The sequence below is a fragment of the Caenorhabditis remanei genome, chromosome III, assembly GCF_010183535.1.
Source record: "Caenorhabditis remanei strain PX506 chromosome III, whole genome shotgun sequence".
NCBI classification, from domain to species: domain Eukaryota; kingdom Metazoa; phylum Nematoda; class Chromadorea; order Rhabditida; family Rhabditidae; genus Caenorhabditis; species Caenorhabditis remanei.
In genome coordinates this window covers 7,882,738-8,004,931 of record NC_071330.1, presented here as the reverse complement: position 1 = coordinate 8,004,931, position 122,194 = coordinate 7,882,738, and the positions used below count along the sequence as shown (strand labels likewise).

The following is a 122,194-nucleotide window of genomic DNA, read 5'->3' as shown; positions in this document are numbered from 1 at the left end:
GGCCACGCCCCCTCTTCTGAGCTCATGAACTGAGACTATCACGTGGTTAGACCGGAAATGACGAATCAGAATAAAAAAGGAAACAGTCAAAACAAGGAGATTTTCGGATGGTAGATGACACTGTGTCAAATAGATCTATAATATTTCGAGAGGCAGTTAGAGAATGAAACGTATGCGCCTTCTCCTAAAAGAGATTACATCGAAAAAGTTGGTCGACCGACTGGATGGTGTCGCGTATTACCAAATTCCGAATAGCTTGAAATATTATTGAATGAGTGGAAACGCAGACTCGAGACCGTTTATATCTACTACCACGTATCTCGTTGGCTGTCCGCTTTATATAGATGACAATACCCGGGGGCTTTCATAAATACATATTGAAATGAAAACTTTTCGTCTTTTATGAAAAAGGGACGATTTCCTTTGCAGATTGAAATCCTTTCCAATCTTTTGATAGATGCTTTTTTGGAAGAAAGTCTATTCCAGGAGTTATACCTTGAACTGTACTGATAGTTTACTTTCTTTCAAGACGAGAACAAAAATATCCGGTTTCTTATCACAGAATTTTGTTGTTTTTACGAAAAGAAAACACAAATTAAAAGTAATTTTGCAGTGGAAACCAGGAAGGTAAACACTACAAACTACACATGTTTTGCTTAAGGATTCTCAAGATTCTCGGGAACAAACAGCGAATTTCGATGTACGTGATTATCAAAACTCTCTGAAATCAACTGTGCATTACATCTCGATTGGAGAATAAAAAGACTCCACGAATCCTAATATTTGAGAAATGTTAATGCAGTCTCATTTGCTCAGATTGAGATCGAAAGTTTCAAAAATCGTGATAAATGGTTTTTGTTTTAACATTACAGTCTTTGAGGAACAAGTATAGTCTCAAATGTCAGTTCGAAAGATCGACACGTTGTTGAATTATCTGTCCCAAACATCGAAAAGGGGAGAGAACGTGAAAAATGAATCTGAGATATGGTTGCTAAGAAACCGCGGTCCAGTATCATATTTAACCCGTGAGCAATGTGTTCATCAGTTCATTTATCTCACAATCAGAACACCTATCTCCCAGACGGATACAATTAGGATTTCAAAAAGTAATATTGTTTTACGAGGTTACGGTAGTTTTCGATCCAAAATACATTATAGAAAATCAAAAAACAAATTCCCAACTTTTGTAGATAAATCAAAGAAACTCACCACACCACCTCGAACCTTGATCCGAAGAACGGATATTTCTTTCGGACTGAATGGACAATCGGCATTTGCACAGAATTCTGGTGGAATTACACTCAACGGTTTCTCGACTGACACCTCAGGCATTTTTAGAGAAGAAATGAAAGATTCGACGAGTGAAGAACAAAACCACGAATAGTTTTCGAGAAAGCACAAAAAGCTCTAACTTCTTTTTTCGTTCCTTTTTTCTTTCATTTCATTTCTTACCAACCAGTTATCGGTATTTCCGGTAAGAGAGTGTTGTTAATGAGGAGAGTTTAGACAACAAGACTTGTCAAACTTTTAGTTATTTTCGAGGTTAAAACAAACAAAACTACCATGAGGGAGGCGCTTTGCGCAATAAGAGAGCACACAGTTTGACAATATCAAATATGTGTACGATAGGTAATTTTAAGAAGAAGTAGTAGTTAATATGGTTTGTTGTAGAAACTACATTACTAGGAAATTCAACTACAAAACAAGTTTTTCTACAAAAATAGCACTCCAACGAGTTTACCTTTCTTGGTTGATATGAACTGTATTCTTCATGTCTCTTTGGTGTTTCTACAGTAGTCTCAGATGATGCTCGATCTCCAAACTTTTCCTTTCTCTTCTTTCTCCAAGTGTCTAAATTTGCTTGCCATGGCTCACTGTCGTCGTCGAATTTTTGCTGCAACCAATACAAAATATACGAGTAAACCATTCTTTCATTACAAACCATTTGTCTCTGTCCTTGTAACATCTTCTCTCTTTGAACTTTTTGTTGTTGTGCCATTTGGAGGGTACTTTTCGCAGATTCAGCCATTTCGTCGCCGCCTTTTGTGACGGCGACAAACTGGAACGGATCCGAGGATTTTTGTCCCGGTCCTCGCAGCATTTTAGCTCCGGGTCTGTAACAATAATTTTCAGATTAATAAACTTCAAAATTTTCGCTCCCGGGTGGGCTCGAACCACCAACCTTTCGGTTAACAGCCGAACGCGCTGCCTATTGCGCCACGGAAGCACGGTTTCAGCACTTTTACAAAAGTTTACATGAATTCAATGACATAGGCTAGACAATGGGAGAGAGTGAGACAGATAACGAGGAAAGGGTAGAGCGGAAAATAGGAAAAGATGATTTTGTTAATTAAATACTTCAATATTCATTAATTTTGGAGACATCTGAAAGAAAAAAGAAAGGGGATTCGCCTCTGTAGGGACGTCTTCTGATGTGACGACGTCGGAAGTCAAAAACAGGAAAAAGGGAAAAACAAGCGTTTCTCTTCTGGTAATTGATGTTTCTTTCCAGCTTTCGCCTCTTCATTGTCTCTTACCAATAGCTATTTTCAGAGACCAGAAATCCTTTGAAAAAGTGGGTATTTGAATGAAAAAAGAGTGGGAAGCCAGGGACAGCTTGAGTTTTTTTCGATGAGAAAATTGAAATAACTATCGTATTTGAGAAAACTGTAGTCACACTGAGCACTCCTAATTTTCAAAAACTGTTATTTTATTTCTAGAGTTCTTCAGTTTAAAAAGGAAAGAATCTACATGTGCTTCCGAGTTTCGGCTGAAAGTAAGATTACGTAGATCAATTAATAGCTGGAAGAGCGACCAGGAAAATGAAGAAACTGAACGAATCATTTTTTCGTGAAAAAATTTTAAAAATCGAGGAAAGTTACTTACAAGGGAACCTTTTAAGTGGTCCTTAATGCCAGCAAAAACGACCTATACAGGTCGAAAGAGGATGTTTCAAAACCTATAAATCAACTTTCAAAAGTTGCTTCCGTGACCTGTAAGTGTCTGAAATTGCCATCTGAAAATTGACCATTTTTACCATTGATTTGCTGCATTTCGCCCTCTCGCCTCCTCCAAATCCTATCACGTTTGTAATAAACTGCGGCGACACTTTAATAACGTGTTCGGATGGCCACAGGTAGTTGGCCAGCGACGAAATACGGACCATATACGCGTCCGCGCCGGACTCAAAAAGAAGTAGCTAAGGACGATATGTGTGCGTCATATACGGTCCGTTTCGAGTCCGCGCGCCGAAAAAGTTGCTCCTCTTCCTCCCACCGCCAGCCCCTTCCCTACTTTTGTTTCCCGGTTGAGATCGTCATTTAACAAAGAAGATTAGTGATAAAATTACTATTTTATTTAAAGAAAGATAAAAAGGAACATTGAAAATAATGAAAATAAGAAGAAAGCATAGCAAATTATAAACAGAAATCACAAGTTTATCGGGCAGTCGTGTCCTTGAAATCCAACGAAATCCAATTCGCGTAGAAGCCATTTTCAGTCGTTGATTTCCGTTTTTCCCTTTGTATTTCTGAAAAAAAAATCAATTAATTGCGGAATAAAAAATATTTATTCAGTTAACTTACTTTCGAAAAAGGGTTCCTCCTCCGGACAAATACAGATGTCGTGCTTGAGAAGGAGTTCCGGCCAATTTTAACCAAGTTTCTCACTGAAAAATTTATTTTGAATAGAGAATGTTGAATACTATCACAAACCATTGAGGAAATCGAAGGATTGGTTCCATTTCAGCTATCGCCGCTGTTTCTCTTTTTGGGATCATCGGACTGTCTGAAAACACAATAATTCTTCGATCATTCACAGTTACATGCGAAAATTTTTCACGAAAAAAATTAATTAAAAGAAATTTCAATTTAAAAAACATAAAGAAAGGCGAAACTTTCGAAAAATAGGGAAAGAAACGTAAAATCTCCGTAAATGATTAAAAAATAATCATTATCCGAGAGGAGTCCGAGAGCTTCGGAAGAGCTGCTGCAAGCGGCCGCCGCGGCCAGTCCATACGGACTATTTCGCCAATCCATATACGGTCCGCGCTGAGTCCGCGCGCGGACGCCTGCCGCCCACTTCCTCCTCTTTTCCCGAAGTCCACACTGCGTCCATCTACAGTCCGTAGCGGGCCATAATTTTGCCGCGGACTCTATACGGTCGGAAAATAGGACTGAATCCGCATGCGGTCCGCACGCCAACTACCTGTGGCGCAGGTGGTAATCGTCTAGGTGGAGGAAAATTTTGGGCAGGTTCGACCCCTTTGCCATTTTTTTTCTTTTTTTTTGTTTGATATCTTTTTTTCCAGTTTTTTTCAATGTTTTTTTTGGAAGCTATCATAAAAGTCTTTTTTGTACCACCATCAACGTGATTCCCTCCTGAATCCATTTCAATTGATGATTATAAGAGTAATCTGCCGGTTGACAGATGGAGGTGCCGCCAAACTTTTATGATAGCTTCCAGAAAAACATTGAAAAAAACTGGAAAAAAAGATATCAAACAAAAAAAAAGAAAAAAAATGGGAAAGGGGTCGAACCTGCCCAAAATTTTCCTCCACCTAGACGATTACCACCTGCGCCATCCGAACACGTTATTAAAGTGTCGCCGCAGTTTATTACAAACGTGATAGGATTTGGAGGAGGCGAGAGGGCGAAATGCAGCAAATCAATGGTAAAAATGGTCAATTTTCAGATGGCAATTTCAGACACTTACAGGTCACGGAAGCAACTTTTGAAAGTTGATTTATAGGTTTTGAAACATCCTCTTTCGATCTGTATAGGTCGTTTTTGCTGGCATTAAGGACCACTTAAAAGGTTCCCTTGTTAGAAAAACGGGAAGATTGTATATACATGCTACAGTAAAAACGAGTAAAAAGAAGAAGAAAGGTACCGTAAATACTGTATTATAACGGCACCTGTAATAGAAGGGCACCTGTATTATAACGGCACCCCATCTCTACTCAGAATCCATAAAAGAGTTTATCAAGGGGTTTTTTCTCGGTTCTGATTAGAAGCAGCGTGCTTGGTCACTTCTAGATCAGCAAATAGTACGTCCAAAAAAGTTTTTTCGTTCAATTGTAATGAGTTTCTGAAAACACAAAATTTCTCTCGGAGGCAGTTGAAAAATATAACGGCATGCCGTTATAATACAGTATTTACGGTATATTTGATAGTAGGAATCCTAGATATTCGATGGCTCATATTGTATCAACGAATAAAAAAGTCAGATCAGATGAAAACCGTAAAAAACAGTGGGAATCGGGAGGGCGCAAATCCTCTCACACTTTCTTCTATATATCCGGTCATTCATTGGCGGCTCACCAATCTTTTTCCATGCTCTCATTCATTTGTTTATCTTCTCTCCCACCTCCTTCTATCCTTTTTTCTCATCGAAACGAGACACTAAGGAGACATGGTCAATGGTATTAGTGAAGAGAGACTCAGATGATATGCTACAATAAGTGTGCGTAATCTCCACTTTTTCGCGCTTGTTTGAGACTTTGAGTGCCTTTTTTTGCCTCATTCCGTGGCTTTTTTCTGCGTAGAAACGTTCACTTTTCACGTTGCGGCGAATGGACAAAGACAATTGGATGTGCAACTCAAAACTAGGATTGAGATAGGAGGAATTAGTTTAATGGATTCGATTGATAAAATCAGAAACTAAACTACAAAAATTATAACTCTAATAAGAGAAAAGTTGTAGATTGTATATTAGTTGATATACACTCATTGGTTTAATTTTCTCCCACTTGTCACTTAATTCACTGTTACAGTCATTCTTCAGTTTTTTCATTGACATTGACAGTTCATTCACAACTTAATTTGCCTAATTTGTTCTCCGCGCTTCAATATCAGATCTATGATCATTTTCATTAATTTCCACATTAATATTGACATACCCAAATTCGTCTTCTGGATAATCGGCACCAAGATTCGGTGGGTATTTTGCCACCTGAAAAACGATTTGAATTCAAAGAAGTTGGGATGAATACGATACAGAACATATAGTAAGTAAGAACGACAAAGTTAGAATGAGTAAACATATATTTTCGAGAAAATGATACATACACGTACAGTACCGCCCAAAAGGTTATCAACTTTGGATGTTTTCAGTTGAAAATGGCCAACTTTGAGAGTGTGTCATGATAATACAGATTCTCCCACAAAGAAAATTTTGTATAAACCATACAGAACAAAAATAGATCTTCATTTTTGTAGTTGACAACTTTTTTGTACGAGCACTCTCCGGCAAGTTACGTATCAACAAAGTAATTTCTCCCTCAAATCGACAAATTTCAGTGCAGAATGGTGCGATTTTTGAGCTGTCGTCTTAAAATGATCATAACTCTCTAGGGAGTGCTCGTACAAAAAAGTTGTCGACTACAAAAATGAAGATCTACCTTTGTTCAGTATGGTTTATACAAAATTTTCTTTGTGGGAGAATCAGTATTATCATGACACTCAAAGTAGGCCATTTTCAACTAAAAACAGCCAATGTTGATAACCTTTTGGGCGGTACTGTATGTTTCTGTCCTTAATCAGTGTGGGTTTATAACTCCTGTCCTAATTCAAGTTTCACCTGGTTTTTGAAAGCCAACTCATTTTCCTCGCCTCAATGAGGGTTCTGAATAGGGAAAATATAGAGGGTTTTAATTCAGGACGGTTAAGATTCGGTACAGTTCTGCCTTGGAAAAGTTTTGAAAAAACGGAAGAAGTTGAAAAGTATGAAAGAAGAAAACGTAATTGATGTGAACACTCAAATCAAAAGAGTCCGCCGTGAAATAGTTCTCAAAGATTATTTTGTTGGCTGTGAGTGTTCCAGAAAGAGAGGACAATGTCAAAAGTTATGTTATCTCTTGAAAAAGATGACAACTCAAATGAAATTTCAATTCAAAATGAAACATGATAACCCTCAGTTTTTCGAATGACTCACTCCGAAAAAGGAACACTTTTACATTTCATTTTATCATAAAAATCGATTAAAATGCCAATCAAACACACCAAATGTTCTGTTATCAGTTAGTTTTTTCCAACGTTAGAGGGTTAGTATGTGAGTCCTTGAAATGTAAATACAGACAAAATGTGGCACATTTTTGGCATTTTTTGGTGTGTTTTATGGATCGAGAAAACACGGAAACAAGGAAAAAGACAAAGTATATTATCAGTGGTAAAGAACAATATCAGTTTAAATTGCAGTGATTGAAATTCGTAATAATTAGAATACAAGATAAATACCTTTACCGCATAATCATTTTCAATCATTGCCAATTTTTGATTCTGAAATGGACAGCGATTGGAGAAAAGAAAGGACAAAAAAAGAAAATTGAAGTTTGATTGTCTGAAAAAAACGAATTGTAGAAAATTCAATCAATTGTATCAAGAGTAGATGAGCTGAAATTCAAATAGAACACAGCCAACAAAAATAGAAAAAAAATAAGAAAGAAGAGACCGTGAGTAAATAAAAGAACATAGTTTAACTCGTGGGAGATTTGATGACTTTGAATTCGGACAAGGAAAATATTTAACAAAAAAGCGAGTTTAGTTTTTTGAGAAATATAAGAGAGTACTTCATATGAAATTTTAGTACGAAATAAATGGAAAAACGAGTGATAAAAGACAGAAAATGGATATAAAATTTTATGAAATTCTTATTTAGAAATTCGGAAGAAACCAAACCAGAATTGAATTCAAAATGAATGACACGATAATTTGATAATCAGAGAACGAGAGTGAATATGGGAGAAAGTGGTCAGATCTCTCTCCGATCCGATTGAATATTCAAATTTCTTCTTTTCTTTTTGTCTCTGTGTCTCAAAATGAAGTCGTAAAATTTGCATCTGTGTCTCTTCGTCTCACACACTCTCCTCATTCACGGATTTTTGGATCAGTAATATTGAAAGAGAAGAAAAAGAATGTCGGTCAAAGGATATATTATGGATCAGTTTATCAGTTGGTGTTGATTTGGAGATTGGCGAAAAACGGGAAGAAATAGAGAAATATTCGAAATTGAAGTTTTGGGAGAAGGGAGAAAAGAACAAATACATTTAAGCTAATATGAAACAAAATTAGTTTTATGAACATAATTTCTAGCTCCTGGCCATGAAAATCAGTTTTTTCTGTTATGCTTATCTGCTAATCTAATGAGACAACTTTGACTGCAGTTGTTGAAACGATTGACTCATAGTCCGATTGATTAAATTTCATTAGAAAATGCAGAAAAAACCGAAAATATCATATTAAAATGAAACAGTTTTCTGTACGAATCCACTCTATTGAGATGTAGCTGAGCTGAGAAAATATTTCGGCTTCAAGATTTTTTCCTTACAAGAAAAAAATGAAGAGAAAGATACACTCATCGAAACTGAGCCAAAATGACAATTTTTGAAATCGTGAATCTACATCTCGATGTTTGCCGTTTTTTTCTGAAATCAGAAAAATACAACATTTCTGGCTTGTTTTTCTTATTTTCAAATTGATATTCGTATTCTAGATTTTTACTTTCTGACATGAGATTACGGGGAAGACCAATTAATAATGAACATGGAGTAGGAATCACTCAGGTAAAAGAAATGAAAAATGAAGAATAATCTAACAGAACGGAACAAGAAACATGTTAAAAATGTAGTAATATTACACGGGGATCAAAAAGAAACAAGGTGGTGGAACGGTGTCGTCTAATCCTTCTTCTTCTTTTTCAACTGCGGTTTCTTCAGAAATGACATGCATATGTCTTCGTTCCGACAACTAGGTATCCTTCTTACTCTTTTCTTTCTTATTCTCTTCAAGAAAACACATTATGCAAATGGCGACCAGGTCGGTGTTGATTGCCCGAAACAGGTGTCCTGCTGTGTCCTGGGAGGAAAAAGAAGAAGACTGCCGCAAATCCATACAGTCATTTGGCTGAATTACGATCCGCCAATTATTACCGCGCCAAGGAAGTCGCCATTACCCATTCAGGGAGCGAAGACAGGGTCAAATGTTGAAGAACAGCTGTTTCGGATTTATCCTAGATTTTTATTTATGTGGTCTTCCATTCCACACTGACAAGGTTTGGGGAACGTTCAGATGGAGCATCGAGTTTTGACAGAGAAAATTAAATGGAATAATGAATTAGTTCTCACTATCAGACATCGGCAATTATGCAACCTAGTTTGCTACAGTATCAGAAATACACGTTTCTAGTATATTATCGAAAAAATAATCAAGTGTGAGCCATAGTGGTGCTGAAGAGCTACAGTTTTTGTACTAAATGTGAACGAGCTTACATCATTCAGATTCTCGTTCATATTTCAGTAACTAGGCAAATTTACCCTATTAAAATGAAAAGTTTGAAACTTAAATTCAGAAACTGAGAGCAGTTAGTATTAGTACAGAAAATTTAGTAATCTCGAAATTTAGATAGTGTAATATTACACAATACTTATCGTATTGTATATGAAGGTTCATCTTGTTAGGAATTATGGAAACCCTTCTGGATAGCTCAGTATTGCAAGTTTTTCAAATAATCAAGTAGTAAAGCACCTGAAAATCTGGAATTAGTTATTTTTTGCTCAATCCTATGTAAAATGATAAATATGTTCTTCATAAAATAAAATTCATTTGTCTGAATAAAAACAACAAACAAATGAAAAGGAGTCACTGAGATAATTGAATTGTTTTTTCACCGGGAAACATCAGAATTATCAGTTGAATTGTTATATAAAAAAGGGGAGATCTGGAAATGGGGGATTCGAAATAAAAGTAATGATAATGGATGCCTAAAAAGAAACAAATTGAGTTGGTAAACAGTCAGTAAGAAATGGTATCATAGACGAGAGGAGCTGAGTGAACGAGATGCTTGAATTCAGTGACGTCGACGTTAGCCAAGTCTTCCGGTACCTTCTCCTGCAAGAAAAAGGTTGTTATATAAGTTCACTTTCTGTTCCATTTCATTTTGAGAAAACTAATCATTCTGTCAGAACAGAACGGATCGAGAATCACATACTTTCGTCCTATCTTTAGGTCACATGGTCATTTTTTCTGATTAATATCTTAAGTGTTCTTAGGTACAGCTTCACAATCTTCGATCATTTTTGTTCGATTCCAAAAACAGAAAACCTACAAGGTCAGTCGTCTTCTCTTTGACCAGTGCTATCCAACAACAACATAATGATTGATGTGTTTGAATGGGGTACCAGCTGGTACAAGTAAATAAAAATTCTATTATACTTACATGATGCCATTTGGTTGAAGAATAAGTAGGTGGTGGAGTTGATTGACACATTTTCAGTTTTTCAGCCGTTTGTTCCAATTCAGCAAGTTGACGTTCGAGCTCAATGATATGGGAGAGACTGTCCAGGAGAATCTGAGAAAAAAAGATAAATTATTTAAAAAATAAGTTTAGATTGATCGTGTCTGCTATAATTATGACGTAAGAACATTGTTGAGGTGTACAGAGAACCCTGTTTTCAGTCCAAAGTGTTACATGTTCTACAGATACAGTAGTCAATATCTTATCTAAAGGATTCAGAGTTATCCAACTACGAGGGAGGTCCTCGGTTACGTAACTTGAAAGTTCGTAGCTGTGTAATTTGTACACAAATATGTTGTCTTTCCCTTCTCTCAATTGACCTTTTTTAAATGTGTTCACCCTTAGGAAAAAAAGAAAAAAAAGAGAGAAAGTACACGAGAAAAGACAGAGACACATGGAGAAACACACGAAAAACTTGTTTTCGTCGATTCTTGCAAAAACGAAACGATGTGAGAAAATTGCCCTTTTCGATTATAAATGAGAGAAATGTTCGTAACTTACTTGACATACAACTGGATCTTTTGGAACTTCACTGATATATTCTTTGAGACGATCATAGACATTATTGAAGGTTTGAGGTGGTGGAGATGATGTCCTGAAATAAAATAGATATGATTTATGAGAGTAAGAGCAAAAATATTGAAAATATTACATTGTTGAACTTGAAGGACTTGCGGAGACACTTGAACAATCGGAATAAGTCGAAGTGGTAGAGTTTTTTCGTTGACGATATGGATGGTAGATGTAGGAATCCTAAAATCAGAATGAGGATACGGTAGGAAAAATATGGGGGGTATACTGCAGACAATTTATTATTTAAATAGTTTTGAAATCGAGAAGCATACAACTAATTCAGACTACAACTATAACTCAGAGCCTACTCAACTCAAAGTTTATAAAATAAAATTACAGTAGCCAAAGGAATACAACTGCATTGATAATCATATCATACCTAAGTATATCGTGTACAAAAAAAGCTATCAATAACTCACCGAAATCTGAGTTTGACTCATTCTTCTCATCGCTTCACAAGTGTATTTCATTCTTATTTGCAAACAAAAATCCGAAATTTAGGTAAGTGAACCAAATCAGTCAGCTGTGTTGGGAGTCTTCATAAGATTTCGAACAATTTCCGTCTTGACTCCGCCCAATTTGGCGTCGTGCCTTCCGTGCCAGGAACCGATTCTCTCGTCTCTCTTTCCGCCAAATACTATCTGATTTTCGTGGCGACGCCACCGACGGGTACGAAGACGAGAATGCAAAAAATGAGAAGACGTAGAATGGAAAAGACGTTTTGAAAAAGAGAAAAAAGGGCCTAGGGGAGGAAGAACAACTTATCATACATCTGCCACCCTGAATGAGGAGAGAAATGGTATATAGCAAAAGGTGTTTGATTTGAAATTTTTGGCGCGCGCGCGAGAGTTTATGTCACTAAATATTTGGGAGAAAGAGAAGAGAGATAGTTGAAGAACGTTTGAGAAATGATGATGGTAAATAATTGATATGTCAGTGAGTAGGTGTACTGTAGATGTAATCCATTTCTTTCGGGTCAAAATTGAAATATATATTATAGCTTGTTGTGAAGTTATCTAGACGCTTACCTACAAGGTACAATCAGTCTTTGAAAACTAAAATAATCCTGAATGTTTATTTTTCAACAAGTTATTCCTGGACCATCTAAGGTTGATTTTCATTGTTATTATTGTTCTTTTAGGCAAATGATTTTGAAATATTACAATTTATTTATACAGTCTACTCCCCAAAAACTACAATTAAAGTTGTAAACAATAAATTTTCAATGAAAAGATTTAAAACCGACAGAATAGTTACAAGTAAATACAAGAAAAGCTCAAAGACAACAAAAACTAAACGTTGCTAGAACAGAATGAATGAATCGATTCCTATCAAGGTAAATTTTTGAAAATTGTGATTGTTTTCAGTAGTTTTCGTTTTGGTTTCGGCTCAGATGTATCTAAAAACTCTTTCAATGCTTCGAAATACTTTCTTTTTGCTCTTTGCTCTTCTTCTGCCGCAACTTTTCTAGAAGTGACAACTGCTTCCAACCATTCTGTTTTTCTATTCCATTCTTCTTGAGAGATTTGATTCAATTGGCGTAAGGCATCGTTCAAAACTTTCGACATCATAGCTGCTGCTTTTCTTTCTTTTTCCTTCTTCCGAGCTTCTTTTATCGTACGGTATGGGAAACGGTTCCGCCAAACAATGAAATAAAGTTTCTTTCCGTAGAATAAAATTGTTGCGAGACGTCCATCATCTCGTTGAATATCTTTCGAGTACTTGCAATCGAGGAAGCTACTTGGATCTCGAATAGTAGTTCTGGCCAGATAGGAACTGAAAAGATATGAACAATTAGGTTCTTAATCAGATAAAGTCCAATGTTGGTAACTAAGTCACAAAAATTCCAGAAGTTTTACTCACCTGGCGTCAAAGTATTCTCCTTCTCTCACTTTTGGATTCCAATCACGTAAAATGAGTCCATTTGTGATACTTCTCTTGTTTTGAAAAGCTTGTGGACTCAATGTAATTTCCAATCGTTCAACTCTTATTTGATCACTGTCGAGGAACATCCATTGCATCAGAAAAGCATTTAGATCATCAGCTGTTAAATTGTTGTGTCCGATATCTATCGACACATTGTTGAGAGATAACAATTCTTCACGGGTTATCCATTCCGGGTTATCAAGTACGACATTGTATGAATTGATTAACTGGAATAGATTGAAATATACACTCTTTTTCACAAGAAAATGCTTATTCAGTTAAAAAACTTACTTCATCTTGCATACAAGCAGGGCCAACTTGATGAGAAACCCGAACCGTTCCATTGACATTTGCTGCACGGAACACTTTTCTGACTCTATCCGTTTTTGGTGGTCTCGTTCCAATCAATCGGAAGCAATGAATTTGTCTCGGAAGGGGTGTGGAACAGAATGCTTCACAAGATTTTCGATCATTCACATTCACTCCAACATAGATATATGCATTTTGTGAAGGGAACATTGAACATAATTCGTTGAATGTTTCCATCATTCCACTGATACAATCGATTGGAAATAATGTTGGTTGGAGAGATTTCACTTCTTTTGGGTGATTACTGCAATTATTGAATTATGATATTTGTCTGAATAAACAACTTACATCTTGCAAAACAAATAATTTTGAAACTTGTGAGCCTTCAGATAATACGAATTGTTCCAGGTTTTTCGCACCCCATCTCCTTTTCTCCATGAATAAAATACGCAAGCAGTGTACTTGAATTTGTCAAAATATGCTCCAACACACGATTTCTCATTGTCAAATCGTAAATAGATGGTATTAATTGAAAGATTTTTGTGTTTTTTCACTTGGTGTTCCAATGGTTTTGAACATTTTGCAATATTATAACTGAAATAAACTATTATAATTGAAAAGAGAGCTAGAAAACGAACCAATCCACCGGATTTAGATATTCATAGAGTTTCTTCAATGATTTCTTCGGAAGTTTCAACAGATTGAGAAAAGTTTCTGAAGAACTAGAAGTTTCTGGTTGAACTTCTAAAGGTTGCATTTCTGAAATAGAATTGAATTTTAGTATATCGAAACTATTGGTTCAAAATGACGAGGAAAGTACGAAACACGTGAAAATAAAGAAGAAAAAAGAGAAGAAATGTTCAGTATTGGGAAAAAGAAAGAGTAGAGAACGGAGAAAGACGCAGAGAGATGGAGGGAGACATCAACACATACTGCCACTCTCATTCGGAGAGACTCCATTGATTTTTTGCCGTATGAGACGGAATGAGTCAACTGACTAATTATGGAATTCGGGGTATTCTGCGTATGAGATATCATGTGGTTCGGAGTTATGGAAGGTTTCGAAATAGGAAAAAACGCTGAGAGATTTATTAATCTCTATGGATGGCATACATCGAAACGAACTGAACGAGAAGGTTTTGAGACCTCTAAAGAAACAACAAAAAAGAAGGAAACAATAAAAACTCAACTAATTCATACAGGAACTGCTCCCATCTGCAGTTCATATTTTGCTCCTGGGCGCAATTGCGTGCTAGATCTGATAATAGATTATTCAGAAGTTTTTTAATTCTTCTATTTCTATTGAATGGCTCATATTTTCTTTAAAACAATGCTTTAATTTTTAAATTTTTTATTTGGACCACTTCACCGCAATAGTAAACATTTAAAGAGAAAAAAAATGAAAATTCTAAAGGCACATTAAGAAAAGCAATTTTAAAAGGAAAAGCCTAATTGGCAGTTAACAAAATTGGTGTTAAGAGAAGTTTTGAAAGAAGAATGGTGGAAAGTAACAGAGTGATAATTAAGTATATGAAGAGCTATATATAAATAGAATCGTACCATTCACCGAGATATATAATTTATGTTTCATGGGAGATTTTCTGTATTTAAATTGATTTGTTGGGAAGGGGGTTGTGAGAGTTTTTGAGAAATTAGAATAGCCATTTGAAGGCACGTCGAACGACTTCTGGAACATGAGACCATTCGAATGTGATGGTCTTGTCGTCGGCTGATTTGATCGTTGCTTTGTAGTTAACACGTTCTCCTGACTTCACGGATGTAACTTCTGATTCAGCATTCTTTGTGTTCGCTTCGAGATAGTTGGCAAGGAGTGCCGCGATTTTATCAAATCTGAAAATCATTCAACATTGTCAGAACTATTTCACGAAATCTTACGAGTTAGCAGTGTTGACACAGTTGAATGGATCTAAAGGATCACGCATCATTCCATGTGGACAAGCACAGTAATAAGATCCAGGAGTGTTGACACATCCCTCGGTACACTGTCCGTTGTTGGTGGCACATTCATCAATATCTGTAAATATTTAGATGATGGAATTTTCAGTATCAGATTAGTTACCATAACACTGTCCGTCCTTTGCAATGTAACCCTTTGGACAACGTCCTCCGTGAGCCTTCACTTTGCATGGGCATTCATCCACAGTAGCTGGTGGGAGGGTGGCAATCGGGCGGTTAGTGTCAATAACCATTTCACATGTTGCACGAAGAATAGCTTTTCCTTCGGAGCATTGACAGTTGCAACTTGTTGGTGATGGTTTCACGTAGTTTTCAGGAGCAGTGGTATCTGGAAGTCAGATAATAATGAAATGGAAAGATGAATGAACACTTACTAAGATCAATATGAAGACTGTCGCAGTTCTTATCAATACTTAAAGCAGTTGAGTTTTCAACTCTTTCGGTTGTCATCACACAGATTGTATAAGTATGATCAGATGGAAGATTGTCAAGATGTGTTCCAAAACTGTCACGGCAAGTTGCTTCCTTTCGAAGCCATTTCTCCTTTGGAATAGAAGTGTCATGAGTGTAGAGAATTGTGTAGTTCTGAAATGAATTGAGGTTACAGGTGTACATGAAAAACTGAAACATACCGATTTGTTGTTAGTGCAACATGTCCAAGACACTGAGATGGATGATGGGGACAAAGGGATCAATTCGATGTTTGTAGCATCCTCTTTGGATGCATCACGTCCATATGGAAGGAGAGTTGTCATTTTTGGAGTTGTTGATTTACGAGTGGTACTAGCAGTGGCATAATCACAAGTGATATATGCAATCCAACTGTCGAACAACTCATTTGGTGCTGACCATTGGTCGAGATGGACGACTCTGAAGAATAGAAAATTTACTTGAAACTTCAACTGAGGATTGATACCTTGTTGGAAGTCCGGTGACCTTGGAAAGAAGATCAGTGGCTGGTTTTCTGACGGAAATAGCAATAATGTTGTGTTGGAAGTCTCCATTTGCGTATTCTGAAGCTGGAAGAGCATCGTCACTCGACGTTCCATCTGAGCTGACAATAATCATCAATTTCACTGCTCCGTTGATATAGTTCTCTTTCGAGAGCTCAACAAGAGCATCAATTCCAGCACCTAGTTTTGGAGAAACGCTATCGTCCCTGAAAAAATAAAATTGTTTAAAACATGTTAGAGCGTTTCTGACATACAATTGTTGAGTGATTCCATTGAGCTCATCAGCGAGCTGATCCACGCGTAAGTTATTGATAACCTTCTGTACTTTCTCGCTGTTTACGGTGATGATGTTGATTCTGAAAATATAAATTAGTTCTTAAATTATTTAAAATTTTTAAACATACGTAATCATGTGTTGTTCATCTCTCAAACGATCATTGAAAAAGTTAACAAGATGATTGAGAACACGACCAAATTCATCCGTAGAAGCTCTTGATGTGATGTCAACCAAAATGTTAATATGATAAGGTCTTCTGATTCCATCGTTACAAAGACCTCCAGAGACTGCACGAGTCGTTCGAAGCATTGGAGCCGTTGTATACTTTTGAGATTGAACATCTCTCTTTGTTGTCAAATGAGATGGCATTTCAGAGTTCTTCTGAGCTGTGTTTCCACATACAGCCTTCAGAATTCCAACAGCGTTGTCATCAATTTCAGTAGACTGAGCAACTTCAATGACATGATCAGGATTTGAGTTTCCAACAAGTCTCTTGATTGTTGCAAGTTCATCTGGATTAGATCCAACAGCAACTGCGAAGAGTTGAACTCCATACATATCTCTCAGATCTTCCGCAGCAGCTGCAGCGTTTCCTCTGTTCTTTCCGTTTGTAATAAGAATTACAATCTTTGTTGCATTCTCTCGTCCATGAAGTTGGAATTGTTGTCTCGCCGCATTCAAACCATACAATGCAATTGCAACACCGTCATTTATCTTTTCAGCGTCCACAATCTTTTCGATGAGTTCAATTTTATCTTCGTAATGTCCGAGTGCAACTGGAACAGCGACCTTGTCACTATAGATAACGAATCCAATCTTCGAAACATCTGGTGCAAGGTCGAATCCTGTATCAACAATGCTGGCAACAGCGTCTTTCATACTATCGAATTCATCAGGTGTGAAGTTTTCAGAAGAATCCAAAACAATAATGACGTCAGATTCGAAATCAATCGATGAACAACTTCTTCCGGAACCAGCTGGAGTTGTTGCCTTTGTTCTAGGAGTTGGCCAGGTACGAGCACTTTCCACGTTTGGAACAATCTGTAATGAATAGTGTGGATAACTAAAAAATATTAGTGACAATACCTTGCAAATGTAATCTGCAATGGGACCAAGAACTTCTGAATCAGCTCCGCGCCATTGTGGAACTACGATCACCTTATCAGCATCAGTAAGTTCTGTGTTTTGTTTTTGACTTTCTTCATCTCCAGAGTCCACAACGAATACGGTAACATTTCGTTCAGACTTGAGAGATTGAACAGCAGACGGATAGTCATCACTGAAAACAACATTTGAGTTTTGATCAATGGTATTAGAACTTACCTAGCCTTTCCATTCTTGATAACAAGAACAATTTGTGGTACTCCATCAACTCCAGAAATAGAAAGCTCATCAAGAGCCTCACGAAGTCCAGCACCGAGTTGAGCACGTCCTTTAAGTCGACGAGATTCACTGATACGATGTACCAGATCATCTTCATTATCGTAATCACCCAAAGAAATTGGAATTTCAGCTCCATCTCCGTATTTCACGAGTCCAATACGAACTTGATGTTTGCGAAGATTGAAATGCTCAGCGAGGAAATTCTTGATCAACTCTTTCATGACTCTGTAGTCAAGAACTTTGATGTTGTTCGATGAATCAATAACGAGAAGAAGATCAATGTGAGATGTAACATAACAGAATTCAGACGGGCGGCGAGTTGGAACCAAAGTATGCAACTTTCTGGTCGTGTCAGTTGGCAAAACAATACCATATTGATCGATTGGGAGACCTTGATCGTCTGTTGGTACAACTGAACCATCGATATTGACTGATCTGCCAAGTGAATCGGTTGGTAATACATCTCCATATCTTCCAATAACTGTGTATGCAGGTTTTCCATTTGAGTCTGTTGGCAGTGGGGATCCGTCTGGGCCGATTGATGGGTAAATGTAATTTCCAGCGGAGTCAGTTGGCAGAACTTGTCCATCTGGACCCAATGGTTTTCCTTGATCATTTTTGGAAACAACTGTTCCATCATCAGTAACAAATGAACCAGAAGATTCTGTGGAAAGAAGAGATCCATCTGGACGAATAACGGGGAATATAGTGTGTCCGTTTTCATCTGTTGGAAGTAGTTTCGCCCCTCCAACATCACTTCCGGCAGGGTATACGTAGTTTCCATATCCATCGGTTGGAAGAATTTGTCCATCTGGTCCAATTGGTTTTCCTTCGTCATCTTTCTCAATAATATGTCCTTCGTCTGTGATGAAAATACCAGTTGAGTCGGTCGAAAGTAGAGTTCCATCTGGTCTTGTGATTGGATAAATAGTATTGCCAGATTCATCTGTTGGTACAGTCTTAGTAACGGCCCCATCTCCATGAACAAGAATATATCTACCACTGTTATCTGTTGGTAATATAGAACCATCCTTTCCAAGCGGCTTACCGGAAGAGTCAGTTGGAACAAGCTGGCCGTCAGGATCGATAGAAGCTCCAGAAGCGTCTGTTGGTAATTGCGTTCCGTCTGGAGTGTAGACTGGATGGATTAGTTTTCCGGATGCATCAGTTGGAAGTGGTTGTCCATCAGGTCCGATAACTGGATAGATATAGTTTCCAGAATCATCGGTTGGTAGCACTTGATTGTCTGGACCGATAGGTTTTCCACTATCGTCTTTTCCAACAACTTCACCGTCTTCCGTGATAAACGATCCAGTAGAATCAGTACCTAGTGGGGTTCCATCAAGATACACAATTGGATAGATAACATTACCAGAATTGTCAGTTGGCAGAACTTTTCCATCTGGTCCGAGAGCTCGATAGATGTAGTCTCCGGATGAACTTGTTGGAAGAACAAATCCATCAGGTCCAAGTGGTTTTCCTTCATTATCTTTTTCAATTAGTTGTCCATCATCAGTGAGATATGAACCAGTTGAATCAGTTGAAAGAAGTGTTCCATCTGGTCTTGTAATAGGGTAAATAACATTTCCATTTTCATCAGTTGGGTGAGTTTTGGTGACATCATCTGGAGAAGAAACCAAAATATATTGACCTGTAGCATCAGTTGGAAGTGGTGACCCATCCTTGGAAAGCGGAATGCCACTAGATGGTTCTGTTGGGATTGTTTCACCGTCAGGGCCGATTGATAGCCCAGTGGAATCAGTTGGAAGTTGGGATCCGTCTTCATTGAATACTGGATAAATTGGTTTTCCAGAAGCATCTGTTGGCAATATTTGTCCATCTGGTCCAGTGATCGGGTAGATGTAATGTCCGGAAGCATCAGTTGGCAGAACTTGTCCGTCTGGACCAATCGGTTTTCCATCTTCATCTTTTTCGACAACCTTTCCATGATCAGTGATGAAATCTCCTGACGAATCAGTTCCTAACAGAGTTCCGTCAGGCTTTGTAATTGCATAAACGACATTTCCTGATTCGTCAGTTGGGAGAACTTTCGTCGTCGTTTCGTCAGAAGGAACCAGAATGTAATTTCCTTGATTATCAGTTGGGAGTGGGGATCCATCTTGCGCCAATGGTCTTCCACTGGTATCAGTAGGAATTGGCTCTCCGTCTGGTCCGATAACAGCACCAGATGCATCCGTTGGAAGTGGTGTTCCGTCTGGTCCACGTACTGGATATACTGTCTTTCCTTCAGAGTCAGTTGGAATCACTTGTCCATCAGGCCCAACAGCTGGATAAATGTAATGTCCAGAGTCATCCGTTAGAAGAACAGATCCATCAGGTCCAATCGGAATTCCTTCGTCGTTCTTAGCAATAATTTGCCCATCTTGAGTGATGTAAGACCCGGAAGAATCGGTTCCAAGCGGAGTTCCATCTGGATGAGTTATTGGATAGATGTAAATTCCAGAAGAATCAGTGGAGTGAGATTTTGTGACTTCATCATCTGATGGTACAAGAATGTAATTTCCTTGATTATCAGTTGGAAGTGGGGATCCATCTTGCGCCAATGGTCTTCCACTGGCATCAGTAGGAATTGGCTCTCCGTCTGGTCCGATAACAGCACCAGATGCATCCGTTGGAAGTGGTGTTCCGTCTGGTCCACGTACTGGATATACTGTCTTGCTTTCAGAATCTGTTGGTAGTGGTTGTCCATCAGGTCCGATAACTGGATAGATATAGTTTCCAGCATCATCAGTGGGAAGAACAGATCCATCAGGTCCAATAGGTTTTCCTTCTTCATCGACTTGAACAATTTGGCCATCTTCTGTGATGAACCTTCCGTTTGAATCGGTTGGAAGTGGAGCTCCATCTGGTCTAGTGATTGGATAAAGAACATTTCCTTCATCATCAGTTGGAAGAGTTTTTGTTGTCTCTTTATCGGTTGGAACAAGAACGTAATTGCCAGAAGCGTCAGTTGTGAGTGGAGATCCATTTTTGGAGAGTGGTTTACCACTGGCATCAGTTGGAATCGGCTCTCCGTCTGGTCCAATGACAGCTCCAGAAGCATCAGTTGGCAGTGGAGTTCCATCTGGTCCACGAACTGGGTACACAGTCTTTCCGGTTGAGTCAGTTCCGAGAACTTGTCCATCAGGTCCAATTACGGGGTAGACGTAGTTTCCAGCATTATCGGTTTGGAGTATCTAAAAATTTCTCACTTCAGTGTCTTTTTAAGGGCTTATCATATGGTATTAGTACAGTCGCATCAAATCCTTCGAAATGAACTCAATGAATTATTGTTTCAAGTATTGCTACTATTACCTACTTGTATTATATTATTATATCGGACTACTACCCATTGGCAAAGAAGTCGGGTGGAAGTTTTTAACGATTATATGATCATTATGAAAATGACAATTTTTTCCTAACCTGTCCATCTGGTCCAATTGGCTTTCCTTCCTCATTTTTCTCAACAATCTTTCCATCTGCAGTAACATAATGTCCAGTTGAATCTGTTGCTAATGGTGTTCCATCTGGTGAAATAACTGGATAGATGAGTTCTCCTTCGCTATCAGTAGGAAGGATACTACCATCAGATGCTGTCTCTGGATAGATATAGTTTCCTGAATCGTCTGTTGGAAGTACTTGACCATCTGGTCCAAGTGGTCTTCCTTCATTATCACGTTCAATTACTTGACCGTCTTCCGTAAGATAAGAACCAGTAGAATCAGTTGAAAGAAGAGTTCCATCTGGTCTCATTATTGGATGAATAATGTTACCAGCATCGTCAGTCGGAAGAGATTTGGTAGTATCTTCTCCAGCCGCGATGATGATGTAGTTTCCTTGATTGTCAGTAGGGAGTGGTGATCCGTCTTGTGCCAATGGTTTTCCATTTGAATCAGTTGGGATTGGCTCTCCGTCTGGTCCAATAACTGCTCCAGAAGCATCAGTTGGAAGTGGAGTTCCATCTGGTCCACGAACTGGGTACACAGTCTTTCCGGTTGAGTCAGTTACAAGAACTTGGCCATCAGGTGCAATAACTGGGTAGATATAGTTTCCAGCGTCATCAGTAGGCAGTACCTGAAATAATTCAATTATTAGAGTAGGAAGGATTTTGTAATAAATCGACTGTGATTCTATTTTGATCAAAACTAGATTAATGCGTGATGCTGATCAATTCGGTGCTAAAAATTATCATTTTTGAAACGATTCATACCTGTCCATCTGGTCCAATTGGTTTTCCATCTTCATTCTTCTCAATCAACTGACCATCTTGGGTGACGAATGAACCAGATGCATCAGTACCGAGTGGAGTTCCATCTGGATTAGTAATTGGATAAATAACAGATCCTTCTGAATCAGTTGGAAGCGTTCTTGTTGTATCTTCATCGGATGAAACGAGAACGTAGTTTCCTTGATTGTCAGTTGGGAGTGGAGATCCATCTTTAGAAAGTGGTTTTCCACTGGCATCAGTTGGGATTGGTTCTCCGTCTGGTCCAATGACGGCTCCAGAAACATCCGTTGGAAGCGGAGTTCCATCTGGTCCTTTCACTGGATACACAGTTTTTCCTTCAGAGTCAGTTGGGAGAGGTTGTCCATCAGGTCCGATGACTGGATAGATATAGTTTCCAGCGTCGTCAGTTGGAAGAACAGATCCATCTGGTCCAACTGGTTTTCCTTCGTCGTTCTTCTCAATTAATTGTCCTTCATCAGTGACATAGTTTCCTGTGGAGTCAGTAGAAAGCAGAGTACCGTCAGGTTTCGTGACAGCAGTGATGATTTTATCAAATTCGTCAGATGAGTGAACAGCAGTTGTAGTGTCTTCTGATGAAACAAGAACAAAGTGTCCATTAGAATCTGTTGGAAGTGGTGACCCATCCTTGGAAAGTGGAATGCCACTAGATGGTTCTGTTGGGATTGTTTCACCGTCAGGGCCGATTGATAGCCCAGTGGAATCAGTTGGAAGTTGGGATCCGTCTTCATTGAATACTGGATAAATTGGTTTTCCAGAAGCATCTGTTGGCAATATTTGTCCATCTGGTCCAGTGATCGGGTAGATGTAATGTCCGGAAGCATCAGTTGGCAGAACTTGTCCGTCTGGACCAATCGGTTTTCCATCTTCATTACTACCAATAATTTGACCATCTTCCGACACAAACTTGCCATTTGAATCGGTTCCTAGTGGTGTTCCATCTGGTCTTGTGATAGGATAAATCACATTTCCCTCGGAATCAGTTGGAAGCGTTCTTGTTGTATCTTCATCGGATGGAACAAGAACGTAGTTGCCGGAAGCATCAGTTGGCAATGGAGATCCATCTTTGGAGAGTGGTTTACCACTGGCATCAGTTGGGATCGGTTCTCCGTCTGGTCCAATGACAGCTCCAGAAGCATCAGTTGGTAGTGGAGTTCCATCTGGTCCACGTACTGCGTACACAGTCTTTCCGGTTGAGTCAGTTCCAAGAACTTGGCCATCAGGTCCAATAACTGGGTAGATATAGTTTCCAGCGTCATCAGTAGGCAGTTCCTGAAATAATTAAATTATTAAAGAAGGAAAGATTTTGTAATAAATCGACTGTGATTCTATTTCGATCAAAACTAGATTAATGCGTGATGCTGATCAATTCGGTGCCAAAAAATTATCATTTTTGAAACGATTCATACCTGTCCATCTGGTCCAATTGGTTTTCCATCTTCATTCTTCTCAATCAACTGACCATCTTGGGTGACGAATGAACCAGATGCATCAGTACCGAGTGGAGTTCCATCTGGATTAGTAATTGGATAAATAACAGATCCTTCTGAATCAGTTGGAAGCGTTCTTGTTGCATCTTCATCGGATGAAACGAGAACGTAGTTTCCTTGATTGTCAGTTGGAAGTGGTGATCCATCTTTGGAGAGTGGTTTACCACTGGCATCAGTTGGGATTGGTTCTCCGTCTGGTCCAATGACAACTCCAGAAGCATCAGTTGGCAGTGGAGTTCCATCTGGTCCACGTACTGGATACACAGTTTTTCCAGTTGAGTCAGTTGGTAAAATCTGTTCATCTGGTCCTACTACAGGATAGATAAAGTTTCCAGCGTCATCAGTTGGTAGAACTGCTCCATCTGGTCCAACTGGTTTACCTTCATCATCTTTCTCGATCACTTGACCGTCATCGGTTATGTGTTCTCCAGTTGAGTCCGTTCCAAGAAGAGTTCCATCTGGTCTAGTAATTGGATGAATGACATTTCCAGTATCGTCCGTAGGAAGAACTTTCGTCGTCGCTTCGTCAGAAGGAACCAGAATATAATTTCCTTGATTGTCCGTTGGGAGTGGTGATCCATCTTGTGCCAATGGTCTTCCATTAGAATCCGTTGGAATTGGCTCTCCATCCACACCAATAACAGCACCAGAGGCATCCGTTGGAAGTGGTGTTCCGTCTGGTCCACGAACTGGATATACTGTCTTTCCGGTTGAGTCAGTTGGTAGTGGTTGTCCGTCAGGTCCGATAACTGGATAGATATAGTTTCCAGCATCATCAGTTGGAAGAACAGATCCATCAGGTCCAATTGGTTTTCCTTCTTCATCGACTTGAACAATTTGACCATCTTCAGTGATGAACTTTCCGTTTGAATCGGTTGGAAGTGGAGCTCCATCTGGTTTAGTGATTGGATAAATAACTTTTCCTTCATCATCAGTTGGAAGAGTTTTTGAAGCGTCTTCCTCGGTTGGAACAAGTACATAATTGCCAGAGCTGTCGGTTGGAAGTGGTGATCCATCTTTGGAGACTGGTTTACCACTGGCATCAGTTGGAATTGGTTCTCCATCTGGTCCAATGACAGCTCCAGAAGTATCAGTTGGAAGTGGGGTTCCATCTGGTCCACGAACTGGGTACACAGTCTTTCCGGTTGAGTCAGTTCCAAGAACTTGCCCATCAGGTTCGATTACTGGGTGAACAAAGTTTCCGAACACATCTGTTGGTAGAACATGTCCATCCGGTCCAATGTAGTTACCTTCGCTGTCAGTTGGTAGGATCTGTAAAATCTATTTTAGGAGATTATCAATCGTCCCTTATCTCTTACTTGTCCGTCAGGACCAACAGGTTTAGCTGGTTGCGCAGGTTTTTCAATGACTGTTCCATCTGGCAATGTGATTGGATATATTAAGCTCCCAGTGGCATCCGTTGGTCCTGTTTGCTTGTCTCCAGAAGTTGAATACACATAGTTTCCAGATGCATCGGTTGGAAGAATCTGTAAACTCGTTCAATCAGATAAGAAAAATCAGCTATCTTTATTTATCGCCTTTCCCCCAGATCAATCGAGTCCCCCACATTGAAAGTTACTTTTTTGGGAACAGCACCGCATCCAACACAAAAGAGATGGTGGCTTTTTCCGCACGACGGGGATTATATTTCTATTTCTGTATTGAACAATGAACTCCCTCCTGTACAAAGTGGGAGGACGATTGTTCAAGAACCTGGGATTCATGACAAATCACCTCATCCTCTAGAGCCCTTCTCTAAATGAGTGTGCGTAATTTTCACTGTTTGCAATTAGTTGTAACGGTTTATCAATAGTCACCCACTATGGAACATAGGACCCCCACCCACGGAACATCAGGTCCCCATCATTGAATATCAGTCCCCCGTTAATGACTATAAAACCGTCACTATTTAACAACCAAAACCCCTCATAGAAACACAGACACCCACTGTTGAGCATTCATTGCCCAACCCGCGAATCAAGCAAATAGAACCTCAACTAGGCCAAAATTTAACGGGGTAGGAGGGCTTTCCCCAAGCCCTTTTGGCGGGTTATTCTTTAATATAGAGAAGCGATAAAAATTATTCCGAAGAATCAAAATAAATTAACACAACTTTATGATTTGCCAAATCACAATAAAACTACTTTCAGAACGATGGATAGAAACACTTCGTTGTAAACATAATATTACCTGACCATCCGCATCGATAGGTTTTCCATCCTTATTTTTTTGAATAACTTGGCCATCTTCCAATATGAAGTTACCAGTTGAATCAGTTGCAAGAAGAATTCCATCTGGTGAAACAATTGGATGAATGGCATTTCCTTCGTCATCAGTAGGGAGAATTCTTGTTGTATCTTCGTCGGTTGGAACAAGAACGTAACTGCCAGAAGCGTCAGTTGGAAGTGGTGATCCATCTTTGGAAAGCGGCTTTCCGCTGGAATCAGTTGGAATCGGTTCTCCGTCTGGTCCAATGACAGCTCCAGAAGCATCCGTTGGCAGTGGAGTGCCATCTGGTCCACGAACTGGATACACAGCTTTTCCTTCGGAATCAGTTGTTAGAGGTTGTCCGTCAGGTCCGATAACTGGATAGATATAGTTTCCAGCATCGTCAGTGGGAAGAACAGATCCATCAGGGCCAAGTGGTTTACCCTCGTCATCTTTTTCGACAACTTGTCCATCATCAGTAATAAATGCTCCATCTGAATCTGTTTTCAACGGAGTTCCATCTGGTCTAGTGATTGGATGGACAACGTTACCAGTATCGTCAGTTGCAATAATTTTTGTAACCTCTTCATCGGTTGGAACAAGAACGTAATTGCCAGAAGCGTCAGTTGGAAGTGGTGATCCATCTTTGGAAAGTGGTTTACCACTGGCATCTGTTGGGATTGGCTCTCCGTCTGGTCCAATAACTGCTCCAGAGGCATCAGTTGGTAGTGGAGTTCCATCTGGTCCACGTACTGCGTACACAGTCTTTCCGGTTGAGTCAGTTCCAAGAACTTGGCCATCAGGTCCAATAACTGGGTAGATATAGTTTCCAGCGTCATCAGTAGGCAGTACCTGAAATAATTCAATTATTAGAGTAGGAAGGATTTTGTAATAAATCGACTGTGATTCTATTTTGATCAAAACTAGATTAATGCGTGATGCCGAGCAATTCGGTGCCAAAAAATTATCATTTTTGAAACGATTCATACCTGCCCATCTGGTCCAATTGGTTTTCCATCTTCATTCTTCTCAATCAACTGACCATCTTGGGTGACGAATGAACCAGATGCATCAGTACCGAGTGGAGTTCCATCTGGATTAGTAATTGGATAAATAACAGATCCTTCTGAATCAGTTGGAAGCGTTCTTGTTGCATCTTCATCGGATGAAACGAGAACGTAGTTTCCTTGATTGTCAGTTGGAAGTGGTGATCCATCTTTGGAGAGTGGTTTACCACTGGCATCAGTTGGGATTGGTTCTCCGTCTGGTCCAATGACAACTCCAGAAGCATCAGTTGGCAGTGGAGTTCCATCTGGTCCACGTACTGGATACACAGTTTTTCCAGTTGAGTCAGTTGGTAAAATCTGTTCATCTGGTCCTACTACAGGATAGATAAAGTTTCCAGCGTCATCAGTTGGTAGAACTGCTCCATCTGGTCCAACTGGTTTACCTTCATCATCTTTCTCGATCACTTGACCGTCATCGGTTATGTGTTCTCCAGTTGAGTCCGTTCCAAGAAGAGTTCCATCTGGTCTAGTAATTGGATGAATGACATTTCCAGTATCGTCCGTAGGAAGAACTTTCGTCGTCGCTTCGTCAGAAGGAACCAGAATATAATTTCCTTGATTGTCCGTTGGGAGTGGTGATCCATCTTGTGCCAATGGTCTTCCATTAGAATCCGTCGGAATTGGCTCTCCATCCACACCAATGGCAGCACCAGATGCATCAGTTGGAAGTGGTGTTCCATCAGGTGATACAATCGTTGCTTTCGTAGTTCCGACAGTACTTGGTTTCACAAATTCTCCATCTTCATTTTTCGGAAGTACTTGTCCGTTTTCATCAATTGGTTGTCCATCTGAGTTTGTTTCGATCACATTTCCTTCCTTATCTGTATAAACTCCATCGTTTTCATTGATTGGTTCACCATCAACAATAATGAATGGAATAGCTGGTGTGGCGTCCTCTTGTTCAACTTCTGGAGAAATGACAACACGTCCATCATCATCAAATTTGTATGGTTTTCCTTCTGAATCCAATGGTCTTCCAAGTTCATCTGTATCGATTTCATTTCCAGATAAATCAATCCAGTTTCCATCATCATTCTTTGATAATTGATTTCCTTCAGTATCAACGACAGTAATAACTGGTTTATCATTCTCATCCGTTTCAATTGGTTTTCCTGATTTATCGACCAATGGATAAACCCATTCTCCCTTTTCATTCTTTTCCAATTTATGTTCTTCTGGTCCAGTTGGTTCATCTCCTTCAATCACAATTGGATTTCCATTGTTATCAAGATATTTTCCATTTGAATCAGTTGGAAGCGGTTTTCCACTTTGATCGACAATTATTGGAATGACGGAATCTGTGGGGAGAACTTGCCCATCTGGTCCTGGATATATGTAGTTTCCGTTTGCATCAGTTGTTAGGACTTGGCCATCAGGTCCCAGTGGTACTCCGTCTTCATTTTTCTCAATAACTTCGCCATCATCAGTGACAAAGGCACCAGTTGAGTCAGTAGGAAGAAGAGTTCCATCGGGTTTCACAATTGGATAAATCACGTTTCCAGCATCATCAGTTGGAAGAGTTCTCGATGCGTCTTGATCAGTTGGAACAAGAACGTAGTTGCCAGAAGCGTCAGTTGGAAGTGGAGATCCATCTTTGGAGAGTGGTTTACCACTGGCATCAGTTGGAATCGGCTCTCCGTCTGGTCCAAGGACAGCTCCAGAAGCATCCGTTGGCAGTGGAGTGCCATCTGGTCCACGAACTGGGTATACAGTCTTTCCGGTTGAGTCAGTTCCAAGAACTTGTCCATCAGGTCCAATAACTGGATAGATGTAGTTTCCGGATTCATCAGTTGGAAGTATCTGAAATTACGAAAATACGTCTGGATTAGTCCCTAGTAAGGATGCCTGGAAGGTGGGAACTGAAACTGTACCGTTGCTTTTTTTCTATTTTGATTTGAAGCTTGATTGCTCGAATCTTGTTAATTTTAAGGTATATTTCCACAATCGCCCCCCACTCCGGAAGGATCCCCCACGTTATGGTATCACCCCCCATCCCACAGGTTTGGGGTATGATTCCATAGGGGGGTTATAACAGAGCGGGGGGTGATCATGAACTTTCGACAGTCCATGATCGCCCCCCATGAACGGGATTGGGGAAATGTGGGGGAGTATGGGGAGAAATGTGGAACTTCTAGAGTTCATAATTGACCCCCTACTTCTACGTGGGGGGGGGGGGGTAATTATGGAATCCTTATCGGAGTGGGGGAGGAGTGTGGAAATAGTCCATGTATCCATAATCACCCCCAATAGAGCTCGCACATGCCCCTTACTTACCTCTAATGGCCCCTAATTGCCTCTAGAACCATACAGCAGTCTTCGATATATCGAAATAAATAATAAAAACGAACTGCTGCTACAAACACTTGGGCTACGTGGGGGCATTGAAAGGTCACGAATTTTTAAAATTTAATCGATAATGAAAGGGAAATGGGGGGCCATTCCCTACCGTGCAGGTGGGGGGCAATTGTGATGGAGTTGGGGGGTGAAAGTGAACGTACACCGTAGGTTCGACCTTTAAAAAGACTTCAATTGAAATAAACTTACAGAATTGGCCTACTTTTAGAAAATATCACATCTCAAAATGAAGCAAATTATTATTCACAAGCGTTTGGAAAATTGATTATTGAATAGCATTATTGATGGCTACTTAATCCATATTTAGCAAGTATAGACATAATCGAGTTGCTATTCATAATGCAACTCCCAAATTGCCAGCAAACCAAGCTTTCTTTTGGAAATGTTTACTGTTCACGAGCTGCCGAAAAGTTTTTAGTACGTTTTTACGAAATTTTTGAAAAAGAGTTACAGAATGTAATCACATTTGAAACTATTGGGTAAATTCATACCTGCCCATCCGGTCCTATTGGCTTTCCATCTTCATTCTTCTCAATCAATTGACCATCCTGGGTGACGAATGCTCCAGATGCATCAGTACCGAGTGGAGTTCCATCTGGATTAGTAATTGGATAAATAACAGATCCTTCTGAATCAGTTGGAAGAGTTTTTGTTGCATCTTCATCGGATGGAACAAGAACGTAATTGCCAAAAGCGTCAGTTGGAAGAGGAGATCCATCTTTGGAGAGTGGTTTACCACTGGCATCAGTAGGAATTGGCTCTCCGTCTGGTCCAATGACTGCTCCAGAACCATCAGTCGGAAGTGGGGTTCCGTCTGGTCCACGAACTGGGTATACTGTCTTTCCTTCGGAATCAGTTGGCAGTGGTTGTCCATCAGGTCCGATAACTGGATAGATGTAATTTCCAGCATCGTCAGTTGGAAGAACAGATCCATCAGGCCCAAGTGGTTTACCCTCGTCATCTTTTTCCACAACTTGCCCATCATCAGTAACAAATGCTCCATCTGAATCTGTTTTCAAAGGAGTTCCATCTGGTTTAGTGATTGGATAAATAACATTTCCTTCACCATCAGTTGGAAGAGCTTTCGTAACTTCTTCATCGGTTGGAACAAGAACGTAGTTACCAGAAGCGTCAGTTGAAAGTGGTGATCCATCCTTGGAAAGCGGCTTACCACTGGCATCAGTTGGAATCGGTTCTCCGTCTGGTCCAATGACAGCTCCAGAGGCATCAGTTGGCAGTGGAGTTCCATCTGGTCCACGTACTGGATACACTGCCTTTCCTTCGGAATCAGTTGGTAAAATTTGTCCATCAGGTCCAGTAATTGGGTAAATGTAATTTCCATTTGAGTCGGTTGAGAGGACCTGCAAAGAACATTTGTAGTTAGGTTTTCATTGGTACATAGCTCTTAATGATCTTAACTTACATAACTCTTTATTAACCTATTCACGAACAATAACGTGTTATTTAATACAGTTTTATGGTATTGAAGTGTCATAAAAATGTTTTAGTACCACAAGTTATTGTTCTTGAATAGGCCGATAATATTTTTTTCATTACGCTATAAAAACAGAAACACAAAAATAGCTGTACGATATGTTCAAAAAATAATATCGCGATTTATATTATTCTAAATTTTTTTTCAAATGAGTTTGTGATTGGATCAAGTTTTCACGTTTAAGAATGAGGACAGTTTATAGATGAGGTCGTTCAAATATAGGATCTATAAATTTAAAAACGATTAATACAATAAAAGGAAGCAACATTTTTTTTAAATCCAAGGTACGGCCAAAGTAATAAGATGGGTTGGTACCCTGTGACTATTTTGAAAATATTCGGAAGCTTTATAAAATTTTGGATTTAGATAACTTGTACGCCAGAATAATAATTGCTCTTATTTGATAGTTTTTTGGTTGTCCTTATAATGTCGTTTATTAGTGAAACAAATTTTCGTACCCAGCACATGGGTCATGTTACCCCTGAACTTTCGAGATTTCTAGGTAGTTCGAGTTGATAAAATATTGAAAAAAATGAATATAAAAGAGCAAGAGGTACTTTTTTGGATGTCACAAGTTATTAAGTTAGAAACCTTGTTGTTCGAAAATAAGAATCGATTTCATTAGCACTGCTTCTCAACAAGGCCAATCTACTGATTTCTGGTTTGATGACGATTAGCAAAAATTCAATTTCTGAGAAGCGTCAAATTTTATTTGCCACGCGTCTTACATATTCGCAATCTTTGTAAACATGACTACAATTCTGGTGAGGTTGATATCACCAGCAGGGCTGGGCGAACTGTTAGAATGATTGTTTGAAACATGCAATATTTGAAACATGGCTCAATTATAATTAAGTAATCCAACAGATTTTGAGATAAAATCGTGTATCAGTGTCTTTTTTATCTCAGCTATTTCTTTCTTAATCCAATCATCAGAATTTTGAAACACCCACTCAAACAATTTGCCCAGCCCTGATTCACCAGCTGATATTCTCACATAAATATGACAAAAAGTGTTTAAAAAGGCGCGTTCCAACCCGCGGTTTTATAAATTGTAAGAGTAAATAGTTTGGCTATTGGTGAAGTTTTCTGTTTTTAAGACTATATTTCAATAGTTACATTGACTCAAGCCATATTCTATTACTTTAGTCGGTATACAACACAATCAACAGTGAAACAAATTGACATTGGATAAGGTGAAAATTATAAGATTACTTTTTCCCCAAAAACAATACACCATCAGTAATAAATCAACTTTGATTATATTTTGATGAATACTAGACTAATATGCAATGCTGAACTAATAGGTGCTTATAATGAAATGTTTTCAAAACGATTCATACCTGTCCATCCGGTCCAATTGGCTTTCCATCTTCATTCTTCTCAATCAATTGACCATCTTGAGTGACGAATGAACCAGATGCATCAGTACCGAGTGGAGTTCCATCTGGATTAGTAATTGGATAAATAACAGATCCTTCTGAATCAGTTGGAATCGTTCTTGTTGCATCTTCATCGGTTGGAACAAGAACGTAATTACCAGAAGCGTCAGTTGGGAGTGGTGATCCATCTTTGGAGACTGGTTTTCCACTGGCATCAGTTGGAATTGGTTCTCCGTCTGGTCCAATGACAGCTCCAGAAGCATCAGTTGGAAGTGGAGTTCCATCTGGTCCTTTCACTGGGTACACAGCTTTTCCTTCGGAATCAGTTGATAGAGGTTGTCCGTCAGGTCCGATGACTGGATAGATATAGTTTCCAACGTCATCAGTGGGAAGAACAAATCCATCAGGTCCAAGTGGTTTACCCTTGTCATCTTTATCGACAACTTGTCCATCATCAGTAATAAATGCTCCATCTGAATCTGTTTTCAAAGGAGTTCCATCTGGTCTAGTGATTGGATGGACAACGTTACCAGTATCGTCAGTTGCAATAATTTTTGTAACCTCTTCATCGGTTGGAACAAGAACGTAATTGCCAGAAGCGTCAGTTGGAAGTGGAGATCCATCTTTGGAAAGTGGTTTACCACTGGCATCAGTAGGAATTGGCTCTCCGTCTGGTCCAAGGACAGCTCCAGAAGCATCCGTTGGCAGTGGAGTGCCATCTGGTCCACGAACTGGGTATACAGTCTTTCCGGTTGAGTCAGTTCCAAGAACTTGTCCATTAGGTCCAATAACTGGGTAGATATAGTTTCCAGCGTCATCAGTAGGCAGTACCTGAAATAATTAAATTATTAAAGAAGGAAAGATTTTGTAATAAATCGACTGTGATTCTATTTTGATCAAAACTAGATTAATGCGTGATGCCGAGCAATTCGGTGCCAAAAAATTATCATTTTTGAAACGATTCATACCTGTCCATCTGGTCCAATTGGTTTTCCATCTTCATTCTTCTCAATCAACTGACCATCTTGGGTGACGAATGAACCAGATGCATCAGTACCGAGTGGAGTTCCATCTGGATTAGTAATTGGATAAATAACAGATCCTTCTGAATCAGTTGGAAGCGTTCTTGTTGCATCTTCATCTGATGAAACGAGAACGTAATTGCCAGAAGCGTCAGTTGGAAGTGGTGATCCATCTTTGGAGAGTGGTTTACCACTGGCATCAGTTGGGATTGGTTCTCCGTCTGGTCCAATAACAGCTCCAGAAGCATCAGTTGGCAGTGGAGTTCCATCTGGTCCACGTACTGGATACACAGTTTTTCCAGTTGAGTCAGTTGGCAAAATCTGTCCATCTGGTCCTACTACAGGATAGATAAAGTTTCCAGCGTCATCAGTTGGTAGAACTGCTCCATCTGGTCCAACTGGTTTACCTTCATCATCTTTCTCGATCACTTGACCGTCATCGGTTATGTGTTCTCCAGTTGAGTCCGTTCCAAGAAGAGTTCCATCTGGTCTAGTAATTGGATGAATGACATTTCCAGTATCGTCCGTAGGAAGAACTTTCGTCGTCGCTTCGTCAGAAGGAACCAGAATATAATTTCCTTGATTCTCCGTTGGGAGTGGTGATCCATCTTGTGCCAATGGTCTTCCATTAGAATCCGTCGGAATTGGCTCTCCATCCACACCAATGGCAGCACCAGATGCATCAGTTGGAAGTGGTGTTCCATCAGGTGATACAATCGTTGCTTTCGTAGTTCCGACAGTACTTGGTTTCACAAATTCTCCATCTTCATTTTTCGGAAGTACTTGTCCGTTTTCATCAATTGGTTGTCCATCTGAGTTTGTTTCGATCACATTTCCTTCCTTATCTGTATAAACTCCATCGTTTTCATTGATTGGTTCACCATCAACAATAATGAATGGAATAGCTGGTGTGGCGTCCTCTTGTTCAACTTCTGGAGAAATGACAACACGTCCATCATCATCAAATTTGTATGGTTTTCCTTCTGAATCCAATGGTCTTCCAAGTTCATCTGTATCGATTTCATTTCCAGATAAATCAATCCAGTTTCCATCATCATTCTTTGATAATTGATTTCCTTCAGTATCAACGACAGTAATAACTGGTTTATCATTCTCATCCGTTTCAATTGGTTTTCCTGATTTATCGACCAATGGATAAACCCATTCTCCTTTTTCATTCTTTTCCAATTTATGTTCTTCTGGTCCAGTTGGTTCATCTCCTTCAATCACAATTGGATTTCCATTGTTATCAAGATATTTTCCATTTGAATCAGTTGGAAGCGGTTTTCCACTTTGATCGACAATTATTGGAATGACGGAATCTGTGGGGAGAACTTGCCCATCTGGTCCTGGATATATGTAGTTTCCGTTTGCATCAGTTGTTAGGACTTGGCCATCAGGTCCCAGTGGTACTCCGTCTTCATTTTTCTCAATAACTTCGCCATCATCAGTGACAAAGGCACCAGTAGAGTCAGTAGGAAGAAGAGTTCCATCGGGTTTCACAATTGGATAAATCACGTTTCCAGCATCATCAGTTGGAAGAGTTCTCGATGCGTCTTGATCAGTTGGAACAAGAACGTAGTTGCCAGAAGCGTCAGTTGGAAGTGGAGATCCATCTTTGGAGAGTGGTTTACCACTGGCATCAGTTGGAATCGGCTCTCCGTCTGGTCCAATGACAGCTCCAGAAGCATCCGTTGGCAGTGGAGTGCCATCTGGTCCACGAACTGGGTATACAGTCTTTCCGGTTGAGTCAGTTCCAAGAACTTGTCCATCAGGTCCAATAACTGGATAGATGTAGTTTCCGGATTCATCAGTTGGAAGTATCTGAAATTACGAAAATACGTCTGGATCAGTCCCTAGTAAGTATGCCTGGAAGGTGGGAACTGAAACTGTACCGTTGCTTTTTTTCTATTTTGATTTGAAGCTTGATTGCTCGAATCTTGTTAATTTTAAGACTAGCGATTAATTGATTTCATAAACCATTGAAACTTTATTCACAGTCTTTTTTGATTTCTTAAAAGTAGGTTCGACCTTTAAAAAGACTTCAATTGAAATAAACTTACAGAATTGGCCTACTTTTAGAAAATATCACATCTCAAAATGAAGCAAATTATTATTCACAAGCGTTTGGACAATTGATTATTGAATAGCATAATTGATGGCTACTTAATCCATATTTAGCAAGTATAGACATAATCGAGTTGCTATTCATAATGCAACTCCCAAATTGCCAGCAAACCAAGCTTTCTTTTGGAAATGTTTACTGTTCACGAGCTGCCGAAAAGTTTTTAGTACGTTTTTACGAAATTTTTGAAAAAGAGTTACAGAATGTAATCACATTTGAAACTATTGGGTGAATTCATACCTGTCCATCCGGTCCTATTGGCTTTCCATCTTCATTCTTCTCAATCAATTGACCATCCTGGGTGACGAATGCTCCAGATGCATCAGTACCGAGTGGAGTTCCATCTGGATTAGTAATTGGATAAATAACAGATCCTTCTGAATCAGTTGGAAGAGTTTTTGTTGCATGTTCATTGGATGGAACAAGAACGTAATTGCCAAAAGCGTCAGTTGGAAGAGGAGATCCATCTTTGGAGAGTGGTTTACCACTGGCATCAGTAGGAATTGGCTCTCCGTCTGGTCCAATGACTGCTCCAGAACCATCAGTCGGAAGTGGGGTTCCGTCTGGTCCACGAACTGGGTATACTGTCTTTCCTTCGGAATCAGTTGGCAGTGGTTGTCCATCAGGTCCGATAACTGGATAGATGTAATTTCCAGCATCGTCAGTTGGAAGAACAGATCCATCAGGCCCAAGTGGTTTACCCTCGTCATCTTTTTCCACAACTTGCCCATCATCAGTAACAAATGCTCCATCTGAATCTGTTTTCAAAGGAGTTCCATCTGGTTTAGTGATTGGATAAATAACATTTCCTTCACCATCAGTTGGAAGAGCTTTCGTAACTTCTTCATCGGTTGGAACAAGAACGTAGTTACCAGAAGCGTCAGTTGAAAGTGGTGATCCATCCTTGGAAAGCGGCTTACCACTGGCATCAGTTGGAATCGGTTCTCCGTCTGGTCCAATGACAGCTCCAGAGGCATCAGTTGGCAGTGGAGTTCCATCTGGTCCACGTACTGGATACACTGCCTTTCCTTCGGAATCAGTTGGTAAAATTTGTCCATCAGGTCCGATAACTGGATAGATATAGTTTCCAGCGTCGTCAGTTGGAAGAACAGATCCATCAGGTCCAATTGGTTTTCCTTTTTCATCGACTTGAACAATTTGTCCATCTTCAGTTATGAACTTTCCGTTTGAATCGGTTGGCAATGGAATTCCATCTGGTTTAGTGATTGGATAAATAACATTTCCTTCATTGTCAGTTGGAAGAGTTCTTGATGCGTCTTGATCAGTTGGAACAAGAACGTAGTTGCCAGAAGCGTCAGTTGGAAGTGGAGATCCATCTTTGGAGAGTGGTTTACCACTGGCATCAGTTGGGATTTGTTCTCCGTCTGGTCCAATGACAGCTCCAGAAGCATCAGTTGGAAGTGGAGTTCCATCTGGTCCTTTCACTGGGTACACAGTCTTTCCGGTTGAGTCCGTTCCAAGAACCTGCCCAGCAGGGCCAGTTACTGGATAGATGTAATTTCCTTCGGAATCCGAAGGTAGAATCTGTAAACAAAAATGTGTTCTCCATTGTTTACACCAAGTCACGTTTCATATCTCACAGCATACATTTGTGAGCATTGGTCATTTGTTCAAAACTTTATGTCCTTAAAATTAGTTCTTGTGATATCCTTATGTTTGGCTTTCTGACTATAGTATAGAAACATCAAATAGTTACCAAACGACTACAATGTTAAGAAGTTGGAAAGTTCAAAGTGATTAGTGGAAATTGAAATTTATCAAAAATATAACGTCTTCCCGAGTTAACTCAGAAATTAGGTGAATTCAAAGCGAGAGAGACCGGGATTCATTGTTGAGAAAGGGCGAAAATACCTGTCCATCTGGTCCAATCGGTTTTCCATCTTCATTCTGTTCAATGATTTGTCCGTCGTCAGTAATAAACTTTCCAGTTGAATCAGTTGCCAGAAGAGTTCCATCTGGTTTAGTTATGTGCACAGCATTTCCATCCTCATCGGTTGGGAGTTGTTTTATAGTTTCTTCATCAGATGGTACAAGCACGTAGTTTCCATTATTATCTGTTGGTAGTGCAGATCCGTCTTTGGAAAGTGGTTTTCCATTTGAATCAGTTGGGATTGGTTCTCCGTCTGGTCCAATGACAGCTCCAGAAGCATCCGTTGGCAGTGGAGTGCCATCCGGTCCTTTCACTGGATACACAGTCTTTCCTTCAGAATCAGTTGGTAGTGGTTGCCCGTCAGGTCCGATGACTGGATAGATATAGTTTCCAGCGTCGTCAGTTGGAAGAACCTTAAAAATAGTCTCGTGTCGTTTTATTATAAAAATAATTATGTTTAAAATTTCACGAAGGTTATGTGCTTGCTATTACCCATCCGCTGGTGGCTAAGACCGCTTACTCATAATTCGGCCCGAGGACGCGGAGTGGGTCTCGTTGCGGAATTTCGATTTACGGCGGTTCTTGACCGTACTTTCGCCATGAAAAAGTTTTATACTACGGTAGTCGCGTCGAGACCCACTCCGCGTCCCCGGGCCGAACTTTGAGCGAGTGGTCAGCCACCAGCGGATGGGTAATACTTCACTCCTTTTTATAACAACTACATCCAAATGCAAAACTTGATAATTTTTGATTTGAAGGAGTTGCTGTCTCTGATTCATTCTAAAAAGAAATATAGATTCCTGATAGAAAACTAACGTCATGATTGATACTCAATTCGTATCAAAGTCTAATGCTTACTGGAAACATGAAATGGGCTATTTTCGTATGTTAACAAAATTACACGCTGACAAAAATTATATACATCGTTTAATCGTTCGTCAAATTACAAAAATCTACATGCTCGCTTACCTGTCCGTCTGGTCCGAGTGGCTTTCCTTGATCATCTGCATCCACAATCTTTCCATCTTCAGTAATAAACTTTCCGGATGAATCAGTTCCCAATGGTGTTCCATCTGGTCTAGTGATTGGATAAATTACATTTCCTTCGTCGTCAGTTGGAATAGTTTTTGTGACTACACTATCAGACGGGACAAAAATGTAATTTCCTTGATTGTCAGTTGGGAGTGGTGATCCATCTTGTGCCAATGGTCTTCCACTGGCATCAGTTGGGATTGGTTCTCCGTCTGGTCCAATAACAGCTCCAGAAGCATCAGTTGGAAGTGGGGTTCCATCAGGTCCACGAACTGGATATACTGTATTTCCTTCAGAGGAAGTTGGCAAAATCTGTCCATCTGGTCCAACTGCAGGATAGATAAAGTTTCCAGCACCATCAGTTGGAAGAACAGATCCATCAGGTCCAATTGGTTTCCCTTCATCGTCCTTCTCGATCAGTTGTCCGTCGTCTGTGACGAAGGCACCAGTAGAATCAGTTCCAAGGAGTGTTCCATCTGGTTTCACAACTGGATAGATAACATTTCCAGCATCGTCCGTTGGAAGAGCCTTGGTTGTGTCTTCATCAGATGGTACAAGCACGTAGTTGCCTAGATTATCAGTTGGAAGCGGAGATCCATCCTTGGAAAGTGGTTTTCCACTGGCATCAGTTGGAATAGGCTCTCCGTCTGCGCCAAGTGCAACTCCACTGGCATCAGTTGTAATTGGAGTTCCATCTGGATCAACAATTGGATAAATTGGATTTCCGTTCAAATCAGTTGGAAGAACTTCTCCGTTTGGACCAGTTACAGGATAAATGAAGTTTCCAGATGCATCAGTTGGCAATACTTGTCCATCTGGACCGATGGGTTTACCTTCATCGTCTCTTTCAATAATTTCTCCGGTCTTAGTGATATAGTTTCCTGTAGAATCAGTTGTCAGCAATGTTCCATCTGGATTTACGATAGGATAGATAATGACTCCGGAAGAATCGGTAGGTGGCTGGGCGTCTTCGGAGTCCTTTGCTGCTGGCAGCACAACATAATTTCCTTGATTGTCAGTTGGAAGTGGTGATCCATCTTGTGCCAATGGTCTTCCACTGGCATCAATTGGGATTGATTCTCCGTCTGGTCCAATGGCAGCACCAGATGCATCAGTTGGAAGTGGTGTTCCATCAGGTGATACAATCGTTGCTTTCGTAGTTCCGACAGTACTTGGTTTCACAAATTCTCCATCTTCATTTTTCGGAAGTACTTGTCCGTTTTCATCAATTGGTTGTCCATCTGAGTTTGTTTCGATCACATTTCCTTCCTTATCTGTATAAACTCCATCGTTTTCATTGATTGGTTCACCATCAACAATAATGAATGGAATAGCTGGTGTGGCGTCCTCTTGTTCAACTTCTGGAGAAATGACAACACGTCCATCATCATCAAATTTGTATGGTTTTCCTTCTGAATCCAATGGTCTTCCAAGTTCATCTGTATCGATTTCATTTCCAGATAAATCAATCCAGTTTCCATCATCATTCTTTGATAATTGATTTCCTTCAGTATCAACGACAGTAATAACTGGTTTATCATTCTCATCCGTTTCAATTGGTTTTCCTGATTTATCGACCAATGGATAAACCCATTCTCCTTTTTCATTCTTTTCCAATTTATGTTCTTCTGGTCCAGTTGGTTCATCTCCTTCAATCACAATTGGATTTCCATTGTTATCAAGATATTTTCCATTTGAATCAGTTGGAAGAGGTTTTCCACTTTGATCGACAAGAACAGGTGTGGAAGATGTGGAATGAATTGAATTGTCAATTACTTGTTTTGTTTCATCCAGAATAATATCAACGGCTCCATTATTACAAGCTTCAGTCAGAGTATCAATGATTTCCTTGGCCGTCGTTCCGTACTTGACTGTGACGTAAGTAGCTCCGCCAATTTGTGTCGTTCTAAAAAACACATTTTAAAGAGAAAAAACTGTGCCTAGGAGAAAATGTTAAAAATCAACTCACCTTTCTTCATTGTCGGCAAAAATCACAACCATTTTTGAAATTCCGGTACGTGGGAAACTTGAGAATTGTTGATTTGCAGCCTCGACTGGCGACAAGATTTCGGTTCCAACGATTGGTGGAATTTCGAAAGAGGTCAGTATAGAGCTGAGATGTTCTTTTTCTTGATATCCTCCAAGTGGAAGTGGAACGGCGATTTCACTTCCAACGGATAAAACAGACAGACGAATGACATCTGGAGACATGTCAACCTTCCTCGCAAAACCAACGACAGTTTTCCTGAACTGATCATAGTTTTCAACGCCATCTCCATCATTTACAAGAACGAAGATAATATCAGACAGCGAATGAGCAATGTCGCACTTCTTTGAATCTTTCACTTCATCATCAGTTGTAACTAGAATGTAATTTCCGTTATTGTCAGTTGGAAGTGGTGATCCATCTTTTGCAAGAGGTTTACCATTTGAATCTGTTGGGATCGGCTCTCCGTCTGGTCCAATGACAGCTCCAGAAGCATCAGTTGGAAGTGGGGTTCCATCTGGTCCTTTCACTGGATATACTGTCTTGCCTTCAGAATCAGTTGGTAGTGGTTGTCCGTCAGGTCCGATGACTGAATAGATGTAGTTTCCGGATGCATCTGTTGGGAGAACAGCTCCATCAGGTCCGATTGGTTTTCCTTCTTCATCGACTTCAATAATTTGACCATCTTCAGTGATGAACTTTCCTTCTGAATCGGTTGGAAGTGGAGTTCCATCTGATCTAGTGATTGGATAAATAACATTTCCTTCATTGTCAGTTGGAAGAGTTCTTGATGCGTCTTCATCGGTTGGAACAAGAACGTAATTGCCAGAAGCGTCAGTTGGAAGTGGAGATCCATCTTTGGAAAGTGGTTTTCCATTTGAATCAGTTGGGATCGGCTCTCCGTCTGGTCCAACGACAGCTCCGAAAGCATCAGTTGGAAGTGGGGTTCCATCTGGTCCTTTCACTGGATATACAGTCTTTCCTTCAGAATCAGTTGGTAGTGGTTGTCCATCAGGTCCAGTTACTGGATAGATATAATTTCCGCTGGCATCCGTTGGAAGAACCTGAAATCAGTTTATATAAAATTGAGGGCATGGTTTTTGTATGATTAAAAATAATTACCTGCCCATCTGGTCCAAGTGGTCTTCCGGTATCATCAATTTCAATTATTTCACCATTATCAGTGATATAGTTCCCGGATGAATCAGTGGCAAAACCAGTTCCGTCAGGCTTTGTGATAGAGATTTGATAAGGTTCTGCCGTCGGTTGTTCTTCGGACACGAGAATATAGTTTCCTTGATTATCAGTTGGGAGCGGCAATCCATCCTTTGAGAGTGGTTTCCCACTATCATCAGTTGGGATTGGTTCTCCGTCTGGTCCAATGACAGTTCCAGAAGCATCAGTTGGAAGTGGGGTTCCATCTGGTCCTTTCACTGGATATACTGTCTTGCCTTCAGAATCAGTTGGTAGTGGTTGTCCATCAGGTCCAATTACTGGATAGATATAATTTCCTGCATCGTCAGTTGGAAGAACAGATCCATCAGGTCCAACTGGTTTTCCTTCTTCATCGACTTGAACGATTTGACCATCTTCAGTGATGAACTTTCCTTCTGAATCGGTTGGAAGTGGAGTTCCATCTGGTCTAGTGATTGGATAAATAACATTTCCTTCATTGTCAGTTGGAAGAGTTCTTGATGCGTCTTCATCGACTGGAACCAGAACATAATTGCCAGAAGCGTCAGTTGGCAATGGAGATCCATCTTTGGAAAGTGGTTTTCCATTTGAATCAGTTGGAATTGGTTCTCCGTCTGGTCCAATGACAGCTCCAGAAGCATCCGTTGGGAGTGGTGTTCCATCTGGTCCTTTCACTGGGTACACAGCTTTTCCTTCGGAATCAGTTGATAGAGATTGTCTGTCAGGTCCGATGACTGGATAGATATAGTTTCCGGAAGAATCTGTTGAGAGAATTTCCCCATCAGGACCAAGTGGTTTACCCTCGTCATCTTTTTCGACAACTTGTCCATCATCGGTAACAAACGCTCCATCTGAATTGGTTCCAAGAGGAGTACCATCTGGTTTCACAACTGGATAGACCACATTTCCAGCATCATCAGTTGGAAGAGCTTTCGTGGTATCCTCATCCGATGGGACAAGAATATAGTTACCCTGATTATCAGTTGGAAGTGGTGATCCATCTTTTGCAAGAGGTTTACCACTTGAATCTGTTGGGATCGGCTCTCCGTCTGGTCCAATGGCAGTTCCAGAAGCATCAGTTGGAAGTGGGGTTCCATCTGGTCCTTTCACTGGATATACTGTCTTGCCTTCAGAATCAGTTGGCAGTGGTTGTCCATCAGGTCCGATAACTGGATAGATGTAATTTCCAGCATCGTCAGTTGGAAGAACAGATCCATCAGGCCCAAGTGGTTTACCCTCGTCATCTTTTTCAATAATTTCTCCAGTGGGAGTTACGAAGTTACCAGTTGAATCGGTTCCAAGAGGAGTACCATCTGGTCTCACAACGGGATAGATAACATTTTCAACATCGTTCGTTGGAAGAGCCTTAGTTGAATCCTCATCAGATGGGACTAGCACATAGTTGCCTAGATTATCAGTTGGAAGCGGCGATCCATCCTTGGAAAGTGGTTTACCACTGGCATCAGTTGGAATTGGTTCTCCGTCTGGTCCAATAACAGCTCCAGAAGCATCAGTTGGAAGTGGTGTTCCATCTGGTCCTTGTACTGGATATACTGTCTTGCCTTCAGAATCAGTTGGTAGTGGTTGTCCGTCAGGTCCAATTACTGGATAGATATAATTTCCAGAAGCATCTGTTGGGAGAACAGATCCATCAGGTCCAAGAGGTCTACCTTCGTCATCTTTTTCAATAATTTTTCCTGTGGCTGTTACGAAGTTACCAGTTGAATCTGTTCCGAAAAGTGTTCCATCTGGTTGTATAACTGGATACACTGTATCCGTAGACTCGTCGGTAGGAAGAATCTTGATTGGAGTGTCTCCAGTTGGAACAAGAACATAGTTGCCTTCGCTATCAGTTGGAAGTGGAGATCCATCTTCCGACAATGGAATACCACTGGTTTCATCCGTAGGAATACGCTGTCCATCAAGATCAAGAACATTTCCAGATTCATCAGTTGGTAGAGGCGTTCCATCTGGTCCGTGTACATCATAGTGAGTAAAGACAGTTTCTGTTGGTTGAATTTCTTTGTCTGGCGTAGAGCTTGGATAGATGAATTGTCCATCAGATCCTGTTGGAAGTACTTGTCCGTCAGGGCCGAGTGGTTTTCCTTCGTCATTCTTCTCGACAAGTTGTCCGTCATCGGTGACAAAATCACCACTTGAATCAGTGCCGAGTGGAGTTCCATCTGGTTTTGTGATTGGGAAAATGACTTTTCCTTCATCGTCTGTTGGCAAAACTTTTGTAGTGTCTTTCTCGGTTGGAACAAAAATATAGTTTCCTTCTCCATCTGTTGGTAATGGTGACCCATCTTTAGATAGAGGGATTCCGCTGGCATCAGTAGCAATTGATTCTCCGTCAGGTCCGATGATGACTCCTTCATAATCAGTTGGAAGTGGAGTTCCATCAGGTCCATGAACTGGGTAGAATGATTTTCCAGAGGCATCGGTCGGCTGAGCCTGAAATTCTTTTTTTTTTAATATATTCCTGAAAGATCAACACCAACCTGTCCATCTGGTCCATGCGTCACTTCTTGCGTTTCGGAAGTTGGTTCGGTGACAGCTCCTGGATATACGTAACTTCCATACGAGTTCGTCGGTAAAACTTCTCCATCAGGTCCCAAAGGTTTGCCCTCATCGTTTCTCTCAATCACATCACCATTTTCAGTAAGGAAGTTTCCATTCGAATCTGTTGTCAATGGTGTTCCATCAGCATTAGTGATAGGATAAATAACATTTCCAGTCTCATCTGTCGTGAATTCTTGCGTCACAGACTCTTCAGTTGCAATCAAAACGTAATTTCCTTCATTGTCAACTGGAAGCGGTGAACCATCCTTTGCAAGTGGTTTACCACTGGAATCAGTTGGAATTGGTTCTCCGTCTGGTCCAATGACAGCTCCAGAAGCATCAGTTGGAAGTGGAGTTCCATCTGGTCCACGTACTGGATAGATCGGTTTTCCATTGGAATCTGTCGGAATAATCTGACCGTCCGGTCCAATGATTGGATAGATATAATTTCCAGAAGCATCTGTTGGCAGAACTTGTCCGTCCGGTCCAATCGGTTTCCCATCTTCATCCTTTTCAACTAATTGTCCATCATCTGTTAAATAAGCACCAGTAGAGTCAGTGGCGACAGGTGATCCATCTGGCTTAACAATTGGATAAATTACAAATCCAGCTGAATCAGTTGGTGGTCCATCAGTTTCTGTAGCATATGTTGGAACAATCACCAGATTTCCAGAAGCATCGGTTGGTTGCATCGAAGGGCGAGGAACTGAAAGTGTTTTCTTTGCAATGATTGAATGGTTAATTTCAAAACTTACCATCAATCGGAATACAAAGATAACTTCTTAATACTTCGACAGCATTTGGATCTTGAGCCCACTGTTTTTCATCAAGATGAACTAAACGAGTCTTTGGAATTGCGCGAATCCTATCCATGTAAACTTTACTGCTGGTTCTGAAATTAAGAAGATTATTACCTGAATGCTCGAATCAATGCTACCTCAATGGTGATGCCAACAAGTGAAGAACAAGGACATTTCCTCTGGTTGTCTCTTCCAAAATCATCTTCGCCGTTCTTAGTGCATTTGTTGCATCAGGAATTCCACCGACTTCTCTGATCTCATTTGTTGAATCGAATAACTCTTTGAAACTATCATAAGATCCAATATCAACAGTGATTTCAGTGGTTGCACTATAGATCAATGTTCCGATTTTTGGAAGGAAGTTTTCCGGAGTTGTCAGCAATAAGTTCTTGATAAGATTTTTCAGAGTTTCAATGTATGGAGCACTGTTATGAGAGCTTTCCACAACAAAAAGTAAAGTATCCACACGTCCGTCAACTTGATCACAATTTGGTTCCTCTCTTTCGATTGGAACAATATCAGTTGGAATGAAAACAGCATCTCCCTGTGTTGGTTTCTCGGTGTAAATGTAGTTTCCATTACTATCAGTTGGAAGAACTTGTCCATCAACTCCAATTGGTCTTCCTTCTTCATCATTCTCAATGATATCTCCATTTTCAGTCAAGAAGTGTCCATTAGAATCAGTGCCCCATGGTGTTCCATCTGGCTTAGTAACTGGAGTTTGAGTTGCAACTTGACGCGTTTCTTCTGTTGTTTTATCAGAAGCCAAGTAGATATAATTACCAGAATCATCAGTAGGAAGAATAGATCCATCGGGGCCAATTGGTTTTCCATCATCATTTTTCTCAATTAATTCACCATCATCGGCAACAAAAGATCCCGTAGAATCGGTTCCAAGAGGCGTTCCATCTGGTCTAACAATGGGGTATATAACTTTTCCGTCATTATCTGTAGGTAAGGTTTTAGCCGTATCTTCATCGGATGGGACAAAAACGTAGTTGCCAGAAACGTCAGTGGGAAGTGGAGATCCATCTTTAGAAAGTGGTTTTCCACTGGCATCTGTTGGAATTGGTTCTCCGTCTGGTCCAATGACAGCTCCAGAAGCATCAGTTGGGAGTGGGGTTCCATCTGGCCCACGTACTGGATACACTACCTTGCCTTCAGAGTCAGTTGGAAGTGGTTGTCCATCAGGTCCGATAACTGGATATATATAGTTTCCTGCGTCGTCAGTGGGAAGAACAGATCCATCAGGTCCAATTGGTTTTCCTTCTTCATCGACTTGAACAATTTGACCATCTTCGGTGATGAAATTTCCGTTTGAATCGGTTGGAAGTGGAGTTCCATCTGGTCTAGTGATTGGATAAATGACATTTCCTTCATCATCAGTTGGAAGAGCTTTCGTAACTTCTTCATCGGTTGGAACAAGAACGTAGTTGCCAGAAGCGTCAGTTGGAAGAGGAGATCCATCTTTAGAAAATGGTTTTCCACTGGCATCAGTTGGGATCGGTTCACCGTCTGGCCCAATGACAGCTCCAGAAGCATCAGTCGGAAGTGGAATTCCGTCTGGCCCACGAACTGGGTACACAGTCTTGCCTTCAGAGTCAGTTGGAAGTGGTTGTCCATCAGGTCCGATAACTGGATAGATATAGTTTCCAGCATCGTCAGTCGGAAGAACAGATCCATCAGGTCCAAGAGGCTTGCCTTCGTCATCTTTTTCAACAACCTGGCCATCATCGGTAACGAATGCACCATCTGAATCTGTTTTCAGAGGAGTTCCATCGGGTCTCGTGATCGGATAAACAACGTTACCAGTTTCGTCAGTTGGCAGAGCTTTTGTAACATCATCATCAGACGGAACGAGAACATAGTTTCCGGATGCATCGGTTGGTAGTGGAGAGCCATCCTTCGATAGTGGTCGACCATATGAATCAGTTGGAATCGGTTCTCCGTCTACTCCAATAGTATTTCCATCGTTGTCGGTTGGAAGTGGAGTACCATCTGGTCCGTATACAGGATAAACTGTTTTCTCAGTTTGTTCTGTTGTAATTTCTTCCGGTCCAATAACCGGATAGATGTAATTACCAGCATTGTCAATGGGCAAAATCTGAAAATTGGAAATATTTTGTTCAAATTTAAAATCAGTTGCTTAGTAGTTACTGTACTGTTTTCTAATTACGAACATTGTTCTTCAATATCATGAAAAACGAAAAAGTGTTGTTCGTATCAAGATCACGGGAGGATTTTCCCTTTTTCCTGTTTTCAGAAAAATAATTATTAGCTTACTTGGCCATCGGGTCCAACAGGTTTTCCGTCTTCATTCTTTTCAATAACATCACCATTTTCAGTGACATAATTTCCAGTTGAATCTGTGGCGAGTAGAGTTCCATCTGGTGAAGTAACTGGATAAATGACATTTCCACTTTCATCTGTTGGAGTAGGTTTCACAGCAGTAGTACCAGTTGGAACAAGCACATAATTTCCATCGCGGCCAGTAGGAAGTGGTGATCCATTTCTGTCAAGAGGAATTCCATTATCGTCTCTCGTAATCTCCTCTCCATCTGGTCCAATGACATTTCCATCAGAATCAGTTGGTAATGGAGACCCATCTGGGCCAACAACTGGGTACACAGTCTTTCCTTCCGAGTCTGTTGGAAGTGGTTGCCCATCAGATCCAACAGCAGGATAGATGTAGTTTCCGTTTGCATCAGTAGGCAGTACCTATAAAAAAATTGAAAAATCATAATGGATGAATGAAGGATTGGACGTGAAAGGCCTTTCTAGTTGATTGTACTAAACAAAGAAATCGAAACTAACTTTTCCATCTGGTCCAATTGGTTTTCCTTCATCATCCTTCTCAATAATCTGTCCATCGTCAGATACATATTCTCCAGTAGAATCAGTTCCAAGATATGTTCCATCTGGTTTGACAATTGGGTAGACAACATTTCCAGCATCATCAGTTGGAAGAGTCTTTGTGGTATCCTCATCCGATGGGACAAGAATATAGTTACCTTGATTGTCAGTTGGAAGTGGTGATCCATCGGCAGCAAGTGGTTTTCCATTTGAATCAGTTGGAATCGGTTCACCGTCTGATCCTATGAAAGCTCCGGAGGCATCTGTTGCGAGTGGTGTTCCATCTGGTCCACGTACGGGATATATCGGTTTTCCATAGGAATCAGTTGGGAGAGGTTGTCCATCTGAACCCGTGATAGGATAGACATAGTTTCCTTCAGAGTCCGTTGGAAGAACCTGGAATCAATCTCCATTAGTATGCAAACAATTAACTTAGTTGAAAATCTTAATTCGTAAAACTCTTACCTGCCCTTCGGGTCCGAGCGGTTTTCCGTCCTCATCTTTCTCTATGATTTGCCCATCTTCGGTGATAAACTTTCCATCAGAATCGGTTCCGAATGGAGTTCCATCGGGTTTGACGATTGGATAAATAACATTTCCAGAATCATCAGTTGGTAGAGGTTCAGTCTTTTCAGAGCCTGATGGTAGAACTATGTAATCTCCATTGTTATTTGTTGGAAGAGGAAGTCCCAAATCAGAAAGAGGGATACCACTTGAATCAGTTGAAATAATTTGTCCGTCTGGTCCAATGGTATTCCCATTTGCATCAGTTGGAAGAGGAGTTCCGTCTGGTCCAAGAACTTGATGAAGCTTCTTATTCGGATCATCAGTTGGTAGTGCTTGCCCTTCAGATCCCATTGCTGGGTAAATATAATTTCCAGAATTGTCCGTCGGAAGAACTTGACCGTCAGGACCCATAGGCTTTCCATTTTCATCTTTCTCAATGATATCTCCGTATTCTGTCAAATAGTTTTCGGTGGAATCAGTTCCAAGAAGAGTTCCATCAGGTTTCACAACTGGGAATATAACTTTTCCAAGATCATCGGTTGGAAGATTTGCAGTTGTTTCAGAATCAGTTGGGACAAGAATGTAGTTTCCGTTGTCGGTCGGAAGAGGAGATCCATCTTTGGACAATGGTTTACCACTGGTATCAGTTGGAATTGGTTCACCATCTGGTCCGATGGCAGCTCCAGAAGCATCAGTTGGAAGTGGAGTTCCATCTGGTCCACGTACTGGATAGATTGGTTTTCCATTTGAATCAGTTGGTAGCGGATGTCCATCAGGTCCGATAACTGGATAAATGTAGTTTCCTGCATCATCAGTTGGAAGGACAAATCCGTCTGGTCCAATTGGCTTTCCTTCTTCATCGACTTGAACGATTTGGCCATCTTCAGTGATGAACTTCCCATCTGAATCGGTTGGAAGTGGAGTTCCATCTGGTCTAGTGATTGGATAAATAACATTTCCTTCATTGTCAGTTGGAAGGGGTTTTGTTGTTTCTTCATCGGTTGGTACAAGAACGTAGTTGCCAGAAGCGTCAGTTGGAAGAGGAGATCCATCTTTAGAAAGTGGTTTTCCACTGGCATCTGTTGGGATTGGTTCTCCGTCTGGTCCAATGACAGCTCCAGAAACATCCGTTGGAAGTGGAGTTCCATCTGGCCCACGTACTGGATATACTGTCTTGCCTTCAGAGTCAGTTGGTAGTGGTTGTCCATCTGGGCCAATCATGGGATAAATGTAGTTTCCTGCATTGTCAGTTGGGAGAACAGATCCATCAGGTCCAAGTGGCTTGCCTTCGTCATCTTTTTCAATAATTTGTCCATTTTCAGTAAGGAACTTTCCTTCTGAATCGGTTGGAAGTGGAGTTCCATCTGCTCTAGTGATTGAATAAATAACGTTTCCTGCATCATCAGTTGGAAGCGTTCTTGTCGTATCTTCATCGACTGGAACCAGAACATAATTGCCAGAAGCGTCAGTTGGCAATGGAGATCCATCTTTGGAAAGTGGTTTTCCATTTGAATCAGTTGGAATTGGTTCTCCGTCTGGTCCAATGACAGCTCCAGAAGCATCAGTTGGAAGTGGGGTTCCATCTGGTCCACGAACTGGATATACTGTCTTGCCTTCAGAGTCAGTTGGTAGTGGTTGTCCATCAGGGCCAATCATGGGATAAATGTAGTTTCCAGCGTTATCGGTGGGTAGAACCTATAAAATAGTTCTTATACGTGATTTTTATTTTGGGAGTAAAAAAGGACTACAAATTTATTACTGAAATATTGTCACACTAGGAAACAGAACCATTCCTACGGGGAAGGGTTCAAACATCGCAGCTGTATGCCAATTAGATTCTCGATCTTACCTGTCCATCCGGTCCAAGTGGTTTTCCATCCTCATCTTTCTCGATAGCCTCACCATCATCCGTTATAAAGGCACCGGTAGAGTCTGTTCCGAGAATAGAACCATCTGGTTTGATAATCGGGAAAACTGTAACTCCCGAATGATCGGTTGGAACTGTCTTGGTCACAGTCTCGCCAGTTGGAACAAGCACATAATTTCCATCGCGGTCAGTAGGAAGTGGTGATCCATCTCTGTCAAGAGGAATTCCATTATCATCTCTCTTAATCTCCACTCCATCTGGTCCAAAGGCATTTCCATCAGAATCAGTTGGTAGTGGGGTTCCATCTGGGCCAACAACTGGATACACAGTATTTCCTTCCGAGTCTGTTGGAAGTGGTTGTCCATCAGGTCCAACAGCAGGATAGATGAAATTTCCAGAGTCATCGGTTGGCAGCACCTGAAAACAAAACTTTGAAATACCATAATGAAAGAATTAATTTGAGTGTACATAATAAACAGGAGAATTGAAACTCACTTCTCCATCAGGTCCTAGTGGTTTTCCATCCTCATCTTTTTCGATTACCTGTCCATCTGCAGTAATATGTTCTCCATTTGAATCAGTTCCAAGAGGAGTTCCATCTGGTTTGACGATTGGGTAAATCACGTTTCCAGCATCGTCAGTGGGGAGAGCTTTTGTAACTTCTTCATGTGATGATACCAGAATGTAGTTCCCTAGATTATCAGTTGGAAGTGGCGATCCATCCTTTGCGAGTGGTTTTCCACTAGCATCAGTTGGGATCGGTTCTCCTTCTGATCCAATCACAACACCATCTGAATTAGTTGGCAATGGAGTTCCATCTGGTCCTCTTACTGGATACACAGTCTTTCCATTGGTGTCAGTCGGGAGTGGTTGTCCATCTGGACCGGTGATTGGGTAAATATAATTACCATCAGAGTCAGTTGGAAGAATAGCCCCATCAGGTCCAATTGGTTTTCCGTCCTCATCTTTTTCAATGATACTTCCATATTTTGTAACGAATGCACCGGTTGAATCAGTCGCGAGTGGTGTTCCATCATGGTTTACAATAGGATAAACAACATTTCCAGCATCATCAGTTGGAAGAGCCTTTGTGGTGTCCTCATCCGATGGGACAAGAATATAGTTACCTTGATTGTCGGTTGGAAGTGGGGATCCATCCTTTGCAAGAGGTTTTCCATTCGAATCGGTTGGAATTGGTTCTCTATCTGGCCCGATAGCTGCTCCGCTTGCATCGGTTGGTAGTGGAGTTCCATCTGGTCCACGAACTGGATATACAGTCTTTCCTTCAGAATCAGTTGGAAGAACTTCACCATCAGAGGTGGTTGCTGGATAGATATAGTTTCCAGTGTCATCTGTTGGGAGCACCTGTCCGTCTGGCCCAAGTGGTCTTCCCTCGTCATCTTTATCAATTATATCTCCATTATCATTAACATAATTTCCTACGGAATCAGTGGCCAACAAAGTACCATCTGGTTTCGTGATCGGAGTTTGAACGATGATTGGTCCAGTTGCATCTGTTGGAAGTTCAGTAGCAACAAAGATATAGTTTCCTTCGTCATTTGTTGGCAGTGGAGATCCGTTCTTATCAATTGGTGTTCCTGTTTGATCTGTGAAAATTGGTTTTCCATCCGGTCCGATAACAGAACCAAGTAAATCAGTTGGAAGTGGAGATCCATCTGGTCCAAGAATAGTGTGAACTGGTTTTCCATACGCGTCGGTTGTGAAAATTTGGATTTCTGAACCTGCTGGATAAACAAAATTTCCTTGGGAATCAGTAGGAAGAACTGCTCCATCTGGTCCAATTGGTTTTCCTTCATCATCCTTCTCAATCACCTGTCCATCTTCTGTGACATACTGGCCTGTTGAATCTGTTGCGAAAAGAGTTCCATCTGGTTTCACAATTGGGTAAATAACGTTTCCAGAGTCGTCAGTTGGGTGACTCTTTGTAACAGATTGACCAGTTGGAACAAGCACGTAATTTCCATTATTGTCAGTTGGAAGTGGTGACCCATCTTGATCGAGAGGAATTCCGATCTCGTCTGTTTGAATTTTCTCACCATCTGGTCCAATCACATCACCATCAGAATCCGTTGGCAATGGAGTACCATCTGGTCCACGAACTGGATAAACGTTCTTTCCCATGCTATTAGTCGGAAGAACTTGACTGTCAGGTCCAGTTTTGGGATAAATATAGTTTCCGTTGTCATCAGTTGAAAGTACCTGCAATACATCAGTGCATTAATTATTTTCAAATTACTATTTATGGCTTACGTTTCCATCAGGACCAATTGGCTGATCGTCTTCATTCTTTTCAACTATTTTTCCATCTTCAGTGACAAAATCGCCAGTTGAAGTAGTTCCAAGCGGAGTACCGTCGGGTAAGATGACTGGATGAACAACTTTTTCAGCATCTTCTGTTGGAAGAGCTTTTGTAGCTTCTTCATCAGAAGGAACGAGCACGTAGTTTCCGTTGTTATCAGTTGGAAGTGGAGATCCATCTTTTGTTAATGGAATTCCATCAGAATCGGTTGGGATTGGTTCTCCGTCTGGTCCAATGACAGCTCCAGAAGCATCAGTTGGAAGTGGAGTTCCATCTGGTCCACGTACTGGATGAACTGTCTTTCCAGACGAATCAGTGCTTGTCAGTTCATCGGTTCCAGCAGCTGGATAGATAAATTGTCCTGATGCATCAGTTGGTAGAATCTAAAAAATGAAATTTCGTATTTTTATTGTCCTCAGTAATTAAAACACTCAGGTGGTAGTTTAAACGAACCTTTCCATCTGGCCCCAGTGGGTTTCCATCTGAGTCTCTCTCAATTGTTTGGCCATCATCTGTTACAAAGGCACCACTAGAGTCAGTAGCAAGAAGAGTTCCATCTGGTTTAACAATCGGGTATATAGTGACTCCAGAATCATCAGTGGGATAACTCTTAGTTTTTGGTTTCTCGGTTGGAACGAGTACGTAATTGCCGGAAGCATCTGTCGGAAGTGGTGATCCATCCTTATCCAGAGGGATTCCATTGTCATCAGTTGGGATTGGTGCTCCATCCGGTCCAACTGCCGCTCCAGATGAATCTGTTGACAATGGAGATCCGTCTTCCCCAATAATTGGATAGACGGTTTTTCCAGAAGCATCAGTTGACACAGGTGGTCCGTCCGAAGTAGTTACTGGATAAATGAAGTTACCAGAAGCATCAGTTGGAAGAACTTGTCCATCAGGTCCAAGAGGTCTACCTTCCTCATCTTTTTCGATGATTTCACCATTGTCCGTTACGAAATTTCCTGTTGAATCAGTGGCGAAAAGTGTTCCATCTGGTTTAACAATTGGATAAACAGGCATACCAGAATCATCTGTTGGAAGAGTTTGAGTGACACCACTCTCAGTTGGAAGAAGAACATAATTACCTTGACTGTCCACTGGAAGAGGATATCCTTCTAGAGAAAGTGGTTTACCGTTTGAATCAGTTGGGATTGGTTGTCCATTTGGTCCAATGACTGCACCATTCTCATCAGTTGGAAGAGGAGTTCCATCTGGACCAACAACTGGATAAATTGGGTTTCCGTTTGAATCAGTTGGAAGAACTTCTCCATTTGGACCAGTCACTGGATAAATGTAATTTCCAGATGCATCTGTTGGTAGTACTTGTCCATCTGGACCCATTGGCTTTCCATCATCATCTTTCTCAACAATATCCCCATTCTTATTGATGAAGTTTCCAGTGGAATCAGTAGAAAGTAATGTTCCATCAGGAAGAACAACTGGATATATCACTTTTCCAGTTTCATCAGTCGGTGGAGTCCCAATTGAATCTTTCGAAACAGGAAGAATTACATAATTTCCTTGGTTGTCAGTAGGAAGAGGTGATCCATCAGCAGCAAGTGGCTTTCCATTTGAATCAGTTGGAATCGGATCTCCGTTTGGACCAATAATTGCTCCTGACGCGTCAGTAGGAAGCGGTGTTCCATCGGGTGACAGAATAGTGATCTTCGTCGGTTCCACTTCTTCTACCTTCTTTGGTATCACATATCTGCCATCTTCATTCTTTTCAAGAAGGTTTCCGTCTTCATCAATTGGTTCTCCATCTTCATTAACTGGAAGTTCATTTCCATCTTCATCCAAATACTTCCCATCATCATCAACTTCAATAACATACAATGGAATCACTGGTGGTTTCTCTTCTTCTTCTTCATCTTCCTCTTTAACTTCTGCTCCATCTACATCTGCTACTACAAACTGTCCATTTTCATTCGTTTTGTATGGATTTCCATTCTTATCCAGAGGCCTTCCAAGAATATCAACTTCAACTGGTTTTCCATCTGAAGTGACTAAAGCACCATCTTCTGATTCAACCAAAGGATCTCCATTCTCATCAATTGCAGTGATAATTGGTTTGTCATTCTCATCAACTGGAATCGGTTTTCCTGTTTTATCAACCAGTGGATAAACCCATTCTCCTTTCTCATTCTTCTTCAATGTTGTACCATCTGGTGCTATTGGATCTCCATTTTCATCCAATTTGATCGGTTTTCCAGCACTGTCTATTTGTTTTCCTTTTTTATCGACGGGAAGTGGTTTGTTATCTGGTCCAACGATAGGAGAAATGGAAGATTGTGTGGCTCCACTGTCCTCAGACTCTCCAGTTGAAGCAGTTGGAAGTTCTTCTGGAGCAACTTTTGTTGTGATGGAGGGAGGTGTAACCTGAAGAACGGCTTGGGACGTGGCATCTTCCTCTTCGTTTCTCTCACAACCCTTTCCGTCGTCTGTCAAATGGAATCCATCATGACAGTAACATTTTGGTTCCAAAGTTCCCTCATCTTCATTGAGTTCAAATGTGCATGCATGTTCACATTCACAAGAAACATCTCGTGGAGGGGTTTTCACTGAGATTGGTTCACTAGCAAGTTCTTCTCCTTCGTAGAATTCGGCAGCAACTTGAATGTTGTATTCGGTGTCTGGATCAAGACCATCTACAACTACTCCACTGGTGACATCCGATGGAGTTGTAAACTTTTTGACGTTGCTTGGATCACTTGTTGGCCATACACTGATTGTATATTCTTTGACTGGTTCTGAACCAATGGCAGGTTTGAAATCGATAACTTGTTCATCATCATTGTTCTTTCCGAATCGAATATCAGATGGTGGTTCTGAAAAATTTACCAAATTATTTTAAACCGAAAGCTAAAAGAAAACTCACTTGGTGTCATAACAACCAATGTTGGAGTCTGAATTCCTTTCTCCGGATTGTCGACAACCAAATAATAATAGGTTCCTGGATTCATATTCGGAATTTCAACTCTTGTGAGAGGTGCTCCACCAGATGGAATTGTTTCCCATTGATCTTTTGGTTGTTCTGCGTCATCTGTATATTGGATTGTCCACTCATTAGGAGGTTTCAAATATTCAGGAAGTTCATCGTTGAATACTAAAACAATTTGGCCTCCATCGGATTTTGAAGTAACAAAATCATCTCTCCAGTTTGGTTCTAATCCTTCAATCAAATTGACATTAATTGTCCAATTAGCATGACCCAATGGGTTTTGAGCAACACAATTGAAGGTGGTGTCTTCTGTGATGTTGGCAACTTGAAGTGAGAATTGAGCATGATTTCCATCTGCATCAACTCTGCTTGGATCGATTTCATAGTTTCCAGCTTTAATCCATTTGACTTGTGGCAATGGGATTCCAGTGGCATTACAAGCAATTGTCATTTGAGATCCTGGAAGAATTTGGATAGTTGTACTACCTTCGACTCCATTATCTCCAGTTGAAATTTGAATGTAAGGAGCGTTTCCATCTGGGAGAGTCTTCATGATACATGGTTCAGAGAAAACACTCGGTCCGTCTGGATAGATTGCACGCATTTTGAAGACATAATCAGTATCCGGAAGAAGAAGATTCTGGATCTTATGAGTGAGTTTTGATGGATCATCGATTGAAATTTTGATCCAGTCATTCAATCCAGCTGAATCGTCTTCTTCGACACTCTTGTCTCCTCTAACATAATAAATTTCATATCCAATTGGTGGAACATCAGACGTAACTGGTTCTTTCCATTGAGCGACTGCAGATCTCTGACCATCTGGTTCAACTCGAAGTTCAACTGGAGGTCCTTCTCTTGCTCTTGACATTGTTCTGATTGTGTATTGATTAGAATATGGTCCTGGTCCGTCATCATTGATTGCTTGAACAACTACAGCATAAGCAGTATCTGTACTGATATAATCTTTGATATCAACTTTTCTTGGTCCTTCGACTCCGTCATTCAAGTCATGAACATTCTGCCATTCGTTGATTGGTTTCGTTTGAACTTGTCCGAGTTGATGATTTGGATCTTGGTCATCAAGTGGAGTGTAATAGATGATATATTTGCTGATATTTCCATTCGAAATTGTTGGAACTTCGTATTGAACGGAAATAGTTGTTGGCTTATTTGCAGTCAATTGAATATTCTCTGGAGCTGTTCCAGGTCCGGCGACAAAAATCGTCAAGTCAGTTTCCTTGAGTCCTCCACGGTTTTCAGCTAAACACTTTGCATTGAGAGTCTTACGAATATCAATGATTCTGAGAAGTGAACCATCGGAGAGTTGCTGAAATTTCGAAACATTCACGTGATATAAATAATAACATTTATCGTGCTAGTTTTCTATTGTTTAACTGTAAATAAACAATACTTTGAACTAACTATTTTCAGTAGATGTCATATTGACCACCCTCTAATTTGAAAGATTTTCCTTCTCCAAACTTACATTTCCATGAGAATCAACCCATCTGATATCAGGTGCTGGATATCCATCAGAAACACATTTGATTGTGTAATCAGTTCCAGCCGGTACTCTGATAACTCCATCTTCTGTCTCCACATTAAATGTTGGTTGACTTGGTGCAATTACTCCATCTCCAGTTGCAAATAGTGTTGAATCACTTGGCTGTGAATCAATTTCTCCGCGAGCAATAATTCTTGTATTGTACTTTGTGTCCGGGTTGAAATTCTCTCCATCAATACTCACAATTGTGGTATCATCTGTGTCATCTGGATCAGAGAATTTGAGTTCTTTCCATTCACTTTCATCATCTGGCTCCTCGTCTGTTGTGTATTGAATAACGAAATCCTTGATTTTCTTTCCTGGATTTTCTGGATCATCTGGCGGAGAGAATTCAATTGTGACACTGTTATTCGGATGAACTTGAATGATTGGATTTTTGATGGCTTGTGGTGCTGAAAAATTTATAAAAATTGAAGAGTAATCAATTTTGAAATAATTTACCAAGTGGCAATGTCTTGATGATTTGTGGAGCAGAAATAACTCCAGGTCCACGATCACTGACTGCTTGAACTCTCACAGCATACGTCTTCTTTGGTTCCAAATTTGCCAACTTGTGATTGACATCATCACGTGGAATTTCGACTTGATCCCAAGTAGTTGGTTCACTTCCATCTGTAACGTTACTCGATTAGTTTTCTCTAGAATTAGATTAATGATACCTTCAGCAATCTCTCCGTAATGAATGATATAATTGGTGATTTGCCCATTAACCTCATCTGGACTTGTCCATTCAACATTGATTTCTTGATTTGGCATTGGCAAAAGAACAATTTCATTTGGTGCGGTTCCTGGTCCAGTAACTTGAACTGTCACAGCTTCTTGAGTTTTTCCAGCATTATTTTCAGCAACACACGTGGCACTTGAATCCTTGATGACGTCATAAAGTTGAAGAGTAGCAGAATTAAGAATTTCTCCATTTGCTTTGATCCAATGAACTTTTGGTTGAGGAACTCCGTTAGCAGTACAAGTGATTGTAACTGCACCAAGTGGTTCAACTTGATATGTAGAGTTTGATGGTTCCAAAGTAATTGTTGGGGGAATTTCACCACTACCAGTCTCGAATCGAACCGGTTCAGAAGCCGGTCCCTCAGATAAATCGTTGGTTGCAGAAATACGAATCTTGTATGGAGTATTTGGATTAAACTGTTCTTTTGGAAGAGTCACTTCTCCATGATCAGCTCCGTCTGGAGCATTAACACTGATTCTTGGCCATGTTTTGTAGTCACTATCATCATATTCTGGAGCAAAGAAAACTGTGTAACTCTTGATTGGTCCAAGTGGCTGAGTAGGTGGAGACCATGTGACATTTACTGTGTTGTCAATTGAAACACTCGGAAGAACGTCAGTTGGAGCATCGATTGGAGCTCCACTGACTGTATTAAAGTGCTTTGGATCAGTATGAATTCCTTCACCATGTGGATTCACAGCGGCTATTTTCACATAATACGGAGTTTCTGGTTGAAGGGCTCCACGTTGAAGAACAAGTTTTGGATCTGTAGTCTCATCAACAGGGAATACTTGCCATTGATCAACAGGTAGGGATGGATCTCCAGTGATGTATACGTTGTACTTCTATAAAATTAGTTATGTCTTTGGCAATTGAGTAGTTTTTTACTTACAGTAATATCACCATTTGGATATTTCGGTGGTTGCCAAGAAATGGTCACTCTGTTGTCTGGATCAACGATGACTTCAACGTTTTGTGGGGCACTTCCAGGTTCTGAATTTGAAAAAATCAAAACACTTTACTCTTCGAAAACTTACTGTTAACAATGAATACATGACGATCATCGACAGTTCCATCCGGATTTCTCGCTTGGCACAACAAGATTCTCTTTGTTGCAGTTGTAGAATAGACTTGGATCGAGTTGTAGTGATGGGGTTGATTTTCATCAGCATGAATTGGAATTGGAACCGGTTCGTCTCCGGATTCAGAAGCATTAATTGGAAGCCATGAATATGAGACACTTGGCATTGGACGACCATCGGCAACACATCGGAAATGAATAGGTTGAGTTGGTTCAACAATTGTCTCATCGGAAGATGCGTCAACTGATGGATCGGTGACTTCGAGACGGACGGAAAGTGGGACTTCTGAAACAAGGATTTGCTTAGTTTTACTGAATTATGTCATTCAACTTACGTTTTCTTCCAGTTGTAACCTCATAGGCCTCAGAAATGATTCCAGGTCCATCATCAGTTCTTGCTTGAACCTTTGCAACATATGGAGTATCTTCATCATCCACGTGTACTGTAAGATTTCTGGTATCAGCTGGAACTGTAATAGATTTCCAATCGGACAACGGTGCATCTGGATTCTTCGTGTAGTACACAACATAATCCTTGATTCTTCCATTTGTAATCTTCGGTGGTTGCCAAGCAACATCAAATCCAGTATGCATTGGAGTCGGCGTGATTCCCAATGGAGCACTTCCAGGTCCGAGGATTTTGACTGGAACCTTTTTCTCATCTGATCCTTCTGAGTTGACAGCTTGGCACGTGGCCACTCCACTTCTTGTTGTACTTTGAGCAATCAACTTGCTTCTTGTACGATCTTGTGCATCAGTCGGAGTAGTATCATACACTCTGAATTCATCCTTTCCGTCTTCAATCAATGTTCCACTCCAGAGCCAGATAATCTTTGGTTTTGGTACTCCTTGTGCTCCACATTCGATAATCATCTCATCATTACTTGGTTCTTTTGTGACCTCATCATCTGGTTCCAACAAAACAACTGGTGGCTTGGCAGCCAACCAAGTTGTAGCAGTGAAAGGAGCACTAGGAAGACCTGGACCAAGACGATTTCTTCCGACAATCACAAAGTTGTATGGAGTTTTCTCATTCAATCTTGGAACAGTTGTTGTTCTTGCATTTGGATCGTCAATATGATGTACTTTCCATTGATCACGTGGCACGCTTGGATCATCTGTATAGAAGACATCGTATCCAGCCATTGGTCCGTTTGTAATCTGTGGTGGTTCCCATTGAAGTGTCACTTTATCTCCGTCAATTTGATAACGAATTCTTTCTGGAGCACTTGGGCCAGTTACGGTCACATTGATTTTCTTTGTTGATTTTCCTGCTTCATTTTCAGCGACACACGAGAATTGGGTGCTCTCAAGTACTCCTCCGTTCTTCATTTTGATGTGTTGAGTCTTGCTTCCTTTGTTGAGTGAGCGACCTCTGAAAAAACACGTTTTATTTTATATAATACACAGAACAGATGAAACTTGCTTGTGAAGCCAAACAAGAACTGGTACTGGATCAGCCTTTGTCACATTACAATCAATTTCAAAAGGTGTCATCGGAGGAACTCTGATTTCATCTCCTTCAACAATGTTGACATACGGACGAACTGCTGGTTTCAATGTCTTGATTTGAACTTGATTTCCTAATTTTCCTGCACCAAGTTGATCATTTGCTCTAACACGAACATAATAAGCAGTATCTGGTCGAAGATCTGGAATTGCGACTTCTCTCGTTGGCTCCTTCACTTCCAGTTTCTTCCAATTTTTTACAGGTTGTTGATGGTTATTAGTATAATACAATGTGTAGGTTGTGATTGGTCGATTGATGATACTTGGAGGCTCCCATCGAACGGTCAGAGATGTTCTTCCCGCAGATGCAGATTTCAAATGAGGGGCAGAACCTGGTCCAGTGACAACAATTGATACGGTACGATTAGCTGATCCATGGATGTTATCAGCTACACAAGTGAATTCTTCGTTACGATAAATCTCTTTGATGATCAAAATCTGGGAAGCGCGAAGAGTATTGTGCTCTTGTCCATCTGTATTGACTCGTTGATTTCTGAAAGACAGCTTACGAATATCTCATATTACATCTCGAGAACTCACTTGAACCAATAGATATCTGGGAAAGGATAAGCGACACTGGTACAACTGATATTGATATTTCCTCCTGGAGCAACCTCGTACGGTCCTTGTGGTTCAATGTAAATTTTTGGTGGACCAGCAAGAAGAAGACATTTCTGTTTGTTATCTCCACAAGAACAAGCGAATTGTGTTTCAGTAATTCCATTACAAGTACATCCAGAGAGTGAACGACACAGAGATTTTGGGACAGGCTCTGGAAATCTTCAAATGATCTAAAACGAATAGAAAGATCAACTCACTGATACAAGTCTTCTCATCTACATCCAAAGTCATTCCTCTTGGGCATTTACATTCAATTTTTTCATCATTATACGAGATACATGTATGAGAACATCCACCATTATCAGCACCACATAATCCTTGTCCACGACACATTGGAGGTGTCATAACCCACTTTTTGTCCTGACAGAACATTGTATCCACCTCATCAACCATTTCGTATCCATAATCACAGTGATATTTTACGAAAAGAAAGGATTTTGGAGAGAATGTTGCATTCTTTGGTTGATGTTTTCCTTGCTGACGATAGTATTGAATTATGAGACGTCGAAGATTATCCGGTGGGACGAATGCCATCGCGCGGACACTGGAATCAAAATGTTTTTTAAAATTATTTCCAGATCATTCAACATACGTAGCATGTGGTACAACTGGAGGTACAACAAGTCCATTCGATGATTGTCCCGTGACGTCAGTACAACTTGTATCAAGTTGACTGTACGATGGATAACAAATCTCACGGCCTGATGCCTGTAATCAAAAACATACATTCAAACTCACCTATTGTGACATCATTGTTATTTCCAAAGAACTCACCTTCGAGATGATACACTTTCCCTCATCTGGCGGCGGAATCGGAGGTGCGGACACTGCAATTTTTGCGTTGGACGATGATCGTCGTCGATCCACTTGCATACAGTCTACGATGACATACACTACCTCACCAAGCCACATGCATTAAGTTAGAGTTAAAGGGACATGTTAGATATTTAGGGATGAGAGAGAAAACTGAAAATTAGAGAGAACGAGCTAACACAACATCTATTAATCAATGATGGACGATCACAAAATGGACAGAAGCTTCCAACGATTACCGTATACTTGACAATGCTTGAAAATTTCAACTTTTAGTTTCAAAAAAGACCACGAACCACAAACCACCAATACGTATAATTATTTTGCCACTAAAACTATCACAATATTAATTATATTTTAGGGGTTATATTCAGTGGTCACCTTCTTCTTCCATTCCGCAAAAATGCGATGCGCGATCAGCTGATATCACACATTTACCGGTCCCGTTTCGACCAACAACCACTGGTTCTGGTCGGTTATCTGAGATTTTTGTGGAGGAGTGTGTGGGTTTATGGTTTGCCATTTATACCGAGTACTTTATATTTTATGAGTTTTGAAATTTGAAAAATGACGGTTTGAGATTCAGATTCAGATATGATGAGGGACGGACAAGATCGTTAGAAATAGCAGATTATTCTTATTCTAAAAGCAATTATTAACAGATGCAAAGCAAGAAGAGTTTCAGATGTTTCAGCCAATATCATCATCACAGCTTAAAATTCCTAAATGCCACATAAAATAACTGAGGTTTTTCACTTAATTACTCAACCCAATATCGGACAAAATCTGGCTCGTTTCGCGCGTCGTCTGACTAACGGCTCCGGATACATCAGATTGTGAAAGTAGGGGGAGGCACGGGCTGGATCAAAACCAGGTAATACCACCAGAATTGGTTGAACGTCTAGAACATTTTCAGATAGAAGAGGTGATGAAGAGATAATAAATTATAAGAATCTGTCCTGTGTCTCTGAGTTTGATGAACATTTCTCTGACTAGAAAGATTCCATACAAATAAGTTCACCATGTTTTGTGACTGTATTTTACCGAGACAACGAAAGAATTCAGGTAAAATAAAATTGTAAATTGAAGTTTGATCTGTTACTTTTTATTATAAAAGTTTTACCATGAAAGTTTTCGTGATTGAGAGAATTTCGTCTATTTTGATTGGTTAGAAATGATTTGTTTCTTGTTTGCTTCGTCATAATAAAAAAACGGGAAATCTACAGTAACCAGATACAAGAACCTGGAAAAGAAAATTGAAGACGTGGCAGCGGAGTTATAACTGTCAATAATTATCATTATTAATACATAATTATTGCTCATTTTCATTGCTCATCTCATTTCAAAAACCATGCCACACCGCAACAAAATTGCATTGGTTACTTGTTCATAGTCATTTATCTCATAAAAAACATGACTTTATCATTTTCAGACTAGATTCTTGCATTTCAGATCAGTTCAAGTTCAGCAATAACACATGCTTCTGGCCAATTTGGCAGCCTAAATTTACCACCGGAATTCTGTTTTGTTGAGCATGAAGCCGGAAGTTCTGGAAGATTTTTTGTCTTCAGAAAGATTATTCTAGACAAAATAAGAGGTATGTTCAAATATCAGAGAGAAGAGAAAAATCAGAGACACAAAATCAGATTTTATGAGGATGAATATGAATCACCTGGTAAACTTCGACGAGAGGAATTACGAACTGTGCAGCATTCTTGGATATAACCTGTTACAGAAATCTATGGATGAAGAGAAAGAGAAGAAGATAGCATATATATATCAAAGAGACGCAGAGATATAGAAAGAGAATTCAAGATAGTTTTCATTTTTGTAGCATTCATGCAAAACTCAAAACTAGTGACTCACTTCTGGTTGGGGCGCGTTTGACGCGTCGAAGTGTACGCATCCATTCTTGAATTTGAAGATCTTGTGCTAGGCTTTCTACTTCGATTGACGGAAGTAGTTCCTGAAATGGCGAGTTTTGTGATTTCTGATAGGAAACTGGTTTTCTCGTATTACAGTCCTTGCCACAGATCAAAGTATTCTACATTTATTTAACGTTTTTGAGCCACCATTCTTCTGTTTTCACAGTGTCAATTAATGTGCCTTCATTGATAAGATATGATACTGTCAATACTTTTAAAAATAGGAATTCTTCATTGAAATAATCAAATAACCAACCTGAGCAATGCTGATGCATATCAATAAAGTTGAGACTAAAAACGCCGATCGGATCAGCCAATTGCGGCCGCCCATCGTGCTTCGTTAGATTTCTGAAATAATTTTTTTCCTTAATATTCGTTCAATTAGTGAACTAACCCAATAAATGTTATTCAACAAAATCAAAGTGGTCCATAGAATAAATTGCGGTGATATTAGAAACGAAGAAGATGGTGGATTGTTGTTTGGTGGTGTTGTCTGGAAAAAGAGCAATCGATCAGAAAAAAGATACCGTTGTTATCATTAATAGTAACAAGTTATGCAACCGATATAAAGGACATGTTGAGTTTACTGAGAAGAATGTATAAGAAGGAGAAGATGGTACATAAACATGTGCTCTGAGGAGAGCACAAAGAGGAATAAATCAGGATTCGAATAGTAGAAGAGGGGGCAATGGGGGACGGAATGAGAGTAGAATGAGGTGGAAAGGTGTGAAAGTGTGTGTTGATTTGTTTAAAAAAGAGAGAAAGTAAACGAAAAAGTGTTTATGAATATAGGCGTTTGTGATATCAAAACGTATCCAGTTGCAACAGAACTCCCCACATCATGAGGACAGTATGTGTTATGGTGTGAAGAGAATAGGACAACGTTCTATTCTGTAATATGAGACCATTCAGAAGTGGAGCAAAATCAGCAAAGATTACGGTAGTTCTCAAATGCTGAATTCATGAATCAGCATTCTTTTTTCAGCACCAGTTCCCATCAGTATGTTTGATAGCTCTCGTAGAATTTTCGGATATTATGTATAAGAGACAGAGTTGGGTTCAAGCGGGTTGAGGACGTCGTGATATAATGCCTTGTATATTTTGTAAGTCCTAATCCATAATAAACTGGAAAAAAAGAATCGAATGGTGATACAGATCAGTCTTCCAAGACGAGTTTAAAATTTGTTAACGTTCAGGATTTGTTCAATTCATTCAAAGGAATCCATATTGCAGAATCCAGCGAAACACATACTACAAAATTTAGAAAAGTTCCTCAAAGACTAAAGTGTTTGGAACATTGTAACACCTATCAAATTTCAAATGAACTTTCTTTTCCCCCCGCAGTCTCGTTAGTTTTGCAAGGTCCCTCGAAATGATGAGTCATTGAAAAATAGTTTACAAAATCAAGAAAATGTTTAGAAGAATAAAGAAGAACATGAGAAAAGTAATAAGGGTCAAAGATGATGATGACATATTTTATAAACAAAAAACGAAGAGAGTAAGAGATTTAAGAAAATGAGAAGAAACAAAAAGAGCACTTTTAGAAGGTGACTCCAATTAATAACAAAATATATATCGAATGGAGAAGAATGCACTAATTCATCATTCCTTGACACATCAAAATGAATTTCCACCGGGGGAGACTGAGGAAGACTCCCGGATGAGTTCATTCATTTTGAAAAGAGAACTTAGAAAAGAGATATAATGAGAGATAAATAGATAAGAAACAGAGAGAAAGCATAACACAACAAAATGATATCCGTCATCGAATGCTACACTATTTCGTTTCGAAGGGACCCTTTTCTCCTCTGGTACTTCAGAATAATGATAGTTTCTTCGGGGAGATCAGAATGAGTCAATCAGATCAGGAAAGTTATGACCTCATTGTTATGATATCTTAGAAGAAGAAGACAGCTGGGTGGCGGTTTTCATCAAGATGGCAATTCATTTTTATTGATGACAAAAAGAATGAGAACATCTGTTTGAATGGCATTGAAGATAACTGTTAATAAAAGAGGTTTATAAGATTTCGGTCAGAATTTTGAAATTTAGGATTTCCATTTTCAGAGCAATGTGTAGAAGTTAATCAGAAGTGTCAAGAGCCGAGTGAATACATAAAATATGGGGAAATGAATTCTACAAAAATGAACATGCACGGAAAGGAAAAAGTTCAGAAAATTGGTAGGACGCTTTTTCAATTCAACGGATATTTCTTACTAACAAGCTCTACAGACCGATACTTGTCCGGAAAAGGACATTGACTCTCTATTGTTTATTTTCTCAAGTGAAGACAATTTTCCAAAAGAATAAGAATCTGATTAGTGATGAATCTTTTTGAAGAGAGTTACAAGGAGATAATCGTCATTTTTCTATTTAAATCAAAAGCTAAATATACAACGAAAGATACGGTAGCCCATCGATAAAAAGAGTTCAAAAATGTCTCTCGAATAACTACTGTTGACCATCTGAAAGTGATTTGTGATCCTTATCCTCGGAACAACAAAACTGGTCGAATCTCCAGAAATAAAGTATATCAGAAGAACGTGTGCAATTGACAGTCAAGTGTGGTGAGGACGACATGTGAGCCATTCACCAGAAGGCTACTGCTGCTCTATGAAGAGGGTGTATTATAAACAAAATGTTTCCCCCGGACTTCGCAGAGGACACCACCATAACCCTCCTCCAACTATAAAAATGCATAAACGATTTGATGGTGAGCAACCGCCGGAAAAGAGTGCAAAAACAGGGAGTTTTATGGTTTTTTGGAAGAACCACGATTTGCAAAAAATGATACTTCGAGGAACACTTGGATATCTGAACATCAGGACTTTAGAATATCTGTCTGCTGCCTTAGAGAATTATTTTGAATGTTGTGTCAAGAGTTTAAAAAATCGATGTCAGAACAGGTAATCACAAAAAATGGTTGGGAGATTCTCTTAATTTGTTTTTGCAGAGAAACAAAAAATGAACAAGAAGAAGATAAGAGCATGAGCATCATGAACTGACTTTCAGTTTCAGGTGAGTCGAATTTAGCAATGAACACACTACAGTCAATTATTTAGAGATTCTCACATAGCCAGGAATTGCAGAATATAGAAATTCCCTTCTGCTACAATCCACGCCTCTAAATCACAAAAGTAAAATTTAATATTTCCAGGAATACAGAAACTACGGTAGCTGTCAAGATACATAAATCTGGGTCCCTTCAGCAAAAGGATATCATTAAGATTTTCAAAAAGTTTAAGTCAAAGAATGAAAATTGAAAGAAAAAAGGAGGAAACCTAAGAAAAAGAGAAACAAGTGTTGTTTGTTACCCGGGTACCCTCTCCTCCCCCTTTTCCCAGTCGCCACATTTATGTTTTGTTTTTTGACAGATTGTTTTGCCAGCCGACCATCCCGAAGACAAGCCAGGAATCAGGGAAAATCCTGAAGAGAGAACTAGTAGATCAAAAAAAATAAATATCTTCATCTTCCAAACTAGCTCGGCGAGCAAGCAATTTGTCGGTTCTGGTGCTCATTTCACATCTCTCTCTACCTCTAAACAATCGCTTTCAACCTGAAGAAGACCCTTTTGCCCGTTGGTGATGATGATAGTGGGCAGTGGCTAGACGGTTTGAGAATAGCATTGAAGAGTAAGAGATATAGAGAACGAGTGATGAAGATAGGTGTAAAGTATTTAGGGAAAATGAGTAGATGATGCTCTCTTCAAAGAAGAGATCTGAAAAGAGAAGTCCGCTCAATTTTCGCAACTTTTTGATGATGACAGGCGTCAAAAATTGTTCGTAGCGGCACCTATCTTTCAACTTGATTTGTCGTTTTGTCAAAATTTCTGCTGCACTTTTCATCATGTTCCAATATTTCTCAAAAGATACGAAGTTCGTGAAACTAGAGATTGAAAATCAGACTCATTTAATATTTGAGTGAAATCAAGAATCGGAATGAGTTATCACTCTTTTCATTTTCATCGCATTCGGAAACCCGTTGCTCATCCCAGTGTAGTCGGCAATGTTATTTTTATAGACATTTTGCAGTAGAGTAACATATCATAAATAGAACGAAAAAAACTTAATTCCGACCCAGTAGTATTCGATTCCCCGATATGGTGACAAGGTTATTATTGTTATCTTTCGGAGGTTACTGATATTTTAAATATTTTTCCAACTCAAAAAGTGTTCAAAAAATTCACAAAATTACTTGGAGCACTTCATCTTCAATCTCATATCTCTCTATTTCTGCGTCTACTAGTCTCTCAGTTCTCATTTTGCCAATGAGCCAATTGTTTAAAGTTATGATCGATGACTCAGCAGGTATTCAATATACCTCTTTCTCTTATTTCTACCTTTTCTTCAAAAGTTTTCGTAATGTGTTGCCAAAACCTGTCAAAGGGGACCCAACGGATCCTCTCGTTTCTTTCTTTTTTTTCAACGTAAACATTCCACTTTTTGAAAAGAAAGATTTAGGAAAAAGAAGACGAACTTTCGACTTTTATGACAGATTCATCGGTTTCCATGATGCTATGAGGATCCGAAAAGCATAAAATCAAGATGAATCGAGCTCATCAAAACAGAGATTCAGAACAAACAAAATCATAAAACAATTTAAATGTTCCTTTTCATCTCAAGAATAAAAAAGTGAAAAAGAGATAGATTTTCAAGAAAAAAGCAAGGGGGAAGATGAGTGAGAGAGTAGAAAAGAAGGTTGAAGAATGTGTGAACTGATTTCATTTCATTTCTTGTTGCATCTATGTTTTCTTGTTTTCTACACTTTTCTCCGTGCTCTATGCTCTATTCTTATTTCGAAAGGTGTGAATTCTCGGGAACAAAAATAAACAGAAACTGTAGAAGACTAAAGTTTTAAAAATAAGAGAGAAAACGAACTTTGTCGTTTACTATCTGTCTATTCTTAAGTCATTCTAAACTTTTCCAGATGCTTCTCAAAAAAGTGCACGGAAATGTGGTCCGTAGTTTTTAGTTTTTGCAAAAGTGTTTACAATCGGAGGATCTCTTCAAACGTTTCCAGATGGCAATACGACTAGGAAATTAAGATTTATTTCCGAATTTTGGTGGGGTCGAAAGAGAAAAAAACAATACAACTACAAGTGCGGCTTCTCCGTTCAAGGGCATTTCGTATTGTTCAAAGTCATCGAATTTGTTTATTCTTTTTGAAAAAAAACAAATACAAAAAATGGATTACTGTAACTCCAGAGGAAAAGGACGAAGGTCGTCGACCATTTTTGCAGAAAAAGAGAGAAAAAGAGAAGCTATGGGATTCCCGAAAGGAGTCAAATTACAGTAGGAAAGTACTAAACAAAAAGGAGAAGGGAACATGGAACACTGATAATGACGTAACACTTCGAATAAGTGCATTGTACAAAATTATATCATTTAATCGAACAAGTTCAGATATTCGAAAGCAGTCATCCTATTTCTGATCGTAATCCCTTTTTTCAGTATGAAAATTCTAGTGCGATGAAATGACAATAATTTCCATATGAGACAATCGGATGTTGATTCGTTGACTCATGTACTTGGGAATCATATCATCTAAAGTAAAAAAGAAAAAGAACAAGGAATACAAAAGAGCAAGTTAAAACATAAAAATCTCAATTTCAAATCAAAAGTAACCAGAGAATTTCTGTCACGCAATTAGAAATCTCGTCTTCTTCTACTCCCAAACACTTTTGTTTCTTCTAAACACGCGTCCGCTTGGACCACCAATTTGCCAGTAGATGAAGACAAATGTTGAACACATTTAAGTGATATGAGACTGACATACACACACACTTTCAACGAAAAAAATGTGTAAGATCTCATTAATTTCAACGCGTTTTTATGAGCTCAAAAGAATCTTTCATGTTTGACACAGATTGGAAAAGAGGAAAATAATTGTTTGACATGGCACGCAGATGTGTTTTCCAAAAGTTCAAGTTCTTGCCATCAGGTGTTGTTTGGATTGGACGAAGAATATACATTCCAAAATGTCCTGAGGTGGGAACAGGATAAAAAAGGGACAGACATCGGAAACATTATCAGAAGAGATACTTTATATCCCTATTACCATGGCGATAAATCAGTAACTTTGAAGTATCGTAAGCCTAGTTTTCAATTAAATCACAGAAGAAAAACCTTCAAACTAGATCTCACGGATCCAAGTGCACAAAAAATAACTAAACAAAAAATAATAACGTAAATAAGAGCAAACATTCGTCTTCTTTTTGTCCTTTTTCCGTTATTCCACTGAAATGAAAATCGAGAAGAATAAGAAGATGGTCTCTCTGAAAATGGATATTCTTGGGAGACACTTTAGATGCTCTCCCCTCTACTCTCTTCCCAAATGTTGCTCTTTTTCTACGCATCACTGTGTATGGGCATCATTCTGTTTGTATCCTACTTTTTTCCAGAGTAAAGACAATAAAAACAAGTGGAAATTACAGAAAAAGTAATGTTTCAATCTAAATGAATAGAAAAGCAGATGGGGTCAAATATTGTTGACAAACATCAAAAAACGTAGCAAAAACTGCACAGAACTTTTTTACGGCAACATTCAAACTGGACGACGAAGAAATCTTATGAATTAGTAATCGGTTCACTCGAAGTAAATTTTTGAATTTCTCGAAATACGCAGTAAGTTTTCATGCATCTAAATCGAATATATACTTTTTATTTCATTTCTGATCTCTTTGATTGCAGATGTGATCTTTATTCTTTTCAGAATATTTTATTGTTTCCGCTCCATTGATCACTGGATTTCAGATTCTACATAAAGAACATGACATTTAACATTCCTTGGCTTATTCCGTAACCTCCAGTAGTATGCATAGCTATGGAGGAGTTTGATCATTTCAGGAAACACTAAAGTGAAATTTAAGCCGTAACTGTTTCTATTAAAATCGAATAGAGAATCTGGAATAGAATTGAACATTTCTTCATTAGAAAAATCAACAAGTTTCAATTTCAAGCCTCATTTCCCCCATCATTTTCCATCTCTTGCTCATTCGCTTCTTCTTTTTCTTTCAGATCATCCCCCTGTTCCGTTTTCCACTTCTTGAAAACCTCCTCTTGTTCATCCCATTTTTGTTTCCAAACATCATTTTTGTTCAATTTCTTTTTTGATTCTTTCGCTTCTTGTTCTTTCTTTTTTCTTTCTCTTTCCATAAACTTCCGACCTCTTCCTTCTTCCAACTTTCTCTGTTCCTTTTCCCGTCTTCTCTCTTTTCGATCCTTCGCAAACTTCTTCTGAAGCTCCAGACGTTTCTTTTTTCTCGCTTCCATCTGGTTCCGAGATTCATCTTGTTTTTTTTCTTCGCAACTGAAACATTCATACTTTTGAAGAATTGAAAAGAGATCCGTGAACTCAATCCCTCTTTCTAGTTGAAGATTTATAGGTGTTTTCTGTGGTTCCCCGTAAGTAACTTGAAAATAACTCACTGTTTCGAAACTTCCATTGCACACAGACTCAAATTGATACTCTCAAATCACGAATAGAAGAAATGAAGTAAAAGATTGAAGAATCAATTATGAGTTATTTCACGTTGAATAAAAAATTATAAACAACAGAAACTCACATCAATTGTACGGTGGTTTTTTGGTGCTCCTTCCTTACAGAGAAAGCTGAGATAATTATGAAACATTTTCAGAAAATTTTGAAGGAATCACCGAGAAAAAAACTTGTTCGAAGAAGCAGAAAGTACCGAACAATAATTGTGTCAAGAAAGTATTTGTAAATAGAACCCAAAAACAGCATCCATCATCTTTTAAATTAGTTCAAAGTCATTCAAGACTGAATACCGTATGCGCCTAAAAATCTGTGTCGAAAACGTTTTAATCAAGAATACTACTGTTCAGAAAATGACAGTTTCAGAAACCCTGGCATATTTTCCTCTCGAAATTGTAATGGTTTGAGATGTTAACAAACTGGTAGCGTTACAGGGAGGTTACAGTTGAATAATGAAAATAAGACAGGATTGGAAAAGTTCTCATTTTTAATTGAAAAATCTTTAAATTCTTTCAAAACGTATCAAATGATGGTTTCCTGTTGTCTTCGCTATTTTCTTGTCGGATTAAAACTGTTATTATCTATAGCTCTGAGCATTTGGGAATTATCTCAAGTTTACTTCAGTTATTCATAAATGTTTTCTTCTCAAGTCAACCGTATCCAATTCACTTTCTCAATAAATATTCAGAAGCAGTAGCCTCTAATATTTGAACAGAAAAACTGTAGTATTGGCCAAAAAATGCATTTTTATCACTCTCATCCGTATTCATTAACAAAAGAAATATGGTAAAAGTGAAACGACTGGTCAACATCTGAAATGGTATAAAAGGACAGAAATATTCCAGTGAGAATCATCCACTTCTTCGTCTTCTCTTCTATTCTATCAAAGTTCAAAATGTCCGCAGCCATTCGCGTTTTCCTTCTTTTCGCCATCTTCGCTGGAGTTGTTGAGATGTGTGGAAACTTGCACAGTCAACCAGTAGCATCGACACCGAACGCAACTGGTAATGGTACCAGTCGTAAGCGCAGATCAGCTGCTGTCGTCAACATTGCCCACATTGAGTTTAAAACTACCCTCACCTCGGCTACTGACTTAGAATTCTCGAGAATCGAGAACGAGCTAACCAGAGAATACGAAGAGCTTTTGGACAAAGCTCATCGCCAGGTTGCAACTGGAGTCGACGGAGGAAGTGTTCTCAAATACATGTTCATTGAAACTGACTGCGGAATCGCTCAACTGTAAGTTTTATCATCGCAGTTTTACAAATTCGAGATATATTTTCAGTTTCGCTCAAGTCGTGAAAGACCTCAACTCCTTCGTCACTGGTGCTACTATCCGATGCAACGATCAAATTTCCAACATCTAGAGGATTCTATTCTCTACCCAATTCTTATTCTTATTATTTGGGTCGGTGGCACTTTCTATTCACTAAACTAATTAATTATTTTGGGGGTTTCCAATAAACTTTATTATCACAGTACGAAAAAGTGCATGAAAAATAAATACTCAAAAATATGCAATGGTGTGGAGAAGTGCAAACTGCTCATGTTATGGAAGCAAGACATTTTATGGAATCAATATCTCAAGAATGGGCAACAGTAAAGTAAATGATTGATGCAAGGAGTCCGATAATAATCCCGATAGTAATAAGGAGAGTCCTCGTAGTACACCAAGAGTCGCTCGAGCCATCATAATCAACGAAATGAAGATCTTCGATTGGTGTTCGGACTGCTTCCATTTCTTCTGGGGTCAAAGCGCGCTCCCAACCTTCGTCAACATGTTCTGAAAGAAGAAAAACGTTTTAATATTTTTTGAATACAGTTTCTCGTTTATACTTACCTATGCTGGTCTGTAAATCCATCATGTCGTCGAAATTCTTCTGTGCATCTTCAACATTGTCCGCTTCAAAAAGGAAGTCGTTGATGAGAATAGCTGGATGTGTGTAGAGAACTGTAGTAGCTGGTCTAGGCAATTGATGAACAGTGATTCCGGTTTTAGGCGATCTTTCTTCCTCGACAACTTCCATTGATTCGTAGTGAAGCTCTTTAAATAAAAACATTATTGAAAATTCAATTATCATATGAAAACTTACCAACTCTAGCAAATAGATTGCGAACCAAATGATGTTTGATTGCACGAATCGCGTCTTTCACAGAGGTTCTGATAGGAACGGCGGCTCGGACTTCGATATCAAACAGTATTTCATGCATGTTTGATGCTAATTCGTCGGTTGCTCCCGGCTCTCGATTATCTGAAAAAAGTACGAAATATTGCATTTTTGAGTTGAATGAACATACGCAGTGGATTCAAAAACAGTGTTGCTTCAATTGTTGTCTTTTTGTTCTTTTTGATATCTTTGATCAACGGCTCCTTTTCATCTCGGATCTCTCCATCGAGCAGGGTGAATTCACAATGAAATATATTATTCACAAAGTTTTTCGTAGCGACCATCAGATCAGAATAGAAATCTGTTGGCTTTCCTGATTCGACTGGCACATTATGAACAACGCGAGCAGATGCATTCGTCACCAGAGAAATCCACTCGAGCTTTTGGAATTGAACCTTTTGAGCACTGTCGTTTCCTCGATTAGTAACATCAATGATTGCTCCAATTGGGGTTGTTGAGGGAGTTTCGAAAAACACGGTGATCTAAAAAAAAATGTACTTCCGAATAATACAATAATATATCAAACGGGCGTGACCAAATCAAGAAAAAGTTTAGCTCGAGGCGAGGTTAGTAGACCCGAATTTTGACAAGTCTGAATATTACCATGTTATCTGAGATGGATTCATCAATGTTGGCAGTCGTGATCTGGTTATTCATCTTTTGGATGCGTCCTAATGTTTTGTGAATATGTGGTTTCCTCTCCGTGAATGTTTTCTTATCAGAGAACCAGGCAACTCCGACGACATGAATACCACCGGGAAGCATACGTAAGAGACGTTCCGCGTGGTCTGCCATCCAGTCTTCTTCAAGCATTTTTGCTTTTTCAGGGGCATTCTGAAAATTATTTTATGTTCACGAACCACTTCAAAAATAATCAACTCACCACTTCTAATGCACTTGAATGTACTGGACATTTTGAAGCATATGCCACGTGAATATCATTATCGGAACAGAATGATCCAAGTAAAAAGTAGGCTGATGCTGGGATGCCTTTATCAGATTGGACAAACTCATGGTTTTTTGCTGATTTCGTAACCCATTCCTGCAGTTGAACGTCGAACAAAATCATCGATTCTGTAACCGGAATTGCAAGTGACGTCATTTTGTTTGTATTCAATTATAGAAATTTCGGTGAATAGAAGTGAATACAGCGCAATAGTTTTAGTTATATTTCATGAATCACAAGAATCAGTATAGCATCAGCTCGAACTCTCAGTGTTTTATCAAGTTAATATACACGTTGAATGCCGTCAGAAGAATATACGGAGGCGGTGAATGATAAGCTCGCTGCTGCCGAGCAAACAAGATGTGGTTACCATGACGATGAATACCCGGGGAAATGAGAAAACGGGAGCCCTAGGTAGAAAGCACACCGCATCGACTCTTCTTGCTCTCTAGCAGTCGACGAGTGAAAACAAAAAGGGCTCATTCTTCGGGTTATAGTTGACAAGAAATCAATGCAGCCGCGTTACTACTTATTATCGCTTTTCAAAACTGAACTGATAATTAGAATTTTTTTAAATAAAGAGAACAATCATCTGATCTATCTTTTATGTGCTAAGTGTGAAACTATCATAGAAAACGAACACTTAAGTGTTTCATTTATTTCATTTACAATCCTTAATCGAAAGTTCGTTGAAATATATAATTGTAAGAAGAAGAAAAATGTATTTTAAAAGATTTTTCAAGGTTCAGAATTGTTACTGAAAAGTCTAGTAGCTCAAAAATATTTTCTGTTGTGGAAATGTACTTAAACGCAATTAAGTAAATTACTTGAGGATGTTAGGGTATTTAACAGACACTGGAAGCGCGGAGGCACAAAATTTTTAAGTTTTGATCGCAACATCATATAGATTTAAAGAATTATATATTTTTAAAATTCTAAAATATATAAAAACAGTGAAAAATTAGCTGAAACAGTAAAAAAATAATATTGTTGAAAAATGTTTACTTGGCATCCCAGTAGAGCGCACATGCTGACCCTTCAAAAACATGTCTAAAAACTACTACGGTGGAAGTTTAACTGTACTGAATACAGATGTTCGATCTAGAAATGATAAAATAGTCTTGATTCGATAAAATGTTTGAGCTAGAGGTGAAAAATATAGTTTTGACATCAGATTCACCTGTTTCTGAAGAAGTTTCCTTATGCGGACTCTTCTTATGTTGAATCTCCGGATGAGATGTTGTTTTGGACCTTCTTCTGTTTTTCGTCATTCCAGAATTGTTTCAGTGGGTGAATACCTGGAAAAACCTATTCACAGTTTCTTTTATCAATCGAGAATGATTTTTATTGTAGAAATGTTTTGGGAACGGAACAACGAAAGTTTTTGTCCAAGGAAAACAGAACAAGACAGAATTTGAAATGAAAAAGTAAAGAAGCTAATACTAAGAAAATACATTGTTTTGGGAAAGGCTGTTATGTTGCTCAGTGATGGTGAGGAACTAATGTTTCTGAAATGTTTCTGCTGCTTTAACTCTATTTCAGACTAAATCCAAAACCTATATTTACAAGTTTTTCCTGAACTCGCATCACACGTTCAAATTACAATTCAAGTTCCTGGTAATTTTATAATCCTCTTTAAAAAAAGATGATATTTTTATCAGTTTTATTTAATAAACAACTGTCAATCAACCGAAAAATAAACGAAAATTGAAGTAATCAAAGAAACAATCCTTGTGAATATGAAGTTTAGAAGAAAAAAGAGTGAGAAGTGGCAGGTGAATGTATAATAACGACTCTCGATACCCTGAAATTAGTTTTAGTTTCCATTTTCAGAGAAACATGGCACGAGAAGAGAGTGGAATTGCCATTCTTGAAGAGGTGATTAGAGTTTTTGCAGTGACGTCAATGGATTCGCCTGAAAGTACGTTTGAGATCTGTAAAGTTTTAGAGTATAATCTGAATGTGTACTTTAGAAAGAAAAGACGGACTTTCCCACTTCAGAGAACTCAATCGCGATGGATTGTTGATCTCAACTTGGGTCGAACTTACCCGGATTCGTCGTTCGTAGATTACACAGTTTTCTATAATTCTCTTCTTCAGATCTTCCTACATGAAATGGGCGGAGCTTCGACTGATAGAGCAAGAGTATCAGAGAAAAAAACAGAAAAAAGGGAGAAATTGTTTCCAATGTTTCCAACCCATCTCTTCTCTTTTCCGTGAGTTTCTGACCAGTGTCAGTTGTCAAGCTTCTTCTTCTTCTTCTCCATCTCCTGGAGTCCTCTTTCAATATCCTTCTTTCTTTTTTCTCTTCAATCACTATCATTTAATCCAGATCTACTTATGATACTATCAATCACGAAACTACTTTTCCTTTTTGTACTTCTCTTCTTCCAATTTGATTCAACTGGGGCACATATCTCGTCAAATAGTTTATCCAGGTAAGAGTTTCTTCTGGGTAGAAAAAGAAACTTGAGATTTCAAGCAGTTCATTCTATTGGCTCCAGAGTGAATAGTACTCAATTCTTTCCAGCGATTAAACCAAATGAAGTCAGAAAAAGACAATAATTTCAGCTTTTTATCAGTAACAAGCTTGATTGACACCTTTCTGAAACCAATAGTTACCCAATTCACTCACACTCAAAATTCTCAAAAACCCAAAACATGGTCTTAAACCTTCAGTAATCAAATGCTTTATAGTTTTCAAAGTATCCATTAACACTTTCTTCTTCAACCCATGAAGTTAAGCTCACTGAGCCTCCTCAAGACTCCAACGATCTCATAATGAGCTAAAGATTTTCTTCCTCCTACGATACGGGCGGTCTACTCCGATTGCCGTCAACCAGATGTGATCATTTTCAAATAAAAAATGTTACATTAAAGGATTCAAAGAGAGCATTGGGACAATGAGAAAAAAAGCGGAAGAGAATAGAGATGACCTGGTTTGTAGCAAGAAAAAGTGTAAAATGTCAGGGATATCATAGTTGACAATAGAGGATCCAATTACACTTTTAGTGACCTTTGCCTCAAAAAGTTCCAGTTTTCTCTTATTTTCAGCCAACCGAAAAGATACGAAAAGAACTCGAAATGGTGCAAAGGACCTATTGATGGAGATTGTAATCCATACAATTGTGGAGGTGGATGTGAATCTAAATACATTAGGTTTTCCTAAGAAACAGACTAGATTCAAGTCAATTCGATTTAATTTCAGATTCTATGACAAAGCTTTCAAAATGGATCGAACTATCAAAAGTTGTTTCTGCCAGCAGGAGAGACTCTGTTCTATTTTGGGAATGCACGCATTCAGCGGATGCAAATCTTATTATCAACTGAGTTCCGTTGCTCAGAAGTTTGTCAGGTTAGTTACTTGTCATGAAACTAGGGTACAAAAATAACATATGTTTCCTGTAGGTTCGCATGAAACCTGTGACTTAAAAAACAAGATGTAATAAAGTTGTTGTATCAATACGGTGTAAAAGCTGTTTTCAGATATTGGAGCATGGATCGTCGTGATCATAAAAACCGTCACTCGAACAGTGTTCGCCATCGTTATTCAGATAAAGCACGGTAAGGAGAAACAACAAAATAAATGATCGAGTTTTCCCATTTCAGTCATTTCCAACTTCTCAACGGAAACTCTCGGTTCTGCTGTCGAGCAACCACACAGAAACGATTAGCTCTTCACTTGAGATCATCCGGACCTTCAACGAATTTCTATTTCTTTTCTTCATTAATCGCTGTTATTTACTTCTTAATTTATTAACTTCATTGTCTTCCGTCATACCCAACGCTCATGTCTTTTCAGTTCAAACCGCATCATTCATTCACGTGTAAATAAGAAACCTTCTTTCTTTATCTGAAAAACTCAATAAAAACCTGCTGAAATTGGAAAGGAACAATTGGGGTGAACCGAAATAATCATAGGAACAACGGGAAAATCAGTCAACAAGAATAACAATGAGATAAAAAACAAATATGAAATTATTTTAGGATGAAGAAGCTGGCTCACTGTTGAGTTTTCTGCGCTTTTGCTCAAGTTGTTCGAACTTCTCGGCCTGTAAACTTAATATGCGGTTAGGCATTTTTTCTTAATCACCTTTCGTTTCTCATACTCCTGTTGATTATTGTGAGTAACATTCTTGAAGAGATTATCCACAGCATCCTCAGTAGTTGTCAAGGCGGAGATGAGTTCATCGTCAATTGCAATTGTGTGTTGTTTCAAACAGGTCAAGTCAATCAAAGTTATGGTAGATCTGAAACATCATAGATTATAATTTTATCCTTCAAGTTTCCTCTTCATTTTTTTCTAATCCAAATTCTCCTAGCATCTTTCAGTATATCTGTTCCGAGCAACAAAAAACTACAATAAATCACCCCATGATGTCTCGGGAGAGCAAATGATTTTTTTCGAGAAATCGGTGACATCTGCGTCTCCAGATTCACGTATGATATTTCTTAATGAGGGTTTCATATCACTTGTGTTACCCAACTCAATGGGATACGTTGAGTTTGAGAGGAAAAGCGGGATAAGTGAAAAAAAGTCCGAACACTGATCGTTGGAAGATATATAGACATACTTTCCCAGAGTTATGAAAAATTGACCACTGGAAGCAATATCGAGACACTGTGTTTCATTGGTAATTGGAAGAGCTCTTGTCTTTGCAGGTTCTTGCTCGATATCAACAATGGCTACATTTTCCTTCTTCTCAAACACGACTGCGATTTTCTATAAAAAAAGATTGATCTTGAAGGAAACTATACATCTTCTATTTACTTTGTATTGCAAGTTGATTGAAATCTTGCGAATCGGTGCATCAAATTCAGACAGATCAACAACACGGCGAGGCTTTGAGCAGTCAAAAATGCTCCAGTTGTACAAATTCTTGTCACCACCTGAATGTAGTGCGTTTTCACGATGAAAAATTTTATGAAATAAATACCAGCACTCCAGACTGAATCATTATCTTGAATGGCCAATGTCTTGACGTATTCAGTGTGTCCGAGACAGTATGCGTCAATCACGTATGTCTGAAAAGAAAGTAAAGTCAGAGTCCGAGCATCCGAATTTTCGTTTAAACTGGCACCTACAGAAGGATATCTCATCGCTCGCACTTTTTCATCTCTGTCAGCCATCAGCAATCTTTTTCCGTCTGGACTGAATGCTACATCGAGAATCATAGAAATAGCCCCAGCCATTTCAATAGCACTTCCATTCAAAACGGAAAAACGATGAACATCTCCTGATCTATCGCCAACAACAACATACGCATCTTCCTTATCGAAAACGATGGCTGTTGGAGCTTTTGGAACAACTGAGGTGACGATATGTTCTGATTTGACAATGACCCCATTGGTATCAACGAAGTATTCAAAGACGTGAATTTGTTTCTCATTTGTTCCGACAGCAACTAGACGGCGTCCATGAGCGGAAAGCACATTGGAATGAGCAAGACAGAGGATCTAAACAAAATAAAACTAAAAAAAGCTTAATTTCGAAAACCGCAAAAGAAAACACGTTTCGAAAACTTACAACTTTTTTGTCGACAGCTTTCAAATCTTTTTCAGCTTCGAAGTCTGGCTTTTGAATGCGATCAGGGTTGAGTTCGGACCAACTTATGAATAACTGTAAGTAGATTAATAAAATACGCTCTAGCTTGGAGCAATTGCAATAATATTTAAAACTTACTTCAGGTACGGATTCATTGCCAATTCGAAAAGTGCGGATCAAATCTCCAGCACCGATGAATACACGATCGCCAAAGGCTGTGATAAAGGACATCTGTAAACTTCTATGAAAAGAAATGGGTAGGTGAAAAGAGAAGAGCGAATAGAGAAACGCCAGACTTAAAGAGAATCTGAATAATAAATGTTAAGGGTATCGTGACCCAGTTATAATTCACAGGAAAGTTTGAAACTCGGGAAACTATCTTTATACTTCACATGCGATATTGCACAAATATGGTTGTCTAGAATGAATAAATAGGAACAGAAGCGAAAATGTATGGAATTGAGCTCTTTGTTTGATGGTAGAGGATTGTGGGAAATACAAATAAATGGGAGCAATCAGATTCTGATTATCAGAAGCTATCACGACCTTCCGGAATGTTGAAAAATCTGGAAAGAAAAATTCATGTAAGCTCAGAAATTAAGACTTACTGTGGGTCTAGCGGTGTAACATGATTGGCATCAAAATCGATCAGATAATGACTACAAGCATCGAATAATCGTTTTCTTTGCTGAGATTCTTCTCGGAGACTGACGCCAGAATGCATTAGACGTTCGGTAGGAGACATATCAAGCCAGCGGTCAACTTGGGGCTCTAAGTTTCGAATTAGCTCTGGATGGCGATCTCTAATAATCGATTTCAAAAGCCAATTGATTCGGTTGGTTGCTCTGCGAAGATTCTCTGGCTGATCATCAACTGCGGTTGTCAGGATTTCCTCTTGAAGACGACGGATCAAACGAATAGGTCCTTTGTATCGAGCCAACTGGAAGCATTATTTTATTTGAGAGCTTGTATACATTAACTCACCAGCTTATCAATTTGCAAATTCATATGATTTCTAACAGCAAACTCAACGATAGAAGAGAAGAACTGTAAAGAAAGAATGACTTCGGAGGCTCCAGTTTATGAGTATTCTTACCGTTGGCATTCTGAATAGTGCCAATGGCAGCAAGTCATCAAATGTGGCATCCAAAACGACAGCTTTCACGTCTGGAAAGCGTATTCGATAGTGAGTTAAGAGACATATGAAACCTACTTGGATAGTTGGCAGCGAGCCATGAAACTGGAAATCCTCCGATAGACCAGCCAAAAAGGATTATATTTTCAGGACGGTAACCAAGTACTTGAATAGCATATTGCATAACAGCATCTGCTGCTGCCAAAGTGTTCTTCGCATATGGAAGTCCTGTACTTTCACCGAATCCGGGAAGATTGAAGCCGAGCGTCTAATAAAGGGAACAAATTCAGATCCCGAACTCAAAGTGAAAAACTTACAGTATAACCTAATTGGGCAGGTGAATTCATGACTCCGATTTCGTAAAACCCAGCGTTTCCTTCGAAACATAGTACCAAATTCTGTGATAAGTTTGCAGTACCACGGAGGAACATTGCATCAAGGACGTCGCCCTCAGAAGTTTTGATCCAGACGCGTTGACCGTTCTGAACGTTATGAACTGTAAAAGAGCAAGAATGAGATGTGGAGTTGAAATACCTTATTCTGGACTAAAAGTTTTCTGGCAGCGTTCAAGTTGGGCCTCATCATATATTTCAATACACCCATTGATCCTGGATAAATCAAGTGTCTTCCGAAGGCATGAATAGCCCAGGTGGCTAAGCCGCGAGTAAATGCGCCCACTTCAGTGACTTCTGGTTGTAAATGCCAAAGATCTGCATTTGGCCGAGCTTCGAAGTCAGGAGTGACATTGAGAAGTTCGAAGTCGTATTTTTTCAAAGCTGCATGGTTGTTATCATCTTTCTGAAACCAAAATTACTATGAAATAACATTACTTTAGGGTTAGTAATACCTTATTACTTTCATTCTCCCACACTTCCAAGAATCTGGCATTGGTTTCATCGAAAAATCGTCCGAACGTTCTTGCTCCGTAGCCAATTAAAGTCAGATAACCGGCATATTTCAAGATAGTCATCATTCCCACCGGCGTGAGCCAATCTCTGTAGTACAAATAGCTGAGTATAAATGGTCCAAAAGCCAGAGAGCTGACAATGTAGTAAATTCCTGGAAAAAGAAAGTGCGAGAAATTCTACAAAGACTTTTATGAACTTTATAGAGATGTATAAGCCTACCTGTAGAAAACGATATAACTGTATTTCCAAGATTTTCTAGTGTCGATTCTTGGCGATTTGCACCCCCGAAGATTCCATATAGGCGAGGACCAAAGAGATGGGCCCAAAGGGAAGGCATCTCCACTTTCTAATACCTGATAAGCTATAATGAAGTTTTGATGAGAAAATTAGCAAATAAAGTGATATGTGGCTATTTTAGGACCATGAACGTTCGTAAGTTTGCAAAGAAATTATCAGATCAACGATTTTTATATTCAACGCGGAATGATGTACAAACAAATTCTGATTCAAAATTAGATACAAATTTATGCGGAAATTATAGGTTCTTCATTTTTCTGTTCTCCTGTTTTTTCTTCTTCCAATCCTTCCGTGCCTTGCTCTTCTTCTGTTTTTCTTTCTTTTTCTGAATCATCATCATCATCTGAATCTGAATTTGAGTCGTCCGAATCATCTGAAGAGCTGTCATCCGAATCCTTTTCTTTTTTCGCCATCTTTCTCTTTTTCGCGGCTTCTTTCTGTCTCAATCGTTTTGCTCGTTTCTTGGCTGTTTTCAACTGTTCTTCTTCTTCCAGCTTGTTAACTTTTTGGCGATATGCTTCATCTAATTCTTCTTTCTTAGCCACTGCGTCAATGTAGTCGAGACGATTCTGCTCTTTTCGCCGATTATTTCTGGAATTTAATTCTCCGGTATTGCTTGAAAATGTTTTTAACGAACCTATAAATGTGAAATTCGGCACTTCCAGCGGCAGCTGATGATCCAACTACATTTCGAACGAATTCCAGTGGCGCTTTCGGAGCTCGCAAAGTTTCCTTCTTAGTGGGGATTGGTGCAGGTTTATCCTTTAAGAAAAGCATTTTAATGAGAAAAATTACGTGAAGATCATAAGCTTACGATGTTTTGCTGTAATCTCTCGAGACGCATTCGAATTAAATCCGTGGCAGAGTTTGCTCGGCGCTCTTCTTCGGTGATTGGGTCATCTCTTGGCATGATTATGAGTTAACAATTTCCTGAGAATATTCATTTTTCAATTTTTGAACTACTATAAGAATCGTGGGAAGCAACGAAAAATAAAACCGCGAAAAAACTTTTCTGTTCAAAAATCGAAATAAATTTGGCGGTAAACAACTCGCGGTGGCGGCATTTTGGAGTGTCGTTCCGAACGCGTTATTGAATTTTAGTGGCCAGCCACACGTGAACAACCACACCGATTTAAATCATAATCTTCTCAGATTTCGCTTTGATTTTCATGATTTTTGGTTTTCTCAGTAAAATCACTTTATTTGTATTCCCAGTTACAGCAAAATTTGCAAATTATTTATCCGTTTGTAGCATGGAAATCAACCATGAAGTCAATCAACCAAATCCAGACAGCCCGAGGAACTCGAAGTAAGAGATGTAACTTAAGATGTATATAAAAAAGTTTTTCTGTACAGGTCACCTGGCAAAAGACAGTTGCGACGGAACCTGAGCCATGTTTCAAGTTGCTCAACCAGAATGACACAGAAAAGTTTCGAAAATTATTGGTCTGTTGAGAACTTCTCCATTCAACTGGAGCTTCATCAGCATGGAGAATTCATGTTAGCACCGTGAGTATATTATTGTGATGTTCAAAACCAGTGCAATTTTGCCTCAGGAAGTTTGGTGACAGCGAATACGAGTTCGTCATGAAGCTGTTCCCAAACGGGAAAGATGAGGAAACAACAGGATATTTATCACTATTTTTACTCATCAACAGTAAGTTAAACCGCTATACTGCCGCGTTCAGTGATTGCTGAAAAGTATAACACGTTGCTACTTCGAAGATAATAGATATTTTCTTCAGAATGCCCCAACCCACGCCTTCGTTTTCGTGTAAGTTTCACCGTGGAGACTGCAGACGGACCTAGAAGTTGTCATCTCAATAAAAACTTGGTAACTATCAATCGCAGTGGAATCGTCACAGCCAGCAAATTTTTCTCGTTAGATATTCTCAAGGTATCGCCCACTGTTCAAACTCTTCAATCATATACTTTCAATATCAGAGCGCCACCAGCATTTACACACCAAGTGACATTTTGACGATAGGATGTTCATTGACTATTTTCGGCGAGTCACTCACCTGGCCCACAAACGTGTTTAGTCCCTACTCAAGAAAGCAAAATAGTTCAACGAATTCCCGATCCGGATCATACACCCCGGATAGCTCCTCTATCGAAAAAGCCGAGGAAAAGCCAAACGAAGGTGAGAAAATAACGTTGTTATCGGCCACTTCTCAAAGTTTATATTTTCAGACAGATTCCCAAAGCTTCTTGAGTCTGGAGAGTTTTCAGACTTCACTGTCGTCGCATCTTGTGGCCGCGAATTCAAAACTCATATGTGCGTTCTCTCTTCTCGTTCAGATTACTTCGATGCGCTACTTCGCAATAAAACCACCCGAGAATACCTCGAAAAACGTGTCACGTTCGAAGACATTTCTGCTACAACACTCGATGTCATTCTCCGTCATATCTACATAACCAATAATGGAGGTACGATCGAGGAACACCAACTTACACCAGAACTTGTTTCCGCAACTGACAGGTGGTTATTCTATCCAAATATTTTGTTGTCTGAGCGTCATGATTTTAGACTTATGATCTCTTCAATGCGTACCCTAATCAGTGAAGTCATCAGCACGAATTTGACAACCCAAAATATCGTTGGTCGTATCACAATGGCCGCTGAGCTCCGACTAGAAGATGAATATGAATCTCTTCTCGAATTTTTTGCAAGGCACAAAAAAGAGGCAATGGAATCGAAAGTAAGCCAACTGAAATGCGTGTTTCCATTCATTGAATTTTTTTCAGCCCTGGGCCGAGATGAAAAAAGAAAAACCAGAAATGACCATCAAAATTCTTGAAGATGCCCTTCTCCATTTTGAGGAACCATGCGGAGCTCTCGATCGGCGAATTATTGATCGAATCACTCTAAACTGATACATTTATCTTGTTTATCCTTGTAATGATCGTGTCAAAATTCTTTTTTAGTAGTTTTATTATTTTTAATTCGAGTGGCTATTTAACCGATGGCTAAAATTCCACTTTCGTCGTGAACTTGCCGTATATTTCGGATGGAAGAGTCGAATGACATAATTTCTTTGGAAACAATCAGTATTTATTAGAGTATCTCGTTCATCATTTAGTCTTGTTTTAAAAACCATGCAAATAAATTTGTTCTCAGAAATAATTTGCTGTTGTCTTCCTATTATTCCTTCTAGAACCTCCTTCCACTTTTTCCACGAAAACAGATAACAACTTCAGATCATCAACCGTGAGATTAGTGAACGACAACAATGAGTTCGAATGACTATGGATATATTCTTTGTCATCGTGATATCCAACCGGCATTGACTTCATTTCATCAACTTGGAAATGTCTTTTTACGGCAAAGATTCTGAATTACTGAAATGAACTATACTCAACCTCAGAATTCGTACATACCTGCTCTTTCTTTTCTTATCAGTTGATATAGTGATTGGTGGAATAGACATGCACGTCGTTAACCATTCTTCAACACTTTCAGCATTTTCAGAACAATTTTCTTCTTGCATATCATAGAAAGTATTCAAAGCAAAGCGAGATAGTATCAAGACAGGTTTGTGTGGAATCTGAAAATAATACAGTACTTGAGAAAATGTAGGTTTTCAGACTAACATCTGTGTTCGAATCACGGAGGATTGTATAAATAGGAAGATGTGCATCGAATTTCGACAACTCTTTGACTAGACGTTCAACGAAAATATAATTATTATCGAAGGCAAACATATACCATTCGGCTTGATGAGGCAGGCGACGAGTATGGAGAATCATTTTTCTGAAATTGAAAAAAACCGAGCGTATGTAAAACCAGTTTCTAGTTCGCTTCGAAATAAAAAATTCAAAGAAGGTAAAGAACTAAATACCAACCTAGGAGTATATCTATTTTCTAGGAAACCGAGATGGTGTTTTACGAAGGAATTCTAATTCAGATTAATTTTCTGTATTGAAGTTCAGATGCCATGTTTAATTCAAATGAACTAACCACTTCAGCAAGTAATGAGGCATTATAGAAGTGAACTGTTTGTTACAATTATTTGAATCTGGCTAATAAATTGAAGTGAATTTAAATGTTCAGATTCCAGATATTGTTATTTTTTAATAAATTCTAGTAAAGCAAGAGATATATTCAGAAACATTAAAAAAAATCTAATCCTATACAAGTATCTTTTTAATTTTTTCCAAAACTTACGAGAAATGATGAATCAACCAGGGTTCTGTTGGTTTTTGCCAATTAACATAATGATGTGGAACAACAAACACGTCATCGACATTGTCACACCAACTTTTATGGCATAAATTTGTCTGAAAATATATAATACATTTTTTGTCTATTTCATAGAAGTTTTACCATTTCTGTACCCGTAGATTGTAATGTAAGAAACAGTGATGTATTATGATAAGATTTATACTTTCTGAAAAATGGGAAATACAGTAATCCATTAACTTCTAATTTCAATCTTACTTTGACTCATATTCTGCACTCCATGCTAATTTCTCATTTCTCATTAATCTTCCAACTCGAAACATCAATAAACCCAGTAGAAATATTGACTTTGGTTCCATTATTCAAGTAAATTGCAGCACAGAAAATTGCATAATTTCTCAGAGTCAGAAAAAAAGTCGTGGCTTGCAAAATCAATGATCAAATTCAGGAATCAAAAAGAGGCAAGAAAAGAGAAAAGAAGTGAGAATATTGAGCGATTGAAGGAATTGGGTGAAACAAGGCAGGAATTGAAAAGAAGCGCGTCGCAATTTTCGATGGAACAGACTAGATAAGAGCTGTCGGTGTCGGAAGAAAGATTTGAGAATTCTGATTTCAAAGAAGATTTCAGTGAGAAAAATTGGATGGAGGCAAATAGAACCGGTATAGGGATCAGGTACAAATTCTGAAGGCGGTCATCGAAGTGAAGAATCTTATCTTTAAAGGGAATGTATGACCACATCTATAGGTCGCATTGAGTTTCTAATTACTGGAAAAGTTTTAAACCAGCGGAAACTTCGCGGCAACGCTGCGATTTTCGCTGGATTCAGTTGGCTTGAAGGTTGTGAGTAGGAAATGCTGGAAATATTTTTCTGAATCCAAATAAGTTTTTCAGATGAATGTAATGTTCATATGATTCACTCTCTTTCTCTATCATTTTTGTTGAGGATGCTGCCGAAAAATTTCTCCGACTTTTTTTTTAAACTTCAAGAAAACACCAAAAAACGTGTTTTCATTAAACAAAAGAACTCCTCGTGAATATATAACCCTTTTACTACGTTTATTACTTTCTCCGACACTACAGCAATGCAAAAACCGGAACTTCTCATTACATGGACATTTAGGATGGTTCCTCGAAAGTTTTACTTTTCCTTTCAACTTTGTGGACTGTTGCTTCATGATTTATTTTTGAGTGCGCCGTTTTGCCGCTTAACATAAAGTACGGTACATCTTCTTAATGTAGATCGCGGCTCTTCCACAAAATTTCTGGCTGCTTAACAGCAGCCCGCCCGACCTGTTTTTTTGGTTTTTGGAGGCAAAGTTGAACAGAGGCCTCGGTCTTTCTCGGTCGGCCGTATAACAGGCTTGTATATAAGGCGGTCACACCCCTCAGATATTCAAAATAATTCGACTCGACATTTTGGGCAGTTCAGGGAACACTGGATTTCATCCATTTACCCGTGGTCAAATCACTGAAACTAACTCGTGTAAAGAAATCTCTTAGACGAACTTGAAATTAAATTGCAGCGACGCTGTTGGAAACTCAAAAGTGAGACGATTTTAAGACGTCTATTCATGTGCATGCACTGAGATTGTGATAGTTGTGTTGACCGTTGGTCTGATAGAGCTGATTTATTGGTGTGACATGAAGGCGATCTTGTGTGGACTTCGGTAGATGGATTTCTACTTGATGTTGAGGATTCTTGAGGCTGACGTGGATATCTTGCGTCAGTTTCCGGGTATCTAGAGACCTTTTAGGAGCTTACATACAGGGGATCTACTGGGGGAAATTTAAATAAAACGAAAGAATTATTGATATGTGACGAGCATAAAATTGAGGTGTATGGGAGAGGGATGACGATGAAGGCGTGGGTGCCGGATGATAATGAAAGCATAAATGAGTTGTGAAAGCTGTTGTAGTGGCTGCCGACTCGTTGTTGGAATTGGGTGGTGTTGACATGCTGTGGAGCGGAGCGGCTACTCTGGAAACAAGAATGTTAGATTATATATAATCTATAGACTATAGTCATGCCTGTGAGAAGTAATCGGAGCACACATAGAGATAGGGAATCAACGCTAACGGTTTCATATAAACCGTTACTATACCACTTTCATTTCTTTATTTTCATTCTAATCTATGAACACGGGTGGCACCGCTCATTGACTACGCTTGGCTCATTGCCTACGCTTGACTCTTTGACTACGCTTAGCTCTTTGCCTACTCTTACTCATTGCCTACGGTCAGCTCATTGACTCGCTTTTCCTAATACGCAGAGATTCTGGAATTGGTATTTGGTGAATACCAACGCTTTCTGTATATTGAATATTGGTGAATTTTAAATTGGTTATAGAGAGATAAGAGCATGTGTTTCCCAAGGTTTGATCATGGGATACGTTGAGCCAGTGGGTAATTTTCGGAGCTGTAATAATGGGTACATGATATACCCGGTACATCAGTGGGATTATCATAGAGTGCAATTTTTCATCCTGAAAACAAAAAGGCTCGGGTACATTCTATTATAGACCCCCGTAAGATTAGGTTATACACCCCCCTGGGTGAACGTTGGAATACACCCCCACAATGCGTGATTTAGTCATTTGGATGGGGGTGTTTATTGGAATGTTGGGACTATATTATGAACATTCTATTATAGACCCCCACACATTACAATATAACCCCCCAAATTTCAATCAGATGTGGGGGTATATATTGTAATGTGAGCATCATTTTGATATAAACCCCCCAATGACTGAGTATCATTGTTGGCAGTCAAATTAAATATTGATTACACTCAAAAATAATTATTTTATTCCGATTTTTCTTCGTTTTTTCGGGTTTTCTGTGCGTTTTTCAGCAGTTTTTCGCTAAAACTTTAAAATTTATCTTTAGGTTAAAACTAAAACGTCGATTTATGCTGAAATTCCCCCTGATTTTCCACAATTCTTAGGCTTAGGCTGAAATTCCTGTATCATTCTATTACACATCTCCTAAGCTCAGCGCCCTGGAAGTAGTGATTACCTTAAAACAGGACACCCTGGAGCTTGCTCTCGCCCCGCTCATAAGCTTAGCGCCCTGGAAGCTGATTTTCCTTAATTCTTAGGCTTAGGCAGAAATTCAGGAGACATTCTATTAAACACTCCCCGGGGGTGGTATACCAACATGGCGTTTTGGGGGTGTTTATTGATACACGTGGGGGGTTATAGTAGAAGATTGCCTGGTGTTTTGATATGAACCCCCACTTTCCACTGTGGGGGGCTATAATGGTTTCATTATAACCACCCACACTTTCTGTTCCATTATACAGCCCCACAGTTATAACCCCCCACTTTTCAGTTGGTGGGGGGTGTATTCCAACATGCGGGGAAGCTATCGGTGTGGGGGGGGGGGGGGGGGGTATAACCGAATTTTCCCAAAGGCTCTCCCTCTTCTTTTATTTCTTGCAGTAATCCTCCATCCGGCAGCAATTCTCTCTATGACTCACATACTACTATCATTATCTACTTTCCCATATTTGTCAAATAGCCAATACCTAAATAATTCCTTATTTAAATTATACATGAACCATATAGTTTCGTATGTAAACTATATAGTTACCCACTTCATTCAGATCTAGTATACTTTCTGAAATACAGCTATCAGGTATTTTTGAAATTATCTGATTTCCTGAAAAATGGTGTATGGGTTCAAGCAAACAAAATTCTGTCCAATTCTTGATCTTTTGATTAAAAAAGAAAAGCCGAATCCTTGGGTAAATTCTGGGACCTTCCCTTGACAGAACTCATTGAAATTGAATTTAACTGCCTAATTCAGATTGCATTGAGAGTTGACCTTATCATATTTTAGCTTTGATACAAGAAAAGGTAGAGTGGAAAGTGGAAAATGGAATCAGGATATTGGTATCAGTTTCTAAATTTCTTACTCCTTATTGCTATTGCAAACTTTCTTGAAACATTCCTTTCACTCATATCTCTCTATAACCAATTTAAAATTCACCAATATTCAATATACAGAAAGTGTAGGTATTCACCAAATACCAATTCCAGAATCTCTGCGTATTAGGAAAAGCGAGTCAATGAGCTGACCGTAGGCAATGAGTAAGAGTAGGCAAAGAGCTAAGCGTAGTCAAAGAGTCAAGCGTAGGCGATGAGCCAAGCGTAGTCAATGAGCCGACCGTAGGCAATGAGACAGCGTAGTCAATGAGTAACCGTAGGCAATGAGTACCGTAGTCAATGAGCATTTGCCAATTTGCTTCGGTAGAGGACACACAGTTCCGGGAACTTGTGTGCAGTTTTTCTCAAACTTTAAACTTTTATAGAACTGATCAAGCTCTTTCAGATGCACCAAAAAGATTATCAATATTCGAGCTACCGACCGAGATACAGCCTTTTCTCGGTCAATCAGACCATATTTCAAGTTGTTCCTTCCCAAATCGTTTCGGTAGAGGACACACAACTCCGAGAATTTGAGTGCAGTTTTTCTCAAACTTCACACACTTATAGAACTGATCAAGCATTTTCAGATGCGCCAAAAACGTTATCTATATTCGATCTACCGACCGAGATACAGCCTTTTCTCGGTCAATCAGACCATATTTCAAGTTGTTCCTTCCCAAATCGTTTCGGTAGAGGACACACAACTACGAGAATTTGAGTGCAGTTTTTCTCAAACTTCACACACTTATAGATTTGATAGCTCACTTTCACTTGTCAGATGTACCAAAGAGATTTATTGTAATCAGTTTTATGACTGAAATCACTTGTTTCAACATTCTTCCTTTTCAGTAACAATGCGCGTCTAGACGTCTCGCACCGTCCGCAATTGCGCGTCGTCGTGTTTGCGGACACTTCAAAACCGCGAAATCTTTGTTCAATTTCTCAACACCTCTTTTCGCGCGCTCCTTATTTATTGTCTATCTTTTTTTTTTTGATTTTTCCCCGTTGTCTCGTCGATAAAAATTTGTCGTCTCCTATCTTTTCGATATTCAAAACAGATGTATTTAGAAAAATGTCTGACAACGACTCATCTCAAGGAATGAACGATGAACCAATGGAAACCGATTCAAACGCCGGCGAGGTGAGCTAAAAAATTATCTATGCATGAAAGCATCAAAGTAATAATTCAGGTAGAACAAATTGAGGAAGTTGGACGAAGAATGGAGATGGATGACGAACCTGAAACATCAGATGCAGCCGATTCTTTCAAACGATTCGAAAAATTGCTGCAAAAAACTGAAAACTTTTCTCACTGCTTGTCTTCAGGAGATGCCAAACGTATGGACTTGGTCAATGGGTATTCATTTAATCAAATTCTATTTCAGTTGCATCGGGAATCCCAGCCGACGCCAAAAAGCGCGGCAGGCCTTCAAAAAAGAACGGAGTGGATGGAGACCACAGACACCGGAAAACTGAACAAGAGGAAGATGAAGAACTCCTCGCAGATGCTGCTCAAGGAGATGATCTCGTGATTTTCGACAAGAATCCGTTTTATATTGAAAATGGAGAAATGAGGTATGTTTTTGTTGTTTGTTGCGAAATAACTATTTACTATTTTCAGAGACTATCAGGTTCGCGGTCTCAATTGGCTAGTTTCACTCCAACATAACAATATTAATGGAATTTTGGCTGATGAAATGGTAACTCATTTGTGTTACAAGATATTGGTGTGAAATAATTATGTTTCAGGGTCTTGGAAAAACACTTCAAACTATTTCTCTACTCGGTTATATGAAACATTATAAGAATCAGTCATCACCTCATCTTGTTATTGTGCCCAAGTCAACTCTTCAAAACTGGGGCAATGAGTTCAAGAAATGGTGTCCATCAATCAGAACCGTTCTCCTTATTGGAGATGAAGCCGCTAGAGTGAGTTCTGAGTTTTCGATAAATACACAAACCATTACTTTGATTAACTTTCTTTCAGAATATAATCTTACGAGAAACGATTCTTACTCAAAATTTCGACGTTTGTTGTACAACTTACGAAATGATGCTCAAAGTCAAGACTCAGTTCAAAAAGCTCAATTGGAAGTACGTGATCATCGACGAAGCGCATCGTATCAAAAACGAGAAGAGCAAGGTATTTTTATTGTTTCATATACTATCATCTCCTAATTAGCGTATTCCAGCTGTCTGAAACTGTACGAGAGCTCAATTCCAAAAATCGACTTCTCATAACAGGAACTCCGCTTCAAAACAACTTGCATGAACTCTGGTCTCTTTTGAACTTTCTTTTGCCTGACATTTTCACTTCTTCGGATGACTTCGATTCATGGTTCTCCAGCGATGCAATGAGTGGAAACACTGATTTGGTACAGCGCCTTCACAAGGTGAGAAGCCATAATAATTGTCTCATTAATTTTTTTCATTATGATATTCTAGGTTCTTCAACCGTTCCTTCTTCGTCGTATCAAATCAGATGTTGAGAAGTCATTGTTGCCAAAGAAAGAGGTTAAAGTTTATGTTGGTCTTTCGAAGCTTCAAAGAGAGTGGTACACGAAGGTTCTCATGAAAGATATTGATGTTATCAATGGAGCTGGAAAAGTTGAGAAAGCTCGGTGAGTTAAAATTTATTTTAAAGCAATTTTTAGTAGATAAAAAAGACAACACATAATTTTTCCAGCCTTATGAATATCTTGATGCATCTTCGAAAATGCGTCAATCACCCGTATCTTTTCGACGGTGCTGAACCTGGACCACCTTACACCACAGACCAGCATCTCGTTGACAATTGCGGAAAGATGGTTGTCCTCGACAAGTTGCTTGTTAAACTCAAAGAACAGGGTTCACGAGTTCTTATTTTCTCTCAGTTCTCTCGAATGCTTGATTTACTCGAGGACTATTGCTGGTGGCGAAAGTATGAATACTGTCGTCTTGATGGGTCAACTGCACACGAAGACCGCTCACAAGCAATTGAAGCATATAATGCTCCAAACTCTGAAAAGTTCATTTTCATGTTAACCACTCGTGCCGGAGGCCTTGGAATCAATTTGGCTACTGCTGATGTCGTCATCATTTATGACTCTGACTGGAACCCTCAATCTGATCTTCAGGCTATGGATAGAGCTCATCGTATCGGTCAAAAGAAACAAGTCAGAGTTTTCCGTTTGATTACTGAGAACACAGTCGATGAGCGTATTATTGAAAAGGCCGAAGCAAAACTTCGTCTCGATAACATTGTCATTCAACAAGGACGTATGTCGGAAGCTCAAAAAACTCTTGGAAAGGGAGATATGATCAGCATGATTAGACATGGAGCGGAACAGGTGATTAAAACAGTGTTCAGTGCGAATCATTCATATAGTTTCTTTGTTGCTAGAATTAGTAATTAGAATTTTTTCCAAAACTAATTTTTCAGGTATTTGCTGCTAAAGACTCTACAATCAGCGATGACGATATTGACACCATTCTCGAGAAAGCGGAAGTGAAGACGGCGGAGTTGAACGAGAAAATGGGGAAAATTGATGAAAACAACCTGCGAAACATGACGTTCGAAGACAATACAAAATTTACTGTTTATAACTTCGAAGGGGAGAACTACAAAGCCAAGCAGGCTGATGGTATGGGGCATTTTTGGATTGAGCCACCAAAAAGAGAGCGTAAAGCAAATTACCAGGTCAGTAAAGAACGAAACCTTCAGTTTGTTGGATATCTCAACATGTGCTTACCAAAAAATGAACAAATAAATTTTTAGGTGGATCTCTACTACAAAGAAGCCATGAGAACTGGAAATCCGGCGGAAAAGCAATCAAAGGCCCCGCGCCCAAAACTCCCACAAGTTTTCGATTTCCAATTCTATCCACGCCGTCTGTTTGAGCTATTGGACAAAGAAATTTATCATTATCGCAAGACAATTGGATATGTGGTAAGTTTAGACAAAGTAATTAGGCCAAGTCTCCCAAATATGGAGCGGGAGAAACGATTGGAGAATCATCCATGTAGTCCACAATAATTCCTGCGTTGATTTTTTCGGCCAGCTGAAAACATTTAACATATGTAGGAAATTGTTATGCTCATACGAACCTTAATTTCCTCTTCCAAACTCGTATCGCTGCCCCACACACTGCCTCCGTGTTTCTCTTCTTCTTCGTGCATGTCTTCAGGAAATTTGAGCAAATAAGGTTTCTTAGTAGAGTCTCGGAGCGGGAACACCAAATATTGAGTTTTCTGATAATTAGAAATATCTTCTAAACAGCTTAAACTCATTCGACGATCTAAAGAAGAAGTACGACTGGTTATTGAACCAAAACGACTTCTTTTAGTAAAACGAGAACGAGATGTGTTCTCAGTGTTTCTCCCTGAAGGTATGGAGAATAATCCACTGCCTGGTGTTTTGGGAGTTGGTGGAGGAAGAGGAAATGAATCAGCATCGATTTCTGAATCATCCCCAATTGGCAAATCCAACTGAAAAGAAGGAGTGATTTCAACATTTATTATATGTTTTCTTTACCGTTGGTGTCTTAAAAATGGTGTGTTGAATATTGTCCGGCATTAGCTTTAAAAAAGTATCATCCTTCTCATCAACTTCGCTTGCTCCCACTGAACTAGGAATTCTATCAGGGGGCGGAGGACTCTTCTGTAATTTATCTGTTTCATATAAGTTATTTTCCATAACATACCAAAACATTACGTCGTCTTCCCGAATGCGTTTTGATACTAACTAAATCTGTATCCTCTTCGTCCGTCTCATCTTCCTCATCGCCTCCGTCCTCCTCAAACTGAAATTGCTTTGCCTTCGGATATGGTGTGCGCACGACTCCCGTCCGGCATAAATTCCCAGTGCTCATCGATAAATTGAGACGCGTTTTGTTATTATCTCCAGACGATCCACTCTGACGGCGTGTTGCTATCTTCGTTGCCACTGGAGGCTTGATGACGGCACTACGAGATTTGGACACTGGAAATCCATAAAGCTTATCTTTGGCTTATCCTGCTTTTCTCCCTATGGCGCCCGCTACATTACGTGTTCTTACATTTGTGTGCATCGCATAAAGAACTGTTGGACGGGGATAAGTAGAAATGCGGTTGAGATGATGACGATGAACCACCTTTAGACAGCGGTAGCAGAAAATTTGTTGTTGAAAAAATCGTGGATAGTTTCCGTCGAACTCGAGCCAGTGATTTGGCATGAGACTGCACATCATAAAGAGTGGAAAGACGGTAGCCCTGGAAATCGGGAAATTATTATTTTTTTTAATTGAGCTGAGCTTACTTCATGAAGAACGTCCTGCAGTAAAGCGTAGTCAACAGACTCTGAGTTTCCATCGTTCAAAAGTTGCCAAGGCTCACCACTTGTACTTCTAACAATTGCGCATTCTCCTATGTGCATTATTTTTTCTCTTTCACGGTGAGCTTCACGATTAGAAATAACGAGTTTTGTCATAGGTGGCCGTAACATCAAAATTGGTAGAGTCAAGTTCCAGGCATATTGTAATGTCAAGAGACAGTTCTCATCACGTAAAGTCTGCTCATTTATGAAAAAAACGAGAGCATCTGCATTAGCCATTAGACTTCTTGAACGCGAGGGTTCACCGTCTGCTGTAAAAGTAATGTGTAAATCAAAAATTCATCAAATAAACCCACAATGCTGCCACTTCGACGAATTCCATGAGATGTAATAATGAGACAACAAATCATTCGTTATCGTTTTCAAGATTCTGAATGCTTGCGTTTTGTCGTCATCAAAGATTCATTAAACTCACGGATTATGCCTTGCATGTGGGATGTAACCCAGAAGAAAGAGTTTGTGTGGGCTTTGGTTGCTTGCAACGTCTGGATCTTCTTCAGAAGTTGTAATCATGTCTTCAGAATTACTCAGCGGGGGTTCTGAGCTCTCCATCATTCGACGAAATCGAATGAATGGTGACTACGGCGGTGAGATTCTGAAGGCAGACGGAAAGCCGATTTGAAAAGGATTGAAAAGGGTGGAGCTTCTTTATCTAGACGGTGTATGTTATTCACCACGATTATTTTGATACGTAACGGAAATGTAGCATGGGGTTTTTCATAACTCCTTTTGAAATATAACTGATGACTTTCAGGCGGAAAGGCCAAAAGATGTCCCTGCAAAAGAAGCGGAGAAACGTCAAGCCGAGGAGCAAAAGCTCATCAACAATGCTCGACCACTCACTGAAAAAGAACAAGAAGAGAAAACCGAACTTTTGACACAAGCAATCACTGACTGGACCAAACGCGAATTCACGCAATTCATTAGGGTAAAGATTGCTTGAAAATTCAAAGTTTACATGTCTATATTTAGGGAAACGAAAAATATGGACGTGATGACCTGGAAAGTATTGCAAAGGAAATGGAACGTCCTCTGGAGGAAATTCAAAGATACGCTAATGTTTTCTGGGAGCGTGTCGATGAGCTTCAAGATTCAGAGAAACTTCTCAGCCAAATTGAGAAAGGGGAGGCAAGAATACAGCGCAAGTATGCTGTTAAAAAGGCTCTTGATGCAAAAATAGCCAAGTACAAGGCACCTTTCCAACAGCTACGGATCTCCTATGGAACGAACAAAGGAAAGACATACACTGAAGAAGAGGATCGTTTCTTGGTTTGCGAAACTCACCGATTGGGATACGACAAAGAGAATGTGTTTGAAGAACTGCGACAATCAGTTCGAATGGCGCCTCAATTCAGATTCGATTGGTTCTTAAAGAGTCGTACAGCTATGGTCAGTTAATTTTTTAATTCAACTTCATAACATTCGAAATAAACGCATTTTTACAGGAGCTCCAACGTCGTTGTAACACTCTCATCACTCTTATTGAACGTGAAATGGGAGAAGTCGCAGAGGCGAAGCCAGTTGTTGTTGCCACAGCGGGTGATAAGAAAAAAGCCAGCTCCAATGCACAAAAGAGTGGAGCTTCGGCCGCCAAGAAGGCAAAGACTTCATCTAAATAATCATTTCTTGCTTTTAATCTTTTTTCTTAATGGTAAGTAATGTCGATCTCCATCTCCCCGTCTTACTGTTCAAAAACATCTCATCTCATTCTTACTTTATTCCGGCTATCATCATTTTTATCCATCCTTTGATTGATTTATTATCGCATTGAATATTCTATTCCCTCATTTAATTTCGACTAATTTTATTGACAGTGACCCCAAATAAACGTCATAACTTGTAAAATTCATTCACCAAAAAGTTGCGGGAAATGTTTGAAAACAGTGGTGAAGAAATGTTGAAGGACTGTTGAGTAGAAAAAAATGAATTGAAACAAAAAAACTACCGAATTTCATTAAAAGTACCTGTAGAAACCTGTAAAAAACAATAAAACCATGAAATCGAAGAAATTAATAAAATAAAACTACGAATCCAATTCAAGACGATGCCACGCTTCAACCAATGTTCCCGGATTTTCGATACATTTAATCCATTGACGACCTCTTTCGTCTTTTGCTGACGTGGAAAGGAGAATTCCACCTTTAAAAGAAAAATGAGATTTACCTGGAAATGTCTCGATAAACTCACCGATATAGTCATCATGTTTACCCAAATCATGATCATAAACCCCAATTTGAAGTGTCTTCTTCGGAAGATCTTTGAATGGAACAACGAATTGAAGTTGCTGAATGATCAGATTGTTTCAATTAAATATCTGAAATTATACCTCATTCCATTCTGGATTCAATGTTCGTTTCTTTGTAGAAGTCTTGCCTCGATGGGCTTTCGACGTGATTGGAGTCAAAGAAACTTTACAATATGGATCAGAGAATCCAGTTGAATCCATTCCAACTAGCTCAACGCAACGGTTGATATTGATGAATAGGGATCCTGAAAATGAATGAATCATTCTTTGTTCAAACGAGTATTTTCTGCTTCTACACGATCCTTGAAAAATGTGAATATTCTGAAATTACCTTGTTGAATATTATATTGCAATCCAACATTTATCTTTCCTCTGTCCTCATTTTCCTCTTCTTTCGTTTGAACTGGAACTGGAAGTGCACTTTCCAAATACAAGTTGAATTTCTTCATCTCATTATCATTCAATTTCTTGAGTGCAATTCTCGTCTCTCCGAGGAAATCTGATCCAATTCGATCACGATCAAGTACTGTTACACGGCTGAAAAACAGAGAATAAAGATGAGAACAAACAATGAGTTTCAATGAATCTTACAGAATTTTTTTCTCTTTATCTTCTTCCGTTATTCCATAGTATGACATTTCTTCATTCCATTCCGGATTTAATGTCTTTTCAATTGTCTTTGATGTCAATTTAGTCGCTTTCGTATTTCCGGGAAGTAGATGAAATTTCACGTATGGATCAGAAAATCCGTTTGAATCCATTGCTTTGAGATTTTTTGCACGGATTAAATGGATCTTCAGCTTCTTATCAGCTGAGTGATAGGTGAGTGTCAAACTGATTGATCCTAGGCTGCCTGAAAAAAGATTAGGGAATAAGAAAAATAGATGGATTGCGGATAGGCAGGTGCTATAAACCAAAAAAGTGGAAAGATGTCATAACCAAAATTTGAACAAAAGTGATAGATTTGGGATAGTCTGAATACTTGATATAGAAATTTTAGATTATTTCTAAAGGACTATGAGTGACTGATGTTAGTGGAAGGGCAATGAAAAATTATGAAAGGAAATAAAGAAAAAAGACAAACGTTGTTTTCTGGAAAAACACAACAAACAACTGAATACACCACGAGAACCACGACGAGAAGCATGCTTTGACTCTACGACAGGCGACGTGCTCGCTGCCGTCAGAAGACGTTGGTCAATCACCGCACCAGGTTCAGAAGCAGATTCAGTACTCGCTGTGATTGCCTTTTCTTCCTCTTCTTCTAGAACAACTGGAACGGTTGTGGGAGCTGGAGTATGGTTTTGATGAGATGTGGAGGAGGAGGATTCAGAAGTGACGACGTGACCATTCATTTTAGAAACTGCAACCGGGGGAACCGGAGGTGCCACGTCATCAAGAGAAGTTCTAAGTTGAAGAGAATTGATACGACCAACACCGTCACGACGACGAGTTCGTTGCTCTGAAATTGGATTAGAAATGGTTAAGAAGCATATTAGATTCGAAATTATAAAAATATTAGAAGAATCACCGCAAAGACCAAAAATAACCCACGAAATAAATCATAAAAACCATATTTCCAAGTCACAATAATAATAATAAATTTCAAACAAATATCTACGACTTTTTCTCCGTTAAAACTCTCATTCTCAAAACCGTAAAAATGTTTCTAGACCCATTACAAATGAAAATTATATCTGAAATCAAACAAAAAAAAACTAACTCATATCTTCATCCGGAGAATTCAAATAACTTGGAGCAGCCGCTAACGGAGATTCAGCTCTGCTGGTTTGCTGAAAATTTCGAGATGCTCAGTCCATTTCATCGTGTTATTTCTTACGGTGATTAATCGTTTCGTTTCATTATGATTATGATTATTATGCGTTGAATGATGATTATTGATTGTCGGCTCAGCTGAACCAACTCTTCTTGTTCCACCACTACTTGCTGTGCTGGCACTTGATGTTTTATGTTCCATTATATTCATTGGACTTGATGTTCGATGATCCGGACTTGTTCGGGAAGAGATTGGAGGTGGAGGAGTGACGAGGGAGGTACCTTTAGGAATATATGTATTGATGACTGTACTATTGAATCATTGTTTTACCTGATGCACTTTGAGCTACTCGTGACGTGGCACTGTCTGAATTAGAGATTCTTCTTGGAGAACCTCTTCCAGAGCTATGATGATGATCTACATGATTTGTTTGTTGTTGAAGTGGGGTCAATGAAGAAGATGAACAAGTGAGACCAGATTGTTGTGGATTCGAATGATCCGATTGGACAACTGAAACAATAATAAATTAGTTCAAATCTTAATTCAAAGAGTGTTTTCGTCCTAATGCCCGAAAAAGTACTGACAGGTTGAGCAGTTACCTCCACTGTCAATGCTACGTGTATCTGCATCCGGAAGTGATGTATCGTGACACGTGTCATGAGCGTATGAAGATGGAGTTGCTAGAGAATGTCGTGGAGAAGTAGACCTTGTTGATGGACGAGATTCTGGAGATGAATCGTCTTCACTATCAGTACTGTACAGCGGTTTGTTTTTATGGGAATTCGTATGACGAGAGAATCGTTCCATATTGGCATCTATTCGAGAAGTTGGAGTGGTTGATGTTGGTGGAGGAGCTGGAGATGTTGTCGTTGAAGCAGAAGCAACCGGAGTCTTATTGTTAATTTGACGACGTGGAATACCCGATTGGATGAATGATTCTCCATCGGATGAACTTCTGAAATTCAATAATTCAGAGACATGAAAATATGATGTTGAACATACGCTGCTTTTTCTTCGTCATCAACCGACATGCTACTCATAACTTTCTCATTAACCCATCTTGGTTGAATCCTTGGTCGTGGAGACTTCGATCTGCAATTTTCTTTGAATTTCTTGAATTTTGATTTTAGAAGAAATACAACTAGTGGTTGAATCAAAGAAACAGAGGACAGATGAAAAAATAATAAAATAACAACCTGTCGAGCGGTTCGATTGCTTGAAGCACAGAGCAGATGCTGGGACGACTTGAGCTTAAAATAAAAAAGGCAGGGTAAAAAAGAAGAAAAGCAACACAAATAATTGGAGTTAGAGCCTATTGGGGTGTAAAAATCATGCATGTTGTATTATTCCTCTTGGATTTTGAAGTTGATTTCTGAATGAGTGTTGAAAGATCTGCTTCCTAGCAAAATCGAAGCAATTCACAAATCTCAGTTCGAAACTTTGGAGGGGTCTATTCAAATCACAGCACTTCAATACATTGAAATTATAAATTTTATGAAAATCTTACCTGGGGAAATCAATTCCTCCGTTTCCAGTATTTCTTCTATTTCCATTCGGAAGAGGAGACGCTGGACCATTTGTAATTTGTGGTGCTGTTGAATTCGATGCACCGGGAGATGCCCATTTTGGAGTTGTCATTTGACATGATGACGTGGATGGCATTGTCATTGGTTGAGGACCAGCAGCAGGCGTTCCAGATAGTGGAGTTGAAGATGAGTTGGCATTTGGAACTGAACCGTTTGCAGTTACTGGAGTATAATAGGGCAGACGATCATCAGGTCTTTGGAATTCTGGCATTTCTTTGTAAAACCATGCGCCAGATTTCTTCCAGAGCTGGAATAATTTAAAAATTAATACAACCAAGCAAAGTTTTCGGCAAGCAAACATGGGTTGCAAAAACATAGAAATCCTTTTGTTAAATGATATTGGATAGTAATGTTAATCCTTTTTGTATGACAAAGGGTGATCATATTTAGGGAAAGAGTGAAAGCAAGAAGGCAAAAAAAGGTTTTTCAGGAAACCGTTGAAACCAAAAAACACTGAGAAAGAATAGACATGAAAAAGAAATCAAAAGATAGTAGACGTGGACAGTAAAGGACATTCTGAATCAGACATTCAGATAAAGAGAATTTAAAACGCGGACAACCAGCAGAAACCACTAACCACCTCTCTGGCTTCTGAGCATATTTTGCACAGGAATACAGTTTCCACTTTTCCAGTTGTTTGGCTTACATCCGTCGTTTCGACACCACAATTTCGTTGGCATACGTACTGCAAAATTGTATGTAAGGTTTTGTTGTTGTTTATTGAATGTTGGCTGAGAAAAAAAAAGATTGAAATTTTTCTTAAACTTCATAAACCGACACGACATGGTGATTGAGTGGTTTTGTCGGTTATGTCTGAGGTTTTTCGAATTTTCGGTTACTGTATTTTCGACAGCGCTTGGATTTTACAGTGATGATGATTATGGGATTTGGTTTTCATTTTTTCTCAGATTAGACGGCTTTTTTTTCGTTCCGAAAATATACACTACGTAGTTTCAAATAATATTTGACAGCTCTTCGGAGGAAGTGAAATCATTGAACGGAATGAACGAAAATCCAAGATAAACTAAAGAAGCTTTTACAGATTAGATGTACATTTTGATATTAAAAGATTTCAAATTGAACCCATGTTTGCAGAAAAATCAAAGAATGAACCCAACAAATCTCACTTTTCTACAATCCACACACATCGCTGCGTAGCTTTTCGAAGCGAGTAATCCGAATTCAGTATGACAGAGAAGACAATGAGTAACACCGTTTCCTGTCGCACGTCTTCTCATTTTCTCCAGACGATCCACCATTTTTCTGAAATTATACTTTTTGTTCTTTTTTTTTCAATATTTTCAGAGAAATCTCCGTGTAAAACTGAAATTTTCCCTCTCGAAGCAATGGATTGTTCACATGATTTATTCAGATATGTGAAGAAAAAGAGTCTAGAAATCTGGCGAAAACCTCACAGAATTTCTAATGTTTTTTCTCTTTTTTTCTCAATAAAATAGATGACGACATCAGGAAATTTCGTCAAAGATTTTTCATGATGAACTTTGAAAGATTGGAATTCGAGAGGAGTCTTTAAAGGATTCCATAGAATAAATCATTCAAAAAGTAAAGAAATACAATCTTACCCGATTCTCTGTTGTTCCTTAGTTTTACTCTCCTCGGCTTTCGCAAGAACTCGTTGAATATGTTCTTGTTCTGCAGCTGTAATCGATCCTGTTTGAGCTTTTGAATTCGTTGGAGATCTCGCTGTGGCCGTTCGAACAGACCATCCTGATTTTAATCTGAAATTATGACTGTCTCAAACTGTAAATCTGGAGATTCTCTTCTGTTCTCTTCTTCTTCTGAGATTCTTGTGTTTATTTCTCTTATGAAATACTTACTGTGCTCTTAAATGTAAATGTCGATCGCTCGGACAAACCCATTTGTTTTGCGTTCCACCGATTTCCCAATCATTCATCAGATCTGAAAAAATATATCTTCTCATTTCATTTCCCCTTTTTTTCTAGCTTTTTTCTGCTCTTTTTCCCAATTTCAAAACCTTCAAGCTTTGTTTCTTCTCTTTTCTTCTCTTCTGGCTCTGCAATACGTGTTTCATGTGAGCAACCAGAAGCTCGGTGAGCACAAATACACACATATTGAGACAAGATTGAGGCAGAAACAGAAACAACGGGAAAACGATTACATTTTTTGGAAAGAAAAAGTTTTTTTGGGAGGATGGCTCGATGGGCTCATCTGTACTTTGGAATTCGAAATGTTTCAAATTGGAAAATGACGAAATGATGAGTTCTCGAATGGAAACTTTTAATATTGAGTCATGATGAGTAAGCAATATGTTGTAATCCCAATATTATTTGATATTATTTCAATGACCAGAATTAAGAAAACACAAGAATTTAACGAAGAAATAATGAATCCGTAGATGAATCCAACACTTACTTTTTAAGAAAAATATAAACAAAATTGGAATCGGAGATCAGCAGTTCATGATATTTTTAGACTAAATATACTTATTTGTGTTGAAAAACCAAGAAATAACGCTACAACTGTGGAAAACTGATTTTTTGATTTCGATGAAATTCAGAACAATGGAAGCCCAAATCAAGGATAAATACTTGAAAATCACTCATAACCAACCTTTTTTCGACTCCAAAAACCCAGACAAATGTCGCAAAAGTCCAATTTTCGGAGGTACCCGACGTGGGGTGGGCGGAATTTGGGGAACAATATTAGAAATAGCGGAAGCAGGTAAATCCGAAGTGGAAGTCGCATTATTATTCGTCAAGTTCGAGATGGAGAATGTGGAAGAAGAAGCAGTTGTGATTGATGGAGAAGGTGTCGTTCTTCGAGAGAACATCTTCTTTTCTTTTAATTGAATGGACTTCTCGAATGGGATAGGAGAGAGGAAAAAAGAGAATAGGGATGAGGCAAATTAGCAGCCTAAGATAGAATAAGGAAGAGGAGGGAAAGCTTGCCCGATGATTTTCAAGACAAAAAACGATACAGCTTCTTCTTCTTTTTTTCTATTTTTCTTTTTCTCGCGCTCTGCTTCTGACACCCTCTCTCTTCTTCTCCGTTTTTCTTGTGAATCCGATACATTATGTTGATTTGAGAGGTGTCAGACAGAGAAAAAAGAGAAGACGTGCTACTGCTTTTGCTCCTCCTCTTGCTCTCTTCTCTCTACGGGCTCACGCGTCAGACCCACACACAAATTAGGCACCGACCAGAAGCAGTGAAGACGCCGTCTACGTCCCCTCAAACGTCCATTCTCTCTAAGTCTCATTTTCCTCTTTCGACCTCTTGTTTTTGGTTTTGAGGACCGGAAAGTGTTCAGGAAGAATGTCTGAAACGACTCCTATTGATTGAATCATCGTTGACTTCTCACGCAATGAAATGAAGCCACATACACCGATTGAAATTTGAGATGAATCGCCTTTTTCTTCTTTTTCTTTTTCGAAAAAGTCATTAGAGATGGACGCAAAATATATGGATTGTTGTTTCTAGAAATGCGAAGAGAACACGGATCTTGGAAATAAGACAGAGGACATGAGCATACATCTTGAAGATCACAAGTTTCCGTTTCAGAGCATGATGCATATGTATTTCGAATCTGTCAGGTGGTTCATCCACAATTCCCATCTCCATACATTGATAATGATCGACGTAGATCCCTCAATCAAGCAAGCTTGTAGGGGGAAACATGTTCCTTCGATAGACTACAGTAATCCGAGAACGACAACTTCAGCTGTGAAAACTCATATTTCAAGAAGAGGTACAACAAGAGTTCAAGATCTCATAGATCAGTTTTCTCATATTTCATGATTTTATGCTTGTTCAGAACTTCGATTTCTTGTTGAACATTTTCATTTGTATCTTTCGATAACAGTATTCGTCTCTCTACGTAAACTGGTTGCTGGAGGATGAATCAAACGAGATAGCAGAGTTTGAAACGCCTCCAATCTACGAGAAGGACCGGAAGCTCTACTACCAATTTAAATGGGAAAACAGGGTTAAAAAAACAAACAAACAATCCGCCCAAATAATGATGATGATGATGAGGGTGACGTTGAAATGTCATACATGTGGGTGGATTGAAAATAGAAAAAGAAGAAAGGTCGCAGAGAAAGAGGTCAACACGAGGACATTCGGATTTTCAAAAGTGTGTGGAATTGTTTTGAATTCCAGAAGACAATCCCTTCTAACTTTTCTCATTTCTGGGGACCATATCACATATTCCAAGATGAAGTATCTATTTTTAGGGGTTCCAAGTTTCTGGCTCTTCCGATTGGGGTCTATCCAGTTCACGTTCTCTGCTCTATCAGATATCACATCAATCTATTATAGATCTTCATTCTCATGGATTAGCATTTTGCATTCAAGATATCCATGACGTAACAGTTCTGACTCTTTCAGATTTTCAGACTTCCAAAACCCTTAATCCTCTCCCTTCACTGACTCTCTTCGCGATAAATTTGTAAAAAATGGATTGTGCGAAAAGGGAAAAATATAAGATTTTAGCAGCCTAAAACGACGTTTGTTTTTTTCTATTCTTCTATCTTCTCTTCTATTTTCTTTTGACACCTTTCTGGATTTGGCAGTGATTGAAAAGGAGGAAAAAGGTGAGGGAGAAGAGGGATAAACGGAAGAGAAAAATTATATATTCAGTTATTTATAAACCTCCTAGTCCGGATATAAATATAAGATTTCTAGGAAGAAATATAGAATGAGAAGGCTAGAAGTGGCTAGAAGTCTAGGTTAAACATCTACTAAACATGTATTAAAACTGAAATTTTTTTTAAAAGTGAGAAGAAAAGGGTTTTTATCTGAACTTGAATAGTCTCATATTTTATACTGTGAAGACACGTAAAACGTGGGAGGAGTTCACAGAAATGTACTTTTTGTCTTCTGACGTCTCACAGACATTATCCTACAAATTACAGGAAGGATACATCGGAAAACGAAACATTTTTAAGTGCTCCAATGATATTAGAAAAAATCAGGAGGAGGAACAATCTACAACTGTCTCGTGAGGGATCGTTTCTAGTCTTTTGTATCTTTTTGGTTTCCTTTTAGTCACAATAAATTAAAATTAAAACTTATCACGTATGTATATTACTACTATACGAATACGAGGTAAATAGAAAAACGGTCTAGGAAAAGCGGTTGATAAAACAATGACCCGTACAAACTAGCACGTTTCGTAATTCGAGAAAGAAGAGGAAAGTTAAGAAATTAAGATTAAACTGGACATAATCGGGTTCTACAATCGTCTTCCGGTTCCACAAACAGTCTAAAACATTCTGTGCTTTTTCACTTTTCTACCTCATTTTCCATATTTACTTTCACTGTCTCTCTCTTATATTTCTATTTTCATGTGCAAATTCACATGGTCACTGATAACAGTTTATTTGTAGAACAAGATTGATAAAACATCTAAATCGAATTACTCTAATATTTTAATTTTTGCTTTTTGTATCTAACACGGTGAGCTCAAACTCTCCGTTCGTATCATGAACAATAAATTATTATTATTAGTGACAAAAATGAGTCTTCATTCAACCCACAGGGATCATATTTTACTGTTTTTATACGTTTTCATACGACGATTAAACATCCAAAAAATAACTCTACTTTCAAAAAAAAAACAAAAATTCTGTCGCCTTCCGTAGCAAAAACTTTCGGGAAATACGTAAAAAAGTGCCCTGTGGCAGATTTTCGGGAGCTCTGCTCCGACGTAAATCGACAAAGGATGAGCATAAATCATATGAGCTGGACGACGTTTTTTTTAAAGAACTTTATACTTTCTCGACTCTTTTTCAGAACACCACTTACCCGTGATATCGACTGGAAAAAATAACTGAAAACCGACTTTCGACGACATCTTTCTTTCAATTGGAAAGTAAGTTGGAAATTCAAAAATGGATAAAGAGAAGGGGTGAGATGTCGAAAAACGCTTCTGCTCAACTTGTGTTTTTGAGAGATGTACATTCCATTTGAAATGGAAAAAAGTGAAGAAAAAACACGATAAAGCCCTGAATAGACTTCAAACGCATTCACAAAACTGAAAAGGAAATTAGAGATGAAAACAGATTGTTTAGGTGTTCAAAGTTGAACGTTTTGTTGGTTGGGCTGACCCAAAAATCCCTTTATGACCTCGAAACTCGAAATTTCAATGTCTAGACAAAGATGCTGCCCGGAGAAAAATAAAAATTATATTATACTGAAAATTTGTTTACTTTTTTGAAGATTAATATTGTTTTTGTTGAGTCAGTACTTTGAATGAAGCTTGAGTTTCGATTTTTTTTCTTGTGTGAAAACAATTACATAAGTTGAGTTCAGATTATTGGAATAAGTATTGACCCAGTATTTCAAATTTATCTCAGAAAAGATTTTCAGAAATTTCTGTCACAGAATTGTCTACTTGGAATCAATTTCTAATTTTTCTAGTACTCCACTATGCCCCCCATTGTGAACTCTTGTCTTTCTGTGATTTAATTGTTTCACTGTTTGCATTCGCTTTCAGAAACTTCACTGTCTAAAATTATTATGATCCCAAAGTCTATAAACTCCAATTCCAGGTATATACCTAGTTGAAATCCCTTCCGTGGTCGAAAATAAAGTTTTTCTGCAAAATATTCTCAAAACTTTTTCGAGAGAAAAGTCAATGGTCATCAAAAATGTGTCAAAAATCAAGTAGCTTACACGTACACAAACACATATTTCCCTCTTTCCCTTTTTTCAGTAACTTCCTGGATTCGAAGGGCTCGGATTTTCTTCTCTTTCTCTCTGCTATTCTCTTGAATCCGAACCTCCTTCTTCACTTTTTCTTATACTTTTTCGTCTTCAACCTCCACATAGACGAGCATAAAACATCCTGCTTCATTGGGACATTTGGTTGAGAAATGAATGAAGTGGATTGAAGGAAAAGAAGAGAGATGAAAAAAGAAAGAAGAAGAAGTCGGAATCTCCCAAAACTTCTTAAAGAAGGAAGAAGCTGAGGAGGAGGAGGAACAAAAAACAAGCCTCATGGTCCTTTAGATCACGCATCAATGGTCCCAATATCCACGAGTTGAGCCATAATTTATTAAATAACAAAAATGAATCGATACTTCGAGACAGTTGAATCAAAAAGAAAATGAGGAGGATCGAGATGAGCTCCTTGGTTACTGAGTTGACACAACTTGGTGAGGTGTATCACTAGGGAGTGTCCATCAGAAATAATTGTTCGTCTAGACATTCACGAGTTTGTATTTGTATCGTATTATCACACCACGAAACGTTTATGTTCGAAAATGCGTTGAATTTTCTGAACAATAAACATCTAAAATCTCGGAAGAAACTATTCTGCAGCGTTCTATTCAAGATCAGAAGTTTCATCGGACTCGAGTACAATTAAATTCCGCTACGGTACACTTTGAAGAATGAATTACAATGCTTTGAGGGGGGATATCTTGGTGCCCACTTTGCGGCGGAAACCGTCCCCAGATGGTTAAGTGGTACTGCTCCCGTTTTTCGTTCTAGTACAGACGAGTTCAATGCCAGTTGAGTGCTGATGATTCAAAAACTCCAGTATTTCTATGACTGACAGTGATTCAACATCCGCATGTATGAAGCACTCTTTTTTTGGTTTTGGTCCTAGACTTTCTAGAAAAACTTACGGTCTTCCCGATTCATGTACATCGTTTCGAGCTATGGGCAGCGGGAAGACGACCGACGACGAATGTCAGTCGCCTTGTATTATCATTCGTAGGATGGAGGAGTCTCTAGGAATAGAATAGTAAGAACAACAAAAAAACGATGGACAAGGAGATTGGAAAACAAGAAGAAAAAACACGGAGAATGAGAAAATGAGGAGTGAAAGAAAAGGGAAACACTCTGAAGCATACAACAGAAACTTGTGCTCTTCTACTCAGAAAACAGGCAAAAGGGGAGGAAAAGGCACGGAAGAAGGAGGAATAGTGGGCGTGGTTTGGCAGGAGGCCTAACTAATTATGCTAAAGCTAGAAGAGAGAGAAGAAACAGAAGAAGAAGATGATGAGACGACGAGAGTGACACACATGCATGTCCCCCACAATTATTATAATTCTTCCGGAAAAAAGAAACAAGTGAAGAAAGGACAACGAGGATAGACGGAGATGGCTAGAAAGTTTTAAGTAAGTAGGCATTTGGAGGAGTAAGGATCCGCTGTTTAGTTCTGAGAAACTCAAGTTTTGAGTGGGTTGGATGAAGAAGTTGAAACATCATTTATCAAACATCATGGCTCATTTCTTTGCAGATAACAGAAGGATCATGATACATATTAATATGGTAATCCATTCAAAGAAAGTTTTGATTCTGGCTCAATATTGCAAATGAACCAATTTCATCTGTTGACATTTCAAAGTGAGAGGGAGACTGCCGTTTCTGATCTTTTAAATGAGAATGAATAGTTTCAGAAGCAAGTTTGTTACTCCACTCAAGGGTCTTTTTTTCTAATTTCCGTACAGTTTTTTTAACTTGCGTTCGATAAAAAAGAAAGTCGCTCCCTTTTTCAGCTCCTCAATTTCCGCTCAATTTTCTTTCCGTTTCAACAAAACTATAAAAACAGTGATCAACCTATTACTGAATGATTCTGACATCAAGAAAAATAAATTATGCTCGTGAAGAACAACGGAACGTACGTATTCGTGAAATATCTATTAAAAATTCATAGTCAGATGACAAATGAAAAATATGTACTCTGGCAACATTTATCTCACATTGCATGACGTGGAACATACAGATATAAATCATAAAATGGTGAAAAAAGGATTCGAATAACTGGAAAAGGTCATTGTTCATTCTCTCTTCGTTTTGTCCTTTACCATGTGTTTTTATCGCACCTTCCATCCATCCATCTCTCTCTCTCTCTCTTCACTTTTCATAGCTTTATATATTTTTTATTTTTGCTTCCCCCAGCTGAAATTGTAGAGAAAAATGAAATGGATGGGAGAGAAAAATAGAAAGGAAGACGACTGAAATGCGAAACAGGAGGTGGTGGCGTGATGAAAAATTTATGACCAGGAACGGGAAAACTGACGGATTTTGAAGAAGAGAAAATGAGAAGTATATGGAAGATAGTGAGATCTTTTTCCTGAAAATATGTTATGAAATGTTTCCAGGTCAGGGTTTTTGATGAATTATTCAGTAAGGAAAAACTGAAATTCAGCAAGCAGTTTTTGGGTGGCAAAGATTGCTTTCAAAACTGTATTTTCTGAAAAAGTACACTTTCCACCATAGTTGTCAAGGCCCAGCCCGAAGGCCTGGGCAAATTGGCGCGAAAGTCAAAATTTCAAATTTTTTGAATTTTTTTCGCGAAAAAGTCAAATTTTCGACAATCATTCAGAATTAGAAGAAATTCTGAAAAATAGTCAAAAATGGTCACATTTTCGATGAAAAATTGAAAAAATTTCGAAAAAAAAATGGAAAAAAAGGATCATTTTTGAAAAATGCCTTGAAAATTTTTTACCGGCCCGCTCCGGCCCGGGTCTTGACAACTATGCTTTCCATCCATTTGCTCTCAGCTGATTTGCATCCCTTCTCTGGATCAGTACTACCGTTAAAAAGAAACGGATTACCGCAAATCCTCAAAATATAATTTTTTTTAGGGGAACTGCAGTTCAAAAACCATAACTGAAACCTAACGATAAGCTCTGATTTGATTTAGTTCAGATTTCGAAAAAACTGATTCTGGAGATCGAAACAGAGGAGACATCTTGAAAAAGTATTGGCTAGAAAATACCTGATTTTTGTCTTCAGTGAAAGGGGCGATTTTATCATAACTGAACTTGGTACTACCGGTTGAAAGTTTAACAAAAAACGCTAAAACGAGAACCTGTCTTCCTAACTGAAAAAGCTTCTGCAGATATTCACTTGCTATGTGAACATTAAAATCAAAGAAAAACATGTCATTAGAAATGTATGCGAAAGGAAAAAAGGAAATCAAAATAAATGGAAACAGAACAATAGAAAAAGGTATTAGAGTACATCATCTGAAAAGAAGAACACAATGGAACCTATACAATAGGAACTCTCGGAATTTGCACTAGATTAGGAGAAGAAGGCACAAAATAGAGTGGGTCCATCATCGAATGTAATAATAATATCAGATAGGTGGGAAATGTCTCTAGAATCAGATTAACTAAACATTTTTGGGTGAATCTCCGAATTTCCAGAAGCCATTTCCAGAACAGTTTCCGTACTGAAGTGCACCTCTAAGACGTGTTCCTTAGCGTGGGTGGTTCCACTAGAATTTTATAAAAACTCGACAAAAACACACAAAAGTGTATGTGTGGGGATATGTATGTGTGTATAGAATTTCCCATTTTTCGCGCCAAATTCCGTTTTTTTTCTCATCTTCACATCGTTGTTGTTGCGCAACGATGACAAAGAATGGATTGATGGAAAATTGAAATGATGCGGTTTTTTGAAGAAAGGAGGTGTGGATGAAAAAGAAAATGGAAATTGGGAGGAATAATTCTTGGGAAAGAAGAAAATGTGGAAGAAAACAGATATTATGCACACTTTTTGTCGGTTTATGGGAAATTTTGAAAAAACGAGAAGAAGAAAAAGGGAAGAGGAACATCTAAAAAGTACCGAAAAAGTGAATAATCGAGAAACGTTGGAAGAAGTTTTTGGAAATCAACGTTTTTCATGATTTTGGAAATCCAGTTATTCTTCAACCTATGACTAATCAGTGTCCTATCTGATTGAACACTAATATCTCATGATCTATCAGCACTGAACGGTTTTCACGTTTGAGATTCATCGAAACTCCACAAATTTTGTGATAAATTGAGAGAAGAAAAAAAACCACGCAGCGTCAGGAGCGTTCTGAATGTGAATCTCCTGTTGGCCATATTGCAAATTAAAGTGAAATTCAGTGCCAGTCTACTAAATTAACAAATCGAATAGCTCAATCCGATAATTGTTTTCGTAATGGCAGATCGGGCCCGAAAAAGACGGATTCATCACTAAAAATAGGTTAAAACGTTGAACAAATCGAGCAGAAAACCTTTCGTTATTCAAAAAAAAGTCGCGTCAAATGTCAACTATACGCATACATTCATCCACTCACTTTGCTCTGGTTCTCCGCCCTTTTTTCACCCCGTAAAATCGCCGTGGGAGAGGACGAAAAAGAGTCTCTTCAGACTCGAAATTTGAGAACACCGAACTCCGTATTTGGAAGAGCCAAGTGGGAAAAAAGGCGAAAAGAGGAGAGAGAAGCACAGAATAGCAATTTCCGGATGGCCGGTGAGGCGTTGGTTCCAGAAGTTTTCTTGGAAAGTGGGAGGAAAAAACACTGAAAATCTTCATGGAAAGAAAGTGTTCCCGGTGTGAAGAAATGTTTTCAGACACGAGAGATTTAGGTTTCAATTTTTCGAATAATCTTTTGAGACTTATTAAACTAAAGGGAAATAGATAAGACTATGTGGTGATTTGTGATTCAAGAGAGATTCGAGAGATGTTGATGATATAGAAGATACGGAGAGAATCAATACGACAACCATCATTTCCGGTGCAACCAATGCAAATTCATCCTCATTTCCATTTATGTAAATCTCTCTTGGATAGCAAACACAACATAAAAAAAAACAGCAGATGCCGTTGTTTTATGTTTTGGGAGTGAATCTTTTGATGATATCTTTCGAAACTTTCAAAATATATGGAACATTTTCATGAAAATCCACTTTGAAACAGTAATCAACTGAGAATCCAAATGCCATTTTGTTTTTTTTCTAGCTCAATCTGAAGGGAACGAAAATCAGATTACCGTTGAAACATGCAGCTCTGCGACGAGCTTCGAAGGCGAAAGAATATTGGATTATATATTTTTTAGTGTAAACGACGATGACGAGAAATTGAGAAGGAAGAAAAAGAAGTTGAGAAATCGTCCAGCCGGAAGAGAAGTTGTCCACAAAAAAAGTTTGAATGTTAATACGAGAAGCAATCAAGCAAAAAACAGGAAATTTCAGCGTTCGGAGGTAATGGAACCTCTTAAAACTGCTTCCTTCATAGGTGTTGGCGAACACAAGATTTTTCAGATCTCAGAATGAAAGTAGTTGGAGAAATACAACCAGAAAAAAGTCAAAACTTTCGTTAGGTCGTTCTTCTGGTGTATTTTTTCTCATTTTCTCTCTCTCTCTCTCTCTCTCTCTCTCTGTGACACTCATGATGCTGTTAGAATTAGAAAAAAAACAAAAAGGCAATCGTATTGTGTTGCCATCCGCTGTCTTCCATGTGAGCAATGGAAAAAAATCATCAATCACCATAAAAATTAGAATAGAAATTAGTTTTTTCCTCGTTTCTCACAATATATAAAGACAAGAAAAGGGGAGGGAAGAATAGCCTTTAGCCCCAAGAATGCCCAGATAACAGAGTCCCAAGAGGCTAGTTTTACAAAAAATAGCTTCATCTTTTCTTGCAAACTGGACAGCGAGAAATCTGGACGGAAGTGTTTCTAAAAGATAAAAATCTGAATTCAAAAAAAAATATGTAGGCAGTCCACTCTAGAACTTATTCTGCATTTTAGATCAACTTTTTGAGTAAATTTTGAAGGAGAAATTGAGTTACGGACCATTAAATAAAAGAAGAATGAAATGACGATACGTTGTGGGTTTTATGATTTTATTACTCTACTCTTTTACCTAAATGAACCAACTTTTCTTTTGGGAGAGAATTAGTAATTGCCGCCCGCTAAATTGTTGGATTACGGTAAGAAGAGGATATTCTAAGTTTCTCGTGCATAATTGTTGTTGTGATTCACGTTGAATGGCAACATTTAGAAGAGAAAGAGGCAGAATTCAAGATTAGATCTAACTATGATACACTGGAGAATCGAATCAATTAGATCTAGATTATTGAAAAGTAGATCTGATAAGCACACTCATAAGACAATATTTTTCAGATGACAGAAAAATACACAGTCGTCCTAATAACTCTCTCGATTTCAAATATTGAAAGGACTGACAAATCTTCTTTTTTGTTGGAACTTTGTTGTCTATCACATCATTCGAAGATTTCTAGGATTTTAGGATAGATTATGCTCTCAAAACCAGAATCAAAGTTCTTCTTTTCTTTTCCTTATTCCATTTTCTGTCTTCATTTTTTGCAGAAAGAAAAAAAAACATAACAAGGATAATGGAGCAAAGAAAAGTCGTGGAAAAAGATGAGCCAGTGGATATATTGTGTTTTAGACAGCAACAACCGGCGGTCTGAAAAACCGAAAAACGGAATGGAAGAGAATGAGTGGAAAAACAAGAGGAATGTCTCACGTGACCTTCTTCTTCTTCTTATTCAGGAGCAAGAGATGCTCTCACTTTTCCTAATTGGCTCCTCTCTCTTTCTTGGGAAGACGAGTCGTGTTTCGTCGGATTCTGACTTTTTGAGAATGATTCAATTATTATTAAAAGAGAGAGAAATAAATGAACAAGGATCCTGACTCACTCTATGACACAGTAATCGAGGAGACTGATAGTAAAAGGAACGACATTTTTGAGATTCTTTGAAGTAACCCAGTTAGACAACTTGAGTTCAAAGAAATATAACTGACCAAATGAACTATCTGATTATTGTACAAAAATCAACAACTAGTTTGCAAAGAATCATATACATACAGGATGAAAGTGAAAGAAACACAAATTTTGATTTTGAACTTAACACTTTTTCTTTCTATTCAATGTATCGTTTTCCAGTAAATATCATCTGAAATCAAATTGAAAATAAACTAACCGATTTTGTCTCCATGTTGTGCATTGAAGAACGCCTCGGACAGCTTCCGTACTATAAAAAATGAACCCGTCAACATTGAATTCGACATATTTTATTTATGATTTTATTGAATTTGATGTTCTGATGGTTTCTGATAAATCTGAAAGGAATTGATATATAGAGAAAAAAGAAGGAGAAGAGGAGTTGAATGAGAAGACAAAAAGAAAAGACTTTTGGTAAGAGGAGGAAATTTCAAGACATGTGAATAATAAAATCAAAAAGAAAAAGTGTAAGACTTCAATTCCCTAGGCACCTTTTTTGACGAAATACCCTCAAACACTGCCTCGAATTTAGAAGCTTATCTTTGAGTACATTTGAGAACTTTTCATTTTGTAACTGGAACTGAGACTTGCGGCGAAATTTATGATTTATCTATTTCACAAACTTCTTGTTTCGTAGGAGAACCAGAAATGTCGAAACTGCAGCAAAAGAAAAAGGAATAACCTCCAATCTTCTATTCTCTTCAAAGACTGCTCAAAAAAATCGAAAATTCAGACTCATATGCCAGTTTACAATCCCAGAAATCGGAATCGAGAACGCAGTAAAATTGATGACCTCTCTCTTCTATGCATCTGCTCTTTTTCCAATTTCAAGAGCTTTGAAAAATGAGAAAATAGCACATAACGGAAAAAACGTATTAATTTTGGTGAGAAAGAAAGAAGAATGTGTTTTTTCCTTGGTTTGGGCATAAAGAAGGAAGGAAATCTGATCGGATTCTGGAAAAATATGGGAAAGAAGCAGTGACAATTATATACATAGTTTCCGATTGTTTGTTTACTAGAAATTAATATAAAATTCAATGAGTTAAGCTTCAAAAATGTATATTCATATGAAACTGTGACGAGCGGAATGGATCTGTTCGGACCGGAATCAAAACGATTAGAAACAACTACAGCACGACCAGTGTAAGTTTTTAATCTGAATTCAATAGAAAAAGAATGAAAGGTTTCAGATCAAAGCATACTTGATAATAATCTATTCGAATTATAAATGAGAATATAAATAGCTTGCAAAAATCATATTCCATTTTGAACAGCTCGAGACGCCTGATCTTTTTAAAGTATCGTCGAACAATTGTTAATTGTGGTATGTAGCAGAGTTGCATGGAAGTAAACTCGGAAGTTAGATGGAAGTGAGTTTTATTTCGACTATATAAAACGAACGACAAAAACATAAAGTGAATACGTTGTATTGATGGTATTACTACTCTTCGAGCATAAAAATTCCAACATTTTACCTATCCCCTACCAGTAGACTTGAAAAAAGAGCTGATTTTGAAACCCGGAATATCCCGGAAGTCGGAAGTCGGAAGTGAAGACTTTTTCAGGTCTACTGGTAGGGGATAAGAAAAATTTCGAATTTTTTTATGCTCGAAGGGTAGTAATACCATCAATACAACATATTAACTTCATATTTTTGAAGTTCGTTTCATATTATCGAAATAAAACTCACTTCCGTCTTACTTCCGAGTTTACTTCCATGCAACTCTGGTATGTAGATCACTTCTATCAACTGTGGTCTACAAAATTAGAGCTCTATGTTAGTTTTTGATTTCGTAGCGGTCATTTTACAGTTACGGTTCCGTGAAACTAAAATCTGCAAAAACAATATACTTCCAGATAAAAAGCACATTGTTCAAAATACGATTTCCAGATTATCCGCTACTTGAAGCTCTTTTGACATATGTTATTACGTTCTAAGGTTTCATCTACATAAATGACATTTTTTTTATCTGATTGTGAATGAAAACCGAAACGACTTCTTATGTATAGCATCATATGAAATAACAACCGAAAGGAGGAAGAAAAGAAGAAATGCCAAAAATATGAAGAATAAAGAGTAGAACCCACCGAAAAAGAACGGAAAGACAATCCTTTTCTTATGTCTTCTCGTTTCCTTATGTTCCAAAAAAAGACAAGAAATATGCTATTTTCATTCCAATTTCTCTTTCTTTTTTCAGTTAGCGTATCATTTTTTGACATAAATTCAGTTTTTGAAACAAGGAAGTTCTTGTTTTTGGACGAAGACAAAGACATCCGAAAACCTTTTTTCGGAAAGACAAAAAGAAGAAAACGTTTCTGAAAGGACAAAAAAGGAGCATTTGAGAAATCAATGAGCCTTGACACTTGCACTTTTTGTCTATAATTTGACAACTTTTCAGAAGAATATTCGAATAAATACAAATTGAAAATGTGCATCTGTGCTCATACAAGTGCTCAAAAAGCGTTTTTATGCCTTGTCTTCCCGTCTTTCTTGTCGTCGAAAATCAAATTTGCATACTTTTTTGTATGAGTGCTTCTCCTTCTTTTTCCCTTTTTTCATTCAAAATGACAATTTTCAAGATGCTCTTTCATTCGTCTTTTTCGTCTCAAGTGTAAAACTCTGGAAGAAACACTTGAAGAAGTTGATGGCAGATTTAAGATTTTTTATGTTGTGTTTCAGATATATTTTCAGACATTTTCGATGTATCGTTAGAGTGCAGTCTCAAGTGTCGTTTAAGCACAGTTTACAGAACTCAGAATATCCATGAACTCAACTAACTAAACAATATTTTTCTGTAAATCCCTTCTCTTACTCCCTTTTTTCAGCTACTCCCATTCGTTGAATGTACTCAAGAAGTCAAGACATGCCTTTCTCAAAAGAATGATGTTGAAAAATGCTTCAGTCCACTACCCAAATTATGTCGGTCTTTTTGGCTCCTCATCGACACGAAAAAGTCTCAAGATGACCGAATTGTTGGGCACAAAGCAGCTGAATTCCATCCTAATGAACTTGAAAAATGAGACGCAGAAGGAGAAACTCAAAAAGAGAAAATACTCTCTCATGAAATATCGTTGGATCCCTGGAGACTTTGCTCTCAGAAAATAAGTTACCGTATGGCGGAAGGAGTCCAACAATTGTTCGTATTGTAGGTATCTTATAGTTCATCGAAAATGTTGATCAAGTAGAATTTTGTAGTCAGAAGACCTACAGCAATTCTATGTGCTTTCCTGATGCTTCTGTCCTCAAATGTCAAAAAAGACACAATGAAGTTTCAAAAAACAATGTATGAATAAATCATCGAATGACCTTAAAACTTTAAATTCAGTCTCTCTTCTGTTTGAAAATCACTTTTTGAATTTTAGATGAGTCCCAGATTATTTGAGAATCAACTTCAACCCCTCACGTTCTTCCATCCTTTTTTCATAAGAAATCAGAGTAAATCCGTTTGTTGATGAGGTGCCCATTTCCAACTAACCGGATTAATATGGGAAGAAAAAACGGGAAAAGTCTCCGGATGAGTTGATGAGCGAGCTCTAAAGTTCTCATGTTCTAATCACTAATTCATAGTTAAATATAACGGATTCATCGAGGCAATAGATCGGTTCAAAAACAGGATGAAGATCAGCAGAAGGAAATGAATGCAAAGAAATTAGTTTATGTTTGACAAAACTTCCGCTGAAAAAATGTAATCTTTCTAAGATCTCAGAAAAAAGAAAAAAGAGATTCTGAATAAAGGTCAGAAGGTTGTTCCGAAGATCAAGTTAATATTTTTCTTTGTTTCCGTATGCATGATCTAATAAAATTTCTAATCTTGGAATTTCTGTGACTCTCTGACCTTTTTATTGGTTTATGAACTTTCCAGTAAAAGTCAATTTTGGGACGAACAGAGTGTCTCTCTTTCTGGTCGATTTAACATTGTGCATTTTTCTTGCAAAAAATAAGTGCAATTCTGTTTCTAACTCGAAAATTCCATCACTCCCACGCTCTTGCTCTCGGACAATCCGTTTAGTTTCAAATCCCTCCTTTTTCTTTTTCATATCAGATAAAGAAGCGTAACATCTTTCTTTCGATCGAATCATCTTATCATCAAATAAGGAGAAGCGGATTAGTGGGGAAAACGCATTTGAGAGAAGTTTCTTGTGATTGGTGGCACAAAGATTGAGAGAGGAATGATGCGCTCGGTGAGCAAAAAGAGTGATAAGGATTAGGGAGATAATAGTTGGAAATGTCGGATAAAATACGGTATTATCTCTACTTTTTGGGATGGAAATAGCCATATTTTCAAGATTTTATGAACTATGACTAACACAGATTATCACTATTTTTAGGAAAAGGACGTGGGTACAGAATTGATCATAAACCATCAGAACATCATCAGTTTTTTTTAGAAATGTTTTAAAATCAGAATAAAAATACTCACATCTTGTCGAAACCACTGGCAAATCAAGCATAAAATGTGTAGAAGGTCTCCGTTCAGCAGTTCCACTTGTCGATGGTTCATCTGGATCGATTGGTTGTTTAGCCTGACTTCTTGATGATCCTCTTCTCGAAGTTCGTGACGCTGCTCGACTGTCACGGGATAGACCACCAACCATGCCGTTGTTGGCGCTTGTTGAAGCAATCCCACCTTAAAAACTTTTTTCGTTTGTTTAAATATTCAACCTGTAAAGTGGGAATGAGTTTGAAGAGATTTTGTGTTGTTAATTGATGTTGTTATGTTTCAGACCCACCCCATAATTTTCTCGAACGCATTTTCATTTCTGCTGAAACCCACATCATTTCGATAATTTTCATATAATTACTAGGTCGTTCTGCTACTAAAATAGTTCTAGTCGGTTAGCAAGAAACCTCCATTTTACCACAAAACGTCATTGTTTTGCTCTTTTTTGCTTCTGCTCCATAAGTTGTGCTCGTCTATTGGTCCCCTTTCTTTCTCATCATTCTCATTTGTGAGTCGAGGATAGACCCACTTCTCATAAAGCACACACAAACATAATATGACCCTCTTCCTGTCTTTTCCACCCACAATTTGCCCTTCTTGGAGCCACTGGCCTCAAAGGCTCTAATGACTACAGAAAAATGAACAAAAAAGTGGTAACCTGATCTGACAAAGCGGTTTTGGAATGCTGGTCTTAGGTCCTTAATGAAAAATGTGTGCGGGTTGAGAAAAGAAAACAATATTTTTGCAACAAGAAGAGAACACACTCATCAACCCTACCAGTAAAAAATACCAAAAAAAATGGATAGATTGTTGTGAAGTGATGGGGATAGAGGGGGAAATGTTTTGTTTCGTTTGTGCAGAAACAGATGTGACAGAAAAAACGCCATTGGATATTCATGGTATTTCAATTCACGACCCTTCCCTTTTTTCTTCGTTTGACAACAAAAAATGTGGTGAAGTTTGGTGGTTTCTATGATCTATAGTACATCATGAAAACATCTCAAAGTTCAAAATGATATAGGAAAGAGATGACTGTGGCGGTTTGAGCTATTGGGATTTGAAAGTAAGCTACCTGTGTCTACACAAGATGTGATGAGAAGCTTCGATAACCTTTTTAGTTCTGATAGGAAATATTTCAACTCGAGTTTTCAGAATTCTGCAAATTTAAAAAGCGTGAGAATAAGTTCCCGATATATATCTTTCTGCACGGAACAATCCAAAGTTCGAATTCTCGGAATAAGTAGTTTTTTCCAGATGATCATCCGCTCATGCAATTCATTAAAAGTCCGGAGTGAGAATGTTTGGCTGTTTGAAATTCTGGAGATGACATCTAGACATTTATTCTATTTTGAATTGAATGTGTGAAAAAGGAATGAAATCAAGTGCTCTCCGTCAATTCAATTCTTCTCCTTTTAAGATAAGGTTCAGTTATTTCTTCCTCTTCTTCTTCTTTTTTATCCTAGTTTCTTTCCAATTTTTGTTTAAAAAGAAATGAAACCCTTATTCTCCGAACACACAATACACAACCCACTTTTCTTTCATTTGGAAGAGAAAATGAGACACAGAATGACATGGAAAACCGAGCGAATAATTGAATTTTTCCTATTTTTCTCAGTCCTTTTCCTCTCTGTATACAGACAAAAGCATCTTTTAGAATAATTGCCTTATCCGTTTCTTTTTGTAAGTAAAGGTTATAAAATGGACTAAAAAGTCTAAAGAAACTTGAAAACAAAATCAAGTTTTTCCTTTTTCCGATTCAGAATATTTGAGTTACAATTGAGAAATATGCATGCTCGGAGAGATTGGTTCCGTACTTTTGGGCTACCAAAAAAAATTCTAGATTAAAAATTCATGTCAAAGATTTATTTTTCTATTTCTCATTTTCTCTTCGCCTCTTTATCTCTCGTCTTCTCCCTTTTTTATTCGAATTTTCTCCAAAATCCGTGGGAACCTTTTACTTGGTTTCCGGGTTGTGGTGGCCTCTCTTTTCCAGAATACGAACACAAACAGCCCCCCACTGGAAAACCGGATTTCCACATTTTTTTACGAAAAAGAGACAAAATGCCTTTTTCGGGGCTTCTACACCAGTAGCCGAGATTTTCTTTCCAGATGAAGAGCTGACTTGAAACCCATAAATTTTCGTGTCGAAAGGTTTTTTGAGAAGAAGACGAATTTGTTTCTTTTTTCGGATGAAGGGTAAGAAGAAGGGGATGAAAAGTTGTTGGTTGTCTCTGGATTCGTATACTTTACGAAAAATTAGAATGTTTATTTGGGGAGAGAAATTGACATAGCCTAGAACAAAATCCAGAGTCCAGCTGTTGATACAGTAACCACCGATTATTTCTAAACTAGTATTTTTCTTGAAATAAAGTACCCGGAACTGAATTTTCAAAAATATCTGTACAAGTCTCCCTAATTGAAATAATTACTCTCTGATCCTAATCGAATCTCCATTTTTCTATCAATTCACAAATTTCTCAAAACTCGCCGGTTCGAGATTTTTTCTCAGATAATCCTTCAAAAAATCCGGTTACTCATTCTCTTATCATATAAAAAAGAGAGAATTTCCTTCAAAAAATTTACCATAATCAATGGGATCAAGTGGGGATAAAGTGGCAGTCTGAGCGGTGCAACAGCACAATCCTCCGAGTTTACGAGTTCGAGATTTACTCCGAGATGCTCCTCCATATGCTTCTCCATCGGTTGATCCAATAAGTCCATCAGTAGTAGATGACGTGGTAGCCACATCATCAGAAGATGCTCTTTCAGTTACTAGTATTGGTGGCTTATTCTTTTCCGCCTTCTCCGGCTTCTTCTTTTTTTGTTTACAGTGTCGAAGTTTTGTTGATTTGGTCATTTTTGCATATGAACGACGACGATGTGGCTGATGATGAAGGTGTTCCTCTCTTCATCAGAATATATAGACAAGGAAAAATAGAACGAGATTTAGAAGACGTGAAGAAAATCAGCTGTAGGTTGGAAAAGAATGACTCAGGATCACCTGTCAACCGGTGATTTTTTACTCCACAAAAATAAAAACAGTCTCCAATAAAATAAACTTCTCCGATTGAGAGGGAGCAGCTCTCCAACAGCAGCTTCACACCAACAAGTCTCTCTTCTAGATTGTGTGATGGGGCGTGGTGGAAGCCCCCTGTTCCCGTGGCTCCGCCCACTTTCCTCTCCTTGGAGCACACAAAGAGACGCAGAGTTCTGGCGCCCTGTCGCCGCGTCTCTATGAATGAATATATATGTATTCGCCTCACGGATTAATTATTCGGTGGAGTAGGAGGAGGAGAGTCTAGGAGAAGCGTGATGAAGATGATGAGATGAGGACGATGAAATGAAAATGAGAAGAAGAAGAAGAAGAAGAAGAGTATCCGTGTACTGGAAGAAATAAGAAAAAGAAGA

At 38.8% G+C, this 122,194-nt stretch overlaps 17 protein-coding genes across 17 annotated transcripts; 5 read left to right on the top strand and 12 right to left on the bottom strand.

Moving 5' to 3' along the window:
• Nucleotides 1–9,788: 9,788 nt before the first annotated feature.
• On the bottom strand, nt 9,789–11,333 carry GCK72_009887 (uncharacterized protein; the record flags this gene model as incomplete). The annotated part of the gene is made up of 5 exons (XM_003113009.2): nt 9,789–9,884; nt 10,213–10,344; nt 10,792–10,885; nt 10,943–11,043; nt 11,283–11,333. 5 exons carry the CDS (start codon nt 11,331–11,333, stop codon nt 9,789–9,791), a joined length of 474 nt encoding a protein of 157 aa, XP_003113057.2.
• Nucleotides 11,334–12,194: 861 nt separating this feature from the next.
• Nucleotides 12,195–13,855, bottom strand: GCK72_009886 (uncharacterized protein; the record flags this gene model as incomplete). Its single annotated transcript, XM_003112940.2, has 5 exons — nt 12,195–12,639; nt 12,727–13,016; nt 13,081–13,402; nt 13,447–13,692; nt 13,737–13,855. The coding sequence occupies 5 exons, from the start codon at nt 13,853–13,855 to the stop codon at nt 12,195–12,197; spliced, it is 1,422 nt and encodes a 473-aa protein (XP_003112988.2).
• An 895-nt stretch (nt 13,856–14,750) lies between these two features.
• On the bottom strand, nt 14,751–63,606 carry GCK72_009885 (uncharacterized protein; the record flags this gene model as incomplete). The annotated part of the gene is made up of 49 exons (XM_053727579.1): nt 14,751–14,949; nt 14,995–15,133; nt 15,179–15,403; nt 15,450–15,660; nt 15,708–15,945; nt 15,992–16,234; nt 16,283–16,384; nt 16,433–17,346; nt 17,392–17,584; nt 17,629–20,885; nt 21,112–21,762; nt 21,899–23,206; nt 23,344–24,696; nt 24,744–24,911; nt 25,615–26,484; nt 26,622–28,499; nt 29,546–30,415; nt 31,893–32,762; nt 32,900–34,777; nt 35,319–36,623; nt 36,951–37,382; nt 37,939–39,907; nt 39,971–41,052; nt 41,111–43,636; nt 43,684–44,450; nt 44,500–44,636; nt 44,682–46,648; nt 46,828–47,262; nt 47,359–47,793; nt 47,863–49,599; nt 49,754–50,188; nt 50,267–51,991; nt 52,043–52,474; nt 52,545–54,919; nt 54,970–56,362; nt 56,522–56,991; nt 57,041–57,211; nt 57,259–58,171; nt 58,219–58,319; nt 58,364–58,693; nt 58,743–59,782; nt 59,834–60,409; nt 60,457–60,688; nt 60,735–61,081; nt 61,130–61,245; nt 61,312–61,364; nt 61,732–61,830; nt 63,217–63,316; nt 63,532–63,606. 49 exons carry the CDS (start codon nt 63,604–63,606, stop codon nt 14,751–14,753), a joined length of 39,342 nt encoding a protein of 13,113 aa, XP_053587156.1.
• Nucleotides 63,607–70,228: 6,622 nt separating this feature from the next.
• GCK72_009884 (uncharacterized protein) lies at nt 70,229–70,546 on the bottom strand (the record flags this gene model as incomplete). Its single annotated transcript, XM_003113326.2, has 1 exon — nt 70,229–70,546. One exon carries the CDS (start codon nt 70,544–70,546, stop codon nt 70,229–70,231), a length of 318 nt encoding a protein of 105 aa, XP_003113374.2.
• A 1,118-nt stretch (nt 70,547–71,664) lies between these two features.
• Nucleotides 71,665–72,136, top strand: GCK72_009883 (uncharacterized protein; the record flags this gene model as incomplete). The annotated part of the gene is made up of 2 exons (XM_003113115.2): nt 71,665–72,008; nt 72,055–72,136. 2 exons carry the CDS (start codon nt 71,665–71,667, stop codon nt 72,134–72,136), a joined length of 426 nt encoding a protein of 141 aa, XP_003113163.2.
• Nucleotides 72,137–72,352: 216 nt separating this feature from the next.
• Nucleotides 72,353–74,039, bottom strand: GCK72_009882 (uncharacterized protein; the record flags this gene model as incomplete). The annotated part of the gene is made up of 6 exons (XM_003113276.2): nt 72,353–72,552; nt 72,610–72,813; nt 72,863–73,021; nt 73,068–73,419; nt 73,541–73,771; nt 73,821–74,039. 6 exons carry the CDS (start codon nt 74,037–74,039, stop codon nt 72,353–72,355), a joined length of 1,365 nt encoding a protein of 454 aa, XP_003113324.2.
• Nucleotides 74,040–75,722: 1,683 nt separating this feature from the next.
• GCK72_009881 (uncharacterized protein) lies at nt 75,723–77,643 on the top strand (the record flags this gene model as incomplete). The annotated part of the gene is made up of 6 exons (XM_003113348.2): nt 75,723–75,804; nt 76,216–76,321; nt 76,938–77,042; nt 77,092–77,238; nt 77,370–77,447; nt 77,493–77,643. 6 exons carry the CDS (start codon nt 75,723–75,725, stop codon nt 77,641–77,643), a joined length of 669 nt encoding a protein of 222 aa, XP_003113396.2.
• Nucleotides 77,644–77,943: 300 nt separating this feature from the next.
• On the bottom strand, nt 77,944–79,659 carry GCK72_009880 (uncharacterized protein; the record flags this gene model as incomplete). Its single annotated transcript, XM_003112856.2, has 7 exons — nt 77,944–78,133; nt 78,458–78,606; nt 78,655–78,773; nt 78,821–78,908; nt 78,969–79,340; nt 79,411–79,503; nt 79,567–79,659. The coding sequence occupies 7 exons, from the start codon at nt 79,657–79,659 to the stop codon at nt 77,944–77,946; spliced, it is 1,104 nt and encodes a 367-aa protein (XP_003112904.2).
• A 298-nt stretch (nt 79,660–79,957) lies between these two features.
• Nucleotides 79,958–81,808, bottom strand: GCK72_009879 (uncharacterized protein; the record flags this gene model as incomplete). Its single annotated transcript, XM_003113343.2, has 9 exons — nt 79,958–79,994; nt 80,037–80,368; nt 80,413–80,475; nt 80,525–80,595; nt 80,642–80,831; nt 80,881–81,045; nt 81,098–81,361; nt 81,411–81,622; nt 81,691–81,808. The coding sequence occupies 9 exons, from the start codon at nt 81,806–81,808 to the stop codon at nt 79,958–79,960; spliced, it is 1,452 nt and encodes a 483-aa protein (XP_003113391.2).
• A 187-nt stretch (nt 81,809–81,995) lies between these two features.
• On the bottom strand, nt 81,996–82,678 carry GCK72_009878 (uncharacterized protein; the record flags this gene model as incomplete). Its single annotated transcript, XM_003112800.2, has 3 exons — nt 81,996–82,359; nt 82,406–82,530; nt 82,583–82,678. 3 exons carry the CDS (start codon nt 82,676–82,678, stop codon nt 81,996–81,998), a joined length of 585 nt encoding a protein of 194 aa, XP_003112848.2.
• Nucleotides 82,679–83,021: 343 nt separating this feature from the next.
• Nucleotides 83,022–84,645, top strand: GCK72_009877 (uncharacterized protein; the record flags this gene model as incomplete). Its single annotated transcript, XM_053727578.1, has 8 exons — nt 83,022–83,077; nt 83,125–83,277; nt 83,325–83,425; nt 83,514–83,665; nt 83,713–83,911; nt 83,962–84,250; nt 84,299–84,470; nt 84,517–84,645. The coding sequence occupies 8 exons, from the start codon at nt 83,022–83,024 to the stop codon at nt 84,643–84,645; spliced, it is 1,251 nt and encodes a 416-aa protein (XP_053587155.1).
• Nucleotides 84,646–84,885: 240 nt separating this feature from the next.
• Nucleotides 84,886–85,518, bottom strand: GCK72_009876 (uncharacterized protein; the record flags this gene model as incomplete). The annotated part of the gene is made up of 3 exons (XM_003113096.2): nt 84,886–85,102; nt 85,150–85,316; nt 85,363–85,518. The coding sequence occupies 3 exons, from the start codon at nt 85,516–85,518 to the stop codon at nt 84,886–84,888; spliced, it is 540 nt and encodes a 179-aa protein (XP_003113144.2).
• A 5,435-nt stretch (nt 85,519–90,953) lies between these two features.
• On the top strand, nt 90,954–93,896 carry GCK72_009875 (uncharacterized protein; the record flags this gene model as incomplete). Its single annotated transcript, XM_003113189.2, has 11 exons — nt 90,954–91,022; nt 91,072–91,219; nt 91,267–91,456; nt 91,503–91,581; nt 91,631–91,810; nt 91,869–92,024; nt 92,074–92,274; nt 92,327–92,502; nt 92,568–93,210; nt 93,303–93,560; nt 93,639–93,896. 11 exons carry the CDS (start codon nt 90,954–90,956, stop codon nt 93,894–93,896), a joined length of 2,358 nt encoding a protein of 785 aa, XP_003113237.2.
• GCK72_009874 (uncharacterized protein) lies at nt 93,829–95,744 on the bottom strand (the record flags this gene model as incomplete). The annotated part of the gene is made up of 8 exons (XM_003113235.2): nt 93,829–93,921; nt 93,968–94,348; nt 94,395–94,520; nt 94,564–94,841; nt 94,918–95,110; nt 95,157–95,482; nt 95,528–95,601; nt 95,647–95,744. 8 exons carry the CDS (start codon nt 95,742–95,744, stop codon nt 93,829–93,831), a joined length of 1,569 nt encoding a protein of 522 aa, XP_003113283.2.
• Nucleotides 95,745–95,803: 59 nt separating this feature from the next.
• On the top strand, nt 95,804–96,850 carry GCK72_009873 (uncharacterized protein; the record flags this gene model as incomplete). Its single annotated transcript, XM_053727577.1, has 4 exons — nt 95,804–95,818; nt 95,986–96,159; nt 96,204–96,620; nt 96,677–96,850. 4 exons carry the CDS (start codon nt 95,804–95,806, stop codon nt 96,848–96,850), a joined length of 780 nt encoding a protein of 259 aa, XP_053587154.1.
• Nucleotides 96,851–97,254: 404 nt separating this feature from the next.
• GCK72_009872 (uncharacterized protein) lies at nt 97,255–103,651 on the bottom strand (the record flags this gene model as incomplete). The annotated part of the gene is made up of 17 exons (XM_053727576.1): nt 97,255–97,370; nt 97,419–97,515; nt 97,558–97,721; nt 97,808–98,013; nt 98,068–98,329; nt 98,588–98,938; nt 99,200–99,269; nt 99,317–99,534; nt 99,584–99,763; nt 99,853–100,208; nt 100,256–100,345; nt 100,761–101,086; nt 101,417–101,524; nt 101,967–102,102; nt 102,423–102,578; nt 102,678–102,759; nt 103,432–103,651. The coding sequence occupies 17 exons, from the start codon at nt 103,649–103,651 to the stop codon at nt 97,255–97,257; spliced, it is 3,138 nt and encodes a 1,045-aa protein (XP_053587153.1).
• A 14,983-nt stretch (nt 103,652–118,634) lies between these two features.
• GCK72_009871 (uncharacterized protein) lies at nt 118,635–121,643 on the bottom strand (the record flags this gene model as incomplete). The annotated part of the gene is made up of 2 exons (XM_053727575.1): nt 118,635–118,972; nt 121,370–121,643. The coding sequence occupies 2 exons, from the start codon at nt 121,641–121,643 to the stop codon at nt 118,635–118,637; spliced, it is 612 nt and encodes a 203-aa protein (XP_053587152.1).
• Nucleotides 121,644–122,194: the final 551 nt, after the last annotated feature.